General features: G+C 39.6%; 1 protein-coding gene across 1 annotated transcript; it reads right to left on the minus strand.

Moving 5' to 3' along the window:
• Positions 1–26802: 26802 nt before the first annotated feature.
• LOC122804251 (acyl-coenzyme A thioesterase 1-like) lies at positions 26803–120701 on the minus strand. Its single transcript, XM_044074011.1, has 3 exons — positions 120018–120701; positions 48487–48689; positions 26803–27933 (listed from the first exon to the last, which is right to left on the minus strand). Exons 1-3 carry the CDS (start codon positions 120559–120561, stop codon positions 27331–27333), a joined length of 1350 nt encoding a protein of 449 aa, XP_043929946.1. The 5' UTR covers positions 120562–120701; the 3' UTR covers positions 26803–27330.
• Positions 120702–144179: the final 23478 nt, after the last annotated feature.

The raw sequence follows: 144179 nt of genomic DNA on the forward strand, positions 1-144179 counted from the left end.
CTTGCTTTTTAGCCTCTGCCCACTGGTTTGGAAGAAGATCTGGGAACCCTTTTGGGGTTGGCAGAGTGTGGAAATAAAATCTGTATCCTTGGGACACTATGCTGAGGACCCAGCAGTCGTTGGTAATGGTGGGCCAGTTGCTCGCGTGGAAGGAGAGTTTTCCTCTTAGGGGCATGAGCAGGTGGGCAGAGGGAGGGGGTGGAAGTGTAAAGTCATTGCGAGTTCTTACCATAAGGGGGTAGCTTTGCACTCCCTGTTTTAGAAGAGGAGGAACTCGATTGCTTAGATCTCTGCATTCCCTGGGGCTGTTGTCTGGGGGGTCTGCTTCTCCTGGGTCTTGCTGAGTTGGCCTTGAGCGGGCAGGAAAGGACCAGTGCTTGTAGGGGCAATGCCTACTGAACCTTGGTGGCTGGACCTGTAAGAAGTCTTTAACTGTCTGCATATATTTAGCTTGTTTCTTCCATCTTTTTAAAGACCTCTTCTGCCATGGTGCCAAATAAGTCATCTTTGTTCAAGGGTGCATCCAAGAATTTGCATTTGACATGGTCTGGCAAGGACTGTTCCTTAAGTCAAGCATACCTTCTAAGGACAGAACCAGTGACTGCTGCTCTGCAAGATGCTTCTAGGACATCAAAACCACATTGTAAGGTGTGCTTAGTTACTTGTCTTGAAGAATTAATTAACTCTTGTAACTCTATTTTCTGCACAAGCAGGAAAATAATTTATTTTGTTTGAGGAGTTCCATGGTATGCTGCTGATATTTCAGCATGTGAAACTGACAATTTAATGTTCAAACAGCAAGAGTAGTAGAGATGTATACTTTTTTACCCCATCTGTCTAATGCTTGGGAATCCCTATCTGAGGGGGTGTTATTCTTAGCTGAAGTTGCTTTGATTCCTTTAGGTCCTTGATAGATGACCTTGGGGTCAGCAGTAGGGTTTTTGAAAAGAAATTTGTGAGAATCAGGGATTCTATAATATCTGTCAGGTTGTCAGGTTTCCTGGGAGCAGGAGGGAGGATGTCAGAATTCAGACTGGATTCCATAAAAACATCATCCACAACATCCAGGACAGGAGGAATGGCCAGAGGTCTGTGCTGTGGTAGATATAAGAATTCCCTGAGTCTTTTTTCGACTGAGGACAGTCCTGACATTCCCACTGGAAATGCTCCCTTAAAGTATGTAGGGTTTCTCCAAAGGAAAAGTCCTCGGGCAGAGAGGCTGAAGGGATTGATTCCTCTACATCAGACTCCTCATAAGTAAAGGAAGGGTTGCATACCTTCATATTCAGATGCATCAGAGATATTGGACTCCTGTTCAGATAAAACTACTGGGGACAAGTCTCGTTCTTTTGGAAGGGGTAGCCTGGCTTCCCCTAATAAGCATTATAAGGTCTTCCCCCATTTTAAACATTTGGGACTGAGGCAAGGAAGCAGGTCCTGAGCTTGAGTTGTCGATTTTTTGGGTGTGGTTCATACCCTGGGCCTTAGAAACTCGGTTGTTTTTGAAAGAACTGAAGACGTGAAAGAAGTCATCTGTCTGTGTCGAGTATCAGTAGTGCGAACTTCCTCGGAAGCCCATCCAAGGGACAGACATCCGCAGGATCCTTAGTCACAGCATACCAGACTCCGAAAGGGTCTCAGTAGCTGCCTGCGAATCCACAGAAGCGGGCATCAGGGGCTGCGAAAGCACCTCACAGAGAACCGCAGAACTGATGACTAGCTTAACAGAAGCGTCGTTGGTGGTTTTGGACCTGTGTGGTCTGTCTCGGTCTATTCTTACGTTTTTTTGGAAGATCAGTAGTTGGATGGCTTACAGAAGCCATATCAGAATTCGAGGACTGAGAATGAAAATATCTAGCTACAATAAGGGGCCGACGCCGTATAGCTCTGGTATTGAACAAAGCACAAAAGCAACAGCAGGGGACGTCGTGGTCTGGGCCTAAACAGGTGATGCAGTAAAAATGGAAGTCTCGGTGTGGTATTTGCTTTCCACAGGCGATACAATTGTTAACTTTTCTGACATCGGTTAGAGCAAGAAAAAAGGATCCCCAATGGGGTACTTAGCTTTTGAAGACTTCAACTTCAATTCAGAAATGAAAACTTAGGTAGTGGCCGACCGACACTTGTGCGAACTGCTTCTGCTTTGGGCTCCTCGGCGAGAAAGACTGATGTAATGGCATCGGCTGCCTGATTTTATACCACTGACGACCTGATGTCAGTCCTGGAGCGACAGCAACTGACGCAGAAATACTAAGCCTTTGGTATTCAGGCCGACTGAGGGCTACTCTTGGCAAGAAACCTAAATGTGATGACTGCAACAGTGAAGCACGAAGAACATCAATTAGTTGTCTCCTTCTCTGGTGCAACCTTGTGGAAATCTGTCTCTAAGTTTACCTTGTTAAAATGGTTTAAAAGATTGTACTTCCTTCCTTTATAACAAAAAGAACCTAAAACTTCCAATGCCAGTGAAGGCATATTCCAGTAGATCTATGGCAAATTCAGCTGTCTTCCATTCTAAAGCTTCCATGAGTGAAATATATGCTGCAGGAACATGGGCTACTCCGCATACCTTTATTATTCATTACAATATGGATCTGGTCTCCAGGGGAAGAGATGCTTTTGGTTCTATGTTCCTCAGAAGTATCCTTCCATAGGGCCACCTAGGATCTAAAGTAACTGGGGACTATATCCCATCAGTCAAGAATAGATGAAGACTCACATCACCAGATAAAGAAGTTATGCCTTACCATAACGTTCCATCTGTGTTGTTGATCATCTATTGTTGGCATCCCACCCTTTCTCCCCTCCTATGGTGGAGCGATCTGTTGTCCTGTGTCTTCTGTTAACTTTTTCTCTTGGGCATGGCTCTGTCATTTGGAATTAGTTTCCTTTCATTGTTCTATAATTTTGCAAATTTGTAAGACATTACTTTTTTCCCTTTTTGCCTACATTCTAATAAGAGACTTAACACCTTTTTCAAGAAAAGTTGTGCATCTAGTTTAAGTGTTAAGATGAATAGACTTCCAAAATGGCTGCACATTGAGTAACAGCTTAATTTCAGCTCTCCCAGTGTGAAATCAGAAACTAACAGAGCCAGTGAACTTGTCTTTGTGAGTACATTTCAGTAAAAAGCTAGTAAGTGCACTGCCTGGATGCCAGCAAAAAGAAATTTAGAGATCCTGAAAGAAAAATCAAACAATAACTGGGAAGAATCCTGCAGCTGATCAGTTCAGCAAAAAACTGTGCAAGCTACAGCTTTGGTGAAAGACATGACTTCCAGTAATCTAGTAGAAAAAAATAAGGTAATGTGCTCAGAGCAGATAATAAATGAAACACCGAAGGAGTAAATCATCTCAAACAACACAATTCTGGAAAAAATGGGAATAAGCTGTAAAATGTTACTCAGATGACATGAAAAAAACTGCAAAAATCAAAGGTCAAAAGGATGAAATGACTGGTTGAATCTGAGACTGCTCAAGAAGAAATGTTTCATAAAATAATTTAATTACAGAACAGACAACAGAGCACTTGAGGAAAACTTGAGATTTTCTGCTGTACCAGAAAAGTCAAAAGTAACAGAGTGTATTCATTTAAAACACAAATAATCAACTGGACTAGTATTCCACAGCAGCTGTTAATTGAAAGTGCACATTATGTGTATGTTCCAAACCTGGCCATAAGAAAACAACCCAGACCTTTAATAGTAAAGATGCAATCTTACCAGTAGAAAGAGTCAATTCTGACTAAACTGTGGCAGAAGTTCTAAAACTGGAAGACAGTATAGTATTTTTGGAAAATGATTACTCACTGTACAACAGGCAGAAGTGGGGTAAATTTATTCCAGGAAATAGGGAATGTTGAGAGATTCCAAAATATTCTTTCCTGGAGGGTCAACATTATTTTTATTTTATTTTATTTATTTATTCTCATCATTTATACTCATCTCCACAGTTTACTTCTATACTATACTCTGTAAAGCCTTACTGCTAAACTACTGTTTAATCTTGACTGTAATGTAAATATTGTAAATAGTTTTTTGCTTAATCTATTGTTAGAATATGTGTAATCTGTACACTAAACTATTGCTTTTTGTACTCTAATGGAGCATTTTTCCCCGGGTCACTGCTGAAAAAGGGCTTTCTGCCCAGCCAGACTAAACCCGTCAACAAATGTAAAATAAAATAAATAAAGGAAAATGCTTGAGAAACCGATAAAAGCACAAAAGTTGGCTAGAAGAATCAGCATTATGCTGGAAATGAACTGGAGATTGGATTTTGGAGATGAAGATCAACAGGAAGAAAACAAGTAACTGAGAAATTGACAAATAAATGTAGTATTACAAAGCATTAATTATATTTGTAAAACATGATAGAACAAGAAAACCTGGAAATATTGGACTTCTTTGACTTTGTTAAACTTGTAGGGTACACCAAAGCATATGCCCTACTTCATGTCATTAATGTTTGGAAGAACATTTAGGAGAGGGGAAAAGGAAAGAGTTAACTGTAAGTAAAACAAAAAATTCCTCAACAGTAATATTTTTATAATATACAATACATGACAAAGTGCATGATATAAAGTAAAGCTTTATTTTTGTGTGTAATAAAAAAATAAACAGATGCTCCTGTTTTATTCCTTTTTTTTCTCCTTGTTAATTCTTAAGAAATGTAGACACTGTAGTGTAAAAAGAGAAGAAAGAGCTGGACAAAGGAGCATAATATAAGAAAAACTAATATGCTTTTTCTTACTTTTTGTAGGGGAATTACTGGAGTAAGGCCCTTGGCTTGATCTAATAAGTTTTAAGGGGAAGCAAATAAACAGAAGAACAAGGAATATAATGAAAAGTTTTCTCTAGCAAATAAATGAGAGCTTGTAATGGAGGGAACAGTAAATGAGTGCTTGTAGTGGAGGGAACAGTATCTTGTTCTCATGTTTCACTGGAGTCAATTCAATAAGGGGACAATAAAAACAGAATACTTCTTTCTTTCAGTGGCTAAGAGAAATTGTTTTTCTAATCTGGTGGAGGAATAAAGATAACACAAAAACAGAGAGCACTTATTGGAAGTAGAAGCACAGGCAGTAGACCATTGTGTCTTCGCAAGGATAACCTTCCTTATTGGTTAATGCAAACCTGTGAATGTGGCTGTCAGTCTGGGACAATTGTTCCTGTTAGGATGGTTAAACTACAGATGTACATAGCTTTGTGGGTTAGTATTAAGTTAATAGGCACAGAAGTTCAAACTGATAAGACAAGAAACAACTGTATAAAAGATCAACCTGCCATGTTAGTATATGCATGTACCACAAAAGCTGAAACTAAACACTTTAAAAATTGTTGTTACACATAACAGGTGGGAATAATAACTTCTTAATATTATGGCATTTCTTTTATGGATTAAAGGTAATACAGAAAGTAAGAGTAGTTAGCATTATTACAAATAAAGTGTGCAAATAGCTATGCTAGAGGAGACACATTTGGAAAGAACTGAGCATGTGAATTTGAAAAAGAAAGGCTACCAGGATGGTTATTCAGAGGACTATGTGTGACAAAGTAAAAGGGGAGTACTTGTATTTACTGCAATAGGAACCCCAATAGGGATAGAAGAGGTAAAGAAAATGATAGATTTGCAGTACTAAAGGGCTACTGGCAAGGGGGGAGAATTATGCTGGCATGTATTTATATATCTCCTAAAAATGTTATAATGGAGCTTAAGAAAATTCTGGTTGAAATAATCAGCTTTCAGCAGAGAATATTACTGATAGGTAGAGATTGGAATTTGATTTGCAGCAGTAAGGCTGTATCTAGGGGGCCTAGAAGGGGAAATAAATTAGGGTAGATTTTTGAAGAAATTTATGAAAATGTTTGGCATGGAAGATGTAAATTCAGTAGGAGGAGTTCAGAGTGAATTTATACATTATTCTTCAAGGTATAAAATCTGGGCTAGGCTAGACAGAAATTATTTTTTTACAGGAACATGTGCATTTAATTGAAAATTTAACTAAAATAAGAATGCAGGTAATGAAATACAAATGAGACAATGGCTCTTCCCCATATATCGGTTAAAAAGAGAGGAATTTAAGGAATGGGTAGTTGAAATTATTCAGGAGGTATTAGAGAAGATAGAAATTTTTTTCTAACAACATAGCTAGGCAGTAGGATACAATTAAAGCAGAGTTTAAAAATGGGGTAGAAATAAAATATAGAAAGATATGGCTAAGAAGTAAAAATAATTATTTAGAGAGACTGACTAGGTTAAAGTATTGCAGAATCCAGAGAATCTAGCAGAACAAGAACAGGGGCAACTGCAGAGTACTAAACAGAAAATAAGTGATTGCCTTGATAATGTGCATGAGTTTAGAAAGACTGCTGTTAAACAACTGTTTTTTTTTTTTGAGAACGCCAGAGCTCAAAAACTTTTAGCACAATGACTCAAGCAACAAAAAGTGGAAAGGACTGTCACCAAGCTAATCCCAGAAATCATGTACAGGTACTAGAAATATTTCACAAATTTTATGAAAATATGTATAAATCAGAGAAATGTGGAAATCAAGAAAAGCTACAAATGGAAATATTTAGAAGAATTAAATATGCCAAGATTAGAGGGAGATGAGGCTCAATTACCAACAGGATAGGAGGAGTTGAGATAAAATGGTGATGTACAACCTGTCTACAGGAAAATCTCCAGGAATAGATTGAATTCCTGTGAAAGATTAGAAGCTGGGAGGAAGAAACTGATAAAAAGATGTGGATGATTTTAACTGCATTTTAATAGGAGGGGAAGAATCAACATCCTTGAAGAAAGCGCTGATGGCTGTAATACCTAAAATGGTAAAGACCCAATGGATCCATCTTCATATAGGCCCATTTTGATTTTAAACCAGGATTATAAAGCGCTTGTGTCTAGATAATGGCTAAAAAGAATGGCAAAGGTGATGCCAAATTTGATAGACATGGATCAATGTGGCTTTTTGGAGGGGAGGTAAACATTTGTCAACATTACTAGAACAATGATGATCTGGAGGGAATCAGAATGCAAGAAAATACCACTGTTGTTGTTGGGTCTTGATGCAGAGAAAGCATTTGACAGCATAAGCTGGAATTTTATGAGTAGGGTAATGGAAGCATTTTCATTCTCTGATATAATTATAAGGTTGATTAGGAGGATATGTAAGGGACTGGAGGCAAAAATTAAAGTGGATAGATTCCTCTTTGACAAGTTCTGTTTAAGTAGAGGAAACAAGCAGGGGTGTTCTCTTTCTTCTTGTTATTTGCACTGTATTTACAACCACTAGAAAGAAAATAAGGGACTCAGAAATTCAAGAGTGCAATTGGTATGGTAGTAAAGAAAAACTGTCTATTTGCAGATTATTTTATACCTGATAAAACCAGAAAAGGACATTTCAGTGCTGTGGAACATTCTGAGGCAGTTTCAAGTCTTTTCAGGATACAAAATTCATAAAACATACAAAGGAAAGGGCTGTAAACTATGTGCCCACACATGAATTGCTTCAGCAAAGCCCATGCTTTGCAGTATGGATTAAAAAGGATTCTATTACGGCATTCAAGGATATGTGGGAAGAGACAAGATTGCTAGATACAAGCAGTGAAAATGGTTTTAGTCCCTTTAGTTATACATACAAGTCAGGTATATTTTTATTAATCAGAGGAGATGGTGTGGATAGTGATTAGATTTGAAGGATTTTATCTGGGAGGGGAAGATGGCAAGAGTCAAGACGGATAAGCTGATGCTTCAAAAAGAACAAGGTTATTTGAGATTACCTGATATGATATTTCAGACGTACACAGTTAATGTTCCTCCACATAGCATAAGCAAAAAGCTATAATTCACAGTGGAATGAGATGATGATGAAACCGGGACAAAGCACAAGAAAAGTACAGTTTTGTACCTACCCATAAATGTAGATGTTCGAGTGCTAATACAGCTGCAGTCATAACAGATGGGTTCTCCTGCCGTCAGGCGGGTTCTCGGTCGGCCGAATTCCAAAGTCTAGGTCCGGCGTTGGTTTTCGTCACTTCTTCCCTGACGTCAGTGCGACAGGGGTATAAAGGAACCAGCCAACGCCATTTTCTTCAGTTTTTCTTGCCCCAGATGTCAGGTGCCCCCAGAAGGAAGGCAATACATAAATGTGTGTAATAATGCAGTGCAATATAATCAAAATACAGTAGTTGCAAGCAAATACATCATAAATGAATACCCCAATCAGGTTGTATGAGGATGTGTTAGCCTATACGCCTGTTCCCAAGAGGGGAAGGAGGGAGGGAAACCTGGACTTCAGCTGTATTAGCACTCGAACATCTACATTTATGGTAGGTACAAAACTGTACTATGTTCATCGTGCATACAGCTGCAGTCATAACAGATGGGTAGAATCCCAAAGCTAAGAAAGGGGTGGTAGGCACTAGGTGGAACTAGGAGGAGACAAAATGCCCTGCAAGACTGCAGTGGCAAAGCCTGCTCTAGATTTGGTGTATAATGGTAGGTTGTAGTGCTTGGAGAAGGTATGCACAGAACTCCAAGTGGCTGCTTCCAAAATATCCTTGGTAGGAACTCCTCTGATAAAGGCTGCAGAGGTGGCTGTGGCCCTGGTGGAATGAGTTCTAATGCCTGTAGGTACAGTTTTGCCATGAAAGGAATAGCAAAAGCGTATGCAGTGGGCTATCCATTTTGAGATTGTCTGTTTGGAAATTGGCTTTCCTTGAGCTCCTACCGCATAGGCCACAAAGAGCTGTTCTGATTTTCTGAAAGGCTTTGTTCTGTCCAAATAAAAATGTAGTTGTCTGTGGATGTCCAAGGAATGTAGTAATCTCTCCCCTTTGTTTTGAGGATTAGGATAAAAGGTAGGTAAATGTATGGCCTGATTTAAAGCTACCCTGGATACCACTTTAGGCATAAAGGACGGGTTGGTTCGTAAGGAAACTTTGTCCTGATGGAAGATGATAAAAGGTTGGACAGCCATGAGAGCTTGTAGTTCTGAAACTCTACGAGCTGAGGTGATAGCCAGAAGGAAAGCTGTTTTCCAGGACAAATATTGCAAATCTGATGAGGCAGCTGGCTCAAAGGGAGGCAAGGTCAGTTTTTCCAGAATGAAATTAAGATCCCAAGCAGGTATTGGTTGTTTCCTTGGAGGTCTTAAATTCTTAGCCCCTCTGAGGAACTGTCTTAAGAGAGGGTGAGAGATTAAAGGTGGATCAGTGTTGTATTCTGCAGAAATGGCTGAGGCATGGCTTTTGATGGAGGAGAAAGAAAGTCCACTGCTTAGCAGTTCAGCCAAATATTGCAGTATTTGAGGTAAATTCAGTTTTCCAGGATCCTGGCCCTTTTTCTCATTCCAGACACAAAAACATTTCCATTTTGCAGAGTAAGTTTTTCTAGTTGATGGCCTTCTGGCCTCCAAAATGATATCCTGCACCTCCTTGGAGAGTAGGGCCTGTTGTGATGCTAAGGAATCTTCCATGCGGCTAGACTGAGTGTTTTTAGCTGGCTGTGAAGAGTTTTGAAGCTGTGCTGAGTCAGAAGAAGAGGCATTAGAGGCAGGGTCCATGGTGGGGAATGCGTCAGGCTCCTCAGGAGTGGGTACCAGTGTTGGCTTGGCCAGTCCGGAGCAATGAGAATCATCTTTGGTCTGTCTGCTCTGGTCTTCAATAGAACTTTGGGCAGCAGAGGAAGACGTGGGAAGGCATAAACTGTCATTGATGTCCAACTGAAAGAGAGAGCGTCCACTCTCCAGGCCTTTGGATGGAAGATCGTTGAGCAGAATTTTGTCAATTGATGATTTTTGTGGGAGGCAAAGAGATCTATGTCTGGCCTTCCCCATTCTTGGATTATCTCTGTAAAAACTTTTGGATGCAATTTCCATTCGTGTGGATCTGTCATATTCCTGCTTAGGTTGTCTGCCAGCGTGTTTTCCTTGCCTGGCAAGTACTGTGCTTGTAGTTCCATTTGTAAGTCCATGGCCATGTTCCAATGTGACACGGCCAGTCTGCATAGGGGGTAAGAATGTGTTCCTCCCTGTTTGTTTATGTACCACATAACTGTGGTGTTGTCCGTTCTTATCAATAGTTGACCTGGTTGTAGAAGGTCCTTGAAAGCTATAATAGCATTTATTACTGCTAGCATTTCTTTTTGATTGATGTGCAGGTGCTTTTCTTTTTGGGACCATTTGCCCTGAATGCACCGATCTGTCATGTGTGCCCCCCCAGGCGTAGTCCGAGGCATCTGTTGTGATGACTTGATTTGCTTGAGGCTTGCTGAATTGAAGACCTGTGTTTGTTTGGCATGCTTGAGCCCACCACAGAAATTCCTTTTGCAGACATAGAATTAGTGGTATTATTGTTTCCAAACTGTGGCTGTGTTGAGACCATATGTTTTTCAGGTACCATTGTAGTTTCCTCATATGCAGCCTTGCACATGGGATTAGTAAGATGCAAGATGCCATGAATCCCAGAGCCTGCAGGATTTTCCTTGCAGTCAGCCTGGTGTAATTTGCTAGTGTTCTGAAGTATTGAATTAGTTGCCCCTGCTTCTCTGGCGTGAGGTAGGCCATCTGGGTGTTTGTGTCCAAATTGGAACCCAGGAAAATTATCTTCCGAGAGGGTATCAGCCTTGATTTCTTTTTTGTTGACTGTGTATCCCAGAGAGTTCAATGACATTATTACATAAGCCAGATGTTTCAGAAGAATGTGCTTGCTGTCCGCTTGGATCAGGCAGTCGTCCAAATAGGGGTATATTTGTATCCCTTGAAGTTTGCAGTAGGCAATTACTGATGCCAGACATTTCGTGAATACTCTGGGCGCAGTAGATAAGCCAAAGGGCAATGCAGAGAATTGATAATGGGTTGAACCTGCAAGAAATCTGAGGTACCTTCTGCAATTTTGTCTGATTGGGACATGCAGGTATGCCTCCTTGAGGTCCAATGTTACCAGCCAAGACTCCTTGCCCAGCATGGGAAGAAGTTGCTGTAGAGTGAGCATCTTGAATTTTGGTACGAGTAGAAATGTGTTTAGGATGGATAGGTCCAAAATAGGTCTCCAATCTTTTCCCTTTCTTGGCACCAGAAATAGCCTGGAATAAAAACCTTGACCTTGTTCAGGCGTAGGTACCTCTTGAATAGCTTTCATGTTTATGAGCTCTGTAATTTGCCTTTGTGCCTCTGCCCTTTGATTGTGTGGCAGGTTTGGCATGCCTCTCATTTTTGGAAGGGTGTGAAAATGGAATCTGTAGCCTCTGTTTATAATGTCCAGGATCCATTTGCCCTTTGTGACAATATGCCAATTTTTTGAAAATAATGCCAGCTTTCCTCCTAAGGGGGCTGCCATTTGAGACCTGGTTGGCATGCAAAGGGGAAAGTCATTGGGTTTGCCTTCTGAAAGATTGCGAGTTGTCCTCACCACCTCTTTGTGTAGGAGCTTGCCATTGTCTGCCTATAAACGATCCTTGGGATTGTCCTCTGCCCCTCGGGCGCCTGTATCTGCCTCTTTGGGGTCTGTCTGTGGCAGGAAAGGAACAGTTTTTGGAAGGCCAATTTCTACTAAAACATGGGGGTTGAACCTGTAGAAATTCTTTCACAGTTTGCATTGATTTAGCCTTTTCCTCCATTTTCCTTAATACCTCCTCAGCATTAGCTCCAAATAGTACATCCTTTTGAAGAGGGGTGTCTAGTAATTTAGCTTTGACATGATCAGGCAAGGCTTGTTCCTTGAGCCAGGCATGCCTACGTATGACTGATCCTGTAACAGCAGCTCTACATGAGGCCTCTAGAGCATCAAAACCACATTGTAAGGTATGCTTACCCACTTGTTCTGCACTATGCATCAAATCTTGCAACTCCTTCAAGTCTGGTTGTTCAGGTTGTGACATTTTACTTTTCAATTGTGATAACAAAAACTGTTGGTATTTTAGCATATGAAACTGACAGTTTAAGGCCCTCATGGTTAAGGTAGCCAAGGTATATACCTTTTTTCCCCACCTTTCTAAGGATCTGGAGTCTCTCTTGGAAGACAATGGATTTTTAGCAATGGAGGCCTTAACTCCCTTGGGGCCCTGTGAGATGGTTTCTGGGTCAGCAGCATGGCTTTTGTATAGAAATTGGTGAGAGTCAGGAACCCTGTAGTACCTGTCAGGCTTAACTGGAGCTGGAGGTAGAGAGTCTTAAGGCAGGCCTCCGAGTAAACATAATCTAGGATGTCCAAGACAGGCGGTATAGCCAGAGGCCTGTGCTGAGGTAGCAATAGAAATTCCCTGAGCCTTTGCTTGGAATCTGAATAATCTTGGCCTTCCCAGTGGAAGTGTTACCTTAAGGTATGCAAAGTTTCCCCAAATGAGTAATCCTCAGTGGGGGATACAGAAGGGATGGACTCCTCCATATCAGAGTCTTCAAAAGGGGAGTAAGAATGTTCCTGATCATCAGAGTGCTCTGAAAAAATGGAGCCCTGATCAGAGGAGGGGGGATCTTCCTCCACTCTGGGCCTTTTGTCCGGTGGGGGCTGAGAACCTCTAATAAGAGTAATTAAATCCTCAGCCATTTTAAGCATCTGTTTCTTAGGCATGGGGCCTGGAGATGGGCCCTGTGTAGCTGGTCTCTTAGAGTGCATGATTGCTTTAGACTTTGTGAAAGCCTTGATGGAGAAAGAAGAGGTAGGTCTGAAGACACCTTGAGTGGAGGTGGACCTGTCCACATTCTGAGTTTCAACGCCAAGGGTGGCTTCGGTATCTGTAGTCGGGGTGTGGGCCGAGGAGCCTGCGACCTCGGGCACAGGAGACACCGTCAAAGAAGTGTTGTCGGTAGTCAGGGGCTGCGTAGGCGCCTCGCTGAGAACCGGACCACGTGTAGTCGGCTTTGGCGTGGTGTCGGTAAAGGCCACGGACCTCTTGTGTCAGTCCTTGTCTTTGCGTTTTTTAGACAAATCCGGAGTCAGAGTATTCGACGACATAGTATAGTTAAATGCTTTCCCAAAATAATGCTGGGCGAACTCCGCCCGGCGCTTAATAGTGCGTTTGTTGAATGTAGCACAAAGCGACAGACCGAGACGTCATGGTCTGGACCTAAACAAGGTATACAGAGGGAATGGAAATCCTTATGCGGTATTTGCTTCCCACAAGAAATACAATTATTAACTTTGTCTGACATCGGTCTGAGGCAAGAAAAATTTCCCCAACGGGGTACTTAGCTTTTAAGAAGACTTCGGTTTCCAAATTTTCGTAATCTCAGGAGCTGGCCGACCGGCACTTGAGAACTGCTTCTGCTTCGGGCACCGCGTGGCAAGAAAGACTGAAGAAAATGGCGTTGGCTGGTTCCTTTATACCCCTGTCGCACTGACGTCAGGGAAGAAGCGACGAAAACCGACGCCGGACCTAGACTTTGGAATTCGGCCGACCGAGGACCCATCTGACGGCAGGAGAACCCATCTGTTATGACTGCAGCTGTATGCACGATGAACATCAAGGAGAGACTGGGATTTTGAATGCAGATCCTTAACGAAAATAACAATAAACATACAGAATATTATACTCCAAGTAATAAAAAGTATTCTAAGAACTAAGCCAACACGGGGATGGAGAAAACAGGCAAGGGGGCTGGAATTTACTGGAGAAAACTGGTTAAGGAACGAAGGTATTGGAAGCAAATAATTAGAGATGGAATGGTAATAGAATGGGAGGAGGCCAAGACTTTATTTGGACTGTAGGCTAGAAATTGCCTTCCCTATGAAGAGACTGATATCAGAGTATAGGCAAAGAGAAAGCAACAGGGGCATCCTAAGTAAAAGACCAGAACTGGTAGAGTTTTAGTAGAATTTAGAACAGAAACTGCTGTTAAAAAGGGATAATTAGAAGGGCATATAAGATATTACATGACAACAATAAGAATCAATCAGAGGAGGTTAAAAAGGATTGTGAAGAGAGATTGGATACCCAATTCACAAAGAAACAATGGCAGGATATATGCATGACTCCCAAATATAAAACAAAGTCTAGAAGTCTTAGGATCTTTACTTGGAAGTGTTTGCATAGGTATTTTTATACCCCAAGTAGACTCCAAATAATTTTTGCTCCAGCAGATTGCAAATGCTGGAGGTCTGATGAGGAAGAAAGCAGTAACTGGAAACATTTTTTGTGAGTGTAATGAGTTGGCAGACTTTAAACATTTTCTGCAGACTACTGTATCAGAAATACTGGGTGAACACATTGGTATAACTAAGGAAATTATGTTTTTGAGCTATGATATAGAATCAGAACTGCCTAGACATAGTAAGGCCTTGCTGAGTCTAACTATGGTGCCTGCCAAAAAATCAATTACTAGGAAAATGGAAATTAAAATCTAAGCCAACTGTACTATAAGTAGTGACTACAGTAACAGAGATAAAACTGGAAATGGATCTTCAGAAAAATGGTAGGAGCAAATTACACAGAAAAATAAACTGAATTCTGGGAAAAATATATGCAGAATAATGTTTTGGAGGAGGAATGAGATTTAAAAGAAGGCAGGATTTGAATGTATGGAATGTGTGACTGATGATGACTGACTAGATAAGTGACGTATAATGTTTGCAACTAAAACAGGTATATAAGGGAGACTTCAGTAAAGATGTTTCTTGTTTAAAAAGTGTTGATGCTTGTATTGTTTTGTCATTTTTTAAACTACTTTTACTGATGAGTTTTTGTTTAAATTTCTTTGTATCATGCTTGGAGAATGTTAGTGGAGTGAGGGCAAATCTGGGCAGTGTGAGGCTGCTTTAAAATTTTGCTAATAGCTCAGCTGATAGCTACTATAAAAGCAAAGGTTTGACAAAGATTGGAAAAGTGCTTTATTACACTGGTTTACCAGTGTGGGTGATGCCTGTGTGATGAGTGTCTCCCCTGTTAATCACAATGTCCGTGCTTGCATCAGAAACCTCCCAAACACATACATGATTCACATAATACATCCTCTGCAGAACAAGGTACACATATCACACACCAGTGTCTCACCAGTCAAGCCCCTAAAGCATAACAGAAAAACAAACATCTTATTCATAGGTGACTCAATTGTGAGATGCATAGATGTCCCTATCACCAGGTTGGATAAGGGAAAAAGTCACAGGCAGCTTTCAGTTGCGAGGATCCACCACATCACACATGCACTCAAGTCTCTCAACAACAGGTACTGTTAAGACTCTGTCATAGTCCACATTGGTCTGAATGACTTGATACGTACCTCACTGGACTATACGAAGACAGACATGACTGAACACTCTGATTATGTGTCTCAGGCAGATATGTCCCTAGCCTTAAGCACCATTTTACCTTTGCCTAGGATGATACCTCAATACCAACAAAAAATGATGACTTCAACAACTGGCTTAGGTTCTGGTGTCATTCAAAGGGGATCCCATATCTGTTGGCTTGGAATGGTCAACAGACCTTGATGCTTTGCAGAGGTGGTCTTCATCTGTCACCCCTGGGATTTTAGTTACTGGCTAAGGCTCTTGCCACCCACATAGTGTCTTTTTAGGCACTGTCACAAGAATAACATTCTCAAAGTAAAAATACCCTCTAAAAACAACCTCCTGATTATGCTGCTAAACACTAGGAGTCTAAACCAGAAACTGTGCTCACTACATACAGTCTTTATCTTGGAAGATTTGTGCAGTCACTGAGACCTGGCTTAAGGCTGTGGAGAGCACCTCAGTTATATCAGGTTACATCTCCTTCCACACATTCAGACCACAAATTAAAGGCATGAGAACTAAAGGAAGTGGTGTAGCAATGTATATTAAATGCAAATATGCCTCTAGATTACTTCAGGTACAATTGACTGTAGGTAAGAGCCCTCTTCAGGTCATTGCCAGCTATAGGACCCCCTCCATAAATCAGGAAATCCACTCAGCCTACTTGTTTCTACTTGAGTCAACCAAGATACAACCAAACACCCTGGTTTTGGTTGACTTTAATTACCCATCCATTGACTAGGTAAATTATATGTGTTCTAACTCACTTGCCCAAAGGTTCCTAGACTTCGTTAACTCTAATGCCCTGGTCCAGCTGGTTGACGCACCCACCAGGGTCTCAAACATCCTGGATCTGGTGCTCACCAACATAGGGGAGCACTGCACCACCCTCAGTGTGCGGCCATCCCTGGTGAGATCTGACCACAAATCAGTCTAACTAGACGTTACAAGACCACCACCTCTTAGCAACAACTACACTAAAAAAACTTCACCAAGGCCAATTACAACCTCTTATGTGACAGCATAAATAGTTTCATAGCCCCTCCCCCCACTGATGGAACAGACACCTGTCTTGAGTTATACACCAATGCTTTACATGCTCACCTGTACAATTGCATTGACTCTACCTACCTGATAGGATGAAAGCAAGGTCTTCAAGGAAACACAAAACTGCTTGGTATACAACTGCCATTATTAGGCTATACAACAGGAGAAAGAAACTGCTGTCTAACAGTAGGATAGAATGGTCTCAAAACTGACAACACTCCCTCCTCAACTTAAACAAGCAAATAAGACTCCTAGTGAAGTCCTCCAAAGCTAACAATGAATCCAAATTAGCTTCCCTAACTTAGGATAATCACAAAGTATTCTTTAGCTAGATCCGTAACCTCAAAGGTAAGGCCAGACCTGTGCTGAACTCATAGTTAATGGTACTACATATAAAGAACCTGTGGATATAAAGCAAATCTGCTTGCTGGCAGGTTCAGTGAAAACTTCATTCCACTGTTCCCACGACATACACCCCCAAAGCATCCCAACATCTGTCCCCCGCCTAGCATCTCCAAGGAACAGGTCTTAAATGTCCTTTCCAAGGCCAAAACCACAGCCTCTATTGGACCAGTCAACATCTTGGGCTGTGTTCTACGTGGGTTAAAACAAGAATTAGCATCACCATTGGGCATGCTTTTCACTCACAGCCTAAATACTAGCTTCGTCCCAATGAAATAGAAAACAGCTACCATCATCCGTTTGCACAAACAGGGTGCATTCATGAACCCTGTGAACTATAAACCCATTAGCCTCACCAGCCTTATCTTCAAGGCCATGGATCGAATCATCATGGACCTTGTTAACAAAGATGTAGGAAAACAACAATAGCTCAATCCCACCCAGTTTGGCTTTGTCAGGGGGAGTTCATGCCTGTTAAACTTGGTGGACTTCTTGGAGATGGTCACCAAAGCCCTAGACAAGAGCAAATCTATGCATACGGCCTAGTTATACTTGGGCAAGGCCTTTGACACAATCCCCCACTCAGACATCATTGATAAACTAATATAGCTGGGTATCAACCCATATTATTGTAAGGTTTGCAAACTGGCCCATATTATTGTAAGGTTTGCAAACTGGCCCACTGATGGAACTCATACAGTCAACTCCACCTCCTCCAGCAGACCTGTAACCAGAGGTACTCCATAGGGATCGGTTCTGGGACCCCTACTGCTCAGAATCTACTTCTCCGAAGTAGAGACTAAAACTAAAGGACTGTGGCTGACGTTTGCTGATGAATGCAAACTGGAAGTGATCATGGAAACCCCCCTAGTGTTGTCAACATCCTGCAAGAAGTTCTTAAGCAGACTAATGACTGGTGCCAAAGTCATGGTCTTTAACCTAATGCAGAAAAATGTATTACTATCCCCTTCAGCAAGGGTGATGTTCCCGCATATTACCACATCAACAGCAATAACCTAAGCACACAGTCAGTGGTGAGAGATCTGGGCACACAGGTTGACAGCATCCTTAACTTTGATCACCATGTCTCTACAGTGGAAAGAAGGGCATTTTATAATGCTCATCTCATAAGTAAGGACATTGTCTCCAGAAAAAAAAAAAGTTTTATAACCTCGTACTCTTCCCTCATCAGGCCAAAAACAGGGTACAATGCTCCCTTTGGTATGTTCCTATCCAAACACCTGCAGCAATTGGAAAGACTACAAAGGTTCCTTATAAAGAAAATTCTGGGTCTTCAAGATCTGTCTTCTGCAGACAGACTGAAATGATTGTCACTTTACACTGTGTCATATAGTCTGCTCAGAAGTGACCTGTGTCTTGCACATAGAGCAGTCCCTCTGGCCCAGCTTTAATAGAAATGCTGTACATTCACAAGTCAAATGGCACATGGGTCACTCACTCAAAGGACCTTAACCTGGAATGTGACATCAACAAAACTTGCTGGAAAGACCGATTTGTCTCATAGAAGTTCCCCCGCCTTTGGAACAAGCTTTATATTCATGTTAAACAAAGTCCCTCATTGGCCCTATTTAAGCATAATTTGGATGCTTTGATGGGTAACCGGAAATTCACCAGGGTTTCCACCTGTGTCCCTCTTGGATAGGGGCAATAGGTGCCGATTTTAGTGTCTGCTTGAACCAGACACCATTGGGAACACAAGATGAACTTGGCTAGGCTTGTAAGGCTCGTGGGCCCGTTAGCCTAGTAACGTCCTATGTTCATATCATGGAATATTAATGTTTGTTAATTCCATAAAGTGGGATACAATTATGGTTTACATAAAACATTGTTCTAACTTTATCTGAAAATAAGAGACCCATTTATAAGAATATGAATATTTAAAGTTGAATCCTGGAAGATATGGAGTGAGTAGCTTCTTCAACTGTGAAGGATGGAGAGGGGGCACAGTAATATTAACTGAGAAAGGCATAGCAGTTCATCTTTGGGAGAGGATTTCTGTTGAAACAGGAAGATATTCAGCTATAGATGGCTTCAGAGGGAATGCTAGTAACAGTGATTTCACTATATATCCCTATGTGTACTTCTCAAGCATAGAGGAGTTTTTCGATGAGTGAGTAGGTTTTCTTCCAAGAAGGCCTGGTCTTTTGCATAGAGACTAGAATACAGTATTTACATGTAGTGAGGCACAAAGACATCCTAAAAGACTTTTTGTACTAGCAGTGGGAAAGCTGATCAGTTTGTATACCAGTACCCTGGGGATAACTGTGCCTAACTAGGTAGTGGGAAGTCAAGGGGTTACACTTTTTTTCCCACATTTCCAATTGTATTCCAGGATTGAAAAGATCCTTGTAACTAAAGGATATGAGCATTTAATGAAAGGCCTTATGCTATTATTCTTATTGCTGTCTGAGTACGGTCTTTTTGATTGCGGTGGGAGACAGATAAAGACATTTGCAGTTGGCATTGGAAAGTAAATTTTTACTTTTGCAGAGGTGAGAACTTAAACAGAGGACTGGTTCTCTGTTGAGGTACCTCCGTAAGGGACTGGAGTTATATTTTTATACCTTACACAAAATTGGGTGAACTTTAGTTTAAGCAATTTTATAACAAATTTTGAACAGGAGATGGTATGAATGCAAATCTGCAGGATGTGGGATCATGGAGAGTACATACTTCTCTCGCAGGTGTATTAAATGTATTTGTGCATTATTTTGAGAGGCTGTATACAGCTGTAACACCTGCACAAGGCTATACAGAGTGCATCTACTTACATTTAGATGAATACTGCCATCTTTACCCTGACCTTGGGATTTCATTAGAAGGGGCAATTCCTCTACAGAGATAGGAGTGAACAATGCTTTCCACTGTCAATCAACTATTGAGTAGAGTTACAAGTTCATCTTCTTCAAATGGACGTCCAGCCTGTAGAAAGCTAAGATGCTGGACAGCATTCCACAACTGTAGTCATAACATCCTTTCTAACTAAAATCTGAACGTCCCTAAGCCCTTCAGTAATAATTAGCTGCTGTTCCCCATGAACAATCTGAAGCAGACATCTGTGAAGCCTCCAAAGACATGCGTAAGGTTGGATCCATGCTGGTCTCTGAAGGGGTTGTGGCAGAGGAATCCAACGAAAGAGCCAGGGTGATCCTTCAGGCTTTCACTAGCCTTAGGAGAGATGTCTTGTGGAAGTAGTACAGCTCAGACCAAGACTTCTTGGTCATCTTCTTCACAGAAGAATGACCCTCAGAGTGGGAAGTTCCCTCCATAATGCCTTTCACTAGAAGCTTAAGAATTTGGTTCTCTAAATACAAGGTCAAAGAGGAAAGCTAACTGTGGAGAGTCTTTGGAATGAAAGCCAGAAAAATGGGACAGACGTACAATTGTGGGAAGCACCAAGACAGAATAAATGCTGCTTGTGATGGTCTTTATGGGGAATCTGTCTCCCACATTGGCATTTACCCTTCCTGTATGACATGAAAACCCAGAAGCAACAAAAAAAGATAAGAGCAAAACTGCAATGAGGCAGTTATGTGAAACTGCTTGGTGAAGTAGGAATAAAATGAGCATTCAAATCGATGATCAAGAGATGGCATTTGGACTGGTGGTAAAGAAGTTCCGAGGATGGCAAGTCCGGCCGTCAACTTTATGCCCTGCTCTATACATGGGGAGCATACATGAGACAAACTGTGTACCTTAAAGCAACCTAAAGACTTTAATATACGGGCCGGACGTTAGGCCGCCCTTGGCAGGGGATCCCTAGTGTAAAGTGTAATGATAGGAAGTACTAACAGCCATACCAGGAGAAGTAGGGCAGTGGTTGTGTAACAAATGCCAGCACAGCTAGTTGGAATTTTGTAAATAATTATATGTCATTTGTGTATTAAACTGATTTGTACAGATGCTTGTGTTTAAAAATGTACTTGTAAAGTTGTTTGTGTTAAAATCTATTAACAGCGTTTCCTTCTGGACAGAAAAGAAATGTACATGCATTACTGTAACTGTTTAAATGTATACATTGTAACAGCATATACTGGAAGAGAACAGGTTAATCCACCCAACTTAGAAAAAATATTCTTGAAATTAAATGACTTTATGGGTTAGGCCATAAAGACATTATCCTACAGTTTTGAAGGGAGCCAGAGTCACAAGGTCTGTGCTAGAGAACAGCTGTAGCACCTGTAAGAAATGTTTTATTGTTTTATGGCTTCCAGATGCTGCAACAGATCTTAAAAAAGTTCTAGATATGTATGGTAACACATAGGTGCAAACTCTAACAGCTTCTACTTTTGGTAATAGCATGGGAACCATAAGTCAAATGACCAGATGGATGTGATATCATTCTGTATAGAAATGTTTTAATATTAGAGGGAGACTGAAGACTCAGGAGGAAGTCTCATAGCTCTCAACCTTCCATCTCCAAAATGAGGAACACTAGCCCTCATAATGTGGAACAAATGGGCAAAATGTGGAACACATACTAATGGCTTACTAACAACTTCAACTAGGAAGGCCATAGGATTGTTAAAATATGCTGGTTTTACTTATAAAGAAGATCTATTAATGAATTAATATGATTCATTTCTATTTATCATGGATTTCACTTAAAAAAAATTCCTAACACTGAATGTGTGACAGGGTCTTTCAATGTGGAACATTGAGGAACATGAACGTTTTAAGACCCCAAATGAGGTACATTCCTCGTAATGAGGTACACTTGAGAGGTATGGGAAGTCTGTTCTTGGAAACCTGACTAGAAAGACCTTCACCCACATTATCTTGCTTTGCGGTAGTAAGTAACTTAACTAGGGAACATTAATTCTTTTATTCAATCAGGAATAGATAAAAAAAACAGTATTTAGCTAATCTCGCTATGTGTGAAACTTTCAATTGCTGTTATTTTTAATACTTGCTTTGACTGAAACTCTGGTGTTTACTGTAAATAGGTATTTAATATTTTCATGATCTTTTATTTTAAACTTAATTGTGGCTGGTCCTTTTAGAGAACATTTAAGCTTTGAGAGTATTTGCATATATTTATTTGGTGACACTTCTGGCCACTCCTGAAAACCTTACAGCTTGGTCAACATTACCATTGGTATCAATATTAATTTCAGTCAGTATAAATGGGTACCCTTACAACAGCCTTAGGTAGCTGGCTTCATAGTGCCTGTTGGCAATAACTACCCTACAGTCTGGTCATAGGGGGCACAGTGGGAAAATCTGTGCCAGCCTTTCCTAGGTGTGTGTGTCAGCTACTTGGAGCAGGGATATGAAGCACTTGTTTCACAGAGAGAGTGGTGGGGGACTTGGCTTGGGCACTCGGCTGAGGGATTAACTCTGCAGCTGTACCAGTGTGGAGACTTACTCGGGATGTGGAGAAAGACAGAGAGAGAAACCCAGACCTCAGGCTGAATGTCTTACTTGTGTGGTCTTAAGGGAAAGTGTGCTTAATGCAGAGAGGTCTGCATCTGGAAATACTGAGTGTATCCACTTGTATTCCAAGTGAATATCCCTCCCCAGTGTCAGTGATGAGGATTCAGGCACCTGGATTACTGGCCCAGAGTGGGGATGTCAAATAAAGAATACTGCAACAGTGAAATGGAAGGATATCTGGGTTTTAGAGAAGGGGATCCCCATCAGTCATGGAGACAGACTGCAGTCTTTCTGGTATTAAAGACTGGCAAGGACCTTCTAAGTTGGCTCATACATACCTATTTCCATCTTGAATCATTATTACCAGCTTTTCATGGCTATCTTAGCAGGGAGATTCTTGAGGTTTTTGGCTGAGTGAGTGCATATGGATCACAGGATTTGTCCCACACAAAATTACTTCATAATTTAATTAAAACGTTAATAATTTTAGAAGATGCTGAAAGAACAGATAAAACACTTCTGGTGGTCTGTTAAGATGGTGAAAATGCCTTTGATAAAAGAAAATGGGTCTTCTTATTTTTGCTTTTACTTAAAATGGCCTTTCCCCAAAGAGGTTTGTGGATTTGTTACAGAGCCATTATTTTGAATCTGGGTTATGTATTAAAACCAGTTCAAGGCTGTTGGGATTTCTCACTTTGGGAAAGGGAACCAGGCAGGACTGGCCTCTTTCCCCCTTTTGTTCGCATTACATACTGAACTATTAGCAGAAAAACTTAAGAGGACTGGTATAAAAAGGTACAAAATTGGGAGCATTCAAATTAGCTTAGATCTATATGTTACTTATTTACCACCCCGACAAAGAATTAGATTTATACAGTGTGATGTGCACACTGCAGGAGTTTGTTACTCAGCAAATGTTGGGAAGGTGCAGACAGTGAACAGTAACAACAGTCACTCACAATGAAGTCTCCTCCTCTTGCCGTTTTTGAGTAAACTGAGTGAAATGACGTATTTGGGTCTAAAATTCTGCCCCGCCATAAGGAGCAAGATAAACTTGACTTATGGGGATATATTGCAGCCAGCCAAAATGTTTTGTAGCAGATGGAAGGGGGTCTGTTTAGATTCTGAGCAGTAGATGCAAGTGATTAGATGGTTTGTCCTTCTACGCCAAAGGTTTGTATCACAGTGCATTCTTGAAGCAGGTGTTTTACAGTTTTATTTGGGATGTATTGTTTGAGGCCATCTTGCAGTGACAACTTGATTTGCAGGATTTGCCTCCCTGATACAGTCCTATAGCCAGATTAAAGATGATGATCAGATTACTGAATCACAACTACTCTGAGGAATGGAAAAATACTGTGCTGTTGTGGTAGGGAAAACTCAGGTAGTCTACTAACCACATATCTCAACAATCTGTACCACCATCTAGTGTAAATGGCTTGATTCTATCTGAAAATGTTAGTGTAACACTGGATAGAGGCAAGAGAACTTGGACTCAAACTCATCATAGGTGACTACTAACAGCCATACAGCCCTTAGCCTAAGCATATTTATCCTGAGTTGCCCCAAAAGTCAGTGGTTAGGTGACTGACGTTCATAGAGGCAATGGTGCATGGTAGTTAATACAATATACCCTGTGTCCAGAAGGGACATGGGCACCACCCCAGGAGTAAGTTGCAGTCACCCATCCACTGATCTAGGCTGCATTTGAAGAGGGTCACGAAGGACCTCTGTTTCATGTGAATTTGGAAGCATGTTCCAGAGACATGGCAGTCTCTGGGAAATGTACCTAGCTCTCCAGCATGACCTGTTCATGTCAGAGGCAAGGTTAAGATCCCTGGAGCAAGTGACCCTCTTGCAGTTTGATTTACGAATGTGTGGCATTTCCATCAGGGCTGGGTCAGAGACTGACCTGTAAGCTAGGCACAGGCTACCCCTTAGCAACTTGTAGGGGACACAATACAGTGACAGAGCTTTCAGTCTTTTCGCATGAGACTTGTTTTGTGTACCCTGTAATTTCTTGGTGAGAAACTTCTGTGCTCTAATTGCTACAGGTGTCTGGTGAGCTACATGTAAAAGGGAGCATTGTACTCAATTACTGGTCTGATAATTGCAGAGTATAATGGAATTATAACATCCTTATATCTAGATGTGTCTTCTTCACTTACAAGATGTGTCACACAGAAGGATTTCCTTACTACTGTGGATACGTGGTGGTCAAATTTAAGATTGCTAACATCATGAGTACCTAGATCACATACTACTGAGTCTTCACTTGGGGGGGGGGGTTGCTGTCTATAATGTATTTAACAGGGATGTCAGCTTTCTCAAAGGAAATAATAATGCATTTTTTGCATTTAGTTTTAATCTGTGGCTTTGGCACCAATCATTTGTCTGCATTAGCCCTATTTGCAGTATATTAACATTGTTGGGAGACTCTATGATTGTTCCCAATCTGCAGTCATCAGAAAACTTAGTCAGCCACAGGCTGTCCAAGTTTGCCTGGACTTCAGAGAAATAAATTCCGAACAGTAAGGGGACCAGCACAGAGCCCTGTGGTACTCCACTGGTAATGGTCTTTTCCTGTCCATGGATGTCCCACAGCAATCCTATAGCAGATCAAATCTTAAAATTACACCCAATCCGAAGCGGACTTCTGCTTCCTCCCATGCTTTCAAAACTCCAACTCCTCACTGGCTGATAAGGGAAACAACAGACCTATAGCATTATAGGATTTCAAAATACACCCAATCTGAGGCACACTGCCCCCCCCCCCCCCAAGTAAAAGGTCCCTGGCCAATCAAGCAGAAACTAGATATGGCAGAATTATTTAACTGGAAAGAATCCTGATAGGCATTTCAAGAAGGTAAACACCCAATGATTAATGTGCCATATTCTCTAATCACATGGTCCCTGAACAGCATATCCCCATTGGTGTTAGCAAAAATAGCATTTTAAGTATAAACCAATCAAAAAATTATTGGGTAAATTCCTCCGAGCCATAATATAAGGTCTTGAAGCAGGATACCTATTGGATAGTTAGAAACCACCTATAAGCCACGAATAGCACAAATAAGAATCAATCATAGGGAAGCACTTTGACTATTTTATTTTACAAAAAAAGTTTTTTATGTTCTGACATTTTTGGTATAAATACATATTGATCCTGTTGCCTATTAACTGATAAATACCACCGCTGAAGGTCGCTGCACCTCTAAAAAGCCCCTAGTAATCCAGAGGTTATATTCAGGACTCCTAATAATCCAAAAAATGTCTGTAAAGAACGCCAATAAACGAAAATACCAAACAGGAATTTTATTAAGCTTAAAACCAAGCTTTTCGTTGGTGCTCTGCACCAACTTCTTCAGAAAGCAAACTAAAAACAAAGAACAATACATCTGTCCCATTATTTAAGCATCATAGCTCCACTCAAACACTCCCCCTTGTGGACACACCTGAAAATTGCACATCAATGCACTTAGAAAAACTTAACCACAGAAAAACTGTGCATCACCATTTGTATAAGATCAACATGACCAGCCCTGAATATTTGGAATCAAACTAATACTCTAAATTTATGCCACCAACATAGCATGTATACAATCTTAAATACCTGGTAGACACTATAAACACACAAGTGGTAAACCCAGGAAAAGTATATGTGTGTAGCGCCTGTTTTAAAACAGCCATGTAAATAAATCAAAATGCCATTCAGATGGTAACACAACTCGATGGAAGACTACAAACCATGAGTTGATATAAAATATACAAAATACATCTATGAGTATGCCTTGGAAATGTATGCTTAACATTGTTATGTTGTTATCATAACCATCTGATAATAGTAGCAGTATTAGTAGCAAAAAAAAAAAAAAAAAAGTTATATATTATATATTGATTGTATACTGTGTGTAGCGGCCGGTACTAGGAGGATGACGTCCTTTACATAAAAGACTATTCTGATGAACGATCAAACTACACATCCCCCGCTATAAGGGACGTGTGGTAAATGTGGTAACAATTAAAAGCCAGTGTTTTTCTATGACTGCTGCGAAAGTAGCACTGACTACATATAGACTTTATATAATCATCCAGGTCTTCTGACTTCTCCAAAGCAGATGCAGTCGTATTTGATGGAATCCTATATGTTCTGACATACTACTAGAGAAAATGGTGATTAAGCTGACAAAGATGTAGGATGGGGACTTGTTTCATAGTCTGTCACTACCATACAATTCTGTGTTTAGCATTTTTTCCTTTGTTACCAGTTTTAATGAGAAATAAAACTCAATAAGCCGATAAACTTAGAAAATAACAGTAGCACCATACTGGTTTTATGATGTGCTTTTTTAACACTGAGTTTGCATATATATGTGTACATATATTTTTTGAATAAAAAATAATCATATGACATTTGTTTTGACAGTCACATGATTTTTACATAGTACTTAAGGAAGGGGAGGGGTAAATGATATGTATCTGATGAAGTTTTATGGATGGTAAAACGAAAGTGCTTATACTATTAAAAAGTGAATTTATACATTTTGTGGATGTGGTTGGTGTGCTGGTGCTCATTCTTGTACCCGGTGCTACTGTTATCTTCACCAGTTTTAATGAAAACAAATTAAACAAAAAGATACAGTTGTGCCCTAAAGGTTTAATCTGACATTGTTGAGCCATGGCACTCTTTCCTCTTATAGCATGTTAGTTATATAAGAATTCAGATACACTTGTAAGGCACCACTTGATGCTTTATTATCTGTGTAATATGCTTTGAAAGTTAAAGATATACAAAATTTAATTTGTATCAAATGAACTATCATATCAAAAGAAATGAAAATTACACTGCTGATCTGTATAGCACGTTTAAGAAAACTCATGTACAGAGATACTACAGGTTAGGATCAGTTATTAAATATGTAACTTTCCAAACTTTTGTGAAGTTAGGAAAATGAAATATAAGGCATCAGGTGACATGTCACATGATATACAAAACTGCTGCTGATATGTACCATGATTAACCATGAAAGTAAGTACTGAAAAGATGCAATACTTTAGCAACAAGCTTATGTCTGTGCAGCAGAATGTGAAAGACATTCTGATGAACAAAGGTCGTACTACCACTGTATGCACCACATATGATTCTTAAAATATCCAGGAGCATTTATAATCTGCTTATGTTTTATAATATGCAGATGAGATGACAGATCTCCTCAAAATGCATTTGTTTGTATTATTTTGTACTACTGGGATTATCATCACAGTTTGCTATTTACAGCACCTTCACCTCCAAGATGCTTCCACAAAAATGCTCGAATTTTACTCCAGACATTTTCCTGAGCGAGCATATGCGACTTTGCTTCCCCTCCCCAAAGTACTGCCACACCCATTGGTTTATGCCAAGAAGCAAGGCACAGAGGAAAGTATGGGGGTTCAATTAAGTGACCTGTTTTAGGATAACTGTAGTACTCAAAGTTCTTCTTTCCAAACTTCTGAAGACGTTTGACAGCCTCTTCCATGTACATGACACTAGGAATATTCCTGTCATCCTCTCCAGCCAAGAAAAGCAACTGCCCTTGCACCTTCTCAACTGGGATGATAGCATCTTGATTCTTCGGATCTCTGGGGTCATCCATGGCATCTTTAAAATAAATGACTTGAGGCTCAATATGTTTTATACGATCCATACGGAACCGAAGAGGAGGAATGATTAACCCTTTATAGTGCAATGTTGAATAAAAATTGGCATTAAAACCAGAAGTGATAACAGCTGCCTTTATGCCAGGCAACCAGGATGCCATGGAAAGAGCCAAATCAGCGCCTTTTGATATTCCAATAACTCCGACTCCATCATTTTTAACCTATGGAAGAAACATTTATTAATAAGCTTTTTAATATGCTTATTTACATATTTTCCTCATCTATACATTTCTGAAGCGATTCTATAAAAGGCTACGGTGCTGTTTTTTAAATTAAGTTACCTGTGACTGTATAACAGAAGGTGAAATTGAGAGACTTGGGGACTGTTATCATTGTATAAAAATGACTGCACATGAAAGAACAATGGACCAAAGCCTGCATACCACAAAAAATCTAACTAATATATTAAAGAGTTGCAGAACATGTAGGCAGCAGTGACTGAATGCAAAGCCAGGATTACTCATGATAGTAAACTTAAAAGATGCATTCACTGAAAGTAGCAGGAAATACTGCACGTTCAAAATCCAGTTTACAATAAAAAAATATGGACTATTAACATCAAAAATAACAGCAGTCACCGGGGCAAATGTCACAATGCGCATAAAGGCATAAAAACAAACTTGGACATGAGAAAGAAAAACAGATCTGTTATAGTGCAATATTTAAGCAAAGGTGAAAGCTAAACTAATCAATAAAAAAGGAGCTTCAAAGTTATTTGAAGAGAAATACAGACAAAGGCATCTGGACAAAAAACATTTCACAATACAAAAAATAAGAAAACAGAGGAATGTGGAAAACAGGCGTAGTAAGGTAGAAGTTAAATAAATAGAAACTGAAGTGATGGATTATCAGTGAAGTGAATGATTTAGTGAAGAGCATTCAACACAGGCAATGTAGCAGCATGATGGAACTGTGGGTCCCCAGATTCAAGGAGCAACAGGTGGACAGGAGGAATCTGAAGAAGATTTGTAACATGATGATGCTCTGCAGACTTCTGTAGGAATTTGATATGAAAGTCCAGCTGAAGGTGCATACCAGGAGAAGATGCAGGAAAGAGTGGCAACTTTGACACAGGTAATATTGCAGAGTAATGGGCCAAAGGCTTTCCACATGAAGGAGTAGCAAACAAAGCAGGGTGCATCAGAAATGGATATGTCACAGGAAGTTTTCTGGAACCTTCTGTAGATTCGTTACAGGAAACATAGGGCAAAGATGATGCTCTAAATTATTTTCTTCTAGACTGAATAGAAGACCTGCTTGAGTTAATAGAAATGGATAAGACATTGTAAGATAAATCAAACAGATTACAGAAATTAAGTAAGACCTAAAATGTTAGAAGATTGGTATAACAGATGAACACAGTAATCAGGACCACTAAGAGAAATTCATGTGATATAATAGTATTTTGCAGCTAAACAGTATTACCACAAAAATGTACAGTAACAAACGGTATGGAAGAAAAGTAAAATGCCACCACTGTATCATGCAGAGACAGTATAAAACAAGACAAAAAATATCACTGCTAGAAGAAAAGAAAACAGATAAACATGTTTACAGCCATGCAGTAAAAGAAAGTACAGTTGTGTACACTTACCATAAATGTAGATGTTCGAGTGTATTCACTGTTGCAGTCATCACATTTGGGTTATCCCTGCCAGGGTAGCCCTCGTCCGGCCTGAATACCAGAGGCGTAGTATTTCTGCGTTGGTTGCTGTCACTTCAGGAATGATGTCAGGTCGTCAGTAGTATAAAGTAAGGCAGCCAACGCCATTACATCAGTTTTTCTTGCCCTGTCAGGAGCCCCCAAGTGGGAGCCAGGTTATGGTGGAAGAAATACCAAAATGTCCCTTGTAAGGAGAAAGAGAGAGAGAAGAGGGGGATGGAGGGAGGCAAACCAGGGCTGCAACAGTGAATACATTTGAACATCTACATTTATGGTAAGTGTACACAACTGTACTATGTTCTTCATGTTTCACTGTTGCAGTCATCACATTTGGGTTGATTCCCAAAGCTGAGGGAAAGGGTGGAAGCAGTCAAGGAGACTAGGGCTAGGATGCCCTGCAAGACTGCAGTGGCAAAGCTTGTCCTGGATTTGGAGAAGATAGGCACATGGTAATGTTTGGTGAAAGTGTGAACAGATGTCCAGGTGGCAGCCTCCAGGATGTCCCTAGTGGGGACTCCTCTGAGAGAAGCTGCAGAGGTGGAGGCTGCTCTGGTGGAGTGAGTCTTGACCCTCTTGGGGGAGGCTTTCCATGTTGCTTCGAACAGAAATGGATGCAGTGTGCTACCCATTTAGAAACTGTTTGTTTGGAGATGGCTTTGTCCTCTGCCCCTGCAGCAAAGCTAACCAGCAAGTGATCAGACTTTTTGAATGATTTAGTCCTGTCTAGATAGAATCTCTGCACATCTAGAGAGTGCAGGATCCTTTCCCCCTTTTTCTGTCGGTTACATATAAAGGTGGTCAAATGAATGGACTGGTTGAGAGCCACACTGGACACCACTTTGGGCATGAAGGATGGGTTAGTCCTGAGGGAAATCCTGTCAGCATGGAAGATGATGAAGGGCTCCACAGCCATGAGTGCTTGTAGCTCGGAGACCCTTCTGGCTGAAGTGATGGCCAGAAGAAAAGCTGTCTTCCAGGAGAGAAATTTTAACTCTGCTGAAGATGCTGGTTCGAAGGGGGGCAGGGTGAGCAGGGTGAGCTTTTCCAACACAAAGTTAAGGTCCCAAGCTGGGGTAGGTGCTCTTCTGGGTGTCCTCAAGTTGCTTGTCCCTCTTATGAATTATTTGATCAGAGGGTGTGAGAAAAGAGGCTGCTCAGTGAGGAAATGAGCAGAGATGGCAGAGGCATGAATTTTAATAGTGGAAAAAGAGAGACCACTGTGTAGTACGTCAGCTAGGTAATCCAGAATGAGAGGGAGGGAGGGCTGTGCCGTAACGACTTCCTTAGCCTGAATCTAGGTGTAGAACCCTTTCCATTTGTCAGCATAAGATTTTCTAGTGCTAGGGCATCTGGCCTCACGTATAGCATTTATTACCTGTTTACTGAGGTTGGCAAAATGATCAATAGTTAGGGAATAACCAAGCTGCCAAATTGAGGGTCTGCAATTGGGGATGCATGAATTCTCCTTCCCTCTGGGTCAGGAGGGTTGTGGTCTGAGTGAGATGCCATGGTGGCAGCAGGGACAGTCTGCACAGCAGTAGGTACAAGTGCTGGCAAGGCCAGTCTGGAGCAATAAGAATTGTCCTTGGTTTTTCCTCCCTTATTTTGAGCAGTACCCTGGTAATGAGACGTAGTGGAGGAATGGCATAGACTGATACCCAGGGGAAGGACAGGGCGTCCACTTTCCAAGCAATGCCGTGATGCTCCCTGGTGCAGAACTTGCTGAGCTGATGGTTGGTGTGGGAGGTAAAGAGGTCGACCTTCGGGGTGCCCAATTTTGAGTTATTAGGGTGTGAGTTCTTTTGTCTAGCTGCCACTCGTGTGGGTCCAGAAGAGTTCTGCTTAAGTGATCTGCCATAGAGTTTAGAAAACCTGGCAAGAATTGTGCTAACAGGTGTAGTTGCATGGCAGAGGCTGTGTGCCAAAAGGTCATGGCCAGCTTGACAGAGGGTAGGAGTGAATCCCTCCCTGCTTGTTGATATACCACATCACAGTGGTGGTGTCTGTTTTGATCAGTACAGCCCTGGGGAGAGAAGGGGCCTGAAAGCTGTCAATGTGTGCTGGATAGCTAACATCTCTTTTTGGTTGATGTGCAGATGGATTTGCTGTGGGCTCCATTGGCCCTGTATGCAATTGCCGTCCAGGTGTGCACCCCAGGCATAGTCTGATGCATCTGTTGTGAGGGTCTGGGTGGCGGGGGCTGTGTGTGTGAGAAAGGTAGTCCTTTGCTGTGGGAGCATGCTGCTGCTCACCAAAAAAATCTTTCCTGAGGCAAAGTATCATGGTTATGAGAGTTTCCAGGTCTTGAGAGTGTCGACACCAAAGGCTTTTTAGGTACCATTGAAGTTTCCTCATATGCAGTCTGGCATATGGAATGAGAAGAATGCAAGATGCCATGAACCTCAGAGCTTGCAGGATTTTCATTGCAGATAACTGGGGTCTGGTGGCTAGTTGAGAGAGGAAGGCTGTCAGGTAAGTTTGCTTTTCAGGTGTAAGGAATGCTAACTGGGATGCTGTGTCCAGGCTTGCTCCCAGGAATATAATCCCTTGGGTGGGTACTAGTTTGGATTTCCTTTAGTTGATAAGTGTACCCTAGGGAGGTCAGTAGGGACTTTACAAAGGCCAGGTGCTTGAGCAGCTTTTATTGACTGTATGCCTGAATTAGGCAGTCGTCTAAAGATGGATAAATCTGGATATTCCTTTGTCTGCAAAAGACAATGGCAAGAGCCAGACATTTTGTGAAAACTCTGGGAGCAGTAGATAAGCCAAAGGGAAGTGCAGAGAACTGAAAGTGCAGAGATCCTGCCCTGAAACTTAGGCATTTCCTGCACGATTCCCTTATAGGAATGTGGAGGTAGGCCTCTCTTATCTAGGGGGGCTAGCCAAGCATCCTTGAAGAGCATGTGCATCAGTTGCTGGAGGGTAAGCATTTTCAATTTTGGTATCACCAGGAAGGTGCTTAGAATGGCTAGCTAGAAGATGGGGCACAGGTGCCCCCTTTTCTGGGTACCAGAAAAAGTCTGGAGTAGAAACCTTAGCCTTTCTGTTCTGCAGGAACATGCTCTATTGTTCTCATAGAGTGCAGAGAAAGGACTTGCTTTTCTGCCTCTGCTCACTGGTTTGGAGGTAGATCTGGGAACCCTTTTGGGATTGGAAGAGTGTGGAAAGAAAAATTGTATCCCTGGGATACTATGTTGAGGTCCCAGAGGACACTGGTAATTGTGGCCCAGGTGTGTGAAAGGAGAGTTTTCCTCCTAGGGGTAAGTGAAGGTGGGCAGAAGGAGGAGAGTCATTGTGAGTTCTTACCATGAAGGGGTGGCTTAGAACTCCCTGTTTTTGAAGTGGAGGAATTCCACTGTTTTGATCTCTGCATTTCCTGTGGCTGCTGTCTGGGTGGTCTGCTTCCATGGGGTCTGGGCGGAATTGGCCTGGTGAGAGCAGGAAAGGACCAGTGTTTGGAGGGGCATTGCCTACTGAACTGGGTGATCGGACCTGTAAGAAATCCTTAACTGTCTGCACAGATTTAGCTTTTTCTTCCATCTTTTTTAAGACCTCCTCTTCCTTAGTTTCAAATAAGTTGTCTTTGTGCAAGGATGCATCTAACAATTTAGATTTAACATGGTCTGGCAAGGGCTGTTTTTTAAGCCATGCATGCCTTCTAAGGACAGGACAGGACCGGTGATCGCTGCCCTGCAAGAAGCTTCTAGGGCGTCAAAACCACAGTGTAAGGTGTGCTTAGTTACTAGAATGCATTAACTCTTTAGATTCTGCACAAGCAGGAAAGGAAGACACTTTTTGTTTGAGGAGTTCCATGGTATGTTGCTGAAATTTTAGCATATGGAATTGGCAATTTAGTGATCTGACAGCAAGAGTAGCAGAGGTGTATACTTTTTTACCCTATCTGTCTAGTCCTCGGGAATCCCTATCTGAGGGGGTGGGATTCATAGCAAAAGTACCTTCAGGCCCTTGAGAAATTACCTCAAGGTCAGCAGTAGGATTTTTAAAAGAAATTTGTGAGAGTCAGGGACTCCGTAATGCCGGTCAGGTTTTCTGGGTACAGGAGGTAGGGTGTCAGGAGTCAAACTGGATTCCAGGAAACCATCGTCCACAACATCCAGGACTGGCAGAATGGCCAGGGGTCTGTGCTGTGGAAGATCTAAGAATTCCCTGAGTCTCTTTTTAGGTTGAGGGTAGTCCTGACATTCCCATTGGAAATGCTCCCTTAAGGTATGAAGGGTTTCCTCAAAGGAAAAGTCCTCAGGTGGAGAGGCTGAGGGAACGGAATCCACTACATCAGAATCTTCATAAGCAGAAAAGGGTTGTATGTGTTCATATTTAGACACATCAGAGTCATCAGACTCCTGTTCAGACAAAACTACCGGGGACAGATCTCTTTCTTTTGGAAGGGGTAGCTTGGCTTCCCCGATAAGCATGATAATGTCTTCTGCCATTTTAAGCATTTGAGACCAAGGCAAGGAAGCAGGTATCAGAGTAGGTCGTCGGTTTCTTGGATGTGGTTCGTACCCAGGGCCTTAGAAACTCAGTTGTTTTCAAAAGAATGGTAGACGTGAAATAAGTCGGCTTGTGTCGAGAATTGGTAGTGCAAAGTACTTCCTCGGAAGCTGGTGCCTGTTCTGGACCCATCCAAGGGAGAGACAACCACAGGATCCTTAGTCGAAGAAGAGTTCTGTGGCATACTGGACTCTGAAAGGGTCTCGGTAGTGGCCTGCAAATCCACAGAATCTGGCATCAGGGGCTGCGAAAGCGCCTCACTGAGGACCGGAGAACTGACGACTAGCTTAATGGAAGTGTCGTCGGTAGGCTTGGAATTGTGCGATCTGTATCTGTCTTTATCCTTATGTTTTTTCAGAAGATCTGCTGTCGGATGGCTTACCAAAGCCATATCAGAATTCGAGGACTGTAAGTGAAAATATCTAGCTACAATAAGGGCTCAACGACGTATAGTTCTGGTGTTGAACAAAGCACAAAAGCGACAGCGGGGGACATTGTGGTATGGGTCTAAGCAAGTGACACAGTAAGAATGAAAGTCTCTGTGTGGTATTTGCTTTCCACAGGCAAGACAATTGTTAACGTTTTCTGACATCGGTTAGTGCAAGAAGAAAGGATCCCCAACGGGGTACTTAGCTTTAGAAGACTTCAGCTTCAATTCAGAAGATGAAACTCATGTAGCGACCAAATGGCACTCGTGTGAACTGCTTCTGCTTCAGGCTCTGCAGCAAGAAAGACTTATGCAATGGCGTCGGCTGCCTTACTTTATACTACTGACGACGTCATGTCAGTCCTGAAGCGACAGCAACCGATGCAGAAATAACACGCCTCTGGTATTCGGGCCGGCAGAGGGCTACCCTGGCAGGGATAACCCAATCACATAGTTATCAAAACAGATCAAGATTCAGCACAGGCTGAAAAATGTAGAAGGTATTCTGATAAATATGAAGGAAAAGTACAAAATAAGCAACTAAACTGATGACCCAAAAGGGTTTTGTACACAACTGGAAAACAAGAGATAGAAACACCATCAAAAAAGAAGAAACAGGCACATTTTTGAAGCAGTATTTATGAAGACCCCATTGAACGTAAATTGATACTATATGGACAGATAAATTAAAAGAAACAGCCAGTGAGGAACTTTAATGTAGAGGAAATGGGATGAAGAAACAGTCAGACAAACTAAGACAAAAAAAAAATGCTTGGAAAACTCACAGGCCCAGATGCAGTACCTAACTTCTGGCTAAAAGGATTAACATCTTTACACAAATGTTTAGCCCTAAGAATTAACTTGTATGCGCATTCCAGACAGACAGAGTCACCAACCTGGTTAATAACAGGAAAAATGATAATTCTTCTCACGGGGGAACCTGCAAGCCATTGTAAAAACTAACAACTTGCCTTCCAACAATTTAAAATTATATACTGGAATTGAAGCAGATAAAGAGTTTACAATTATTTTGGAAATAAACTCAATCATGCAATAGAACAAATGTGCAACAAAAGAAAAACATAAAGAATAAAGGAACCTTTCTTGCTAAATAAAGCCATAAAGAGAAATGTAAAAATGGAAGACAAAGTATGGCATGGACAGATTACAAAAAAAAGATATGACAGCATCCCAAATTCGATAAAGGGATGCTTACAGATGTATAACATACATCCTACATTGATCAATTACATTATAGTGACCATGAAACAGTGGCAAACCACTTTGAAATTAAGTTATGACAAAGAGAAATTATTATCCTAAAATTAAAACTTCAAATGAGGATATGCCAGGTTAACGGTCACTGCTGCTGTTTTGCCTTGCACCTAACCCATTATGCTACTCTTACACATTAGGTTATGGTTACAATTTGGCTCAGAGAAAACAATCTTGTTTAAAGATTTCTCACCTCCTTTTTGTGGATAACTTAAAACTGCATGGCTCATCAGATGAGGAGTTGAAATCACAACTAGAAAAATGGTTAAACCTTTCTCAGATGATACAAGAATGATATTTGATCATGACAAATGTGCAAAAACAACATTTAAAACAGGAAATCTGCAGCACCAAAAAGTATCAATCTGGGACATGAAAATGATACAGCAGAACTTGAGCAGGGGTGCGTGTATAAATACTTGGGAACAGATAAAGGATCAAATGCAAATAAAGCTCTGTAAGGAATACTTCAGAAAACTAAAACTAACATTGAAAACTGCCTTGACATTTAGGAAAAAAAAGCCCAAGCTATAAATTAATTTGATCTTCCAGTTTAACATATTTTGGGGTGATCGACTGGCCCCAATAATAACTGGATCAGTTGGACAGGAAAAGAAAAAAACATGCTTCATGCTTATTAAATGATATATAAAAAATCAGCGTATACCACAATTATATATTCTTCTCACTGAAGGAGGTAGGGTCGGACCTTCTCAAAATTGATTGCATGCATAGACCTGCAATCATGGAACTGTATAGGTATCTGCAAACCTAGGCAGATTCAAACATAGTGAACATTTTAAAACATGAGAAGTCGTCAAAGATGACATTTTTGCTTAGTTTAGCAGAAGCATTTCAGCGTTAAGTGGGAATGGAAATCAAATCAGAAATAGCCACAAATCAGACAGCAACTGAATGTGCCAAAAAAAAAAAAAAAAAAAAAGAAAGAATATAAGGAAAAAGATCAAATGACATGGAAAGAACTGTGGAAAATTCACACATATATTGGCAAGTACAAAGATCACCTGGAACAATCTCACGTTGACCAAGATTTGACACATGAATAGTTACAGACAGGTGAATGGAAACCAAAAGATGAAAGGTTAATAATGGCAGCCCAGGATAGTGGACTATGTACACACTGATTAAAAAAGTCCTTTGAACATGTGGGAAAAACAGACAAATGCAAGTTTTGTAAAAAAAAAAAAAAAAAAAAAAAAAAAAAAACTGGAAATAGTCACTGTGACAACAGGAAGTACCGCCAGCTATGCTATGAGCAGTAGGGCAGTGGATGTGTCACATATGCCAACACAGCTAGCTGAAATTCTGTAAAGAATTATATGTCATTTGTATGTCAAACTGATCTGTACAGATTCTTATGCTGAAAATGTACTTGCAAAGTTGATTGCGTTAAAAATGTACCACAGTGGGTCCTGAATGTATTGTAACTGAATTAACTGTGTATGCTTAACACAGGATACTGGAAGAGAAGAAATTAATCTCAGTCCCAGCTAACTTTGAAAAATAGTTGAAATTAAATTAGGCCACAAAGACTGTATCTTAGAGTTCTGGTTGCAGCCAGAGACAACATATCTGGGAAATCAAGTATTAGGAAGCTTTCTTTATTGTTTTTAGCAGGGAGCTAATTGCTACTCTAGAAGAGTAGATGTTTGAAATTGTTTTAGGACTTTCCAGGAGCTGAAGCACATCTGAGCAAAGCTCTATCTGTGTGTATGGTAACACATAGGTGCCAAACTCCTGGCAGCTTCTAATGTTGGTGATAGTGTGGGAAACACAGAGTCAGATAACCAGATGTGATGGCATTTTGCAAACTATCCCAGAAATAAAATGCAGACATATTATTGAGAAGTCTATCAGTCAGACTGGGCAGTCGGTTTCTTGGAACATGACAGAGAAGGATCCCCTCACCTACTTCATCTTGCTTTGTTCTAGTAAGTGACCAGGGATAGTTAGGACAATATAGTGAAAATAGTTAAGTATTGATTTTCTGCAAATGTGTGAATCTTTCCAGCTGTGTTATTTTTAATATTTCCTGTGGTTGAAACTCTGATGTTTACTGTAAATATTTAGTATTTTCATGTTTTTATTTATTACTAGATATATTTAAACTTTTCATTGTGACTGGTCCTTTTAAAAAATATTTACGCTTTGAAAGTATTTGCAAATATTTATTTGGTGATAACTCTGGCCACTCCTGAAAGCCTGGCTGTTTGTCAGCATTATTTGTATTAATATTAATTTCACTCAGTGTAATTGGATACCCTTTTGAGAGCCTTATAGTAACTGACTGGTGGCAATGAATCTACCTTATAGTCTGGGCAAAGTTGGTAGAGCAGGTAATCTGTGCCAGCCTTAGGGTTGTGTGTGTGTGAAAATTAAATCTCAAAGACTATGTGTATCAGCTACTGGGAGCAGTGACACAAAGCACTGGTTTCACAGATAGAGTGGTGGAGAACTTGGTCTGGGTACTCGGCTGAGGACTTAACTTTGCAGCTGTGCCAGTGAGAAGCCTTACTGGGGAGAGACAAAGAGAAACCCAGACCCCGGGCTGTGTGTGATCCCTGCGTGCTCTTAAGGGAAATTGGGCTAAATGCAGTGAGGTCTGCATCTGGAAATTCAGAGTGCATCCATTTGTATTCCAAGTGAATGCCCCTCTCCAGTGTTGGGGGTGATCCAGCTCCTTGATTACTGGCCCAGAGTGGGGACATCACATCGTACATCTTGGTGCTGGCTGGGATACACTCACAATAAAGGGCTTTCACTGAAAGTCAGAAACTTGTGGCAAGACTGTTGCACTGGAGAAGTAACTGTAGCGCTGGAAACATGAATCACAAAGCATTATAGAGAATGATGAATCATATATCACATGAGATTTCCCATTACCAGCAATTCAAAAAATAGATGCAAGAAAAACAGATATGTTGTTATTCTTTCGGCTTTTCCCGGTTAGGGTTCGCCACAGCAGAACTCCAGTCCGCTAATGATTGGCAGTATATTTTTACGGTGCCGAGGTGCCAATGCCCAACCTTCAATGAAGGCACGCCCATTCACGCATGTCTTTCGAAGGCCACTCGACTGCGGGAGGACATGCAGACTCTATACAGAAGGTGCTCCAGCTGAGAATAGAACGGGAGATAATGGTCCAAAAAAGCCAAAAGTAGCACTGATCATTGAAATTGCTACACCCAGTGATTATAGTGTCTTATGTACAGATATACAAAAAGTCATAAAATATCATGATTTGCATTCAGAAATGACAGCATTGTAGAAGAAATCTACCCAGACAGTTCCAATCGTAGTAAGACCAATGGGTCTAATAAAAAAAAGAATTTACAATCTTACTTAGATAAACTACCAATGCATGCAACTCTGTATGAATTACAGGAGGAGGCAATTCTGGGCACATTGTGGGTGCTGAGAAGAGCATTCTTGGCTAACATCAATGACTGAAACAATACTAATTTCCTGAACTCTAATCATACTTTGACTTAGGAAGGAGGTACATTGCCGTCATGGTATTAGAAACACAAAAGACTTGGAGAAATTAAATAGAAGGAAGTTGGCATAATGGTTAGGGTATTTACCTCACAGACAAATAGGGTTGATGCATATGCATCTTCTCAAAATGAAGTCTGAAACTATAATGTTAAGCTTCACTGACTAACAGAAATCTTCAACATCTTTACCAAAAAATAAAAAAATTTCAAGTAAAGGTTGAGAGACAGCAGGGTGGGTGGGTGGTAGATTCCAATGTGTTGCACTATAAGAATTTTTTCATTCATTTAAATTATAATGAGACATCTATAAAGTGTACAGAGTCAAAACATTAACTGTGACTGCTGTGCATGTAGTGTATCTGGTGTGGACATTAAATACTTGCATAACCTATAGGTTAAATGTAAAATATTTTCTCCAGCAATTACATATATTACAGCAAGTATGAAACATTAGGCAGAGGGACTATTTTACGCCAAAAATATAACAAAAATGTATATAGTACTAGAAATTGCAAATACAAAACAATTAACTAGATAGCCCATTACCCAAGAACAGTATTACCCTCCAAAACTGGTATTATCAGGAAATAACTGACCTTCCACCAGAAGATCCATGGGTGGTCCATTATCTTCCTGATGATGTGCACCCTGTTGGGTATTACTGTTCAATTTAAAGATGCCTGTACTGCATTGCTAGGACCTCTGTGTCTTCTGTTCTCAAACCACAGTTACAATGGCAGAAGCTGCATGGAGCAGAGGTACTGTAAAATACACCACCACATTCACTAGGATTCACATTCACTTATTTTTTTTTCCTGGCACATTTTGCCACTGCTGCATGCCAATCACCCCCCCCCCCCAGGCCAACTGGATCATTCCACATCACCAGGTGCAAGGATCAAATGGGATGACCCTTCATTAAGGCTTTTTCTTTTCATCTCTTTAGCCCTATTTTCCTGAGCACATTCAGTTACACCTGAGGAAGATGGGAAGTGCAATGGGTTGTCAGCAGAGAACAGTCCCTCACTTATGCAAGGTATGTGCGCCAGCAAGCAAACCCTCCCACCAACCTCAAAGCATGACAGGTAGTTTCCCTGATCGCCATGACAGCAGCTGTACTGTCTCTATTGTACGTACTCCCCAACAGCGAGCAATTCCTTCTCCCAGAAAATAGATGAGTGAGCCATGCACCTTCACTTCTATCCATCCCCCCTCTCCAAGGTTGTGACTGCTAAATGAACCCAACTGCTTGGTTTGCAGTCAGGGCTTCAAGCCTTGCTCCTTGAAGTCCAGCTGTATATACAAAAAACCCTTAAAAGCATATCTGGCGAGTCATATCAGACCAGAAGAAAATGCTTAATACAGCAGCCTTATTTAAAAAAAAGTAAGATGCTTCTTTTTTTAAATAATGCCATTATTTAATAACAATACACCATGATAGGACCATTGGTAGTTCATATATTTACTCAAAGTGAGGGGCTCTAATTGACCAAAATACAGCCTTACTCCCAGTGCAAGTAAAATCTGAATTACCCAGTTATAACACAGTGTATTTCTTAAGTGCACTGATCATTTTAACTTTCCCACCTTCAATAGTTATGCCTGTCACAGGTCTTCATCCACACATTCCAGCTCTGTCTTTGCTGGACACCCTCATTTCCACCTGCCTTCTTCTGTCCTTCCCAAATCTTCTTCACTAGATTGTGTTCTGCTTTTCTGCACGTGCCCAAATTATTGTAATCTGTTTTTAGACCTTTTCTGCAATTGGAGCTACTTGAACTTCTGCTCTGATGTCCCAGTTTCTTCATCTGCTCCACAGTCTGCATCCTACTGCCCATCTCAGGCACGTTATTTCTATAACCTCTAGTTTCCTCAACTGCTCTGCCTTCACTGCCCAGGTTTCTGTACCATATAGTAATACTGGTGGCATCACTGTTATATATACACTACTTTTCAGCTTCTTTGGCCTTCTGTCACACATCACCCAAACATTCTGTGCCAGCTGGCTGAAGCCCTTCTGTTTCTAGCTTCTGACCTTTTCATTTGGACTTTTCTTCTCCTCTAACCACCCCTCTCAGGCACTTGTAGCTGTTAACATGTTCCACTATTTTTTCTTCTACCTCAATTTTTAGCTTCTACTTAATCCTCCCACTTTTGGTCATTACAGCTGTATTATCTGCACTCAGTTTTATCCCATGTGCCTTCAGTTTTGCATTCCATTTCCTATCATTTGCTGAAGATTTTGTTTAGAGTCACTGTAATGCCATGATGCCTGCGTACAGCAGCTTTATTGACCTATCCCATCCAGCTTGTTTGCTAATGTAGTCCATCAACAGTATGAACAGCAGTGGGCTCACAGCTGAATCCTGATGCAGACCCACTCGCACTGGGAACCCCTCTGGAAGTCTGAACACTGTCTGTACTTGTGTTATTGGTTCCTTGTACACAGCCTGCACTAACTTTGCCAATGCTTCTGGCAATTCAAACCATTGCAGAACTGCCTTCCTGTCTTATACTTTTTTGAAGTCAAGTAATTCTGTTGGGCTCTTTCCTGATCATCTTATTAACCATCTCTCACTGCAAACATCGATTCAGTTGTGCTGCATCTTGACTTGAATATGAACTGCTCCATCTTACTTTCTACTACTCTGCATATTCACTTAAAAATGTCTCCAGAACTTTCATGCAGTGTGACAGGAGGAGTCTGAAACCTCTTTGTCGCCCACAGTTGTGAATGTACCCTTTGTTCTTGTAGACTATCATTAAAATGCTTATTCTCCAGTCATCTGGGATATGCCTTTCATCCAGTACCCACAGGTGCCATTTATCCCTTAATTCTTCAAACATCTTGATCATATCTGTTGTGACCTCATCAGAGTCCGATGCTTTCACTGACTTCATTTTCCTTAATGCTGGTCTTACTTTCTCTAGGGTGGGCTCCCCATCTTTCAATGTAGGCTGTGTCTAGGGTAGTACAGCTTCTGTCTGTAATTCAGAAGCTGCTAAATGTTCTCCTTCCATATACCATTGATGTCCTGTGGACTGATTTATTTTATTTATTTGCAGTTTGTTAACCGGGAAAGTCCATTGGGCCAGAATGAGCCCATTTTCAATGGAGGCCTGGGGAGAAAAGCTCCACATACAATTATTACAAAGCTAATATCAACAAGGTTAACAAGTACAATACAATTTTCAAAAGCTACTAAAACACAGTAATATAGAAGACAGAATAATAACATTTGAGCAACACAGTAATATAGAAGACAGTGAAAGGTGAATAGTTTGAGTTATGAGAAAGGAAAAAAGGGAGAGGGAGTAGAAATTAAAGGGAGGGAGTCACTAGGGTGAGTTTTGAGAAGGGAGAAAAAAAAGGAAGGGGGAGCAGAAATGATATAGAGGGGGTCAGGTGGGGTGACAGCATGAGCATTCCCAGTGAGAAGAGAGATGAGAATGGAGCATGGTCTTGAAGGCAGAGTGGTGATCATGTTGCAGACATCCCTTATGAAGGGTGCCTGATGGCTACCTTCTTTATACTTCTGCCTTTGCACTGCAACCAGATAGTTCCTTTGTGCCATTTGCCACATAACTTTCCAGAAGCTGATGGGGGTATCTCTGTCTGACTCCTTGTTCTTTGCTACTGCAACTGATCTCTTAGGCTATTTACCAGCCAGTATTTCTTCTTAGCCTGGTACATCTTTTCTATCTCATGCTTTTTCCTTCAACTCCGATTTTGTTTTGATACCTTCCTGGACATTAGCATTCACCACCAGCTTTCATTATGTACCCAATTTCCAAAACTTCAGCTGTATACCTGTTCCAGTCTTCACACATACTTCTTCCTGAGGTGCTAGAACCCTCTATATTACCTTGAACACTTGTGCTTTCTCTCCACTCCACTTCCAGGTCTTCAGTCTAGTCTCTGTTGACCTTACATGCTTGATTAATTTACCAACCAACACATCTCCATTCTGTGATTTGGGTTTGGCCAACACACTGAAGAAAAAAGATTCATCTGAGCCCCCATGGGACTGAATTAAATGTTCCGCTACTGGACTCTCCATCCTGCCCCCTTCTAATGTCACCCATGTGCTCCAAGATTCTTTTCTTCACAGCGCTTTTTGTTTGATCTATATACCATTGGACTGTAGTGCAACCACATCCTATGATATGCACAACTCTACTTGATTCACAATTGTACATATCCCTAGCTCTGTACATTTTGCCATTAATATTGACCCCATCCAAGTTTTTTTAATTTTCCTACATGCAATGCATTCTCCAGCTGGAGACCAAATGTATTATTAACTTTAAGACATTGCATCCTAGAGGATTAAATATGGAATTAAATTTAAATGTTCATAATTTTTAAACTTATGTTTTGCTCTTAGCTGCTCACGCATGCTCATACACAATTGTTTAAATACAAAGTATAGGAGAAGATGCACTCTCAGTAGTATAACTCACTTTGGGTCAGTATTAAGCATGGACATTTTATATATATTCATATGGAGTCATATATTTACAGTTATGTATACAAGAGTTTATATATATTTATAGTTATTTTATGTAGGTTTATAATAAAATGTATATCATGAGAGTGTCATATTGATATATTTAATTCCATGTGTAAGAAATGTATTTGTGTTATTTATATCTGCTAAGAGTGAATTTATATTAAAATGTTTAAAATGAGTTCATATCAAACATGCAAATATATATGTATTGGATAAAATGTTATGGGCACTTTAAAGGAGGAGGATGAAATCATTTTGTAACTGATTTCAGTGGTCAAGTGAATTTAATGAATCAAGTGATTAACAATGTTATAATATAAAACATGGCTGCTTGATGTAAAAATGTATTCCTTGAAGGTCTAAGCTGAGGTACCGGATACATCAGTAAAGTTTCCATATCTTTTCCTGGTGTGGTGTGTATGTTTTGTAGAAATGCTCCAGATGCATGTCTTTGGAATGTGGTAGGAAACCGGAGTACCCAGAGAAAACCCATGGAAATGTGGGGAGGACATGCAGACTCCACACAGAAGGCACCCTTGCTGATAATCAAACCAAAGAACCTCTTGCTGTGAAGTGACAATGCTAACTGGTGCACCACGGCATTTCCCAGTGGATTGGGTTTTGACTTCTGTAAGGAATAAGTTTGTGGCAGCAGCAGCTCTTTTTTGAAGCATGTCCAGATATGATCTGGTGCAGTTTATCAAGAGCAGCAGAAGCCACCATACCTTGCCAGTAACTTGGAAACTGTCTGTTTGCAGACAGGATTCAGTTTCCTGCTGTTTGCAAAGGAAGCAAACAGCTTTTCACTTTTTGTGAATTCTTCTGTTCTGTCAAAGTAAAATCTCAATCTGCAAACATCCAAAGTGTGTAATACTTTTTTTCCTTGTTCTGAGATGCAGGGAAGAACACAGGAAGGTGGACAGCTTGATACAAGTATACCTCACTTGCCATCTTAGACATGAATGAATGGCTGTGTAGAACACAACCCTGCCATTATAGAGAGTATGACACAGTCCTTGCATGTGGCAGGATTCAATTTAGAAATCTTCTGGGCCAAAGTTACAGCTACTAAAGGGGTAGTTTTCCAACTGAGGCATTTGAGAAGTGTGGAAGCAGCTGTTTCAAAGTGGGCTAAGGTAAGTTACTACAGAATGTAGCTATGTCCTATTGTGAGAGTACTCTCTCTCTCGGAAAGGTCTTAAAATGCAGAACTTCCTTTAGAAACTGTTTTATAGGCAATGGGGAACAGAGTGGGGAGCTGAAAGCAGAAAGGCTAAAATGGCTGAGATATGTATGTTTACTGATTCACAGGATGAACCCCAATTTGAAAAGGTCTGAGAAATATTTAAGGATCACCAGAGCCTGTGCTGGGTATTAAGATCTCTCCTTTAGCACCAGAGTGAAATAATTTCCATTTGGCTTGGTATGATTTTCTTATAAATTTGTTTCCTAGCCTCCCTCAAAATAGTGAGCATTCCCTCACAAAACATGCTTCTAAAGGGAATACATGTTCCCAAAAACACATCATGTTGCATCATACAAGCGGTTAACCTTAGAGTCCTCATGTTGAAATATACCAGTGACCCTTGACTGGTTTTAGTGAGATTATAAACTAAGGTGTCAGTACACAGCCCTTACTTACAGTAAGAGGGAACCCATTGTTGACCTGGATGAAAAGAGCTATGACTAGCATTTATGGCTTGTTCTCCTTTATCGTCTGTCTAACCATGGGGATTAGTGGTACAGGGCGAAAAGTGTAGAAAAACTGGCCTTCACAGTTCATGAAGGTGTCTGTTGCCCATGTTCCTACTGAAGGAGGTTACTGCAAAACGTCTTGAGCATCCTGTTGTCTGGTGAAGCAAAACAGTCCGTTTTTGGCAAACCTCGTATGTGAGACAACTTCAGGGATATGTCACTGTTGAAATGCATTTGTGTGGGTCCATGCCTGTCCTGTTACGCTGGTCTGCCTAGGAATTCTGCTGTGACAGGATGTACAAAACCTAGAGTGTCATCCCTACCTCCTGGGCCAGTTATTATGCTTGTATTACCAAACTGTACACTGGATAACAGTGCCCCTTCCCAGATATTGTACTACATCATTGTGGTACTGTCTGCAAGGACATCAAGTGTCCCAGCCTGCCAAGCAGGCTTGAAATCCTTGATAGCTAGAAAAACTGCTATCATTATTTCTGCTATCATTATTTCTTCTACACTGATGTATTTTCTTCACTGAATTTTGACTCCAGTCCCGTGGATTTTCAGCTCTCCACGCTGAGTCTGAGAAGTCTGTGGTGAGCTGCTGCATACTTGGGCTCAGAATGAATATCCTTGGTTAAGGTCTACTTGTAGAATCCACCATGACAACAGAATGACAAGGCCTGTTGGCACATATGCTCCTAAGATAAAAAGTGCAGCTTCGTCATGTGAAGCTCTGTCAGAGGTATAATCAAAATAAAGCCATGTAACCCAGCACTCTCAGGAACTCTGCTGCACTAAAGTAACCGTACTTATCTGAAGTAGTTTGTCAGAAGCATGGAAAGGGAAGAGGGAGTAAAGATGGACAGAGACACATAGCTTGAAAAGAATTCATGGTGAAACAAAGACTTCTGGACATTTTCTAGCGTTTCCAACTGAATGAGGTAGATATCCAAACATAGGTACATGAGAATAATCTTGCTTCTGTAATAGGTTATGAGAGCCAGACACTGAACACCATGGCAGTAATAGATAAACCAAAAGGGAAGGAGAAGAAGAGATAAACCCCCACTTCAAAAGCCAGGAACTGTCTCTGCATCCTGGCTTGGACTACATGTGCATAGACATCATTCAGATCTACAATGAACATGTAAACCTAAGTGAATAGAAGATATACAAGACATTGGATGCTAGAATGTTGAATTTTGGTACACTGAGGAATTATTAACTATGACTGATCCAAGATGGCTCTCCACAGATCATTTATTTTTAGAATCAGATACAAAGAGTAGGGCACAGACTATTACATTAGACTATGTCCCATGTGCCAGGTGATTTTGCAAAAGGTGTTCCCAAATAAATGAATCTGATCTTCTGGCACTGGGGTGACACCTGTGAACTTTGGCATATTTATGAAATGTAGTGTTCATCCCTGTGCCAAGATCTTTAAACCCACTGATCCTGTGTCACTGCTTTTCACCTTTCCAGAAAGTGGCCTAAATGGACCCATAGTCTTCAGTGAGGGGAAGGTTTAGTGAGAGAGATCTGGAAAAGGTCTAGGCTGGGGTGGCATTTGTAAGGTTTGAGGAGGGGTGAGCAAGGATGAATCATAGCTTATCTTTTGGAAGCTCTCAGAATTGTGAACCCCTAGGCTTCCTCTTTTGGTCTTGTCACCTTTTCGTAAATCCACTCTTACCTTTTCAACTCTTTTCTCTGGGAGAAATGACAGCTTTTGGCAAGATGGTTTCTACTACAACCAGGTGCAGGACAGAGAGAAGAAAATGCTTTACAGACTACAGGATTTCCCAGGACAACCTCCTGATTCTGCAACTGCTACATAACAACCCACAATGACTTTGCATTTGACTAAAAAGGCAGATCATTACAGAGGCCAACATAATGCATCCATGTACAATTAAAAGTAGGAGTGAAGTAGGAAAGAGAAGAAAAAAATAACAGAGATGACAATGCAGCATAAAACCAAAAGTCAATTCATTTTTGCCTCTCCACTCCATGCCCAAAAAGCAAAACAAAAAACAATACATTCCTCGTATAACTCAAACATGATGGGTAGTTTACCAGCTATAAGCTTGCACTGACATTCAGCCACAGAAAATGGCAAAACTAAATAAGTAGACTGGCTTAGTCAGAATTTCATCCTAGTCGCAAGAACACAAAGACATCCAAATGTTTTATGTCATATCACACAGCACATCTGATCATAATGATTCACTCCTGTTTCATCACAATCTGAAAACAGGCTAAATTATGGATTCTGCATGAGGGGCAGATCCAAGTCTTCCATTTTATAGGACGCAAATAAATGGCAATCAATATATTTAACTCAATGAATTAAGCACATACAAACCAGCTGATGAATCAGATGTGACCCTAGGAAAACTTGCCGAAAAAGGTGAAGTTTTCAGATAAAAATACGGGTTTCAAACATGTAAAGGACTGGAAAAACATAATGAAAGTTTCTGTTTTCAAAGAAAGTTTGCAGTTAGGGAAATAACTCTTAGAAAAAGATGCTACAACTCAAATGAATGTGTACACTCCTAAATGTAAGCAAAATAACGCATACTATTTCAACAGCACAAACACAGGTTTTGTAGTGCAGGTGAAATGTATGCTGTCCTAAAAGGCCAGTGCCAAGGGCTCAGGTTTGAGGTAAACAGGGGCATGTGTTGCACATATCTAATTCTAGAAATACTTTTCTAAAAAGGGGGAAACAGTGCGAACAATGCACTTACCCGACAATGAAATAATAATAAATACATAAAGATGTCTTTTAAATAATAAAAATAAAAAACCCAAATTATATAAAGAAAAAAATGCAGACAGTAGAGGAAGAGATTCAGTATGAAAACTCTACTGTTTTAAATTCTCAGAGTAAGCCATGATACAGTACTCACAATCAAATGCAAATATGAACTGATATTGTACAGCTTTAAGACAAAGGATGTAACACAACCAAAATCACCACAGCTCAAGGGTGTTTGCGTGTGTGTGTTGGGGAGGGGTGGGTGGCTGCTTATACTTAATATAAGAATCTTTGTAACTACACATCTTTAATTACCCTGGTGTAACCAGTTATACTCACAACTCACCTTTGGATGTTTTTGTAAGAACTGAGCAGCCTCTTCAAAGTATTCCAGATCAAGGTTCTCTAAACCAGGAGGGAGATCCTCAAAGTCGAAGTATGCCAAGGCAAGTGTGGCAAAGCCGTAATTAGCTAAAAGGCAGGCTCTGTGCTCTAGAAGGCCTCCAACAGAGCCATAAAGATCAATAATACCAGGAAAGGGACCAGCACCTGTAGAAAACCACAAATGTTAATTCTGTACATTTAAAATATATTTCTAGCACATCAGCACTTGCAAATTCTGCTTATTAATACTTATTTCTAGATATCATCTTACAGAAATCAGTGGCATCACTGCATGCATTCACTGGGTAATTGAACAGTGTGTTAGAACATTTGAAGTTCTACTGCCTTAACGAGCTGGGAAACAATGTTCCTTATATACTTAAATATGGTCTGTATGCAACTATGTTAGTTATAGCTTTAAGCATCCAAGGTGCATCAAGAATAAGCAACTTACACTCATTAAACTGAAACAGAAACCTCTCTGTCAGAAGCAGTAAACTGGAAAAAAAACACTATCGCAAGTCATGCTTACTGTATGAAATGGCTTTTACCTATTTAAACTTACATCCGAACAATCAATGCACCTGTCAACTATCTTGTACAAAACATAGGCAATGTACTTGACTTGATCTCTGTTACTGAGACATCACTGTCCTTAGCCACAATGGGAAAGCCTGCACTACTAGGATGGAAAGATTTCAGCCACTATCTAAGCCACCAGTTCAGAAAGAGAATTATACATTGTGCGGTGTGGAACAATGATCAACTCTTTCCCCTTGAACACGGTGTATTCCATTCAGTCCTTGCGTTTGAGAAATGATAATCTTGTCTGTATTCTTGGCCTTGACAAAAAACAAACATTCAGGATGGGCAAAGGACTCTGGCAAGAAAGAGTATCTTGTCACTTCTCAGTTCATGACTTTTATGAACAGGATATGGAGGCATAACCAGGATCCATTTGGATGATGTGAAGGCTGCATCTTTGTTGTTTGCAAACAATGTCCCCCTTTTAGGCTCAAGTGACTTGTGATCACCAGTACTTACTGGAGTGATTCACTACTGTGTGCAAAGTAGATGGGATGAAACTCAGCACATTCAAAATAGAGGTCAACTTTCTCTCCCTGAAGCAAGAACACTTTTTTGTAGGTAAGCTAGAAGAAACTAATCCAAGCAAAGTTTTAAGCATCCTGCAGTCTTGTTCATAGGTAAAAGTAGAGGGAACTGAACAGTGAAGAGATGGAGAGGCAGCAGTACTGTAGTACTACACCCAGGTGTAAAGGTCAGATGAGAACCAAGTCACAGGATGAAGCTCTCAGACTAAATATATCCATATCCTAACACGTGATCAAAAGCTCTAAGTAGTGACCAAAAGGATGAGATTGTGGATAGAAGCAAGAAAGGATCCTATACAGGGTAGCTGGGCTCACCTTCCACGATAAAGTGAGGAGCCTGGCAATTTAGGATAATATTAGAGAAAGGCCACTGCTCTTTTGGACTGACAAAAGTTAGCTGAGGTGGTCTGGGCACCTATTAAAAATGCTCCTTGGGTGCTTCCCACAGAAGATCTACAGAGTATGATCTGCTGGGAGAAGGCCTCTGAGTAGACCCAAGACATGATGGAGGGATTACGTCCTTTGTTGACTTAGAAACTCTATAGATTACCCAAAGAATGCACTAGTGACAACTGCCTGGGACAAGGGAGTTTGACATATCCCTGCTCAGCATGCTACTAACTGTGTCCTTCTACAAGACAAGTGGTTTGGGGAACTGAGGAATAGCTACTTCATGTTTCCTCGAACAGATATGGCTAGCTTAATTGCTGACCTTTTTATATGAAGATCATTTAGGCAGGGAATGATTAAATGAAAAGCATTTCATCATTATTCCCTGGGGGGATATGCATATACCTCAATCTCCCTGCACCCGGTGGCTGTCAAACCTTGAAACCTAAAGAAAAAGTGGTAGTTGCTGTAGACCAAAACTATTAAACAGAAACAACAGCACCAAAATGAAGACACTGGTCCCGGATCCCTTGAAGAACTTTTATTCAACCATAAAACCAACGAGTAGTTAAGCGCTTTTATCAAATAGAGTTTGACTTCATCAGAACAATGAAGTATAGAAAAAACTAGTTTAAAATAGTCAGTAAACACAACCGGTTGGATGAACGTTCAACCAATTAAACACACCTCATTAATAAATTAATTAGGCCAGTTTGCAAAAGGTATATGGAAAATATATAGAAAAACCATACATATAACTTGTTCATGCTATATCGTATAACTCTATAATAAAAAAAATGTAATTATCTCTAGTTTTCTTGAAATAAAAATAAAAATGCTTAGAATACGCACAAATAAATTGTTGCATAAAAATATACATGAATAAAATACATGAAATAAAACATAACTAATAATAATGTTCACTTTTTCATAAATAACATTTACAAATGCATTTTAATAATAAAAACTGCTATTTAAATCCAGAATCACCAGGGAGTACACATGGAGATTACATTTTGGCTGCTTTTTCTTTCAAGGCTGGTGCAATAGAAATGCGATCATTGAGACCTGGATATATGTTAGCAGCCAAACGTAATTGTCACATCATTTCTTTTTTGTTCAAAATATTTTTCCAGTCTCCCCCCCCCTCACATCATTTGATATCTCATCAATGATACCAAAACTATACCCTGTATAATTTTCGCACACCTTGCTGTGCCTATAAAGTGCATTTGTTTCCTTCATGGTTCTAATGTCATAAAGATGTTCGTAAATCCTTAACTTATATGCTCTCTCTGTTTTGGAAACATAAAAGCTGGCACAGGTATTGCACTTAGCCAAACTATCCTTTTGGTGGCACAATTCCCTTTTCTAAAGAAAACTTCTGTTTCCGCATAATTAGTTAATACAACTGAAGGTTCCTGTGCTATGAACTTACATTGACTGTACCTTCCACATGACATGGTACCCTTATCCCCATTATTCTTTATAGTTACTGGATTACCTTCAAGAATATTTTTAATATTTTTACCAACCTTGGTAGAAAAGGTAGGTTTGTCACCTAACATTTTATAAACATCATAATTGGCTCTAAAAAATATTCCAGTTCTTACATAGGATATTTTGAATACCTCTACAGTGAGGGTTGTATTGAATCACACAAGCTTGTGTGGAACTACAAGGATTGCCCATTCCATGATTAAAATGTATGAAGTATGCAGCTTTGTCTACCTTTTTACCCAATAAAGGTTTGTATTTTTCCCCCCACCCATTATATATATCTTGCAGGATATCTTGAACCAATAGTGTTGGATAACCTCGCTCCAAAAACATGTTTAATAAGGTATCTTCCTTATGTGATGTCATCCTAGCTATTTTGATGGCCTGTCCTTTAATAATACCCTTTTTCTGAAAAAAAGGATGATGGCTATTAAAATGAAGATAGGAATTACAAAAAGTATGTTTACGAAATACTTTGGACCTGAAACCATGGGAGTCCTTGATAATCAGGGTATCCAAATAGCTGATCTCCAGGGGATCACAATGGTGTGTAAACTTAAAAAAATGAGTACTATTGTACAGGTGTTCCATAAAATGTGGAATTGTATCAAGGTCACCCTTCCATAAAATAAAAATATCGTCCAGGTTATCTGGTGTATAACAAAATATGTGAGTAAAAATTGCTCTTGAAGACATGCTCACGCTCCCATCCCAACATGACAAGGTTAGCTTAAACAGGGGCACAAGCAGCACCCATAGCCACCCCTGAAATTTGTTGATAATGTTGCCCTTCGAAATAAATATAGTTGTGTTCTAAGATGAGGGTCATCATTTCACAAAAAGTTTAACCTGGTCATCGTTGAGGCTGGAACTGGAGTATAAAATGTCCTCGAAATAATTTAAACTTTCTTCTTTAGGTATACTGGTGAACAGGTCCTGGACATCAATGGTTAGAAATATAATGTCAGAGAACCAAAGATCAGGAGTATCATTAGCTAAAAAATCCCACGAAACTTTGACAAGGTGGGGAACAGTAGCTGTCACAGGTTTCACCATACGGTCTATAAAAACAGCCATATTGTGGGTTTTAGATCCACTCCCTGCCACAACGGGCCTAAAAGACAGATTGTCAACACATTTATGCACTTTAGGTATACCAAAGAATGCAGGGATTTTGGGGTATGGGTTGATCAAAAAATTACAGGTGTCAACATTAATTCTGCTCTCTGAAACATATTCTTCTAAAAAACTGTCAATCCTATGGTAAGAAATATTAATTTGATTAACAGACACTAAGTGTCTTCATTGAAAAGAATGTTCTGCATAGCGTTAGTGTAGTCCTCGGAGTTGAAAATCACTATACCCCCTCCATTATCTGGGGTCATGATACAAATCCTTTTATCTCCCCTTAATTCATTAAGTAACTTTTTCTCTTTTTCATTTAAATTGTGGTATATTTTCTAAATGTCAACCCACAATTTATATATGTCTTCTTTGACTGCCCTTTCAAAACTAGCAATCAAAGGATGTAAGGGAGGGTTAAATACACTATTTTTCATGAATTGACCATCAGTCATATCAATGCCAGAATTGGAAAATAACATTTTAAAATTCAATTTTCTAGTGTATAAGTGCATCCAGCAGAACATTTGCTATGTCTGGTATTTTACTAGGAACAAATGTGAATCTTTTTAAAAATAAAGAAAAGAATTCCTCACCAATATTGCAATCAGTGTAGTTATACACATTACAACTTTGGCTCTGGATTGCATAAGTGGAAATTCCTTAAGATTCCAAGAGCAGGATAAGTTATTTCTTACACTTATTTTACTGAACTTCACTTCTGAAACGCTTATAATTGTGCTATACAGTTGATCTACTACATTTTGCACTGTTATTAAGCTTTTTTTTATTGTTTCACTGCATTTATGTACTGTTTTATACTGTTTTAACATTACTTAACTGTAAACTGCTTTTTCATACTGACAGTTGTATTTTCTGTTTCTGAGTACTCTATCCGAGCTTTTCTGTGCATTTTTGTCTGTTTACAGTTAAAAGCATTCTTGAGTCTGTTCCTTGATCTGTTTAAAACTTTCATTTAGTGGCTACAGCTAGGAACTGTAATTTTTCCAACCCACCCTCCCTAGTGTTGTGTGTTCTTATACTTGGTGGCTTTGCAGTTGCCCACCCATACTGCATATTTGATGTGACACTCCTCCCAGTCTAGTGTTATTAGTATTAGTTCACTCAATCTAATAGAGAACATAACGTTGAATTAACTTCTGTTCCAGCTTTCTCCATTTCCACTTTACTGGAAAAAAAGAATTCTAAGCTTGCTTCCCCCCTTTCCTGTGGCAGGTGAGATACGGATTTGCTGTGTCCAAGACTGTTTGTGAGCTCCTAAGCCCCCCCCCCCCCACACACACACACACACTTAACTGGGGTTAAACTATTCCTGGCGCCATTAAAGTCTGTTCTTCAAATTTTCCCTTGCAACTAGCCAGCTTTTTAGTTTTAGCACTCATCGGTTTCTTTGATCTCAGCACTTGTTCAGAACTCATTGTAAGCAATAAGTAAGTTACAAATTACTACAGCACTCAACTTTCCTCACTTGTTTAGAGGAAAACAGTTTTTAGTACTTAATAAACAAGCACCTATTCAAGGTCAGCTCCCGGTGTTTTCTCCTGTCTACCTGATGAATCTGGGCATCTTGGGACAATGCAGCAATTGCCTCATGTACACAGACAATCCTCTCCTCCTACCACCCAGCACTACGACCTGTGACAGATGCACTTATATAGCCAAACTGGAAGCAAAGCTTTCTTCACCAAATACTGGCCTAGACAGTCAAGAGGAGAAGGTAAACACTTGCACCGCACCACACTCATCACATAGTCCCTCAAAACCTACACCATCAAAACACACACACAGAAGCACAAAACACACACCGACATTCGCGGAGGCTCTCAGTACAAATCTCCCCAAACAACAGAGACCTCCAAAGCAGAAATGCAAGCAACCTCCACCCCCCCAACACAACCCAAATGACACATAGCCCACATACTCAGTGTGCCACTCAACTACAGCCCATAAGGCATAACGTACCCAACACTCTAGTCATAGGTGACTCTATAGTCAGGCACACTGATGTTCCACTCACCAGGCTAAACAAAGAAAAAGTTACTGTCAGCTGCCTGTCAGGTGCCAGGATCCACCACATTACACACACACTAAGGTGACTCCACAAGAAGTACAAATATGACTCTGTCATTGTCCAAGTTGGTGTGAATGACCTGAGACGTACATCCCTGGACTACATGAAAAGAGACATGGAGGAGCTCTCTGATCTTGTAGCCCAGGCCGGTATGACCCTTGCCCTGAGTAGCATCCTGCCATCATCCAGAATGACACCACAGTACAAGGACAAAATGATTGACTTTAACAACTGGCTAAGCTTCTGGTGTCATTCTAAGGGAATCCAGTATCTGTCTGCATGGGATGACATGATCGACAGACCACACTGCTTTGCCAGAGATGGCCTACACCTGTCGCCCTTGGGATTCCGGAGACTGGCAAAGGCTCTTACCACCCCTATAGTGCCTTTTTTAGGCAAGGTTCAAATGACAAATTCACCACCGTAACAGGTACAAGCAAACAAAATCTGAGGGTAATGCTACTCAATGCTAGAAGTCGAAATCTCAAAATGCACTCACTCGAGGCACTCCTTAAAATGGAGAACATCGACATCTGTGCAGTGACAGAGACCTGGTTCAAAGCTCCAGAGAGCACCTCTGCATTACCAGGCTATAATTCTTACCAAACCTTTCAGCCACCAAACCCGGACCGAAACACTAAAGGTGGAGGCGTGTCCATATTCATTAAGGATATCCACACTTGCTAGTTGCTCAGCATAATGCATCTGGATTATCCAAGTTCAACTAACTCTGGAAAAAAACGCAATCCAGATTGTAGCTTGCTACGGACCCCCCCACCATGCCCCAGGATTCCCACTCCTCTTTTCTTGATACACTGGAAAATATTAAAGTACAACCCAACACTCTAATAATGGGTGCTTTCAACTACCCTACCATTAACTGGGAAAACTACTCATGTACCAACTCTTTTGCTCAACGTTTTCTGGAAATCATCAATTCCAACGTCTTGGATCAATTTATCCAGACCCCCACCAGGGGCAGCAATATCCTAGACCTGGTCATCACCAACATGGGTGACCGGTGTTCCACACCAGAGGTCAGCTCCTCGTTGGTCGGATCCGATCACGTGCTAATCACCCTAGACATCCACATCCCGCTCCCACCGCCCCCATTAGGAAAACAACCGTAAAATATTTCTCCAAAGCCAACTTCACGCTTAAGACAGAAGTGGCAAACTTCACGACACCCATGCAGATGGACAATAGAGGTACGACTGCTGAATCCTACACAAATGCACTTTATAAGCACTTACACAAGTGCATGGATCGTGCTATCCCTAACAGAACCAAGATGCTATCCTCCAAAAAAGGAAGCCAATCTGGTGGTCTTCTGCCATAAACAAACTCTACAACAGAAGAAAGAAACTGTTGCAAAAAAGACTAAAATCCCACGACTGGAGGAACTCCCTGGTCAGCCTCAGTAAGAAGCTGAGATCCCTCATAAAATCCTCCAAAGCTAGTTATGAAAACAAAATTGCCACTGATTCTAAAGACAACCACAAAGCATTCTACAGCTATGTCAAAAATCTCAGTGGCAACACTCAGATCTGCTCTGAGTTACAGCACAATGACACTAAATATACAGAACCAACTGATATTGCCAACAGCCTGGCAGATAGGTTTAGTGCTAACTTTACCCTCCTCTTACCCTCCTCTCACCCCCTAAAGGGCCCATCTTTATACCGGAAGAATGCAAAGTTCCCGTAATCACGGCTGCACAGGTAAAAAAAACTCACTCTCCAAATCCAAAAACACAGCATCCATGGGACCTGACAACATCACAGGTTGCCTTCTACATGAACTACAGAATGAACTGGCACCCCACCTAAGTAACATGTTCAATCATAGCCTCACCTCAGGCATTGTGCCCCTTGAATGGTGCACCGCGATAGTTATCCCACTCCACATTAGCCTGACGAGCCTTGTCTGCAAAGCCATGGAACGTATCATCATGGAACTCATAAACAAAGACAGTGGAGATCTCCAAACTCTGGACCCCACACAGTTTGGGTTTGTAAAAGGCAGATCATGTCTCCTAAACCTGATAGACTTCTTTGAAGTAGTCACCAAAGCCATAGATGAGGGTAAGGAGGTTCACACAGCCTATCTAGATCTCGCCAAGGCATTCAACACCATCCCCCACTCTGGAATTATAGATAAACTCACTAAACTAGGTATAAATCCCTATGTCACAAGATGGGCTGCCAACTGGCTTACTGACAGAACCCACACTGTGAAAGTAGCAGACTCCAAATCAGACTTCAGAACAATGACAAGTGGAATACCACAGGGTTCAGTCCTGGGTCCTCTCCTATTTGGTATCTACTTCTCTGAAGTACAGGCTAACACAGGAGGTCCTTGGCTAACTAAATTTGCAGATGACTGCAAACTAGGAGCCATAATCGAAATTCCAAACTATGTGGACATCCTACAAAAGGGTCTCATTGAGACAGATGCCTGGTGTCAAAGACATGGTGTGAAGCTCAATGCCAAAAAGTGCATTGTCATCCCCTTTGGTAAAAACTCTGTATCCATGAACTACCACATAGGCGGTAGTCTACTTAACACCGAAAGTGTGATAAGAGACCTTGGGACACAGGTGGACAGTAGTCTCTCCTTTGATAATCACATCACCACAGTGGTCAAGAAATCATTCTACGTGGCACACATTACAAAAGGTTTCTCATCCAGAAAAAAAGAGGTTATTGTTCCCCTCTACTCATCACTCATTAGACCCATTATAGAGTACAACGCCCCTTTTGGTATATACCTCATAAGACATCTACAACAACTGCAAAGGCCGCAAATATACCTCACAAAGTGGATTACTGGCCTCAAACAGATGCCTTATGCAGACCGTCTCAAAAAACTCCAGCTTTATTCCATCGCAAATCACCTACTCAGAGGCGATCTCTGCCTAACATACAAAGCTATGTCAAACCCAGAGCTGTTGGACATGCTCCACTTAAAGAAATCCCAATCCCTCCGAGCTACACGCTCTAGGGACCTAAACCCTTGTCACCACAATAAACAGAACATGCTGGAGGGATAGATTCCTGTCCCAGAGACTTCCCATACTCTGGAACAGACTACCTATCTATGTCAAACAGAGTTCCTCATTAGCACTCTTCAAGAAAAATCTTGAAGATTGGATGGGTAATAGGAAATTCACCCTGGGGATCACTTCTGTGGTTCTGCTCGACAGGGGCACAGGAAAATAATTTTCTTGGGTGGCGAAAGCCAGGGTACCTTTTTTGGCTAGGCTTGTATAGGCCCTAGGGCCAATAGCCTAGTACCTACCTATGAACAGGAGTAGCAGTTAATATCTCCCTCTGCCTCTCCCCTTGTACATGTATCCCAGGTGATTTGCCCCTTGGTTTTGGGTGTAAGGTCCCTTGGTGTTCCTGTTTGTGAGAAGCTCAGAGAGAATAGCAATGTGAAAATCCTGTAACTCAGGTGGATCTGGTGCATCCACTTCAAAAGAGTGATGATTAAATACACTTCCCCCACCTTCTACCCCTACCCGTATCAAGTTGGTTAGGGTGGGCCTTTGATCTAGACTACTGGTCTCCATCCAAAATTAACTTGTCAACTGGGTATACGAAGAAGTTTTCATATTGTTTGACATCTCTATCCAATTTCCTTTTCTTTTTCTGAAACAAACCGTTACACTTTTTATCCACCCTGTCAATAATTTTATTAAATAATCCCTCATATTGATCAAATAACAAGTCAGTGGTAATGCCCCGATGTAAACTTATAACTTCTTCCTGAATCCTAGTTTTCATCAGTTCTAAATAAACATTTTATCCAACAATTCCAAACCCCATTTGTCAAACATTTGTGAAAAATCATGAACAATATTGTCATCATAATACAAGCCAAAAGGAAATTTAAAAACACGCAAGCCTTGGGGAACAATATTTAAACCAATACATTCTTTTAAATTAAATATGTCAATTTCTATGTTTTTTTACCTTGAATAATTTTTTCTCAAAGGAAAATATAGCATCCTTAAGAGAATGGTATGATGCCAACCCATCCTTTGAATCAATACAGTCATTTACAGGTTTAGAATGATTGTTCTTAAAATTATATTCCTGTCGTAAAAGTATATCAAAATGATCTCCTTTGCATGCAGCACCTTTAGGTGAACTCGTATATCTCTTGTTACTGTCACCTGAAGTGGTTGCAGAGGGTACGATGAGTATGAGCTGTACTGTTAGTTCCCCCCTGAGCAGAAAAAATCGTTTTACAACTGAGGGAATTCATAGTACCTGTAGAAGCATGAGAAACAGGGCCCTGGTTCTGAGAGTCCTCAATAAGGATTGTATGAATATCCTTACACGAATAAACGGCACACTTGGTCTTCACCTCTCGGGAACCGTTAAAAGCTTGAATTTTCACCCCAGGGCCTTTCCGTGTATCAGGAATGCCTGTACCACCATCACAATGAACATCCGCAGAAACTGTGATGTCATGATGCCCAACCGAAACGTTCGTATGAAAAACACCCTCAGTAGGATGTCCTACAGTTCCTTGCATGGCTTTAAGGGAACAGTCACCCTTAGAAGTATTAGTTTTAGCATTATCAATAGAAAGTTCACCAAATTTGTTGAAAAAAAGTTCAAAGAACTTGTTGAGCTTCCCCCTCAACTCGGCGACATCTTTTTTAAGTTCAATCAATTGGTCATTTTGTCCTTATTAAACATGTTTTTGGAGAGAGTTTATCCAACACTATTTGTTCAAGATATCCTGCAGGATATATATAATGGGTGGGGGGGGGGGGTACAAACCTTTATTAGGTAAAAAAGTTGACAAAACTGCATACTCCACACATTTTAATCATGGAATGGGCAATCCTTATAGTTTCACACAAACTTGTGTGATTCAATACAGCCCTCACTGTAGAGGTATTCAAAATATCCTATGTAAGAACTGGAATATTTTTTAGAGCCAATTATGATGTTTATAAAATGTTGGGTGACAAACCTACCTTTGTTCTACCAAGGTTGGTAAAAATATTAAAAATATTCTTGAAGGTAATCCAGTAACTATAAAGAATAATGGGAATAAGGGTACCATGTCATGTGGAAGGTGCAGTCAATGTAAGTTCATAGCACCGGAACCTCCAGTTGTATTAACTAATTATGCAGAAACAGAAGTTTTCTTTATGAAAGGGAATTGTGCCACCAAAAGGATAGTTTGGCTAAGTGCAATACCTGTGCCAGCTTTTATGTTTCCAAAACAGAGAGGGCATTTAAGTTAAGGACTTACAAACATCTTTATGACATTAGAACCATGAAGGAAACTAATGCACTTTATAGGCACAGTAAGGTGTGTGAAAATTATACAGGGTATAGTTTTGGTATCATTGATGAGATATCAAATGATGTGGGGGGGGGGTGAATGGAAAAATATTTTGAACAAAAAACAAATGATGTGGAAATTACGTTTGGCTGCTAACATATATCCAGGGTTCAATGATTGCATTTCTACTATACCAGGCTTGAAAGAAAAAGCAGCCAAAATGTAATCTCCATGTGCACTCCCTGGTGATTCTGGATTTAAACAGCATTTTTTATTATTAAAATGCATTTGTAAATGTTATTTATGAAAAAGTGAACATTATTATTAGTTATGTTTTATTTCATGAATTTTATTCATGTATATTTTTATGCAACAATTTATTTGTGCGTATTCTAAGCATTTTTATTTTTATTTCAAGAAAACTAGAGATATCAATTACATTTTTTATTATAGAGTAATAGGATATAGCATGAACAAGTTATATGTATGTTTTTTCTATATATTTTCCATATACTGTTTGCAGATTGGCCTAATTAAATTTATTAATGAGGTGTGTTTGATTGATTGAATGTTCATCCAACCGGTTGTGTTTACTGGCTATTTTAAACTAGTTTTTTCTATATTTCATTGTTCTAATGAAGGCAAACTCCTTTGATGAAAGCGCTTAACTACACGTTGGTTTTATGGTTGAATAAAAGTTCTTCAAGGGACCGGTCTTCATTTTGGTGCTGTTTTTTCTGGTTAAACCTTGAAACATGTTATACGTTTTGTACTGAGAAGCTCTGTTTGGTCAGTCATGACAGCATGGACAACAATTATGCAATCAAGAGCCTAATCACTAGATGCCTGGAATTATGGTGTATTTGTGCAGTCAGCTTGGGAATCACAAAATTCAGGATAGAACTTAAACATCTGAACTTAAACAAACAGCAGTTCAAAAATATAGCCATCTTATCAAATGGCGCAGATGGCAGCTTAAATCAAGACAGGAAGCAGCTCAATATTTGTGCTGCACTGCATACTTCTCCAAGATAAGCTGCACCTTTGAGTAGGGTTGTATATTTTTTAAATTAATTGTGGATAAATATCATTCTACAACTGTAATGTAGAAAACCTTTTTATTCAAATGGATTCTGGTGTTTAAAAATAAGAATAAAGATATGCCCAGCAAAAAGAACATACTGAGGATTATGTATTCAGTGTCCAAAAATTAATTTAATCCATTGTAGGGATACAGGGCAGCCAAAGCCTATCCGTATTCTGGCAATCAGTTGGCACAAGGGCAGTGAAACCATAGCAGAATGCACATACATAGTGACACAAACATGGTATACACACCCGTGGACAGGGAAGGCAAAACTATAATCTAGAGTGGGGCACCGGGGAGGCTGCCCTGAATGCAAGCTGTTAGTGGGGCATGATTGTCACTGTAAAAAAGGTGCACATGAAGTCACTATTCTTGTGCCTTCAGGCAGCTCGGCATGAATGCAGTCTCCTTAATCATAAACATAGATGATTTGCTTGGTGCGTGTGCACGCACACCCTGCACCAAGAAGTCAGTGCAGATCTTCTCTACAGTTTCTGATGAAAGTGCCAAGATGAATCAGCTCTTTCACAAAAGATGTTTCTTTCCTCAGTCCTCAACGCTGTGTTGGGTGGGGGTTGGGGCTGACAACTGGGAGAATGCCCAGGACGGCAACTGACCTAGCTGCAGCTTTTTCTACAGGCAACATGAAGGATCATCAGTTCCTCCAAGGCATATCTTGGGGATGTTGGAGGAAACTGCAACACTTGGCAAAAAGCCACACACACAGGCAGCATGTAAACATTTCAGATAAGAAAGCAAGAAGTGGTGAAGGAACAGAAGCTCTTTTCTACCTTTCATTCAGTACACCTTAACAATAAAATACTCTTTCATTCCATTCTTACTCTACCTTCTTTTAAGAAACCATAACTGTATCTACTGTAAAAATGCGTGAGCTGAAGTCTTTATATAGTGTGTTCTAACATTATCGCTTATTTTACATGTATACACAAATTATACTTCTTTGTTGTTGTGATAGTCTTTGTAATCAATGTAAATTTGTAATCTTACTAATGTGCTTCTGGAGTTTTCTCTCCGGGTCTCTGCTAAAACTGGGGCATATACCAGTCAGACTTCTCTGGTAGACAAATCTTTAAATGCATACATAAATAAATACATTTATAAATACATGCATGAATAAACAAAAAAATACAATTATCTAGGCCCTTGCTAGAAAGCCAGACAGAAAAATGAGCCCACATAATTTGGCAAGCCTGTTTGAGTGAAACAGCTCTGAGAAGAGAACTGGATGTCAACCATTCTGTCATAGCAGGATTACTGGTTACAATGAAACTGGTGTAGCCATATTCTCAACATTACAGAATAAAGACCTGGGTGGGGTTTTGCCTGTTGGGTTTGTCAACAACAGCAGGTCATAAAAAAGGGGTTTCTCCAACAAAGAGGTTCTTCAGCAGGGAAAATACACATGTCTGGATCAGAAGGGAGCTATCACTGATCCTGAAAAGTCTGACTTTCTGGATGATCCGCATCATCAAAAGAAATGGGACAGAAGCATAAAGAAGACCAAGAAGCCACCAAATGGCCAAAGCAACCTTGACTGATCCCCCAAGGGGTATGAGAGAACTTTATTTGGGATACTTGCTGTTGACTGGACATGTGAGGAGGTTGCACACTAATTTGTCCCAAAGAAAAAACATTCTCTTGATTACTGACTGGCTCAAAGACCATTTTGGGCTGAGGGTGAGGGCCATCAAAATTGCAGTGGCTGAGTCCATCCACAAAACAACTAGAATCTTCATGAAGCATCCATTAAAAATTCACACTCGAGTTTTTGACAGCATGGAAAGGATCATTCCCTCCTCCATTTTTTAACACTTTCACTGATGTACTAAACCATGGCCATATTGTCTGACTGAACAGCAATGAACCCAGAGAGACAAAATGCACTGAAAGAGCAACATTATCAGGAGAACAGCTATCATTCCTAAGACATATGTGTAGAGATAAAACTCTTGAGATGATCAGACACCCAGACAGCTAGTTACTGAAGTACCCCCAACCAGGGGCGGCTTGTGCTATAGGACTGCAGCCCCCTCACCTGTAAAAAGAAAAATAAATTGAGAGTCCCCCCCCCCTCCCCACTGTAGAAAGTTAATAGAATACAAAAAAAAATTCACATGTCCCGGAACTCCACACGTGTGCTTAGTTCCTGGCTGCTGTGTTAGGCAGTCCGGAACTCCACGCACGCATGCGTGCTTAGTTCCTGAACTCCAGACTGCTCTATTAGGCAGTCTGGATAGGGATGGAAGGGAACTCTGCCCTCTCAGCCCAGAAGTCTGTGCGGTGACAACCGCACAGACCGGAAGAACACCGGACTGCATCGCCTGCAGGCTGGAGGCTCCAGCCTACTCACGTCTCGCGGGGAAACCAGAACAGCCTGCTATGGAGAATGGACAGGTGATCGGGCTGCTGCAGAGGACGGATTCAGGCCACTACGGAGGATCGGATCTGATGCAGTGTGTCTCTGTGTATGTAAAATGCCCCAGTTGCTACATGGTGGTGGGAAGAGAATAAGGCTTGAACCCTGTACATTGGGCCCAAGTGGCAAGAGCCTGAATTCCCTAACCACCACCATTTGTAAAACATTTGCAGATTTTTGCCTCATATTTGTTCTGTTCCTCATAAAATCTGTGGTTTCTGTATTTTTATTTCTTAACACAGCCAGTGGTGCAGTGGTAGCATTGTTGCTTGACAGCTACAGGTTGTCTGGTTTGATTCTTGGCTAGGGTACCTTCTGTGTGGAGTCTGCATGTCCTCCCTGTGTTTGTGTGGGTTTGCTCTGGTGTCCTTGATGGATATTTGTCCCTATTTTTTGGACTGTATTCCCCCATTACTGGCTTCATCCAGGTTTTTTGTGCCAAGGTTGAGAGGTACTGAACTCACTGAATATGTTTGGGGGCTTTGTTCAGGTGTTTTGTGCTAAGATGTTGACAGCTATGGTGAGAACTGAATTCGCTAAATGGTAGCCATTTAAGTTTGTCTTCCTTTCTTTTATAAAACAGATTATTTGGCATAGTGGTATGTTGCTCTGACTGTTTTGCACAGGGTCCTGGATTCAATACTTGGCAGTGAAATGTATGGTGGTAACAGAGCATTTTATTCTAACAAGTTTCCAACATTATACAAGCAATGTTTAAAATGTGTCCCTGTTTGTTGGTCTTTTGCCCCCACCCCCCCACCCCCAAATTTGGGATTTTTCCAGATTTCTTGTGCTGCAAAGTTCAGAGATGCAGCTGAGTGTCAAGTATATTTTACAAGAAGCCGAGAGCTGCAGGGGAACAAAAGTTTAGTGCTGCTTATGCCGAGTCTGCTTGCATTGTTAATAGCACAATAGGTAGTATACTTGCTTTTGATGCAGAAGGCTGTGGGTTCTACTCCCACAGTAGGTAGATGCATTGCTGATACTGTACTGTACTGTATAGGGGGTGGATGCTGCAGTCCTTTTTGGTGAAGATACCCAGTAACTATGAACCAGTTATCAGTTTGCCATCCATTCCCTATTGCAACATTACTAGCTTATCGTTTTTTAATGCAACTTAGGCAATTTATTCCTCAACGGCAACAGGCACTTTATTTCTAGATGAAACAATGACATATAAAGTGGTTTGCCAACAGCAACCTCATTAGTTACAGATTTCTTTAATGTGGACTTATTTAGATGACTTTTACTTCTTCAGAGATTGTATATATTTACTGATACTGGTGGACTGTAGAAGTTTGAGTAAACTTTTATGATAGAAATGCTCTGAATTGGGCAGTTTTGTCGTTATTGGTGCATGCATTTTGTTTCATTGTTTACTGGAAAAATGTTCTGAATTGGGCAATTTTGTCATTACTGGTGCATGCATTTTGTTTCTTTGTTTACTGGAAAAATGTTCAAAATAAATTTAAAATGCCCTCTAGCAACTGTACTATATTGTACAAGGAATATAATTTAATACAATCAGGAAGTTGTATCAAAGACTACGTGTATGTTTCGTGTGCAAGAGGCCTATGATTTGAAAACAGCTCAAAGTTAATCTTTATCTGCCACTAGCAAAATGTATTTTCTTTGAATGTGGGTTTCAATGCTGTTTTAATGAATGTGAGTTTCAAGGGCAGAGAAGTTTTAATGCTGTCTGTTTTCATTGTGAGATTGCATTGATTTATTTAGCAGATGTCTTAAGAGTTTGTGCTGTAAAATGAAAAATAAAACTTTCAAATGAAGTCCAAATTATCGTAAAGTAAAGCAGTATGCACATTAGTGTTTACAGTAAATGGGGTGAAATAGCCAAGTAATGGTTCATTTGAATGGCCGCAGGGGGGAGGCTCCATTCGACCATGTAGGGGGGACCATGTGAGAGGGAAGGGCGGCAGACTCAAAGACAGCCCCGGCTGAACTATACCTCTCAACTGTCCAGATTTTCACAGAATGAAAAGATTTTTGCTTCTTATTATTGGTTTGTTCCTCATAAAATGTGTGGCTTTCTGGCAAATAATTTAGGAATTAAGTCACTAAATAATGACATAGTTTCATACTTCATAACCTTCAGAAAAATGCTTGCTAAAGCAAGACCTGCTATTATCAGTGGTCTCAGTTTACACAACAATTTATAGTACTGTTTATATGTTCCCCCAGTATATTTGGCCTTGTCCAGATTTCCTGCATTAACAGGTTGAGAGGTATGTGCAAATAAATTGCTTTATAGAATTAGGCATATCCAAACCTCTCAACTGTCCACAATTTTGGCTCAAAATGTTGCTCTTCCCCTAATAATCCTGCCGCAAAAATGGCAATTTTGGAAGAAAACGTGGAGGGCTTACAATTAAGAAATAACTGTAATAATCAAAGTTATAGATTACTTTTATTTCAGAAATGCACATAGATTCTTTTATTTTGTCAGCTGCTCAAGTTAGCAGTACTAATATTAAAAAAGTGTCCCTTCTTTGACAGGCTCCCAGCTGTATTGTGTGGCTATTTTATATTTTTGCATCACATTTTGGTCCATTTTTCATAAAATTGTGTTTTTTGGCAAATTAGTGGCAAATCATTAAAGACTGAAGTTAGAAAATAATGGCAGACATTTGAGTTTCAGACTGCGTACCTTTCAGAAAATTCATACTAATGCAAGACCTACTACTCTATTATCTTTCTAAGTTTATAAGAGCAATATTTAAAAATTGTCCTTATTTTTGGGCCTTTGTCCCACTTCTATGTATGGCTCTGTCCATATTTCTTGTTCTGAGGTTGAGAGGTATGACAAATGTGTCAGGGCCATCACAGTCAGCCACAGACATTTCAAATTGTGACATACTTGTTGCACCCCACTCCCCCATGTAGTGACTCTGGATGTGTCCAAGCAAGGCAAGGAGCAGTTATGCAGTGTAAATGTGCAGAGTATCCCCCCATCCAAGGTATACACAAGTGCTACTTTTAATCTGTCCTTGATTTTGCAGAATGTTCTGGTTTCTGTCATATATTTATACTGTTGATTTATGCTTATTATTACTCAGAAAGTGCCTGTTGCTCTGTGTTTAAATAACAATGCTTTAATGACCATCAGGTAAGCTTGTCTGAGATTGTAAGATGCAAGTAAGCTTTAAAAAGCATACTGTTAAAGAACTGACAACATTAAAAACCTTTCTGTTGTTGCCATGCAGAGAATACTTACATAACTACATAATGTATAAGCTTTGGGTATTGAAATGCATATGACAGTATTTGTAATAAAGGACAGGATTACATTACATTTGCTGGAGACTTGCAGTCATCTTTGCAGGCTTTACCTGTAAACCAAACAAAATGCCAATCTATCATGTGTGGTCCATTACCTGTATAATGTATGTACAGTAATCCTTTAAGCAATGTATCTTGAGCTTGTTTCTTGTTTGGTTTTCATTTGATCATGTTTTCCCCATGAAACAAGTAGATAGTTGTCAGGCAGCAGGTCTTTTTTGGATAAGAAACATTTTTACAAGTGGGGGTATCACAGAGATTGCTACTTTCAGCATGTTACTTGGTACTTTAATAAAGCTGAATATAAATTATAACTAGAACTGCAGTGCAAGGAGAAGTGGTTTGAGATGAGTGCTGCTTGTTTTTCTTTTTCTTGATTTTGACTGGCATTCCAGTTTGTCTTTCCGGCCTTTCCCGGTTAGGGGTCACCACAGCGGAACTCCAGCCCACTAATGATTGGCAGTAGAGTTTTTTTATGGTGCCGAGTTGCCAGCCTGACGCCCAACCTTCAGCGAAGGCACACCCATTCACGCATGTCTTTCGGAGGCCACTCAACCGCGAGGAGGACATGCAGACTCCACACAGAAGGCACTCCAGCCATGAATCAAACAGGAGAACCTCTTGCTGTGAGGCAACAACACTACCACTGTACCACCACGGCTGGCATTCCAGTAATGTATTTAAAAATAATTTATTTTTTCATGCCTCACAACCTTTTTGTTTCCATCTAGATATTAAGTAAGCTGTCTTGCAGCCAATGCATTGAAATATTTTGTTTTCTTCTACACTTCATTTTGTCTTGATTGGACTCTCATAATGACGGCTTGGCACCCAGAGCAGCGTACTTAATTAAAGTTACAGTTTTTGTGGTTTTGAGCATAGCTCCTCCCCTTTCTAGTTGGCCACACCCCTTCCCATTGACCCCACCCATTCAGTTATCTCCTGCATCCCCCTTTTGATTTGAAGTCACCAGCCGCCACTGCCCCCAACCCATTACATATCTATGATGACAGTCTGCAATGGAACTGAACTTCCTCCCAGATGACGAGTTGGATCAGACTTCTACTGAAAATGTGACTTGCAAGCTTAGACATCTTAAATGGGAAGGACTGATTATCAAAAATCTTGACACCACTAGACTTGGAGAGTTGAATGTGAAGTCTCTCAAAGGTAACAGTGAAAACTGAGGCTGCCGTAAGGCCCAAAGCTAGTAAACTTCTGTTGGAAGAGTTTGAGATAAGTAAAGGAGTGACATGAGACAGTACACAAAAAGTAACCTGTCCTGAGGAAGGAAAACCCAGTAAAGGGCTGTGTCTACAGAACAGCTAATACAGGTTAATGACTGAAACAGTCAGACCTCATTAATCTGGACACTGCAAAAATCTCTTAACAATGGACTTTCATCAATTCAGCTCTGTCAAAGGAAGGTCCTACTTCTTTAGTCTCATTATTTTTTTTGAAAAACTTATCTAAAGCAGTGGACAGTAGTTATGTTGTACATACAGCAAATCAGAACCTTGTCAATGCCTTTGACACAATTTCCCATGTGCAGCTATAATTAAGAGACTTGTAAATCTGATAACAAATCCTTATGATGAGTGATAGACAGCTAAATGGCTGTCTCTGTCAAGACCCACATGGTTCTAGTCACAAGTGCCACTTCTGAAAGCAAAAAGTAACCAGTGGTATATCTCAGGGATCAATTTTAGGACCCTCTCCTACTTGGCATCCACTTCTATGACCTTCACTCCAACACTCCTGGCCTATGATTGTCTATGTTTGCAGACGAATGTAAACTGGGTACTATATTTTGAAATTCCTATGACACAATTGTTCCAACATGGGTTGAACCATGCTAACAACTGGTGCATTGACAATGAAATGGCCTAAAAATACATGTGAAGAAAATGTTGCATAGTTCATTTTAGTAATCAAAACATTTTCACATACCATATAGGCAAGGCACCCCACCATGTCTTAAGGAATCTAGGCACTCCTGTTGATAATTCCTTATCACTTGCCTATCAAGTCTTCGCAGTAGTTTAGAAAGTCTCCTAAATAGCTCTTCTAATTTCCAAAAGCATTGCCACCAGATCCAAAGTCTTCATTCCCCTTTACTTGCATCTCATCAGACCCATTACTGAATATAATACAACTTTATTACTCAACTTGAAATACCTCAGAGATTCATAAATAAAAATATTAGTGGCCTCAAGAGTCCTAGTTATCAGTAAAGACTGGCAAAGCCCCCTCTCTTTATTCAGTCTCTTATAAACTCTTCCATGGAAATTGGAGTCTAGCCTTTCAAACCATGAAAGATCCAGCCTTATTTGACCTCCTACTCCTTCACAGAACAAATTAAACCACAGATAACGGGATAAAGGACTAAACCTTCATCAACAAATAAAAAAGACATGCTATGATGGATTCATATCCCAATGTATCCTTTATCTCTGGAACAAACATCCACTAGATGTGAGAGTACCACTCACTCATCTTGCAGGTAAACCTAGACAAATGAATGGGCAGCCCTATTTTTTTACCCGGTATATCTTGTTTTTCCTTCTGGAGGCCAGAGATAAACTTTTGTTCGACTAGGTATGTAACGGTCTGCAGACTGTTTGCCTAGTATTTACCTATGAATACCAAGAGATGTAACTTTGCACGGTCCAGTATGATCCCCAGGGAATTAAACAATTTTAAGCAAGGATTCCCTGTTTTGTGCCAATTTGGTCATGGAGGAAAACATGTAATTCTTTAAATAAAAGAATATCTTTGCTCCCTGCAGTCTCTGCTGGCCACTATTATGGATATGCACTTGGTGACCATCCTAGGGGGAGAAGTGAAATCACATAACACAGCCCTGAAGTGACAGTGACCGTCTCTTACCCAGAAGTGTAGATAATCTAGGACTCTGGTTATTTTGGATATCGAGGTAGGTGTCATGAATCCCCAAATCAATTTAAAAGTATCATTTTCATTACAATTTTTGGTAATGAAGAACACACCTTATCTGATGGAGAGGAAGGAGATAAAACCTTTTAGACACCAGAGTTTTTCAGAAAGGGAGAAATCTCAGATTCCCTATGCTGAAAAAAAGTGTGTCTGTGTGTGTGTTAATGACACAGCTGAGAAGAGATAGAAGGCTCCATAACTGAGGACCTCAGTGAACAGCACACAAAGGTCTTTTGCCTCAAGCTTTACTTTTGCATTACATTTGTAGTATGCAACATTTGCAAAATATTTGATAAAGAGAAGTAGTTAAAATAGTTAAAAGATAGTACATTCTTCATATAAATAAATAATGTCTGGGCCTGTCAGCAAGTGGAAAATCTCACCTGCAAGTGCACATTCTAAACCCAGGTTGAGGTGTAGTCCGAATAAGGGCCTAGACCCAGTGGCACAGAAATAAAAGAAAGAAAGGCTTCAGTCAAAAGAGCAAAAGCAGAAAGCTTTCATTTCACAAAAGTTAATGAAAGAAAAAGCAGAACAAGGGAAAAATATACAGAGTTCTCTCACCACACAAACTTGAGAATCATAGACAAATAAGCCAAAATTACAAAAGGCAGTCTGAAGCTGTTTTCTTCTGAAATAGAAAGTCTTACGTGCACAATGCAAGTCAGTAGGGGGTGGGTTTCTGCATTCTGGGAAAGTTAATGGCAAAGCTGTCCTAATGCCTGTGGCATCAATCCCATTAGTTAAAATGATCTGGACTACTTAAAGTGCAGCAGCATTAGAATAACAATGTATTTTTCGTCATGGCATTCTAAACCAGCTGAAGAGAGTTCTACATTTAAAATAACGTTCAGTGAGGAAATAAAAAGTTTCACATTTACCAAAACAATAAATCTGTAAGAGGTAGAACCCTTCCCCTTTCCCATCATGCACGGAGTGGAGCACATCTCCCCAGATCCTCTGTAGACATGCTGAAAAGCATATAACAATCAACACAGCAAGAAAGAAGGAAGGGAGCCTGTAAACTTGCTATACTGAAGGTAGGGAATGGAGTGAGGATGGACCGACCTACTGATTTAGTAAACACAACTTTCCTATCTGATAGTCACCAAAGAAAGAATGGAACCTGACCGTTAGGAATTCAAGACAATGTTTTGGATTCTTTACTGTTTACAAATACAGAATGATGAAAAGTTTGCCCAAGTGCTTCATACACTGAGTGAGGCCACTTTCAACAATCTCAGTTAAACTCTCAACAGCAGTGAACTATCCACAGAGCGAGGCCACACATTCAACGCACTCAATTAAGAGTGACAAGAACTACCTGGTTTTATTACTGACTCTAAAGACCAGGGCCTTTTCTGTAAATGCAGCTAGCTGTGGAGATGGTCTCCACAATGACAATGGTTTCATTATCATTAAGCCCTGCCCTGCTTATTCTTCAGGCTGTTATTTTCACATCATAACCTCACATTCTCTACCAATCACACCTCCTAAAACTTAACTCAGACCCCTAGCCTACATTTACTACAGGACCAAACTATATCATCAACAGCATGTCTCTTGATCAGCTCATGGCTAGTAAGCATGGAGGATTTACTCTATGTTCCTGAAAATTAAAAGCACTGTTATTTTAAGTAAAATAACTGTTCTGTAAATAGATTTTTTTTTTAACTTGAGCATACTGCACTTGGTAGCATGGGGTTAAATATTACTTGTTGCTGGAATATAGGAGTGTATTTAGGATGTTTTAACTTGGTTTCGACAGATCTGATTTTTAAGCAGTGTTTTGTAAAACGGAATTTACAAGTGTTAAAAATGAGCCAGAGCCTGAAATGATGCTTATGTGTGCTGAATGCTAGTGTTCTACTTCTACGCAACGAAAGGAGTGGAGGAAGATATTTATTATTTAAGACTAAAGTATATAAATAATGATGTTCACTTAGAAAGAAGGTGCAAGACTGTGGCAGTGGCTTTTGAAGTGTGCTATTAACATGTATGGAGTCACAGAATTGCCTCCTGGATCACAATTTATACATAGATGGGCAAGTGAATAGGTTTCATTAAATGGTATCAGCTACATAGATTACCTTCACAGCTCTGGCTCGAGTACTGTAAAGCCCTGGAAATGAGTCAGTATTGAACAATATCAAACCCAGAGCAAAATCAAACAGCCTCTGTACTGGACTAACTGCAGCTATAAGCAAAATCCAAGGACAAACAACTTTTCATCAGGTTCTCAGTCTAAAAGAAAAGTAAAAGTTGATGCCCTTTACCAGCAGGCAGTCTTTTTACAAGAAACTTGCCTAATGCATTTCCTTTGCTCATTTGTGCTTGAACATTTGTTTAACTGTGATGTTTACCAGATAATGAAGGACAAGAATTATGACCTTGTCAAATAAACTGTATAAAAGGTTTTGTACCACATGAATGCAGAAAAACTACAATAATTCCCCTGTATAAGGGGGGACCTCCTACACACCTGGGCAATTACTGACCCATAAGTCTAACCAGTCTCGTACGCAAGGTCATGGAAAGACTCATCATGGAGCTAATCAACAAGACACAGGGAATGTCCAAACACTGGACCTGTCTCAGTTTGGATTTGTAAAGCAATTGATACTTACTGAATTTGGTGGACTTTTTTGAAAAGTCAGCAATGCAGTGGATGAAAGTAAACTGTACACATTGCATACATCAACCTGGCCAAAGCTTTTGCCACAATCCCCCACTCAGTCATAGCAGAAAACCCCCATATCACTCACTGGATTGCCAACTAGCTCACAGACAGGACACAGGAAATCAAAATATGGCGAGTTACCTCCACAATGTGACCAGTCACCAGTGGAGTCCCCCAGGGTTCTGTGCTGGGACATCTCCTGTTTGGCATCTATTTTCCTGAAGTAAAAGCTAATATCAAAGGGCTTTGGCTGACTAAGTTTGTAGGATGACTGCAAACTCGGATAAGTCATTTAATCCTTAAATGGCTTAACCATCTTGCAGAAAGGTTTGTCCCAAATAATAACTTGAGCCAAAATCATGGACTGAAACTAAATGCCAGAAAATGCATCATCATATCCTTTGGGGAGTCATCTACCACAGGGAACTACCATACCAACAATGCACCCCTAAGAATTTACCCTGTTGTTCAGGATTTGGGAATTTATATGGACAGTGACCTAACTTTCGACCAACATGTGTCCACTGTTGTAAGAAAGTCCTTCTGCATTGCACAGCTTCTAAACAAAGGAATTATACATCACTAAGGGTGATGTATAAATTATCAACTATGAAATGGGTAAGACCAAACACCAAGTAGGATAGGTTAATTCAAGCACCATATGGGAAACTGGCTAGGCTTAAAATGGCCTGAAAGGGCATCTAGCTTAGTATGTACCTACAAAAAGGAGTTTTAGTGTGACATAAACAGGAGTGGGCTGCCTGCAAAACATTTGCTAGAAATGAGGAAGAGAAGCCAAAGCTATTTTACAAAAGATTCACAGCACAATAAAGTCTGCATACAGTGGATATAAAAGTGTACACACCCCTGTTAAAATGGCAGGTTTTTGTGATATAAAAAAATGAGACCACAATAAATCATTTCAAAACTTTTCCCGTCTTTAATGTGACCTACAACCTGTACAATTCAATTGAAAAACAAATCTGCTAGGAGAAAAAATATAAAAAATAAAAAACGTACAATAAACTGGTTGCATAAAAGTGTGCACAACCTTAAATCTAATTATTTGTTGAAGCACCTTTTGATTTAATTACAGCATTGTCTTCTTGGGTACACACCTGCCATCAATTAAAGAGATTCTGATTAACCCCAAATAAAGTTCAGCTGTCCTAGTAGGATTTTCCTGACATTTACTCAGTTGCCTGCTGCAGCAAATCCATTATTCGCAGAGAGCTTACAAAGCATCAAAGCGATCTCATTGTTGAGCGGTATCAGTCAAGAGAAGGGTACAAAAAAATTTCCACATCATTGTATATACCATGGAAGACAGTCATCAAAAAGTGGAGACAATATGGGACAACAGTGACATTGCAAAGAACTGGATGTCCCTCCAAAATTGATGAAAAGACAAGACAAAAAACGGTCAGGGAGGCTGCCAAAAGACCTACAGCAACACTGAAGGAGCTGCAGAAATTTCCAGCAAGTACTGGTTGTGTACTACATGTGACAATCTCCCGTATTCTCCATATGTCTGGACTATGGGGTAGGGTTGCAAGGCGCTTACACAGAAAAACTTCCAGGTCCAGCTACAATTTGCAAAACAATGCATTTAGTTTCCCAAAAGCATGTGGGAAAATGTGTTATGGTCTGATGAGACCAATGTTGAACTTTCTGGCCACAATTCCAAAAGATACGTTTGGTGCAAAAACAACATCTCGCATCACCAAAAGAACACCATCCCTACAGTGAAGCATGAAGGTGGCAGTATCATGCTTTGGGGTTGCTTTTCTTCAGATGGAATTGGGGCTTTAGTCAAGGTGGAGGGAATTATGAACATTTCCAAATACCAGTCACTTCTGGCCCAAAACCTTCAGGCATTTGCTAGAAAGCTGATAATGCAGAGGAATTTCACCTTTCAACACAATGACCCCAAGCATACATCCAAATCAACAAGAGAATGGCTTCACCAGAAGAAAATTAAAGTTTTGGAACAGCCCAGCTAGAGCCCAGACTAAAATCTAATAGAAAATCTGTGAGGTGACCTGAAGACGGCACAAGAGATGCCCTCGCAATCTGACAGATTTGGAGCACTTTTGAAAGGAAGAGTGGGCAAATATTCCCAAGTCAAGATGTGCCATGCTGATAGAATCCTACCCAAGAAGACTGAATGCTGTAATTAAATCAAAGTATTAGTTTAAGGGTGTGCACATTTATACAACCAGCTTATTGTACATTTTTTATTTTTTTATATTTTCCCCTAATAAATTTGTTTGTTTTTCAATTGAATTGTACATGTTATAGCTCACATTATAGGTGGGAAAAGTTTTGAAATGATTTATTGTGGTCATTTTTTTTTAGATCACAAAAAGCTGGCATTTTAACAGTGGTGTGTACACTTTTTATATCCACTGTATATGCAAGTAGAAAAGTATTTACTGGGCAAAGTAACAAAGTACACCACTCACCAAATTATTGCATGCCTTATCAGGTAAATCTATGCATACAGACCTCAGGCATCTAAGGAAAAATGCATTTAAAATGGGTGTCGCATTTTAAATCAAAGTGATTCAGATGTCATCATTCCTGAAGGATGACATAATTTAGGCATCTAGTACCATTACATCATTTGGAAATGTGAACATTATGTGAACATATTAGGTACCCTAGTTAGAAAAGGCACTCACTTTGCAACTCAAATGTGCAGCACCTTAAAACAAATATTGTCTAGAAAATTAAAGGTATGTGAATACACATTTGAACAGAGCAACCTGTAAAGAAAAGCAAAAATATAAAGGTTAGGCTACTAAGGCCAGAATAAATATGCAGTCAGTAATTGTTTAAAAAAGCAGAAGCTGGACAAGACCTTTGCAAACAAGAACAAGAAATGGAGTGAGAAGAGTAAGCAGATGCATTTAGACAGGGCTAGTGAGAACGTTCAAGAAAATAATCACAAGCTGAATAAAGTCAAAAATGGAAGAACGGAAATAACTTTCTACCATCAGGCTTCCCCCAAACCCCAGCAGAAATGAGAGCAACAGTCAAACTGAAAGAAACAAATACACTTTAAAAGATAGCAATATCCTTCTTTGCTTTGCTAACACATCTATCCTGAAGCAACAGAACACAGCTGAATCAATAAAGCGTGTACCCTTCCCTCTTTAAAACCACCTAATTGTCTAGTGACACGTGTTAACTTTACCTTACACCCCCCCCCCCCCATTCTGCACCATTTCCTACCTCTATCCACGTTTATTTTCTCAGTCCGAATTATGCCTGTACCATGCTTCTTTACCTATGCAGGTAACTAACAAAGCTTGATGCTAAGACTGCACCAACTTACACAATTAGTTCTCCATACATCGCCTTGCAAATAATCATGCGCTTAGTAGTTGTTGCATTGCAACTGTGTTTTGTCTGCTGACCTATACATTCCACTGTGCATGTACAGTGTGCATACATGTACATACATCATGGACGTTGCCCTTATTACTATATGCAATTTGTCCATTAATTATATACTGGATCCTGCCCGTAAAAATTATCTCCAATGTTCTGGTAAAACAGCCTATTTTTACACACTGTAAAATCTGCAAATTTTCTAATTTTTTTCTAAAGTGAGAGAGAGTTTTGCCTGTTGTTACACCTATGCATTATACTTCCAAGCATACTGTATTTGAAAATTGACTCCTAATAGTAACCAAAATAGACTACATAACTAATTCACCTACCATGCACCCAAAGTCAAACTAAAATACTAACGGTCCAAAATGGCAGAACCATGTAGTAATCTTCAAATATGAGATTAGCTTATCAAAGCAGTACAGGTATGCATCTGCCAGTACTACTATAATAGAATAATGTCAATTCCATTTACTTGTATAAATGTATACTGATGTGCTGAAATGCAACCCAAAGAAAACAAATTCCATTACAACTTCTTCCAGTGAGCCTAGGGCAACAAGTGTGAATATGGGTCCTGCAGGAGATGCAAGCCCAGGAAAAAAAAAAAAAAAAAAAAAAAGCTGCTCATAGCCCAGACTTGCAGAAGTGAGTTTCAGTGGAATGGATGGGCCAAGTTAAGATTTGACAAAATGGTAACTCAACCAAATGTGCGTAACCCTTTATTTACTGTTTGACTGGAAAAGTACAGTTTTGTACCTACCATAAATGTAGATGTTCGAAGATCCACATTGCTGCAGTCCTTACATATGGGTAGTCCGCTGTCCTCGGTCGGCCCGAATACCAAAGTATTAGGCTGACGTCGGTCAAGGCGCTTAGAACTGACATCAGGACGTCAGGGTACAAAAGCGCATGACCGACGTCATATCTTCAGTCTTTTCTTGCCCCAGATGTCAGAAGGCCCCAAAAAGAAAGGCCATAGCCAAAAAAACAGAAAAGAACATCCAACCACCCCTGTGCTAACAATATTTACAAAATTTACAATCCCAACCACACAACCACCTCAAACTACAGAGGGGAAGGAGGGAGGGTTAACTGGATTGCAGCAATGTGGATCTTCGAACATCTACATTTATGGTAGGTACAAAACTGTACTATGTTCTTCATCTCACATTGCTGCAGTCCTTACATATGGGTAGAATCCCAAAGCAGAGGTAAGGGAGGATGGCAAAACTATAAAGCATTGGGGGCTGCCAAAATGCCCTGTAAAATTGCAGTGGCAAATCCAGCCCTAGATTTAGAGTAAAGTGGAAGGTGGTAATGCTTAGAAAAAGTATGCACTGAACTCCAAGTAGCTGCTTCCAAAATATCTTTAGTAGCCACCCCCCTTAAAAAGGCTGTAGAAGTGGCAGTAGCTCTAGTGGAATGAGGCCTGATCCCAGCTGGAATCTCCTTACCATGATGGGAGTAACAGAATGCAATACAAAAACCAATCCACTTAGAAATAGTTTGTTTTGAAACAGGTTTGCCCTGAGAACCCAAAGCAAACGAAACAAACAACTGCTGAGACTGCCTGAACCCTTTAGTTCTGCTCAAATAATATCTCAACTGCCTGTGTATATCCAAAGTGTGCAAAATCTTTTCCCCTTTATTTTGAGGGTTTGCATAAAAAGTAGGCAAATGAATAGTTTGGTTTAAAGCCACACTAGAAACCACTTTAGGCATAAAGGAAGGGTTAGTACGCAAAGATACTCTATCCTTATGAAAAATTAAGAAAGGCTCAACTGCCATAAGGGCCTGTAATTCAGAAACCCTTCTCGCAGAGGTAATGGCCAACAAAAAAGCAGTCTTCCATGATAAATATTTCAATTCGGTAGTAGCTGCAGGCTCAAAAGGTTGTAGAGTGAGTTTCTCCAACACAAAACTGAGATCCCAAGCAGGAGTAGGAGCTCTCCGTGGGGGTCTTATATTCTTTGCCCCTCTAAGGAATTGCTTAAACCAAGGATGAGAAAATAATGGTGGGTCACAGTCATAGTGAGCAGAAATGGCTGCAGCATGAACCTTTATAGAGGAGAAGGACAAGCCTTTGTCCAATAACTCAGTCAGGTATTGAAGAGAAGCACTTAAATTAGGTTTGGAAACATCAAAGTCCTTTGCTGTACACCAAATTAAAAATCTCCTCCATTTATCAGCGTAAACTTTCCTTGTACTAGGCCTTCTGGCCTCCAAAATAACATTCAAAACTTGTTGTGGTAGCTGAGACCCTCCAGGGTCTAGAACAGAATATGCCAGGCTGTTAGATGCAGAGACTGAAGTTTGACATTGAGTAAGTGACTGTTCTCCTGAGACAGCAGGTGTGGAATCGAAGGCAAAGGCCATGGAGGCTCCCGTACCAAACTTCTCAGTAATGGGTACCAGTGCTGTCGAGGCCAATCCGGAGCTATTAAAATCATGGTTGGCTTGTCCTGTCTGACCTTTAGAAGTACCTTTGGGAGGAGAGGCAGTGGAGGAAAGGCATAGATGTGAAGATTGCTCCAATTGAATGATAGAGCATCCACTTTCCAAGCTGTGGGATGAAACCTTTTTTGTGCAAAACTTTGGCAACTGGTAATTTAGTGGAGAAGCGAACAGATCTATGTCTGGAGTTCCCCATAACACTGTCAATTTTTGAAATACATGAGGATCCAATTTCCACTCGTGGGGATCCATTATTTGTCTGCTCAACACATATGCTAAGGAGTTCTGTGCTCCTGGCAGAAACCTTGCCTGAAGATTTAACTGTAAACTGAGAGCAGTCTCCCACAAAATCATTGCTTGTCTGCATAGAGGGTATGAATGTGTCCCCCCTTGCTTGTTGATGTACCACATGACAGTTGTGTTGTCTGTTTGAATCAACACCTGCCCTGGAAGAAGTAAATCCTTGAAAGCTATCAATGCAAATTGGACTGCTAACATCTCCTTCAAGTTGATATGTAAATGCTGAAGTCTGGCAGGCCACGTGTCTTGTACCCATTTTCCATTTAGATGAGCTCCCCAAGCTTTGTCTGAGGCGTCTGTCGTTAAAATCTGACTCGCCTCTGGTCGGGTCACAGAGAGTCCCTTGTTTAGGTGACATTCCTGAGCCCACCACAAAAATTCCTTTTGAATGCAAGGTATTATCTGAATGACAGTGTCCAGATCTTGGCAGTGTTGCGTCCATACATTTTTGAGATACCATTGTAGCTTCCTCATATGCAGTTTGGCATTGGGAAGTACCAGAATACAAGATGCCATGAACCCCAAGGCTTGAAGGACTGTCCTTGCAGTCAGCCTGGACTGATGAGACAATTGATGGAAATAAAGAGAAAGATTCTTCTGTTTGTCCGGGGTCAAAAAGGCCATCTGGGATGCTGTATTCAGTCTCACACCCAGAAAGCACATGTCCTGAGAGGGTACTAGACTGGACTTTATTTCGTTCACAGAATACCCTAGGCATCTTAACACTGCCATCACATACTGTAGATGATGAAGAAGTACGTCCTTTCCTTGAGCCAGAATCAGGCAATCGTCCAAATAAGGATAAATCTGTATTCCTTTCAGCCTGAAGAAGGCTATCACTGGAGCCAGAACCTTTGTGAACACTCTGGGCGCAGTAGATAAGCCAAAGGGCAATGCAGAGAACTGATAATGAAAAGCCCCAGCCCGAAAACGCAGATATTTCCTGCAACTGGGCCTGATAGGAACATGCAGGTAAGCCTCTTTGAGATCCAGAGTCACCATCCAGTGATCTTTGCCTAGCAGAGGTAAAAGCTGTTGTAACGTCAACATCTTGAACTTTGGAATGTCCAGATATGTGTTGAGGATTGACAAATCCAAAATTGGTCTCCACGTGTTCCCTTTTTTTGGTACTAGAAACAGGCGAGAATAAAATCCTAGGCCCACTTCTGACAGAGGGACCGGTTGTATAGCTCCTATTTGAAGTAGTTGAGAAATCTGTTTGTGCGCCTCTAGTCTTTGTTGAGGGGGAACGTCTGGCATGCCCTTGAAAGGAGGCAAAGTATGGAAATAAAACTTGTAACCTTGGTGTATGATATCTAGTACCCATTTGTCCTGAGTAATTAAAAGCCAATTTTCCTGGAAGAGTGCCAACCTTCTTCCCAAAGGTGCTGCCAGGCAGGAAGGATCTGGCAGCTGAAAAAGTGGGTCACTGGGCCTGTTTATGAAAGGACTGGCCCCTGCCCTCACTAGAAGACTGTGCAGGTGAACTCCATGTTCTAGGCCTGAAGGTACTCTGAGCTCTACCCCTACCACGTCTAGATCTACCCCTAGACTGAGTATCAGAGGAAGGATACGTCCACCCCTTAGTAGGCCAATTTCTACTAAATTTCGGAGGCTGAACCTGCAAAAAATCTTTAACAGTCTGCATAGACTTAGCCTTGTCTTCCATTTTTTTCAAGACTGACTCCACAGGTGGACCAAACAACACTTCAGACTGTAAAGGAGCATCCAAAATTCTTGTCTTAACATGGTCAGATAAATTCTGATCCTTAAGCCAGGCATGCCTGCGAAGGACTGAACCAGTGGCAGCCACCCTAGAAGAGGCCTGCAAAGCATCAAAACCACACTGCAAAGAATGCTTACCCACCTGTTCAGAGACATGTACCAAATCTTGTAATTCTTTACACTCAATTCCTTCTGCCAGAGCATCCACCTTAGATTTCAACTGAGAAAGAAGGAAATTCTGATATTTCAACATATGAAATTGGCAATTCAAAGCCCTCATTGCTAAGGTAGAAGAAGTATAAACCTTTTTTCCCCATCTATCCAAAGCTCTAGCCTCTTTATCTAGAGGAATAGGATTCTTTACAACAGAGGCCCTGACACCCTTAGGTCCCTGGCTAATAGTTTCTGGATCCGCCCTGGGACTCTTATAAAGATATTTATGAGCCTCAGGCACCCTATAATACCTATCCGGTTTAACAGGCGCAGGAGGCAGAGAATCAGGATTAAGGGATGCCTCTGAAAACACATCTTGCACAACATCCAGAACAGGGGGTATAGCTAAGGGCCTATGCTGAGGTAAAAACAAAAATTCCCTTAGCCTTTTCCGTGAATCAGAGAAATCCTGACCTTCCCACTTAAAATGTTCCCTCATAGAATGAAGTGTCTCTGAAAAAGAAAAATCCTCTGGAGGTGAAGCAGAAGGAGTGGAATCTTCTGCATCAGAATCAGAATAAGGAGTGAATTCCTGCATGTCTTCAGCCGAAGACTCAGAATCATCTGAAGCTTGTTCAAAACTTTCTAACTCTGGCTCCACCCTAGGCCTCTTATCAGGAGGGGGCATAGAACCTCTAATCAGAGTAATCAAATCTTCTGCCATTTTAAGCATGTGCTTCTTAGGCACAGACCCCACTGAACTAGGACTGACACCAACAGAAGACAAACCTGGCCTGCCTCTGGAAGAAGCCTTGGAAACAGAAGGAGAGGGCCTAACCACCCTGGGAAGGGAAGGGAGTACAGAAACCTGAGTAGCCCCCTCAGCCTGACCTGCCTCATGAGAGGCCACATCCTGCAAAATCAAAGTCTCCCCCTGAGACTCCTGAGAAGCCTCCGTCGGAACCACCGGTTCCACTGAAGCCTCTAAAGAACCGGCGTCCGGAACGGACGACTCATCTTGCCTGGGTTTAACCGCTTTGTCTTTGCGCTTCTTCGTGGAAGCGGGCGGAGTATCCGACGGCATATTATAATTGCACCGCTTACCGAAGACCAGCCTAGCACAATCCAACCTTCGCTTAATAGTGCGTTTATTAAACCTAGCACAAAAGCGACACCCGACTACGTCGTGCTCAGGCCCCAAACAAGGAATACACAAAGAATGATAATCCCTATGCGGTATCTGTTTCCCACAAGAAATACAATTATTCACTTTTTCTGACATCCGTTAATTAACTGAAGCAAGAAAAACCAAAATATTCCCCAACGGGGTACTTAGCCAACTTGGATTCGGTCTGAAACTCCGAACTCGAAAAATTTCAGAACGCCGAACGGCACTTGCAACGCTGCTTCTGCATCGGACCATGCGGCAAAAAAGACTGAGGATATGACGTCGGTCATGCGCTTTTGTACCCTGACGTCCTGATGTCAGTTCTAAGCGCCTTGACCGACGTCAGCCTAATACTTTGGTATTCGGGCCGACCGAGGACAGCGGACTACCCATATGTAAGGACTGCAGCAATGTGAGATGAAGAACATCTATCTTTTTTTCAGACATATACCAGAGAACTAAATGCTCCAAATACTAAGAGTGCAAGTGTTCCACACTGCAAATACAAATTATTTAAAATCAAATGCAGCAAATATAAGAAATCATATTAAAAATGTCAGCACAAGGTACAAAATCAAGGTGCTGAAGTATACTAACAAATATTTAAATGCAAACAATTATGTAACGGGAACATCAACCAGCAGCTCTAGTAATGAAGTCAGTAAAATGCAACACAAGTTATCGTTCCTGTGAGATGATGTCTAATACACAGATAACTAAGCTGATGTCAGAGAACTCCACATGACAACACAGCAGAAAAGGATGACACTATTCATAAGATGTTACTTTAAACATAATTTTTAAGGCAGTGACATAATTAGAATCAGGATGTACCAAGAGTAATTACATCATTTTATGTCATCACACACCGAGTCCCTGCTATTCATCATAGGGTACCACTTATTAAATTTGGGTTGCAAGACCCCATGCTCATTATAGATCAGGGTTACATACATAGGTCAGACAGCATGTGTATTACCCACTACAGTTAAAAGCAGCCCTTCTGTTACAAAATAGATTTATTGTTACATGATTGGCACAAGAAATATGGTGATAGTGGTTAGACAACCCTCGCTGAGCTCTGACCAGCTGCAAACTCTGAAGGTACATCTGTCATACCCAAGTGCAAAGAGGCATTAGTATTACAAACAAATCAAAGCTTAGAAGTATTCTGCAATTAAAGAAAGTATTTTACAGCACTGTGGCTTACCAGTATTATCTATTATTTGAGTCACGTTTGTCAATGTGTGATTAAACAATTTGGAAAAGCCAAATTCCCTAGCTCAGAAGTATTTCTGGCTCCTACACCTTGGATGAGAAAGCATACTGCACTAAAGTAAACTTCATGCTTTCTCAGCAAGGATTCTGTTACAAGCTTAGTATAAATGTTGCTACAACTGAAGCTTAGTATAAATGTTGCTACAACTGAAGAATCTGGGAACTTAAGACAAGTTAAACTCTGAAGGTCACCACTCTTCTCTCTAGAGAACAGAGACAAACAAAAATCAATAACAAACACTGACATGTTAAACGAGGACAGTTCTGATTTTAAAAATGTTGATGGAAACAGGCAAAACACAAGAAATTCTGTGAAACAAGCAGCAGAAACAAATTTTTTTTTTACTATAGTGCTCACCAAAAACCATCACAGAGATGATGAAGATAAGAATTTCAACCTGTGGTTTCCTTTTTCCATATACTACAATCCCATATTACTAATATAAAAAATCTCTTTAATACCATTAACTGCAAGACTGTCAAAACTGGAGAGCAGAACCCGGAGGCTGAGGAGAGACACAATTCCTTGCAATCCTGTGCCACTGTATATCCTCTAAAGCTCTACTGCCTTACTGCACCATTCTCTCTAACCCCAAAAGGCAGCCCTCCAAGGCTAGCTTACCTTAAACTCCTGTGTGCTGCTGAGCAGTTTATAAAGCAGCAAATGAGACAGAACCATTAAACAGAACAGAAACAACAGGAATGTTAAATATAAAATGCCCTTCGCATCTCTTGTGACTTCACTTGGAAAGAGTTCTCAAATTTCCAAACTTTATTTTTTTAGTCATGGATAACTGTGATCCAGTGCTTATTACCTACTTTTTTTCCCTTTTCATTTACAAGCAATAATTTGCAGTTACCTTAATGCAGGTCCTAATAAAGAATTACCATTAATAATAAATCCTAGGACGTACACTAGTATTGTAAGTTCATTTTACTTCAATGTGTTTCAACTGAATTAGCATCAGTGTTATGTAGGAACAATGGCTTGTAAACATTGTTCTACTTGGGATCATGTTGTGGGACATTTTCCAAAAATTAATGGTGTTAATTTTTACTTGAGTGGAAACTATACATGTAACACATCAGAAGTAGTATATGTATTAAGATGTTCCTGCAATTTTTTCTATACTGGAGAAACGGGCCGTACTTTTAAAAATGTTTCCAAGAACATATCAGGGATATAGATAGCCCATTAGGGGTGCATTTTTTTAGAATTTCATGGGGGTAATCCAGACTGCCTTAGGAGATGTGTGTTGGAACAAGTTCACTTATTTTTGGGTGAATGCGTTGATGTTAAAACAAAACTATTGCAAAAAGAAACTGCATTTATTCTGAAATTTAATACATTGGAACCATTTGGTCTTAACAAGGAATGCAACTGGAAATATGTCATCAATTCTTGTTAATTTATCTTAATTGTTTTAATTGGATAACTGTATAACTAAGATGAATGTGTATTTAAATGGATGCGAGTCATATGTTTTTTTTTACTCTTGGAAGGCTGTCTGCCAAAGCACCAAATGTGGATTAAACTGTGTTTTTTGTTTAGTGGCCGAATTGTTCTTTGAACTTTGGCTTTTATAAGTTGGAGAGTGTTATGTTCCATGTTGCTTACAACTTATCTTCAAGAATTTTAGTTTTGAAATATATAATCCTTATCCCTGGACAAATGTTTTTCCACTGTAGTCTCTGCCCAATATCAGTCATGATGAAGTACATTTTAGATAGCCATAGTGTACTGTTGATATTTTTTAGAAAAGTTCTACTCATTCATATTATACATTTACCTGTGTTTCACATTATATATGCTTTCATACAGGGTCCCAAGAATGTCTGGCAGTTTGAATTCATATTCAACAGACAAGTTGGTCATAGGCCCAGGCTACATTTATAACTGATTGTTGTTTTAATTCTTTGCATAGTCTCTCTGTCCATCTATCCATACCTCATTTTTGCATATGGAGTCATGGTGCCACATCAATGTGACCATCACTTAGAGCTAAAGTTTACACCACTGAGGGGCTAGCCCTGTTCTTCCATGTATCTCACACACACACAGCCACCCACCCACAGCCAACGTAGAGAATGTCCAGTCCATCTACTGCACTGTCTTTGGAATGTGGGAGGAAAATGGAGTACCCAGAGAGAAAAAAACGTGAAGTCAGAGAAGACGCCACACAGAAGGCACCTTAACCAAGAATCGAGCTGGGGAAACCTACTGTTATGAGACAACAATGCTATCCATCATGTCATGGTGTCACTATGTTGTTCTCTTTGCATCCCCTTGTCCCACTGCCTAATATATTTAAAGTAAGTGTAATTCAGTTTAAGGAAAGATGTAGCCTTACCTTAATTTTAAATAGCCTTATTCTCTGGCCTGGCTTCCAAAATAAAGATTCGTTTGCCTGAGAGATTGTTGTGGCTGCGGTTTTTGCAACATAATCTTCCTATCACTAAAAATGTTTAGTGTTAGAGTATTACAACTGGTCATGAAAGCCTGCACTACTGCGTATGGTAATTCCAACATTAGTTAAGGCAGACTCAAAGAATTTACTCTTGTTTTACTGATCTTTCTACTTGCACCATCCTATGACTGTACATTTGGTTTAAGGACAATTCTGATTACAATTATTCATTTAACCATCCTAGAATTCACATGAAGAACTTCAGGAGGAAGCGACCTTTCCTAAACTTCCTACGTGGAAACCATTTTGCATGTGTTCAATCAAGTGTCTAATTACCAAGACATTTTTTATTTAGTACTTCTGATTACAAGTTAGAGTACATCCCATCATGCTGGCCTGATCTGCTTGGTCTATCTAGCACTGTACTTGCTTGGCGACACAGACAAATATATTACAAGTTCAGTCAAATTGTAAAACTGCTACTAAATGCTTGAAATTCCTAGCTCTTTTTATGGATCACGTCTTGTGTACTTCCTTTTTATCTGCAACAATGAATACATGGTTAAAATGGGCAAGGGATGTTTCCCTGTGCAACAGTACCTACCTAGTCAAATTCTTAACCATACCTCTCAACCTTCCACAGAAGGCACACGCACGCACTCAGGCCTAGGGCCAATTTAGAGTGCCCAATCCACCTACAGAATGTCTTTGGAATGTGGGAGGAAACCAGAGCACCCGGAGGAAACCCATGCAACCACAGGTATGACATGCACACTCCACATAGAAGGCACCCCAGCCAAGGATCGAACTGGAGAACCTCTTGCTGTGAGGCGACAACACTAACTGCTGCACCACCATAGGGTTGAAAGGTATGTTCTTAACCTGTCATGACTAAATTGCAAATCTAATGGAGATATAAATTCTAAGATAAGCTACCATGATCCGTGCTCTTGTGTTGCACCTTTTTCCATAATGTCTTTTTTTTATTTTTTAGAATAAAAATAGTTGCTTAATCACATTCACTTACTCTGCCAATATAAATAGCTTCTAAAACAAACTGGCTCAATTAACTGCTTGATATAAAATAATGGGATTTCTGCAGTTAATTAGTTGATATTTCACCCACACAGCTGCTACTGAGACAATGGATTTATTTTCTTTTTTGTACTTTTGTGCAAACTCAGAAGTGTGGATGTCTAACCTTAAGCTATGCACATTTCTGGAGCTGTCTCTGCTGCCATTTCCTTGAGTGAATATGCTTTTAAATTACTCCATTTGTTTTGATTCTGCACCTTGTCAGTAGTGTAGCATTTGACTTGCCTTGCATGACTTCCACTGTATTTAAACATCATGTGCAACGATTTTTTGCACATACTTGCAGTAATTCTCTTTCTTCTGAGATGGCAGGATGGCTTTTCACTCTGCAAATCTAATTGACTGGATATTTTATTTTACTTATTTATTCATCCATCCTTCGTTGACTGGGTTAGTCCCTCTAGGCTAGTAACCTCTTTTCAGTGGAGGCCCAAGGTGGAATTTATACTACTATGGCAAACTTGGCCAGGACAGTGTGGAACTTCCCCTACTCAACTATGTTGTGAGTGGGACCCATTTTGCGTGAGCACTTCCTGTTTCTGTTCCAGGCACAGAGGTGGACCAGAGAAACAAGGAGGCAGATGGAGAGAGAAGGAGATAATGGAGTGGTGAGAAAAATGGAGGAGAAAGCCAATATCAAGACCAGAGAATGTGTGCAGGATTCTGAGGAGATGTTTCAAAAAATCTGTTTGATGAAGACGAGTCAGCAAATGATGGATGTATAGCCCTCTATTCGGGAAGGTCGAGGGATGACTCACTCAAAGAAATGGTGATGCAGAGCGAGACAAAAAATAAAGGAGACACTTCCTGGGGGGACATGATAGGGAAAATACAAAAGGAGGACGCAGAGGCAATCTTGAAGAATAGTGGTGAGAAAGGAAAAAAAAAAAAGAGTACATATGCAGAGAAAATTAAAGAAGGCAAAGGGAGTACCGAAAAAAAATAAAGGAAAAGAAAATGAAAAAACAGAAGTACATGGTAAGGATTCAAAGTAAAGAAGAACAAAATGGACAGGTATGAAGTAATGGACGTTTTAATAGCTTCTTTAGCTCTAAAAGCATATGAGGTAAGAGCATTTATTCTTATTAACAAAAAGACAGTTTGTGACATTATACTTTAGACTGTTTTTCAATGGAAATATTTTTTTTTTGGAGAATATGAAAAAAAGACTGTAGCCCATTGAATTTTTATGTGATAAAAGCATTTAACAGGGAAACAAAAAAAGAAAATTGATGTACAATTTTGAACAGGAGGTGGAAAGAGACTCGGAAAGGACATTTGAAAAACTTTATGTAAAGAAGTACTAGATATTGCAAAAGTCTGGGGAAAAAAGGGTTTATGGACTGGTGGACAGGATTGTAATATTGTTTTAAAAACAGAAACAGAAAAAAATAATATGTATACCAAGCATGATAAATATGGAGAGGAATTGGGTGAAATAAAATATTAGGGACAACCCAAAACATGTTTTGTTGAAAACAAAGACATTTGATAAGTAACTGTGATAAAAGAAAATGTTATATTTGTGGGGAAAGTGTACGTGATGCAAAAAATGTGAATTGAACTGTTATAAATTTAACAAAACTGGAAATTTTTTGACATACTGTAAAATTATATAAGAGTAAGGAAAACAATAGAAATAAATGAACAAGGTGAAGAAATTTTAAAAGTGGCAGAAAGACGAAAAATTAGATGCAAAAAAAAAATAATGAGGACACAGATGGCAGCTCTGAAATAAGTGATAAAGAAGACAAAATTGGGATATAGTAAAAGAAAAAAAAGAATTCTATTGGTAAAAGGGTAAAAGACATAAAAAGAAAATTTAAAATGATGTATGAAAGAAAAAAAAAGGAAATTGATTAAAAAGAATACATACAGCAAATAGTCGTGAGGTAGTATAATGGTTACAGTGTTTGATTCACAGACACAAGGTACAGTATTTGACTCACCTTTAGGAGGGAGATTGGATAGGTTTATAATAGCAAATCAAGACAACTATCAAATGTGACTCTAAAGAAAAGGGAAAATAAAAATGTTAGTGTTTTCTGTAAATGTGAATACAATTAAGAATGCAGAAAGAGGAATAAGGATTTTCGTAGTGGTGCAATATGTTTCACGTAGATGTAATTATATTAGAAGACAAGATTTTGAACAAAAGAAGAAAGATTACAAAAACTATGGGGAGGAAAGAATCTGGAATTTGGTAAATGAGAGATGTACTGGAATAGCCATATTCTGTAGAAATACAGTAAAGATATTAGATGTAACTTTAGCAAAATTAAGATTAACTATTGTAGATTTAAAATGGACACAACAATTACATACTAGTATAACATTTTATGCTTGCACTAATTGTAAATAATGGGAATTTTTATTTCATCAGATTTTATACTATGAAGTGATAAATATGAACATTATAACACAGAAGAGTTTAAATATGATTTAAGAGGCAAGTGTAAAAAGAAAGGAAATAAGTTATAAGATGTAGTAAGCCAAAACTCAGTAGGCCAACGGCAGTGAAGATGCAACTTTTACATTTATCAACATTATTATTACTAGCACTTCTGACAATTTGACATTATCTTCTTATTGTTTCTGTTAGCAGGACATACATATTTAACAACTGAATACTTAAATTATTTTTGCAAGTATTTACTCTGAGTTTCCTTTACTCAGGTGGCAGTTTATGACACCTTGAATAAACTTATCTGTCCCCTACTGGGAGTCTTACCTGCTAAGTATGACCTCCATCTTACTGTTAGTAACAGCTAAGTATTTAAACCACTTTAGTTCACTTAGAAAAATTTAAAGCATGAAACAAGTTGTGCTGTTCATTTAAGTCTGCCAACTTAAGTTTTGGTTCCTTATCTGTTTTATATACAACACTGATAAAAATCTGCATGGCTAGTGACTAAGTGACTATTTCATCTAGGTTACTTTATTTGGAAAGTTAAAGCAAAGAAAAGTCTCGTTTTTCAATTACATAAAATAAGCCAGTCAGCTGCAACCTTTTATTACACCGTCAACATGGCTAGTGACTGTTAAGTGACTATTTCATCTAGGTTACTTTATTTGGAAAGTTAAAGCACAGAAAAGTCTCATTTTTCAATTACATAAAATAAGCCAGTCAGCTGCAACCTTTTATTACACCGTCAACATGGCTAGTGACTGTTAAGTGACTATTTCATCTAGGTTGCTTTATTTGGAAAGTTAAAGCAAAGTCTAATTTTTCAATTACATATAATAAGCCAGTCAGTTGCAACCTTTTGTTATTACACAGTCCACAATAGATTGAGGTTCTGAAGAGTTCTTTGGATTCTGGTGTTAAGCAGGATCAGTTGTCAGTATGATTAACTTTGCCCAAGTAAGGTTTGAATATGGATAAGCTTGCCTAAATATGCAGTTTATCTTTATTGGAAAAAGAAACCATTTATGCACATGCTAAATGCAAAATGTTTAGCAACATGAGGAATTCAGTTATTAAGACAGATTTGGCTGAAATGTGTTTTCTTAGAATATTTGGAGGCTAAAGTCAGTAATCTAAGGAAAGAAGCTGTTGAATAGCATCACATCCAATGACTTTTCTAGAAAACAGAACCAGAAGATCAAGTTAACATTTTACCAAAAAATACTGCATCTCAAACCAACACTGATGCTCCTGGCAATTTTTAAACACATCAACAATGCCTACAAAGTGTGACACGATTCAAATAACTGTACTGAGGAAATTCAGATTTGTGTTAGTACACATATTGAAAAATAAAACACTGTGAACTTAAACCCTCTGACTTCTCTTCTGTCTGATAATTCATCACCACATGTCATTTGGAGCTCAGTCATGTTAAGTGTAAACCAGTAAAACAGTCTCAATCACCTGGGTCAGTAACAGCTAACAGCCCTGCTGACGAATTAAGGGAATGAAAACTTAAAGAAAGGGCTGTTGGTAGTGGTAGCTTTCAACCACCCAATTTACCTTTGGAACAAACCACTGGTAATCAAATGTATGGGTACTCTATATTTTAGTGATTTGTTGCTTAAAAAAGCATCTCTCTTACTTATCTAAACAAAGGAAAGTGACAATTTAAAGACTGGGATGTCTAAAGCTATTTGAGGCAGAGAGTGTGTTAAAAAATATAATTACAAACAAAAGATTTTAAGGTAGCATACTTATTAATCCTGCAGCAAATGATTTAAGTACAGTCCCTTTAGGTTATATGGTAAAGCAAAAGAAGGCAATAAACAATTTTGTTTGAATAATAAAGTCTAGATATACTTTAATAAAATCTTACCTTCTTCATATCTATCACATTACTAAAGTAAGATATTGTAATAACTGGCCGAGTGACCATTTACAGCTTACTGAGAAGATGTTGGCTATGACAATGACATGCTTTCCTTAACCGAACATCAAGGAATATGAAAAGGGTTACCAAACTTACCACAACAAAGTTTAAGATACATTTAGCAACTCAAAGACAACAAGAAAAGCGTTTACAGCTAATTTAGTTATGAAATTAAAAGTTGTCCTGTGGTAGTTCTAGTATTTAATAATCTTAAATCCAGTGATCCATCACTTTCAATTACTTTTTCTGTGGTTACACCAGAGAGCACTACATCAACTAACTGTACAATTTAACATAACTATGGCCAACCATCCAGTTATAGGATTCAGGTTCTCTCAAAGATTAAAATGAGTAGCTGTAATAGGCTGGACAATTTCTCAGAGCAAATATTAGACTTTTTTTCAGCAGCACCTTTAACCATCTTGTTTATTTTTTGTATCATACAGAAACATCTTATCCAATTTAAAAATGGCATATATAGTACCTATACATGAAGAAGGACATGCCATTTTTAGGCAAAATTTTTGTCCATCAGTTTAACATCAGTTCTAAGTAAATGTTTTTAAAAAATGTCTGACTAAACTTTTAAAAGAAGAAAAAGTGCACTCAACAAAAAATGACAGCAAACATGATGGATGTATTGAAGGTAGGCCTACTCTTACTATTCTGGTTTATTTCTAGGACAATTCTACATTTAAGACATAATGACATCATTATTTAGTTTGCTCTAAGACCACTGACATCTTGTGATGGTATTATTGACAGTTTACAAACCAGAAAAGCAAAGTCCTATGGCATAAGGTGTCTCAATGCTTCCCCCCCAAAGTTCTACATTAAAGTGGGTTCTATAAATGTAACACAGGGCTCCATGCAGGGCTTAGTTCTTTTTTTTTCATCTAATTTACCAAACCTAGTTCACACTAGGCATCTAAATATGCAGAGGATATCAAGGTAGATTTGGTAATTTCTTCTAAAAGAAACACAAATTTAATCCAGGAGTATTTGAAAGCCATACAATAACTGGATAAATAATTGTGGCTTGTTACGAGTGCTCCTAAATGTAATGTGAAGTGGCTTGAGCCTTTAAAGGTGAACAAAAACTGTACTTGACAACCACTGCCACTGATGAAGTCAAAGGTAGGAAAGACTTGGATATTCATATGAAATAAAATGTCTTCCAGTGAGAATTCATCTATAGCAAGGAATAAAGATTTTCAGAACATGGAGATAATTTTTAAAATCATATCAATAAGGTTCACAGTATTTTAACCAGTTTGCATATACTACACATTTGACCAGTTCTGGAACATGTCATATTTGCCCAAACCAAATGGGAATTAGGTTAGAACAAATCCTGAGGCAATTAATTGGTGGGCTCCAAAATGTAATATTACTGACAATACCACACAGATGAACTTGATAAAAAAATGTACAGTATAAAAAAAAAGGTTAAGTTGGTATATAATGCATTTCACTGCCTCCCTCTTAAGAACTTTCTTAGTTTTAGATCTAGAGCATCCTGAAAGAAACCTGAGGTAGGGTAATACATGGTTTTCTCTAGCTTCTGTCAGAAAAACAAAGAACAAGGAATTCATGAGTCATTCTATAACAATGGTTTGGAATACATTGCCCTTTATATAGTAATCATGTTACTCACATCTTTGAGCACATTCGAACATTCACCTTGATTCTTAGCTCGACTCTGGTGTTACTTATAACAAAGGCAATGTGATCCATGTTTGGAGTTGGCCTTTAAAACTACAGACTTTACTGACACACACATGTGATGGCACGTATGGTTTGTGAGAGTATGTTTCATTACTTAACACACTTGTATAAGTTTGGTAACCAGCAGTATAATGATTGTTAAGATTAGGTCTGGGGGATGGGACTGCTTTTAACAACAGTCCAAGACACCTTCTTATTCACAACAAATAGCACAACATAAAAGTCATACGTAAACCTTATGTTCCAATCATAGCACTGTTATTATCAATAACAAAAGTACTTGTTTTTAAACCCCAAAGTTGCTGATGTTTCTCATATCAAAGATGTTATCTTGAGAATTTGCAAATGGAAACAGAATAATGGAATCTGCACAAAATTCAAAATTCAACAAAAGTATACCTTTTCCTTTCTTCGTTTTTTTTTCCCATAAGCACTGATGTTATCCAATACAATAATGCTATCCTATTCTACATTATGAGAACTTACAAAAAAATAAGTTAAACTGGATCTTAAAGAATTTTAAATTCTCCATATGACTAAATGGTTTTAGCATCTGCTATAGTCACTAGGTATAAACAAACATCTTTGGTTTACAACAGACCCATGTAGTGGATTCTCCTTAGTATCTTTAAAAGTGTAATTTCTCTCATTTTTGTCTCAGTTTTCAGCACTAAGTGTAGAATTGCAATGACTGGTCAGCATTGAGAAACAAAGGCATGATCCTCTGAGCAGATTCATCTTGTGATGTTAAGATGTTTCCCAAACCATTGATGAAGTTATAAATGTATGCACCCTGTTACAGTAAGGTCATATTTTCCTTCAAATTTCACAAGTCACTGCCAATTTTTGTAATCACCTTTTTATCCTAACAAATGAGCAGAACTTAATGCTAGGCTTTCAGGGAGACACTGGGTCATATTATTCTGTGCATAGTAAAGGATACAAAATATTAAAAGATATTTTGAGGTCACATGACCTATACATTCTTACAAAGCTAAATTCCCAAACTGATGAGCTCACATCTTTTTTTCAAGTGTCCCACAAAATATGGTAACTTCTTAACTTTATCCTCATCTCTTAATGATTAGCCCTCTTCAGTTTTAGGGGTCGAGCCTTCTCTGATCATGCCCTAAAGATTAAAAAAAAAACATCACTATGAAGTGTGTATGTAGCTCATCTCTCTTACAAAATGATGTGGAAGTCAGAAAAACAGTCTGAGTTTAGATACTTAACGGTCAACTTTAGATAGCAATACCATTTTTTACATTAAATGTGTGGCCTTTAAAGCTTCCCTCAGAGCCATCTTATCAGTTTGGTAATTGAACTTAAAAGGAATACTTACAGACAATGACTTTATACCAATTCCATCTGTGAAATGTGGAAACATGTAATTAGGCTGGTGGAGTCCCTCTCGCCCATAAACTTTCCCTGTGAGCTTCATACATCTCTACCATGATCCTTTTAATCATGCCAGCATGTATTTTGATGTGGCTACAAAGCAATTACTCCCACAGCCTCCTATAAAATAAGATTAAGTCTTAGTAAAAAAGTCAGACCACTCATCTACCTCATGCATATCTCCAACAAACAGTCACCCTGAGAAAAAAACCTTACAAATCTATCACTTTGAACCATAGCAGCAACACAAATACTTTATGATAGATGACTCTATTGTCAGGCACATCGACTTATCACTCAAAAAGCTGGTGAAGGACAGGATTAAAGTGAGCTGTCTTTCAGGTGCTAGGATCTCAGACATTATAAGAGCCCTAAGGATCCTATCTTTTGACATATGCGACTATGACATGGTAGTAGTACATGTGGGAGTGAACAACCTCAGATGTATAAGCCTGACCGATCTGAAGAGACACATTATCAGAACTTTTTATGTATGTTACAAATACAGGCAAGACACTAGTCCTGAGTGAAACCTTTCCTTCATCTCATATGATGCCTAGACATAAAGAAAAGCTAATTGGCTTCAATAACTGGTTGGAAAGCAGCCACATCAGCACAGTTAACTGAAACTTAGTTTAAAAGTAAAGACAGCATCCAGTCTACACCGGGTTTTGTATTTTTCATTCATTCAGACCCAACAGTAACTGGGATGGAGTCTCCATACATGTGAAGGAACACATTTCCTCCAGACACAGTCCTAGGGGCACTAACTGAACTCAATAAGACCTCTGTAGCTAGGATTAATCATCAATAGCTTGTTACAGAATACCTTATGTGCGTCTAAATGTCAATGTAAGATTCTTCAATGTCTAAATAGGTTCATAGGTAGTTACTAGGCATGAGGTCCAGAGCATACTTCTCAACTGTCCAGATTTTTGCAGAATATTCAGATTTTTGCCTCATATTTTTGGTCAGTTTTTCATAAAAGTGTGGTTTTCTGGCAAATTAGTGGCAAGTCATTAAAGAATGAAGTTAGAAAATAATGACAGACATTTGAGTTTCAGACTTCATACCCTTCAGAAAATGCATGCTTATGTAAAGCCAACCTGTTATCCTATCAACTTTCTAAGTTTGTAAGAGCAATATTTAAAAATTGTCCCTATTTTTCGGTCTTTGTCCCAATTTTACTTATGGTTTTGTCCAGATTTATTGCTCTAAGAGGTTGAGAGGTATAGTCCAGGGAACCATTAGGAAGCTTAGCATACAATTCCCAATTGACCAAAAGCACTGTCTGGTTAAGTGATTTGTTCAGGGTCATACAGTAGGCAAAAGAAGGTGGAAAGATTCAAAACCTATACCAGTGGCAATGGACAAAGCTCAGTAAAAATACAAAGCTTTAATTCTCTGTACTAACTGCTAGACGTGAGAAATTAGCTATTTGCACAAACTCCCTTAATCTGAGTGACTAACACCTTTCAATAAACTAGGCCACCTATATCTCCAATGCAGATTATGCACATAACGTCCCAGACTTAAACAAAAATGTTCCTGAAGCAGTTGTTAAATTACCTACTGGTGGACGCAGCCTTCTTGACCAGATTTTTACAAATGTGGCAGTCCCTCGCACAACTCTTCAGGTATCTCCTTCCACAGTGAAATCTTAACATAAAATTGTGACAATTGCCTTTTAAACAAACAAAGGCTGCTTCAGCAAACCTCACTGAATTTAAGGATTACAAACATGCCAACCTCAACATACTCTGTGGCAAAATATTAAAATTCACTAATGACTGCATCTCCCCTACACAACAAAGCAGCAAGGTCCACTAAGGAATTCTACACCATTTAGAATGCAAAGGGCTAACAGGCCCTACCAGAACCAAGTAGCACTAGAAATAAAAAACACCCTGGTGATACACTGTATTAAATACCTTACACAAAACCAGAAAGAAATGCCTTAAATTATTTAGTAGATCCAAAACACCTACCCTCAAGTACTCTGGAAGATAATATCAAACGCATTACAAAAAACAGAAGACCATTATCATCACCGCTAAAGGAGACCATGGACTTAGGCTGTCCTCTGAATCTAAAGATAATTATACATTTTTCTTTAGCTATGGCACCTCTCATTCTGACATCCACAGACATTGCCAGTATCTTTGCCAACAAATTTAGTGTCAACTTCTATTCAAAGCCCCAAAATATCTCAACCAATTATATCTAACAATCATGCAAGGAAAGTACTGAAACAAAGACCAAAAATACTTCCTCTATAGGACCTAACAGTATACCTGGCTGCTTGAATGCTAATGTTAAACAGGTTCTTGCAACACACTCAAACTGTTTAACCTAAGTTTAGCTGTTGGTTTTGTCCTGGATAAGAAGCACAATGCAGTGGGGATGCTCCTCCATAAAAGTGTCCTTATAACCAACCTGGGTAATTATAGATCTATCAGCCTTATAAGCCTCATCTACAAAGCCATGGAATGTATTATAACTGACCTCATACACTTGATAGATGATCTCCAAAAAGGGTAGATCCTAATTGGTAAACTTCTTTGAAAGATTAGCTGGTCTGCGAGCAATGTATCCTGCCCTGGTCAAGGCCTTTGACAACATTCCCCACACTAGCATCATGCAAAATATAAATGCTTTTAAAAAAATCAACCTATACATTATAAGATGGATAGCAAACTGTCTGAGATAGAATCAACATAGTGCAAGTTGCAAGTACTTCATCAGAAATTATGAATGGGATTAGTGTTGCCCCTAAGGACTCAGTGCTAGAGCCCCTTCTTTTTGGTATTTATCTCTCAAATCTCTAAGTAGAGAGTCAAGACCTCTGGCTAACAAAGTTTACAGATGACTGCAAACTGGGGATTTTTGTTGGGAAGTCAAAGGTGAAGCCAGGCTAAAAGTAAATGTCTGTGAAATGATACTAAAGGGAATGTCTATGAAATATGCTCATGCCAGGCTAAATAATGCAGAATGTATTTTTTTTTCCTATGATTTTTTTCTGTTTCTGGTACGTTTATTTGCAGTAGAGGTTTTCTTCATAAACACTTTTGTCCAGATGTTAAAGCGCAGAGAGAAGTGCTAATTTCAGGAGTAGGATGGTACCTTCTTCTAAGATAACAAACAAGGATAAAACACCACTGGAATATAACTACTGGAACATTTTGTAACATCCAGATGGGATTCATTTCAAGAAGAAACAGATAAGATATTTGGAGAAATTCTGGCTGTCGTGCTAGGTGAGGGGCTAGCTGGTTTATGAACATTCTCCACGGCAAAAATGAAGCAAAAAAGGGCTTTGTTTACATAATTATGACTAGTCGGAGGAGTCATGGACTTTTGTGGAAATATCTTATCCTTGAAAATTAGCCAATTACTTTAAGGCACTTTAAGGTATGGTATTACGTGTAGCAGCTAGCGAGGAAACTTGAATAGCTGAAGTTTATTGTTTCTGTATGTAATCTGTCCTTATTGCTTTTCATTATGTACCAACCTACATGTATTTTATTTTCTGTATTGTGATATGGCTGTTATGTATTTATTACATGTACATTTATGCACTTTTGCATAGATGAGAAGAGAGTAACCAGCAACTTCATGACTGCTCCAGCTGACTACTCTGTGAAAGATGCATCAATTGGCAATATAACAGCAGACAGGTAACTGGAGGTCCCTGACTTTGCTCAGGGCGGTATCAGTACTCTCAGGACTAGGATGAAAACTGTGAGAAATTGGATAATTCAACAGCCTTCCATGGAAATTGTGTGCATGTGAAATTAATTGTATGGAAGGGTGATAGGCAGTTACTGTGGACAGAGGGGAGCTGGGAGACACTGGTTCATGAACAGAGTGTGGTAAGGCTCTGTAAGTGAACACTGTGCAGTATAATGTGGGTGTGGAGGCTGGAGACCAATATCTAGGACACTAGTACATATTCCCTCTATGCTTGTTGTTAACCACCCTGTGACATCCAAACCCTTCAGAATGAATCCTACTAAAAAGTATAATACACAAGTCAACCCCTTAACCTCAACATATTATACAGACAACAGACCTCTCAAAATGAAAATGTGGTTAGGGACCTAGGAACTTGGGTTGACAGCTTCCTCTCTTTGGACCATCATGTGACGATGGCTTTCAGGAAATCATTTTACTTTGTCCAAATAATTGCCAAAGGACTATTATCAAGGCCCAGAGAGGTACTCACTCCCTTATACTCAGCACTGGTCTGGCCAGTTATAGAGTACAATGCTCTATTTGGGATGTATCTCACTAAACATATCAAACAATTAAAATTGCCCCAAAGGTTTCTAACTAAAACATCACAGGCCTAAAGCCCAGAGCTACCTCGATTGGTTGGAAGCTCTACCACTTTACTCACTGTTTACAGACTTTTAAGGGAAGATATCTGTCGAACTCAAGTCAACATTAGAGACCCCAGTGTCCCAAAACCCTTCTTTCTCCACAACTGCCACATATCCACCAGGTTACATTTCACCTGGTCAACAAAGTAAACTGTACTGACATTTGTGCGACTGACAGATTGATAGATAAATATCTGCCTCAGTGACTGCTGGTTTGGTTGACAAAAGTGGCTTTTTTGCAGTGCTGGGTGTTTGTGTGTCAGTGATTGGGTATGTGGCTGAGTGAGTGTTGGAGTAGGCGTTAGGTAAAAGGAGTGTGTGTGTGTGTGTGTGTGTGTGTGTGTGTGTGTGTGTGTGTGTGTGTGTGTGTGTGTGTGTGTGTGTGTGTGTGTGTGTGTAGTAGCATACCTGTACTGTGTGGCAGTAGTGTTAAAAGAAAAAAAAATGTTAATGTAAGGTGCACAGTTAGGGTTAGCATACCTTACTAAGCTGGGCAGGGAGGCTCCACCTTAACAATACATGCTAACCCTAACCCTGCACCTTACCTTAAAAAACTTTACAGAACACTACAAGTATTCAAACAAATGTAAGCTGAATTTTTATAAGGTTGTGGTTACTACATCCAAAAAGGAAATTTGTTTCCTTTTTTGATATACAGGGTTTCAGTCATCTGTGTTGTCAGTATTAAAAGTGGTCAACATATTTACTTCGATGTTTTGTGTTTTGAATATTTAACATGTTGGCCATTCATGACATAATCCTCTACCAACAAAAGAACTTGAGAACTAAATCTTCACCATCAGATAAATAAAGCACAGTGAAGGGATAGGTTTATAACCCAGTTCCTCCAAAACCTCTGGAATAAACCTCCCCTGCATTTTAACCACTGTGACCTACCAGGTGAAAGGATGGGTACCCCCAAAATTACTACTGGTATGGCCCTCCTACAGAAATAAAATGTGGCTGGATGGAGGATACTGGCAAAGCATGCATGATTATAAGACTCAGTGACCTTGGAACATCTATTAAAAAATAAATAAATAAATAAATAGAAGAAAAAAAGTTATACACACACTTGAGGAATCAGTCATAGAAATAATTACAACATAACGGGTTTTGCTCTCACTTTGTTCCCACTCTCTTTCCCCCCAGGCTATTTGGTCCATCTTTTCTCCATTACCCAGACAGGGGCCAACCAGTAAGGGCCATCATTTAAACTACCAGAGGTGGTTAGCACTTGTTTTGTTTTTTTCAGCTCTGATCTCCCCAGACACACACTTCATAAAGCATTGGGACATACAATAGACCATCTGATCAAGAAGCCCTTTCACATCAGAAAGGAGCATTCCTTTCATGCAGCACTGCCCTACTCCATTCAATATGGAAGGTGACATCTCCTCACTCCCCAGAAGAAGCAAGCAGGACATTTCTCTTCACCCCTCCCCCAGCTCTCCCAGTTTCAGAGCTGCTAATCGAATACTAGTTGTGTCTCTCCCTCTCACTAAAATCACAACTCTATTCTTCCAGGCCACAGAGCAAGGCTGACTAGAGCTTAACTGACCAAACTAGTGTCAGGTCTTTGTGATCTTCAGCTAAAATGAAAATCAATGTGTATGAAAATCATAAGGATATTTGAAGCCAAAATGGGTGGTATACATTTCAGAAAGGGCCCAAATTCCCACCAAACATCTATCTGCAATTTTATAAAATATTTCAATCTAATAACAAATATTTAGGATATACAAGCTGATGGCCATACTTTTTATTTTTTTCATTTTTCCTATGGCACAATCAATCCACTAGGCTTAACTGAATCAAACAGTTGACTCCCACTACTCAACTAAGGACTCCTAGTCCAATTACTCTCTCACCAGGTGCCAATAACGTCAGGACATATTCAGAGCCATACAAGTAACATACCCTTTAGTTTAAGGTTTAAGATCCATGGTATTAGACAATTTGTCAGCCAAATCATATTCATATTTGTTAGCTACATTTTTTAACATCTTGTTCCCTGTGATACATGACCCCATTTGTTTCTCATAGAGAAAGAGCTGTTCTCAGCCCATTTGTCCCCTGTGAGGCAAGAGGCTGTCATCATCAAAGCTACTGGAACATTTTTACTTAAAGCCTAAACTCACCCCTGATGGTGATGTGGACTTCTGCTTCACCAATGACGGACTGTCTATCACCTTACTACAGAGTCACGTCTGCTCCCTAACACCCACCTACATACACCCCCACACATCCACCCCAACCCCTGCCAGGGCCTATTCTCGGGAAAGCAGCCTATGCCATTCTCCTGGTGCACCAGTTCACCACATGAGGAGAAGCCACAACAAGCATCCCTCTCTCTCCCTCTCAAGGAAGCTTGTTGATGCAAGTTGTGCACTTCTCACCCACCCCTTCCCAGCTTTCCCAGTTTCCAGAGCCGCTAATTAATATCGGGTCATGTGGGATGCAGTCTGGGGGCTTTCTCTCTCCATGTCACACAAACTTATTCTCATAAATTTTCCTTAGCAACTAAAGACTTATAGTATATAACAAACTGTTAGAGAAATATGTATTAATATGTGTATTAGTAATATGCTTAGTGCATTCAGAGCCTAAAAGAGTTAACACATTTATTCTATTTCATACTGCATAAATCTGTACAAACTGCAGTTGCTTTCTGACCTTGTATTGTCAGCTAAATCTTGCTTGTGCCTTGGAAATTTACTGAGAAGCAGATGATTTCTGCTTGCGTTAGGAAAATAATGAATAGAACAATACTGCTTATATGAAACTCAGACAAGAAGTTCCGCTGTGCTATGAGAACATACACAGCTGTAGAAGTAACAGATAATTAGGACAAAGCCTGCTTGAAAATATGAACTGCAATCAGCATTTGCTTGTATCTGTATTAGAAGAGTACCTTGAAATGTAACACTGTACAATAGAGGCTTGTAAGCGAAGTACTGGTCATCAAGGCCAGGTTGTTTTCTAAAGGTTTCTCACAAATCTAGTCATGTCAGCAGAAAATCTGAAGTAACACCTGCTGTAGTACAATGCTTAAAGTTGTGTTTGATTACGTCAGCTTAGAAGGCCATGTCTTGTAAAACAGTACAAGAATGAACATACTTCCTGTTAGTAGTTAGACAAATCCTTGTATTTGCATGTTTTTGTCTCCTTGATGCAAGTAAATTAAAGTGCCTTAACTGAACCTTACGTGTATTGGTCTTTGAAGTTTTTTCCTTTGACAGATTGGTCCTTCGGACCGGAAACCTTCGCCTCGGATCAGACAGGCCAGGTGGCTTGAAACCGTACGGGGAAGAAACCACATCTGTTCTTATTTGAAAAGTCCTCCGACTGAACTGTCGTACAAAAGAGGCCAGCCACTTTCTGATCTGCGACTGAAGGACGGGTTTACTCGAACCAGGTGATCAATCACGAAGGCTCAGGTAAGGTGAATCTACCTTCTTTTTCTGTTTTAGATCAGGGACTAGATTTGTATTTGTTCTGTTAAAGACTTTGTTTATAAGTCAGGGACAGAAAGATTACTGTCTTGTCATAGATCAGGGAAACAGAGCAGGTAGGCAGTCATTCTGAAGAGACTATAAAAATATCCGTGGTACCACGTAAAAATAAGGTGTTACGTAACAATTAAAAGGGTAGAACAAAATGGGTAATAATTGTACAAAAAGGTCGCAAAATACATGCAGTCACAGCGTGCTAATAATATTAAATATTACTCAAAGTGGGTTAATAAATATGAATTTGATGGTAAACTAGAAAAATCCTCGCTTGTCAAACTTGTCAAACAGCTTAAAACCAATTCTAAAGGTCGGGTAAAAAAGCAACGTCAATTAGGAATTCCTCAGGCACACAGGTGGATTGAGGAAGTAAACCGAAGGGAACAAAAGAGTAATAATTCAAAAGCAATGTTTTTAGATAAAGAGGATAATAACTTAGTAATAGCATCAGCCCCTCCGCCTCCCTTACCGGAGTATGAGGCAAGTGAACAAGTTAGTCCACCCCCGCGATATCCTACTGTCACTGTAAGTAGAGACGCTACAAAAGCGAAACCGTTTCTTAGAGATCCCGTTGAGACCAGGTCTCGAACACGGGCAGGAAATTCAAAAGGGGACATTGAGTTGTATCAAATGGGTAGAAATTCACAATCTATGAGTGAGGAAGAAATATGCCCACTTATAGAAGTGCCTAATCCTCAGGCAGGGCAAGAAGGTCAGGACCCAACTATTCTAGTGTATAGACCCTGGACTCCGGAAGACATCCGGAAAGCCACTGAGGGAATTCCCCATCCAAAAGTTAATTTTAGAAAGTTCTTAGAAGATTTGCAAGGAATGAGGCTGAGTTATAATTTAAACGGATAAGAGGTAGAAAAAGTAGTCAGACAAATTGTGGGACCAGATTGGCACATGATTAGTGGCGACTGGAATCCCCGTGACGCTGCATTCAGGCCCCTCCCACATAGCAGCGCAGAGTTAGACAACAGAGTGATAGGTCTTACAGACCGAATCTCTGAGAAATGGAAACCCAGGGCAGACTGGACTTGCATTAATCAATGCATCCAACAAGAAGGTGAGACTGTTGACAGATATTATGCCAGACTGTTGGAATGTTTTAATAACCACTGTGGAATGCAGGTTCCTGAAGACCAGACACATGATTCCCCATATGAGCAGCAGTTAAAGAATGCATTTTTGAAAGGCAGTATTGCGCCCATAAGCAGTTCTATTACAAAACACATGGTAGACCATCGTACAAGCAGATTACAGTCATTGCTTGAATATGCTAGGCAAGCCGAAAGGCATTTTAATAGCAAAAAGAAAAAGAAAGCCCAAGTATTTTCTGCAGAAGACGGAGCAGAAGTTCATGTAGTACAGTCCGGGAAAAAGGGCAAGAGAAATGCCCAGGGAAACAAACAATCTGATCAACGATCAGAGGACTTTGAAGGGCGAAAGAAAAGGGGTGAGTGCTTTAAATGTGATAAAAAGGGACACTTGGCAAGGGATTGCAAGAAAAATAAGAAGGGAACCACGGAAGATAAGGAGGGTGAGGACTGACTATATGATAGTCAGGAATCACTAGAAGGGGATAGCAGAGAAGGGACACATGAGAATGTGATAGAGGGAGTAGAAAATGTGACAGAAGAAATAGAGGAAGTGCAGGAAGTTACGGATAGCAAAGAAAATGAAATATTGGATTTGGCTTTATTGAGCTTAGAGTTCTATTTAGCAGACACAAAACCAGAAGTCACACTCCTGGGTAGAAGGAAGGGAAGTCACATTTTTGTGCGACTCAGGGGCCTCATGGACCCTGATACATCCCTCCAAGCTGCCAGAGAACTCAGAGTCACCTGATTACATATTAGTGAAAGCAGCTAATGGACAGCTGTATCGGGAGCCCCACTCTCATAATATTGTGATAACTGATCCTGTTTCAGGATTGACCCAGGAAAGCAAAATTGTTGTTTCTGCAAAATGCCCAGTAAACCTCTTGAGCAGAGACCTTATGCAGCTATTTGGTATAGCAGTAGTTCCGACTACGCAGGGTATGGAAGCACAGTGACAAATTGACACCTTTGCAGTGCAATCGGAGGGTGGATGTTTTATTGGTACAGCCAGGACTTGGTTACGACTGGTCCAGGGGCGGTGACCGAAGAGATGATGAACGTAGCCATCAGCAAGTTCCCCTCCCTCGACACTGATAGACAACATTTGTTGCATTGTACTCTGTATTATTGTAACACACCAGGACCTGATAAGGAATATGAGCAAGAATTGTTTAGAAACCGTGCAAACAGATTGATATTGCGTAATCTGTACTGGGACACAGAAGGGAACAGTGTAGTCAGCTGTTCATTGCCCCAGGAGTTCTTTGCACTTTATAAATCTAATCGATTACCACATGTTAGCTTAACTAAGGACAAAAATGTGAAATGGGTAGACTTGGGAGAAAAAGTCACGAGATGGGAGAAACAGACAGAGTTAGAACTATCAGAACAGGGAATACAAATGCAGAAGTTAATTGGATAACTCAGACCCGCCCAGCTGTACACTTGCAGTCTAGCAAGGACAGCTGATTAGCACTCCTATTGAAGGAGGAAGAGAATGCCTTACAGAATATACCAGAAACTCTCTGGTCAACAGGAAAATCAGATGTAGGACTTATTCATACAGCGGGACCAGTTACTATTACACCAAAGTCAGCATTTATACCACAAAAGAGACAATATCCCTTAAGAAAAGATGCAGAGGTAGGAATCAAACCGATTATAGCAGCTTTACTTAAGGAAGGGGTGCTGGTAGAATCTCCTGATTCACCATGTAACACACCCTTATTTCCTGTTAAGAAAGCGAATGGAGAGTGGCGTATGGTCCAAGATTTACAAGCTGTAAATAACACAGTAATACCAAGGACACCTACGGTGCCAGACCCACACACCCTGTTGAATGATTTAAAACCTCAACAGAAATATTTTTCTGTGGTAGATATCAGCAATGCGTTCTTTTCGATACCAAAACACCCTGACAGCCAGTATTGGTTTGCATTTACATTTCAGGGGAAAAGGTATACATATACGCGACTACCACAGGGGTATTGTGAAAGTCCAACAATATTCTCACAAGAAATGGCAAGTAACTTGGCGGAATTTACCCCACCAAGAGGTAGTCAGATTTTGCTTTATGTTGATGATATCCTGCTGGCGGCCCCCACCTAGCAAGATTGTAAAGAAGATACCATAGCGCTATTACAATTTTTAGCCACTGAAGGACATAAAATAAACAAAAATAAACTGCAGCTTTGGAAAAAACAAGTTAAATACCTAGGATATGTAATATCCAAGGAGGGTATGACATTGGATGAGGACAGAAAAATAGCGATTTTGCAAGCACCAAAACCCACTACCAAGAAGGAAATTATGTCCTTCCTGGGTACGACTAATTTTTGTCGGAGCTGGATTCCAAACTATGCTTTGGAATCTGCACCGCTGACTAACCTGGTTTATAAAAAGCCTATGGCAGCACAGGATTTGTTACAATGGACACCAGAAGCAGAATCTGCTTTCTGTAAACTGAAACAGTTAATAGCGTCCTCATTAGTTTTGGGATTACCAAACTATCATAAACGTTTTTTCCAAACTGTAGATTGTAAGCAAGGTTATATGACATCAGTGTTAACACAGCAGCATGGGGACAAGCAACACCCTATTGCTTACTATTCATCACAACTGGACCCAGTGGCACGGTCTTTACCTCACTGTGTATAAGCAGGAGTTGCAGCTGCAATGGCAGTACAGGCTTCGGCCTCAGTAGTGTTGTTCCACCCTCTCACATTGACAGTGCCTCATGCAGTCGCAATTATTTTACTACAAGAAAAGGTAGCATATCTTTCCCCTGCTAGGCATCTTTCCTGTATGACTATATTGTTGAGCCAACCTCATATGACAATTGAACAATGTACGACTTTGAACCCTTCTACCTTGCTCCCAACCCCTGCAGATGGCACACCACACAGCTGCCTGCAGGTGATTGAGCAAAAGACACTACCTAGAAAAGATCTTATGGATGTTCCCTTGGATGATGCCGAGGTGACATATTACGTGGATGGCTCATGCAAAAGGGGTCCTGCAGGACAGAACCTAGTGGGATATGCAGTAGTTTCTGACACAGACATTATAGAAGCGAAATCATTACCACACAGTTTATCTGCACAGGCAGCAGAATTGATTGCCTTGACACGGGCATGTACCTTAGCAAAGGGTAAATGTGTAAACATTTTTACTGACAGCCAGTATGCTTTCTCTACTGTACATGTTTTTGCGCAACAGTGGAAAAATCGAGGAATGATAACATCTACTGGCAAACCGATTAATCATGCACAGTTTATTTTAGAGCTTTTAGAATCTATTCAGTTACCTCAGAAAGTAGCTATTTGTAAATGCACAGCTCATACCAAGCAACAGGACAGGATTTCAAAAGGTAATGCGAGAGCTGATACAGCTGCAAAGCAGGCAGCTTCAGAAGCATTTCTTTTGAATGAGGAATTACAACCCTCTGAGATTTTAGACTTAGAAATGTTAAAAACAATGCAGACACTTACTATGAAAGTTGAAAAACAAAGATGGGTAAAATGAGGAGCAATTCTTGAAAAGGGGCTGTACATCTCTAAAGAAAGGAAACCGATATTGCCATCTAATTTGTTTAGATATGCAGCTTTGTTGAGCCATGGGCAGAGCCATGTCTCAACAGGGGGGATGGTACAGCTGGTGAACCGAGTGTTCACAACATATGGCTTCTCAAATTACTCTAAAAAATTCTGCGCAGTAAGCCACGTTTGTAATAAACATCATGCACAAGGGGCATTAAAGCCCAAGCAAGGGAGTTTTCCTATACCACCGTATCCGTTTCATACTATCTGTATGGATTTCATAGAGCTGAATAAATGTGAAAATAAGAAGTATTGTCTTGTCATTGTAGATATGTTTTCCAGATGGGTGGAAGCCTTTCCGACTAAAAATCCAGATTCTACAACGGTGGCCAAAGTCCTTGTCAAAGAAATCATCCCTAGATTCGGCATTCCAGAAAGGATCTACAGTGACAATGGCACACACTTCATGAACCAGACCATACAACAGCTAAGTAGATTTTTCGGTATTTCTTTAAAAAAATATTGTGCATATCACCCACAATCTGCAGGGCTAGTAGAGAGGCATAATGGGATTTTATAAAGTAAGTTAAGGAAGTTAATATCAGAAACGCAGAGAAACTGGGTGTACTGTCTGCCCCTGGCACTGTTGAGCATGAGAACTGTTCCAAATGCAAAAGGATAGACTCCTTTCGAAAAGCTCTTTGGAAGGGCTTATCATATACCTCAGTGGAAATCTCTCATGCCCGCAGACCAAGAAGCTGATGGTACATTAGCAGAGTATATGCGTAAGTTATTAAATTCTAAACATTTGTTGCAGTTAAATTCTGTTTCAGATAAAGAATGAACCGGACCGTCAGAAGTGGCAGTGTCCCCTGGAACTTGGATCTGGGTGAAGGTGATTAAGAAAAAGAATTGGACGTCTCCGAAGTGGGAAGGCCCATATCAAGTACTTTTGTCAACACCCACTGCAGTCAAGATAGCGGAGTATGCCTCTTGGATCCACCTGACGCACTGTAAATTAGTTAAAAACTTTGAACTGGACAAAAATCTTGTTACATGCCAAGAGTAAAAATGATAAGAGTCCAGAAGAAACAGGAATGCAGAACAACCCTTTCCTCAGAAGTATTGCATAATCATCCTGTTAACTGTACTAGTGATTATAATATTTTTGCTGTGGCCTTTCCTTTTCCCAGCCACACAGACTGAACTGAATAAACGTGAAGCATTACTCGTAGATTGGCATCCAAACTTTAACACTTACCAGGCAATTAAATATGTGTATGCTGAGACTTTCAATGTTTCGAATTGCTGGATTTGCACAGCTTTGCCGACAGCATACGGGGGGGGGGTTATTAATGACTACGGTCCCCCTAGGGGTCAATGAGATCTGGGAAAACTTGATTTATGATACCTCAACCATTACAGCGCAAGATAAAATAGCATTACACTTGTCTGTTCCACAAAAGGGAACTGTGTGTTTTTATAAAAATGATACTGTTCAGGTGGGTTGGAGCAATTGCAATGTGACTGTTCCTTATAGACGTTATACTAAAGGAAACAAAGTAGATCTTTATTGTAATACAAATTATGATTCATTTCTTGAATTGATGCATAAAACACTTGATGAAGTAAAACATAATTCTGTACTTTATAAACAGCTGTCTATAATTGATAGAAAAATGTTTCAAGCAGAGCGAGTGTATATTCATAGCAGGGTTACTACTAAAGTAGAGGACTGTTATTTTGTGTGTGGCAGAAAGGCATACAAATGGTTACCTGAGAATTGGTCCGGCCATACGACACACTGCAGTTTTGCCTTGAGGAAAAATTTGAAATGTCCGAGAGGCCGTCAAGAAACCTGAGAATCCTGTGGGACAAATCGATGCGTGTTGGAAAGACCATCATTCCCTAGGCAAAGGGCTGACACAAATGGACTTGAGTGATAGCATTATATCGTGGGCAGGTACATTACCAGCATATGGAGCGGTGAAATCGATCTGGGAGCTGAGAAAACTGTCGAAACTTCTCGAAGTAATGAGCAATGCAACTTTTTCTGCTCTCGAATTGGTGACTGATGAACTGAATGCTATGAGAACTGTAGTGCTCCAAAACCGCATGGCTCTTGACTTCACCCTAGCGGCGAGAGGTGGTACGTGTGCTTTAATCCAATAAGAATGCTGTTCACATATTCCTGACCATAAACACGAGATAGACAATCATCTTGAGGTGATTCAGCAAGTGTTGGCCATGACCAAACCAGGCCCAAACCCACTGACGGACTTTTTCCAGAAATGGTTTGGGGGGTGGGGTACCATCCTAATGAACATCCTGATTGCCATTTGTGTAGGTATGCTCCTACTGGGAGTATGTGTTTGTTGTGGTATCCCCTGCATGAAAAAATTGATCAAAGACTTTATAGACATGTCAGTTTCTGAAACCTTATATCAAAGTACTGAGTTTGAAGAACTGTTAAAAGATTGAAAATGCTTTCATAAGTTTAAACCGAATGTCTCTCTTAACTGCAAATCCTGAGTGGAATAGGTTAGGAGAAGAAAACACACTGTTTCTGCTTATTTTGAAAGTAGAATAAAAGTATTAATAGGGGGGAAATGTTAGAGAAATATGTATTAATGTGTGTATTAGTAATATGCTTAGTGCATTCAGAGCCTAAAAGAGTTAACACATTTATTCTATTTCATACTGCATAAATCTGTACAAACTGCAGTTGCTTTCTGACCTTATATTGTCAGCTAAATCTTGCTTGTGCCTTGGAAATTTACTGAGAAGCAGATGATTTCTGCTTGCGTTAGGAAAATAATGAATAGAACAATACTGCTTATATGCAACTCAGACAAGAAGTTCCGCTGTGCTATGAGAACATACACAGCTGTAGAAGTAACATATAATTAGGACAAAGCCTGCTTGAAAATATGAACTGCAATCAGCATTTGCTTTTATCTGTATTAGAAGAGTACCTTGAAATGTAACACTGTACAATAGAGGCTTGTAAGCGAAGTACTGGTCATCAAGGCCAGGTTGTTTTTCTAAAAAGTTTCTCACAAATCTAGTCATGTCAGCAGAAAATATGAAGTAACACCTGCTGTAGTACAATGCTTAAAGTTGTGTTTGATTACGTCAGCTTAAAAGGCCATGTCTTGTAAAACAGTATAAGAATGAACATACTTCCTGTTAGTAGTTAGACAAATCCTTGTATTTGCATGTTTTTGTCTCCTTGCTGCAAGTAAATTAAAGTGCCTTAACTGAACCGTGTATTGGTCTTTGAAGTTTTTTCTTTTGACACAAACTGTCTGCCAGCTTGAGTTAATACGCACACATTATTCTATGTTAAAATTAACATGTTAAATGGTGAAAATCTAATCTCTGTTTCAGATATGGCTCCAGCCTGGAATTTGTAAAGTAATGCATTCTCATTTCTAAATGTGATTCATGCAGCAGTTGCCAAACAGCTGCCATGGCCTCCATAGACTAAGACAACCACAATTTAATCATCACTATTTAAATTTAAACAGAATCATGCATTTCACTCTTTAAAATACTGTGATAAATACAACCAACCAGTTAATTCCAAAATTACATCTTTAATTAATAAATAACCTACCTATAGACTGAGGATATAAAAGTAGACTGTGGAAAATATGGCTAGCCTATAATTTTTCCTTTTTGATATGTTACTGCTGACAATTATTAATATTCCATGACATCTACTACTCTAAATACAAAATCTGCATCACGACTGGGGGGGCATTGGACTTTTCCAGAATGGTTATATTGTTCCCAAAAATACACAGATATCTTAACAGTTTCTTGTATTAACTCAAAACAGCCATTATCTGGGCAAACCTCAAACTTCATTTCAAACAAATGTTCAGTATCTACTTAAAATAGGATAGTTGCCTCCATTTTAAATGCAAATTAAAAATAGCCCCGTTTTAAATGCAAATTAAAAATAGCTCCATGTTAATTATTTCTGCCCCAGGAGAAGTCTGCGTTATTAAAAACTAGGCCAATAATGTGGTAATAGCACATAAAATGTGGCCAATAACATGGCAATTATCACAGAAAATTTGGAACTATTTCATCATGAAAACTTCCACAAATGGAGAGAGATTTGTCAGAATTATTCAAAAACATGATGACCAGTGTAACAATTTGCAGTATTTGCATTCTTATAGATTGTTTTGTGATTTAACAAATATGACATATTTCACTACAAAAGGATAGTCTGATACAACACAATTTTTGTAGTTGTTATAAATCTAATTGTTATACTCTACTTTTGTTGTCTGTTGCTATTTTTACAGCCTTTATAAGATGCAGACTTAAAAAAGAAAAAGAAAATATGTTTATTAAAGAAAAAAAGACATTAAAAGCCATGTTAAAATGTAGAGAGTGAACACCTTCAGGAAAAAGCTACATGTGGTGATCCCTAACCGGGAAAAGCCAAAAGACACAAACAAACATTAAAAAAAAAAAAGATTCAACTTGTTTTACATGCTATAAAAAGGAAGTAAGAAAAACCATACCAACTGTAAAGTTCAAACAGACAGAAGATAAAAAGCATGTAAAAAACTGTGATTTATAACGAGTACAGAGATATTATACAGAGTCCACACAAAAAAAAAAAATTCCCAAAAGCAGTACAGTAAACTGGCACCCATAGGGATTGGTACATACCAGATAACTGAACTTTCTTGTGAGTTACTATTAAAAATAGGCCTGACTAATACTATATCCTGTACTATTTGTTTGCTTTGCCTTGTTTTCAGGTTACGGAGAGAAGGAATTTATTCCTATCTTCCTTTTTAAAACTCAAACTCTAAAAACATAAGGTATGTTTCTGTGGGGAAGGGGGGACAGAAAGTTTAACACATGAAAATTGTACTATATTTCTTTGATATTTTTTTGCCTGTTGCTTGAGTGCACCACTTGCCCAAGTTCTGGTTAACTGAGAGTTTACTGTACCATTCTGGTTCACAGAAGTTTTAGTACTCATAAGCAAGACACAAGAAGTCCACATTTCACACATTCACGGGTGAAGTACCCAAGGAAAGTGTATGTATATTCTAACTATTAGATGTAGAAATCAATGTCTAAGCAGTAACCACTTGAAATGTCAGGACCCATTACAGCAAGTCCTGAAACACGGTGACTGAATGGCTTGGAAAAAAGGACTTGCATACATGAAGTCTGAGACTGCCATTTCCCAGAATATTTCCTTTTCTCCAAGGATCTCAGAAATGGTAAACATAAGTTTGCGGGTGTGGAGTGCAAGGGGACATGCCCCAGTAAAAAAGAAGTTTACAGAAGACTGATATTTAATATTTTCTCTTCTGGATTTTCAACTTTTTTTCCAGACATTTCAATAGGGAGCCGTTTAACCTACTGGAAAGCATTAGGAAAGAGTATTATGTTTCATCTCTCTCAGATACAAAATACTACACAGACTTTGATTCCAGTTATTTAGCCTTACAAGTAATTTCTGTTAACTCTGTAGGGTTGAACATCTAACTACTGAAATGCATTTCCCTTCTGTCATAATCTGACTTAAAATGTAAAAACATAAAAGTTATGCCTTTTTTAATTAAACAGAAAACCATCACAGGTTATTTAAGGATTACATAAAATGGCCAAATAACTACACATGTACACTGCTGTATAAGGAAAGTATATGAGCTATTTTCATTTAACTTGACCTATAAATTAATGAAAAGAAGTTATTTTACGTAAAGTTAGTACGTAAATCCCAGTCCAGGTTAGGCAGAGTCCCTCACTGACTCTCTTCAAGAGGAATCTTGATGAGTGGATGGGAGATCGTAGGTTTACCCTGGGTATCACTTCTGTGTCACTGTTAGACAGAGGCACAGTAAAGTAAACCTCAAAAAAGGGCATAGTAAAATTCATTTTAATGAGTGGCGAAAGCCAAACACACTCTGGCTAGGATTACAAATGCCCTAGGGCAGATAGCCTAGTATGAAGCTATGAACCTATTTATCTGCAATATTTTTAATTAATAAAAGCAGACAGATATAAGTCAGTTTTCTATATCTGTTATATCTATTAAGGGATACTGTACAAACACAGACACTTTTCAGTGACAAATGTCACCTGTTTAACATATTTACATGTACACCCCTAAACATGGCTTGCTGGTTGTCCATAATGAGGTTTTAAAGCAAAACCAAATAAAAGATGAAATATCCCAGGCCATATACTCAGCAGTAAGCAAATGTACACTGAACCAAATCAGTATTTTGCTTCACTTTCTGCATGCACAAAAAGGTGCTGTACACCTCCTAATATATGGTACAAAATGAATGTGTGATTTTTTTTTAAACAGATACTAGGGAGATCTACGTAGTACAGGGAAGTTAGCAAGGGCATATTAATACAATACAGGCAAAAGACAGAGCTGCAGATCTAGCAGATGATTTTCCTAAAATATGAAAGCCTATTCAAACAAACAGGAAGGAAAACATCAGCTTTTATTAATGCATATTCTTTCTGCCATTCCACAGGCTGAGAGTGAAGGAGAAAGATGCTACCCACCTGGCCAAGCAATCACGGAAATCTAAAGGTTGAGAGGTATAGTGAAGAGATGCTATGCACCTGGCTAATCATTCTGCAGAATTTTATGCTCTGTCGACATAAAATCTACCCAATTTGTGGAATACTATGGTATAGAAAGCCCATGAATATATTTAAGACTAAAAAAAGTGTATAGCTTCATGTGGGTGAGTGCCACAGCACCACTGAAGAGTAAGAAATATTTTTTATTTTTTTCCCCTTAATCTTGGGAGGCAACCAGATCTGGGCAGTAGATGGGTTTGCAAGGTAAATTAAGTACCTGACACCCATGCGTTCCTTGTAAAACTTGTAGTTTTCTGCTAAATAATAACAGCCATTTGAGTTTCAGACTAAACAAAATGTGTTATACTAATAACTAAGTATGTAAGAGCAACACTTAAAATTTGTACCTAATTTTGCCCACCCTACACATACCAGTATATTTTAAACTTTGTCCTCGATTCTTGTTCTAAAATGTTTTCAGGTTAAGTTTTATGTAGACAAACTAGGTATAATTTGCTAGGGCTGTCTGCAGAGGAAAATAATTTACTTGTTATTCTGGATTTACAGGCTAAATGTTATCTGTGGGAAGTAATTTGGAATATATATATATATATATATATATATATATATATATATATATATATACACACACACATATATATATATATATGTGTTTGTGTGTGTGTGTGGTTACAGTTTGTGGGTAATAAAGCTGAAATACATTGCATGCCCCTCATTACTTTTTATCAATCAGGCATCTAAAGTGTACACAGATGTGTCTGTAATTGCTGGATGGGCATGGGGGCTCTCTCTAAATTTAAATACCGATTGCTCAGTTTAAATAATCACTATCTGGCTTGCGAAGACTAGTATGCATTTAAGTGAAGTAAGACAGAATACTTTATTACTGTGACCATTCTTCATCATCATCATCAACAACCCGCTTTTTCCTCATTTTCTACATGGTGTCCTGTTAACTGTTGCCAAATCTCTCTATTCTATTCCACACTCCTGTTTCTTCAACACTCATGCCCAGCTGTCGCGAATATTCTCTCACAATCCATCCACCTTTTTGTTGGACACCCTCATTTATTCTTACCTTCTTCCTGTCTGTCCCAATTTCTTTTTTCAGATTGTCTTCTAATTTTCTGCCCATATGCACAAGCCACCACAATCTGTTCTCTTTTGATCTTTTCTGCACTTGGCACTATTTTGGCTTTTGCTCATGTCCTCATTTCTTTGTCTGTCACACAGTGTGCATCCTACCACCCTTATCAGGCACTTCATTTCCATCACCTCTAGCTTTCTCATCTCCTTTGCCTTTACTGCCAAGGTTTCTGTACTATACAGTAGTAATGGTCACACCACTGTTTTGTACACTTTACAGTTCAGCTTCTTTATCATTTTTCTGTCATATACTACATCTGACACTGTGCCAGTTGGCTGCTCTGATTCTAGATTTGACCTCTTAATTCAGACTTCCCTCTTCCTCAACCACCCCTCCCAGATACATAAAGCTACTAATCTGCTCCACTGTCTTCCCTTCTATCTCAATTCTAAGCTTCTTCTGCTTTCCTCAATTTGCTCCCATTACCACTGTCTTATCTGTACTTAGTTTCATCCCGTCTGCCTTCAGTTTTTCATTCCATCCCCTATCCTCTGCTGAAGTTCTTGCTCAGTCTGCCTGTAATGCCACATTGTCTGCATACAGCAACTTTGCTGATCTCTACCCTCTGACCTGTTTGCTAATGTAGTCCATCACCAGCATGAACAGCAGTGGGCTCTCAGCTGAACCCTGGTGCAAACTCCCACTGGTAACCCCTATGTGAGACCGAACACTGTTCTTAATTGAGTCAGTGGGTCCTCGTACACAGCCTGCACTAATTTTACCAATGTTTCAGGAACTTCGAACTACCGCAGTACTGCCCTTTCTTGAGACCTTATTGCATGCTTCCTCCAAGTTTAGGAATGCCCAGTTGGACTCTTTCCTCATCTCTAGGTTCTTCTCAATTATCTCACTCACTGCAAACATCAGGTCAGTTTTGCTGCATCCTGATCTGAATCCAAACTGCTCATCTCCCATCTATTTTCTACTACTGCCAGTGTATTCATTTTTCATATCTTAATGCTGCTTATTTTACTTTTTATGAGTGTATACCTTTCAGACATTTATATATTAGCTTGTTGAATAAAGATAAGACAGTCAATCAGTGCACATGATGCTTAAATTCCTTAGTTTTTTCCTGCAAGACCGCCAATTTTATAAACTGAGCAAGCTCCCAGTTTATGCTTGCATTCCAACCCTTATTTTGTTTTACTTCTAAAAGATATCTGCAAAACGTTTCACATTTAGAGAGAAAAAAATAGAGGTGATAGTCTAATAATGGAAATGTGGCTTATTATTTTAGGGTTCTGTTACTGCATTGATTTTACATAGTGGTCTAATAAAACAGACACACTTTTTTTATTTCATCTAACAATGTTCTGAATTTATAAAAGCAATAATTTGAATCTATAAAATACACGCATTGTTTTTCTTCTATACATAGTTCTCAACCAACCCAGCCACTGGGGATGCACAAGCCAGTGCATTTCTTTGTGCCGGTCCCAAGCCCAGATAAATGGGGAGGGTTGCGTCAGGAAGGGCATCCGGCGTAAAACTTCGCCAAAACATTTCATGCAGTCACGAAGAAAAATTTTTATACCGGATCGGTCGAGGCCTGGGTTAACAACGACCGCCACCAGTACTGTTAGCCTACAGGGTGCTGGCGGAAATTGGGCTACTGTTGGCCAAAGGAGGAGAAGAGGCGGAAGACATGGCCGAAGGCAGGAGGAGAGGAGAAAGGCTAGGACTGTGGTAGTGAGGGTCGGAACTTTGAATGTTGGCAGTATGACTGGTATAGGCAGAGAGCTAGCTGATATGATGGACAGAAAGAAGGTTGGTATATTGTGTGTGCAAGAGACCAGATGGAAGCTGAGCAAGGCTAGGTGTATCGGAGGTGGGTTCAAATTGTTTTATCATGGTGTGGATGGGAGGAGAAATGACGTAGGAGTTATTCTGAAGGAACAGTATGCTGAGAGTGTTTTGGAGGTGAAAAGAGTGTCGGACAGAGTGATGTTTATGAAGCTGGAAATCGATGGTGTAATGATGAATGTTGTTAGTGCATATGCTCCACAAGTTGGGTGTGCAATGGATGAGAAAGAAAAATTTTGGAGTGAATTGGATGAAGTGATGATGACTGTACCCAAGGGTGAGAGAGTGGTGATTGGAGCCGATTTCAATGGGCATGTTGGTGAAGGGAACAGAGGGGATGAGGAAGTGATGGGTAGGTATGGTGTTAAACAAAGGAATGCAGAAGGTCAGATGGTAGTGGATTTTGTGAAAAGGATGGACATGGCTGTGGTGAATATGTATTTTAACAAGAGGGAGGAGCATAGGGTGACATAAAAGAGTGGAGGAAGATGCACACAGGTGGATTATATCTTATGTAGGAGGGCCAGTTTGAAGGAGATTGGAGACTGTATAGTGGTGACCGGAGAAAGTGTCGTTAGGCAGCATAGGATAGTGGTTTGTAGGATGACATTGGTTATCAAGAAGAGGAGGAGTGTGAGGGCAGCACCAAGGATCAAGTGGTGGAAATTGAAAAAGGGTAATTGTGAGGTGGAGTTCAGGGATGAGTTAAGGCAGGCACTGGGTGGCAGTGAAGAGTTACCAAATAGCTGGGTAACTACAGCAGAGCTAGTAAGGGAGACGGCTAGAAAGGTGCTTGGTATCACATCTGGACAAAGGAAGGACGACAAGGAGACACGGTGGTGGAATGAGGAAGTACAGGAGTGTATACAGAGAAAGAGGTTGGCAAAGAAGAAGTGGGATTGTCAGATAGATGAAGAAAGTAGACAGGAGTATAAGGAGATGAGGTGCATGGCAAAGAGAGAGGTGGCGAAAAATAACGCATATGAAGAGTTGTATGAAAGGTTGGACACTAAGGAGGGAGAAAAGGACCTGTACCGATTGGCTAGACAGAGGGACCGAGCTAGGAAAGATGTGCAGCAGGTAAAGGTGATAAAGGATAATGAGGGAAACATACTCACAAGCGAGGAGAGTGTGCTGAGGAGATGGAAAGAGTACTTTGAGGGGTTGATGAATGAAGAGAATGAGAGGGAGAGAAGGTTGGATGATGTAGGGATAGTAAATCATGAATTATAATGGATAAGCAAGGAGGAAGTAAGGATAGCTATTGTTTAGGTGAAATGGCAGTGGAATTTTTAACCAGATTGTTTAATGAAATCTTGGAAAGTGAGAGGATGCCTGAGGAATGGAGAAAAAGTGTTTTGGTACCGATTTTTAAGAATAAGGGTGATGTGCAGAGCTGTAGTAACTACAGAGGGATAAAAATGATCAGGAGAAAAAGTGTTTTGGTACCGATTTTTAAGAATAAGGGTGATGTGCAGAGCTGTAGTAACTACAGAGGGATAAAAATGATCAGTCACAGCATGAAGTTATGGGAAAGAGTAGTGGAAGCAAGGTTAAGAAGGGACGTAATGATTAGTGATCAGCAGTATGGTTTCATGCCAGGAAAGAGCACTACAGATGCGATCTTTGCTCTGAAAGTGTTGATGGAGAAGTACAGAGAATGTTGGAAGGAGTTGCACAGTGTTTTTAGACTTAGAGAAAGCATATGACAGGGTGGCTAGAGAGGAGTTATGGTATTGTATGAGGAAGTCAGGAGTGTCAGAAAAGTATGTAAGAGTGGTACAGGATATGTACGAGGGTAGTGTGACAGCGGTGAGGCCTGCGGTGGGAGTGACGGATGCGTTTAAGGTGGAGGTGGGGTTACATCAAGGATCAGCTCTGAGCCCTTTTTTATTTGCAATGGTGATGGACAGGTTGACAGACGAGATCAGACAGGAGTCCCCGTGGACTATGATGTTTGCAGATGACATTGTGATCTGTAGTGAGAGTAGGGAACAGGTGGAGGAGACCCTGGAGAGATGGAGATATGCTCTAGAGAGAAGAGGAATGAAGGTCAGCAGGACTAAGACAGAATATATGTGTGTGAATTAGAGGGAGGATAGAGGAATGGTGAGGATGCAAGGAGTAGAGGTGGTGAAGGTGGATGAGTTTAAATACTTGGGGTCAATAGTTCAGAGTAACGGTGAGTGTGGAAGAGAGGTGAAGAAGAGAGTACAGGCAGGATGGAGTGGGTGGAGAAGAGTGTCAGGAGTGATTTGTGACAGGCAGTACCTGTAAGAGTGAAAGGAAAGGTCTACAAGAGGGTAGTGAGACCAGCTATGTTATATGGGTTGGAGACAGTGGCATTGACAAAAAGGCAGGAGTTTGAGCTGGATGTGGCAGAATTACAGATGTTAAGATTTGCACTGAGTGTGACAAGGGTGGACAGGATTAGGAATAAGTATATTAGAGGGTCAGCCCAGGTTGGAAGGTTTGGAGACAAAGCCAGAGAGGCACGATTACGTTGGTTTGGACATGTGCTGAGGAGGGATGCTGAGTACATTGGGAAAAAGATGCTAAGGATGAAGCTACCAGGTAACAGGAAAAAAGGAAGGCCTAAGATAAGGTTTATGGATGTGGTGAGAGAGGACATGCAGGTGGTTGGTGTGACAGAGCAAGATCCAGAGGACAGGAAGAAATGGAAACAGGTGATCTGCTGTGGCGACCCCTAACGGGAACAGCCGAAAGAAGACAATGAGGACATAGTTCTTGTCCAATTAGGGACAGAGCTAGAAAGAATCTAGGACAATCAGGGTCACCTTTAAAATATTAGTACTGTTAACTTGAAACACACTGTCAGAATAAAAAAATGTAAATTATATATATTTTCTGAAGTAAAATAAATCTATATTTCTTAATTATTGTCATTATCATACCCCTCAGCTGTACAGATTTTCACAGAATGTCCTGCTTTTGGTCTCATACTGTTGGTCTGTTTTTTTTCATAAAACTGTGGTTTTCTGACAAATTAGTGGTAAATAAAGACTTAAGTTCAGAAATAATGACAGACTTCATATCCTTCAGAAAATTCACACTAATGCAAAACCTGTTGTTCTACCAACTTTCTGAGTATGTACAAGCATGCACCTCTCAACTTCTTAGACCATGACAGCCATACATAATGGGGGCCAAACGCCCAAAAATATGGAAAATTTTTACTTAAAAAGGTAATAGAACGGGTTTTGCAGTGACATACATTTTCTGAAGGGTATTAAGTCTGAAACACAAACTCTATTTTCTGACTTCAGTCCTCAATGGTTTGCCAATAATTTACTAGAAAACCACAATTTTATGAGAAATAGACCAAAAATAGGAAGCAAAATATCTGGACACTGCAAAAGCACTACACAGCTGAGTGGTACTCAAGAGCAATATATTACCCCTATTTTGGTGCCTTTGTCTCACGTTTACTTACGGGTTTGTCCAGATTTCTTGCCGTAAGACGTTGAGAAATTACTTATTACATGAAGTCACCACATTTTATGCAAAAATCACCAGTTTTCGTACGCATTAAAAGGGAAAGGTTAAAATCATCCAAAATCAAGAACGTCCCTGAAAATCAAGGGCAGCCGAAATGCATGTTTCTATGCAGTAAATGTCATTTATATGACTTTTATTAGTTTCCAAGGAGTCCTTCTTTAAGTGGGCGTAAACAACATCGCACAGCTTGTTACAGAAGGGGCGTGGCGACATACTACGATCCGTTTTACAACTGGGTGCTAACTAAATGAAAATACCGCCACATACCAACGCATAACTTGTTGCGACGTTCAAATTATATATTGAATGACAACCTAAATTATGTTTCTGATTTTGGCCCTTCATCCCGCCCTCCGCCTGTTGTGTTTTGGCTTTGTCTGCAATCTTTGAGCATTGATAAAAAAAAAGACTATTCTTACATTTCTGGAAAGGTTAGTCTTACCCGGGGGTAGGAAAAGTGTTCCTCTAATCCTTCCTTCTCTCACCGGCATCCTCATTATTCCTTCTTTCATAAACCATCTTTCCGTAGTACATTTTGCCAAAAGCTGTCCAGAAACGCTAGCGCCTTCATGTACTTCAATACCAATAATGTAGGGGGTTTCAACATTCCTCTTTGCCATGCGCTTGTACGGGGTTTTGGAAGCCAGTGACCAAAAAAGCCCCATAGGCTCTATGCCCGAAAAGCTCCCATCCAGGGCTGGACTGCGTGATAAGTCCAGCTCCCCATTCTTTTCCGCCTGATATAGAGCTGAAGACTCAAATGGTTCCCCAGACTCATCTACCAGTGTGGCCTTAAGAGTGACATGCTGTTTAGGCAACAATCCATTCACTAAAATCTGCACGGGTTCATCAAACAAACTTCTGGCAGAAGGAAAAACTCTCACCGACACGGACATTGCTGCTAAATTAGCAAATGTACGGTTTGACAAGCTGGACAAAAAGCTGTTATTATAACTCCTAAAAATCATGCTTCCCGACGCGTACATTGTTATTACAACTCCCCCACTGTTATCTTTTGGAAAGACTTTAGTGTCACAGGCATAATTAATTCAGTACACGAGCAATGACAATCTCTCACAGTTTGTCAAACTACGGTGGCCTTAGCTCGTTTGGTCTTATCTCTCACTCGGTGCGGTAATAGTGTACACTAGATGGCGGCAGTGTAGTTCCGTAAGTCTGAGGAATGGTACGGCCATGGCGTAGTTTGACTGTGGATCGCTACCGCCGCAACCTTCTAAAAGACAACAGTCACGGTAGTAAGCAAGTAAGTAGGTTATATTATGTGGTGTCATACCTCCTAGCTGTCCAGATTGTTGCCTAATATTTTTCATCTGTTTCTCATAGGTCTCAACCTTCCATGTCCAAAACGAGGAACACTAGCCCTCATAATGTGGAACAAATGGGCAAAATGTGGAACACATATGGCCTACTAACAACTTCAACTAAGAAGGTCATAGGATGGTTAAAATATTCTGGTTTTACTTATAAAGATCTTTTAATGAATTAATATGATTAATTTCTATTTACAATGGATTTCACTTAAAAAAATTCCTAACACTGAATGTGTGACATAGTCTTTAAATGTGGATCTTTGAGGAATTTCGAGGAACATGAACTTTTTAAAACCCCAAATGAGGTACGTTCCTCGTAATGAGGTGCACTTGAGAGGTGTGCTGTTTCTCATAAACGTGTGGTTTTCTGGCAAAACATTGATGACTAAAGTCAGAAAATAATGGCAGACATTTTAGTTTCAGACTTCATATCCTTCAGAAAGTTCATGTTAATGCAAAAGCTGTTATTCTATAAACTTTCTAAGCTTGTGAGAACAATATTTTAAACGAGTCGCTATTTTTGGGCTTTTGTCTCCCCCAATTATTTGTGGTTTTGTCCAGATAGCAAATGTCTATTTAAAAAAAAGCAATAGTGAAGAGCGACTGGCCAAAAGGTATAGCACATGTGACAAAAATATAAAAAAAACGTTAATTACTGTTGCCCTTTTTCACTTCTTAAATTTAACTAGTTCTAATTTGAAATGGTAAAGTACTGCGCCACTTATGTTTATATGTCAATTAAAAAAGAAAGCAAAAAGCGGAGGAATCACACTGACGATTGTGTTACACATACCATGCTCACGGAAAGGGATCCAAGCAGTAAAGATATGCACAGAGAATCCAAACACGAAAGTCTTATGTTAGTCGCTGCAAAAATGTAATACTGTTTTTTTTTTTCAATTTACGGGAATGCAGTTTTGAAATTTAAATTGGCGACAGTGCTGCTTAAAACATTAGTCGTAGCTGTCAACAAAATAGGGACAAATCTCAGAATCAGGGACATGTTTTGTCTTTCGGCTTTTCCCTGTTAGGGGTTGCCACAGTGGAACTCCAGTCCGCTAATGATTGGCAGTTGATTTTTACGTACCGACTTGGCAGGCCTGACGCACAACCTTCAATGAAGGTACGCCCATTCACGCATGTCTCCACGCAGAAGACGCTCTAGCTGAGAATCGAACCGGACACTGTCTTATTGTGAGGCGACAAAGGAACATATCCAGAAATAATTAGGGACACTTTCTAAAGTATTAGTACTGTTAACTTGAGATGCAACTAGAATAAGATGATGTTAATTAGTATACATTTCCTGAAGTAAAATAAGTGTATAACTCTAAATACTGTTATTATTTATAAAGTGTAACTCACCACCATATCTTTAAACGTCACCAGTTTTAGGAGGGATTAAGAGGGACAGAGCAATCGGAGACAGCTGAGAGGTCAGTTCCAACTCCAAGCTACACATCTTTTCACAACTTGCACCTAAGCTGCAACACCAATTAACTTACCAAACATTCAACACCCTATAGTTATTTGGCACTACAAAATCTAACCTGGAAGGGTTCAGAATAACAATAATGCATACAATGCTTAAACAATGTAACTCTAGTACATCTTTCTTCCTAAATAAACAGTCAAACTTTCTCATCACACAGCTTACTAGGCATACACCAGTTATTATTCACATTTCAGCAAGCATTTATTTGTAGCAAATGAGTGTGGTGGAGACACCTATAAACTCCCTGCAGGCAGGGCTATCAGCTGAGCAACATTTGGCAGAAGACATTTCTGCTATCGCTCCACTTCTCTCAAAATTAAAACACTTGGTTCATGCTGGAACTTCAAGAAAGAACCTGGTTGAGTTAATACCGCGGTGTCTGCTGATGTCACATACCAGGTTAACTCCTGTGAGTGAGTGACCCGTGTGCCATTTGACTTGTGAATGTGAAGCATTTGCATTAAAGCTGGGCCAGAGATTGCTCTATATGCAAGGCACAGGTCACCTTTGAGCAGTTTGTATGACACAGAGTAAAGTGACAATCATTTCAGTCTGTCCGCATAAGATAGATCTCAAGACCCTGAATTTTCTTTGTAAGGAATCTTTGTGGTTTTTCCAGTTGCTGCAGGTGTTTGGAAAGGAACATATCAAAGGGAACGTTGTACTCTATTATTGGCCTGATGAGGGAAGAGTACGGGTGATTATAACCTCTTTTTTTCTGGAGACAATGTCCTTACTTATGAGATTAGCATTATAAAATGCTCTTCTTTCCACTGTGGAGACATAGTGATCAAAGTGAAGGTTGCTGTCAACCCATGTGCCCAGATCTCTCACCACTGACTGTGTGCTTAGGGTATTGCTGTTGATGTGGTAGTTTGCAGATAATCACCCTTGCTGAAGGGGATGATAATGCATTTTTTTTTTTGCATTAAGTTAAAGACCATGACTTTGGCACCAGTTGTTAGTCTGCTTAGGACCTTCTTGCAGGATGTTGACATTGCTAGGGGTTTCTGTGATCACTCCCAGTTTGCAGTCATCAGCGAACATTGTCAGCCACAGTCCTTTAGTTTTAGCCTGTACTTCAGAAAAGTAAATTCCAAACAGTAGGGGTCCTAGAACTGATTCCTGTGGAACACCATTGGTTACAAGTTTGCTGGAGGAGGTGGAGTCCCCTATTTTAACCATATGAGTTCTATCAGTGAGCCAGTTTGCAACCCACCTGAAAATATACGGGTTGATACCCAGCTGGATGAGTTTATCAATGATGCCTGAGTGGGGGGTTGTGTCAAAGGACTTGGCTAAGTCTAATTAGGCTCTATACATAGCTTTGCCCTCATCTAGGGCTTTGGTGACTGTCTCAAAGAAGTCCACCAAGTTTAACAGGCATGATCTCCCCTTGACAAAGCCAAACTGGGTGGGGTTGACCTTTTGGAGATTTAGTATATCTCAGTTAAGGTCCATGATGAGTCATTCTATGGCCTTGCAGATAAGGCTGCTGAGGCTAATGAATCTATAGTCCCTGGGGTATGTGGATGCATCCAGCATCCCCTTTTGCAAAGGGATGACAGTAGCTGTTTTTCATTTCACTGGGATGAAGCCACTGCTTATGCTGTGATTGAAAAGTGTGCTCAATGGTGATGTTAATTCTTGTTTTAACCCATTTAGAACACAGCCCAGGATGCTCACTGGTCCCATAGAGGCTATGGTTTTGGGCCTGGAGAGAGCATTTAAGACCTGCCCTTGAAGATACTAGGTAGGTGACAAATGTTAGGGATGTTTTGGGGTATATGTGGTGGAGACAGGAGAGTGAAGTTTTCACTGAACCAGTCAGCCAGCAGGTTTGCATTATCCACAGGTTCTTTATATGTAATACCATTAACTATGAGTTCAGCACAAATCTGGGCATTACCTTTGAGGTTACAGATCTAACTAAATATCTTGTGGTTATCCTTAGTTAGGGAAGCTAATTTGGATTCATTGTTAGCTTTGGAGGAATTCACTAGGAGTCTTATTTGCTTGTTTAAGTTTAGGAGGGAGTGTTTTCAGTTTTGAGACTGTTTCTTTGTACTCTTAGACAGCAATTTCTTTCTCCTGTTTTATAGTCTATTAATGGCGGTTGTCCACCAGGCAGGTTTGTTTTCCTTGAAGATATTGCTTTCATTGTATCCGGTAGTTAGAGCCAATATAATTGAACAAGTAATTGTATAAAGCATTGGTGTATAACTCAGCGTAGGTGTCTGTTCCATCAGCACGGGGGGGGGGGGCTATGAAGCTATTTATGCTGTCAGATAAGATGTTCTAATTGGCCTTGGTGATTTTATTTTAGTCTAATTGTTGCTAAGGGCTGGTGGTATTATAACTTCTAGTGAGACTGATTTGTAGTTAGATCTCACCAGTGATGGCCATACACTGGGGGTGGTGCAGTGGTCCCCCATTTTGGTGAACACCAGATCCAGGATGTTTGAGATCCTTTTGGGTGTGTCAACCGGCTGGTCCAGGGCATTAGAGTTAACAAAGTCCAGGAACCTTTGGACAAGTGAGTTAAAACACGTATAATTTACCCAGTCAATGGATGGGTAATTAAAGTCACCTAAAACCAGGGTGTTTGGTTGTATCTTGATTGACTCAAGTAGAGTCAAGTAGGCTGATTGGATGTCCTGATTCATGGAGGGGTTCCTATAGCTGTCAATGACCTGAAGAGGGGTCTTACCTAATCAATTGCACCTGAAGTAATTCAAGGGAATTGTGCTCTTTAACCATTTAACCAATCTAGGGGTGGATATTGATACACCACCTCCTTTAGTTCTCATGATTTCAGTTTGTGGTCTGAATGTGTGGAATAAAATGTAACCTAGTATAGCTGGGGTGCTCTCTGCAGCCTTAAACCAGGTCTCAGTGACTGCACAAATATCAGCATCTTCCAAGATAAAGACTACATCCAGTGAGTGCAGTTTCTGGTTTGGACTCCTAGCATTTAGCAGCATAACCTTGAGGTTGTTTTTAGAGGGTATTTTTACTCTGGGAATTTTGTTCTTGTGGCATTACCTAAAAAGGCAGTACGGGGGTGGCAAGAGCTTTAGCCAGTAACCGAAATCCCAGGGGTGACAAATGAAATTGAGGTCTGTCGACCATGTCATCCTAAGCCGACAGATAACAGATCCCCTTTGAATGACACCAGAACCTAAGCCAATTGTTGAAGTCAACCATTTTTTGTTTGTATCGAGGTATCATCTTAGGTGAAGGTAAAAGGTGCTTAAGGCTAGGGACATACCTGACGAGACACATAATCAGAGAGTTCAGTCATGTTTGTCTTCATATAATCCAATGAGGTATGTCTCAAGTCATGCATACCAACGTGGACTATGACAAAGTCATAACTGCCTGTTGTTGAGAGACTTGAGTGCATGTGTGATGTGGTGGATCCTGGCACCTGACAGACAGCTGACCATGACATTTTTCTTCTCCAACCTGGTGAGAGGGACATCTCTGTGTCTCACAATTGAGTCGGCTATGACTAAGATGTTTGTTTTTGTGTTATGCCTTAGGTGTTTGATTGGTGAGACATTGGTGTGTGATAAGATGTGTACTATGTTCTGCAGAGGATGTATTATGTAAATAGTGCTTGTGTTTGTGTTTGACAGGTCTCTGATGTAAGCATGGACATTATGATTAATGGGGGAGACACTATACACAAGCCAAGCAGGCATCACCCATATTGGTAAACCAGTATAATAAAGCTATTTTCCAATCCTTTTCAAATCTTGGCTTTTATGGTAGCCATCAGCTGAGCTATTAGCAAAATTTTGAAGCAGCCTCACAGTGTCAAAATTTGCCCTTACTCCACTAGCAACATCCTCTAAGCATGGTACAAAGAATTTAAACAAAAAGTCTTATTAGTAAAAGTAGTTTAACAATGACAAATCAACACAAGCATCTTAACACTTTTTTAAACAAGAAATATCTTTACTGAATTCTCACTTATATACCCGTTTTTAGTTGCAAACATTATACATCACTTATAATCTAGCCAGTCATTACCAGTCAAACATTCCAATGCTCATTCAAATCCTGCCATCTTTTAAATCTCATTCCTCCTCCAAAACATTATTCAGTATATATTGTTCCCAGAATTAATTTTTTTTCTCTGTAATTTGCTCCTACCCTTTTCTGAAGATCACATTTCCAGTTGTTTTATCTCTGTTACTATATTCACTACTTATAGTACAGTTGGTTTAGATTTTGATTTCCATTTTCTAGTAATTTGCTTTTTGCCAAACAGCATAATTAGACTCAGCAAGGCCTTATATGTCTAGGCAATTCTAATTCTGTATCATAGCTCAGAAAGATAATTTCTCAGTTACACCAATTTGCTCACCCAACATCTCCAACAGAGCAGTCTGCGGGAATCTTTAAAATCTGCCAACTCATCACATTGCAATCTACCTGAGGAAAAATTCTACTTGAGGTATATAAATACCTATGCAAACACTTCCAAGCAAAGATCCTAAATCTTCTGGACTTTGTTCCATATTTGGAAGTCATACATATATCCTCCCATTGTTTCTTTGTGAATTGCTTATCCAGCCTCTCTCTCTGATTGATTCTTATTGTTGTCATGCAATATTTTATATGCCCTGCTAATTATCACTTTTTTAACAGCAGTTTCTGTTCTAGATTCTACTAAAACTCTACCAGTGATGGTGTTTTGCTTAGGATCCCCTTGTTGCTTTCTCTTTGCCTATACTCTGATATCAGTCTTCGATAGGGAAGGCAATTTCTAGCCTACAGTACAAATAAATTTTTAGCCTCTTCCCATTGTATTAACTTTTCATCTCTAGTTATTTGTTTACCTTGGTTCCTTAGATGGTTTTCTGCAGTAAATTCCAGCCCCCTCTTGCCTTTTTTCTGTATCACTAATTGCAGTCATCCCTAATGGCAGAATCTCCTTTCTCCATCCCAGTGTTGACTTAGTTCTTAGAATACTTTCTACTACTTTGAGTATAATATTCTGTATGGTTATTGTCATTCTCCTTAAGGATCTGTATCCAAAATCCCAGTCTCCCCTTGTTTCTTGTGCTTTGCCCCTGTTTCATCACCATCCGTTTCCAATTTGAATTATAGCTTTCTGCTCGTGCTATGTGGAGGAACCTTAACTGTGTGGCTCTGAAATACCCTTTCATATCAGGTAATCTTAAACCACCTTGTTCTTTTTGAAGGATCAGCTTATCCCTCTTGACTCTTGCCATCTTCGCCTCCCAAACAAAATCTTTCAACTCCAATCACTATCCACAACTTCTCTTCTGGTTGATAAAAAATATACCTGACCTGTGTATTCAACTAAAGGGACTAAAATAATTTTCACTGCTTGCATCTTGCTATCCATAAAACAGAGCTTTCAGTTTTTGTATTATCTTTTGTTTAGTCGTTTCCCACATATCCTTAAATGTCATAACAGAATCCTTTTTGATTCATATTGCTAAGCATGGGTATTGCTGACGCAATTCATGTGTGGGTGCACAGTTTACAGCTATTATCTTTGTTGGATTTTTATGAATTTTGTATCCTGAAAAGATTTGAAACTATCTCAGAATGTTCCACAGCACTGAAATGTCCTTTTCTGGTTTTATCAGGTATAAAATAATATAATCTACAACTAAAGACAGCTTTTCTTGACTGCCATACCAAGTATATCCTTGAATTTCTGAGTCCCTTATTTTCTTTCTAGTAGTTCTAAATACAGTGTAAATAACAAAGGGGAAAGAGAACACCCCTGCTTGTTTCCTCTATTCAAACAGAACTTGTCAGAGAGGAACCTATCCATTTAAATTTGTGCCTTCAATCCCTTGTATATCCCCGTAATCAACCTTATAATTTTATCAGGGAATGAAAATGCTTCCATTGTCCTACTCTTAAAATCCCAGCTTACTCTGTTGCATGCTTTCTGTGCATTAAGACCCAACAACAACAGTGGTATTTTCTTACATTCTGATACCCTCTGGATTATCATTGTTCTAATAGTGTTGACAAATGTTTGCCTCCCCTCCAGAAAGCCACATTGATCCATATCTATCAATTTTGGCACCACCTTTGCCATTCTTTTAGCCATTATAGACATAAGCACTTTATAATCATGGCTTTACCATTTTAGGTATTACAGCCATCACCGCGTTCTTCAAGAATGGTGGCGCTTGCCCTGCTATTAAAATACAGTTAAAACCTTCCACATCTTTATCAGTTTCTTCCCTTCTAGTTCCAAACTTCCACAGGAATACAATCTGTTCCTGGAGACTTTCCTGTAGATTGGTTGTACATCACCATTTTTATCTCATCTCCTCCTATCCTGTTAGCAATTGAGCTTCATCTACCTCTAACCTTGGCATATTTAATTCTTCCATAAATATTTCCATTTGTACCTTTTCTTGATTTCCACATTACTCTGATTTATACAGATTTTCATAACATTTCTAAAATATCTGTAGTACCTCTACAGGATCTCTGGTCATTTTCCTTGTTATAGGTGTCCTAAGCTTGGTGACGATCCTTTCCACTTTCTGTTGCTTGAGTTATTGTGCTAAAACTTTTTGGGCTCTGGAGTTATTATCAAAAAATAGTTGTTTAGCAGCAGTCTTTCTAAACTCATACATATTATCATGACACGCACTTTTTTTCTGTTTAGTACTCTGCAATTGCTCCTTTTCTTGTTCTGTGAGACTCTCTGCATTATGCAATACTTTAATCTCTCAGTCCCTCTAAATAAATCTTATTTCTTAGTCCTATCTCTCTATATCCCTATATTTTATTTCCTCCCCATTTTTAAACTCCACTTTAATTTTATCCTACTCCCTAGCTATATTGTCAGAAGAAATATCTATATTCCCTAATAACTCCTGAATAATTTCCACTATTCATTCCTTAAATTCCTCTAACAGATAGTTGGGGAAGTGCCAGTGTCTCATTTGTATTTCATTACCTGCATTCTTATTTTTGTTATTATTGGTACGTTATCTGAAATAGTTATTGGATAGGTATCAAAACTTTCAATTAAATGCACATGTTCCTGTAAAAAAATAATTTCACTCTAGCCTAGCCCAGTTTTTCTACCTTGGAGGATAATATATAAATTAACCCTGAACACCTACTACTGAATTCACATCTTCCATAACAAACATTTTCATAAATTTCTTCAAAAATCTACCCTATTTTATGAAAGTTTCCACTCTAGGCCCCCTAGATACAGCCTCAGTCCTGCAAATCAAATTCCAGTTTCTACCTATAAGTAATATTCTCAGCTGAAAGCTGATTACTTCTCCCAGAACTTTCTTAAGCTTCATCATAGCATTTTTAGGAAATATATAAATACATGCCAGCATAATCCTCCTCCCTTGCCAGTAGCCATTTAGTACTGCAAATCTACCATTATTATTTTTTTCTGTCTTCTGTCCCTGTTGGAGTTCCTTTTTCAGTTAATACAAGTAGTCCTTTTTTGTACTCTATCTCAGGTATTACTCTGAATAATCATCCTGATATCCTTTCTTTATCAAATTCACATGATCAGTTCTTTCTAAATGTGTCTCCTCTAGCATAGCTATTTGCACTATGCATTTTTAGTAATATTAACTATGCTTTCATTTATGGATATGTCTGTGAACTATTCACATTGAAAGATAATATGGAAAATAATGTCATAATGTTAAGAAGTTATTATTTTATCATCTGTTATTTGTAACAACTATTTCTTTAGTGTCTAATTTCAGCTTTTGTGGTACATGCATATACTAATGTATGGCAGGTTGATCTTTTATACAGTTGTTTCTTGTCACATCAGTTTGAACTGTTATATCTTACAAGACATTTTGTTTTAAAGAAAACACTCAAACAATACAACACACCCCAGAGCCTATTAACTTAATACTAACACACAAAACTATGTACATCTGAGGTTTAATCATCCTAATAGGAACAATTGTCCCAGACTGACAAGCACATTATTATCCATGCTGAGATGCATGGTACAGCCTGTGCTTCTACTTTCACTAAGTGCTCTCTGTTTTTGTCTTATCTTTATTCCTCTGCCAGATTAGAAAAAACAATTTCTCATAACCATTGAAAGAAAGACGTATTCTGTTTTTATTGTTCCCTTATCCAGATACATAGTTGCCTCCACTGCAAGCACTCATTTATTTGCTAGAGAAAAACTTTTGATTATATTCATTGTTCTTCTATTTATTTTGCTTCCTGTTAAAACTTATTAGATCAAGCCAAGGGCCTTAATCCAGTCATTCCCCTATGAAAAATAAGAAAAAAAGCATATTAATTGTTCTTGTATCATGCTCTTTTGTCCAGACTTTTCTTCTCTTTTTGCACTGCAGTGCCTATTTTCTTTACAGTGAACAAGGAGAAAGAAAGAAGAAGGAATAAAATAGGGGCGTCTGTTTATTATTCTTATTATACACAAAATAACTGAGAAAGCTTTACTTTATAGCATGCAGTTTATGTCATGTATTATATATTATAAAAATATTACTGTTGAGGACATTTTTATTTTACTTACAGTTAACGCTTTCCTTTTCCCCCTCTCCTAAATGTTCTTCCAATCATTAATGACATGAATTGGGCATATGCTTTGGTGTACCCTACAAGTTTAACAAAGTCAAAGAAGTCCAATATTTCCAAGTTTTCTTGTTCTATCATGTTTCACAAATATAATTTGATATAATATATAAAATATAATATAATATACCAATATAATAAAACCAACTCCTACCCTATTTACCTAAGCTCAAACTACTTCTCAGCTTCTATAACTACAACCTTCCTTTCTCTTCCTTGTGCATCTCCCTAACTTTTAAAATGCACAGAACATCAATCCCTCCTCAACTAAAACTTCTTATCTGTTTATCACTTCTTTCCTGTCTTGTTACTTCTTACCTCTTAACCTCTTACGAATACCCACTTCACTCTACCATTCCTTTTTCATCCAAACATACCTCTACACCTATATGTACTTTCTCTCCTACCTTCTCAAATGTCACTACTCAACCCAATTACCTACTAGCCAAATTCCACAGACTTGCATATTTTAAGTTAAACAAACCAAAATCTAAAAAACTAACAGATAACTTTCACAAACCACTCCTGCCAAGAGACTTCATATTCCTCCACTTACTGCTGGATGGAGATATTAATCCCAACCCTGGCCCACATCATACCAATTTCAACAACCACAAAAAACATGGCAAACCTAGTTCTCTATCATCCACCAAACCTACCAACTCTCTCTCTATAGCCCATCTAAATATACGAAGTATTTGTAACAAAGCTACTCAGGTTCATGCCCTTCTAGAAACATATCAATTTGATATTTTATGCTTAACTGAAACATGGCTAAAGCCCTCCATTAAAGACAACGAAATTACCCCACCCGGATACAACATAATTAGACTTGATCGCACTACAAAAAAGGGTGGAGGGGTTGCAATTCTCTATAAAGCACAAATCCAAATTAGTATTATAGATCAGACTCTTTGCCTTGATACTCATGCAGAAATACTGAGCTCAAAACTTCAAATCAACTCTACTAAGGCCATAAATATAATTTGTGTTTACCTTCCCCCGGGAAATAACATTAACACACTTGAATGCATTCTAAGTTCACTCTATAACTACTTCCCTCAAGAAACACTACTCCTAGACGATTTCAACATCGATTGGTATTCCTGTAATAGTAATAATCCTACCTCCCATATAAACCTCCATGGCTTTACCCAACTCATAAACCGTCCTACTAGAATAAATAAAACCAACAAAAATGATACCATCTTAGACTGGATTCTTACTAATACTCCTCAACAAACCTACCAATCAGGTACTCTCCCAGATAATCTAAGCGACCACTCACCTACTTATGTCATTAGGCATAAAACCAACCTAAATTTACCGACCATATACAGAACACTACGTTCAAAAAAGCATTTTAACTCTGAAGATTTTCTAGCTGAATTATTACAATGTAATTGGTCCCCACTAAAATATCTCCCTCTTAATGAAGCAGTAGAATTCTTTAATTCAACATTCTTATCTATCCTTGACCATTATGCTCCTAGTCGCACTATTAGAACCAAAGCTAAAGCAGCACCCTGGCTGACCAACAATGCTAAGCAAAAAATCATCCTCAGAAACAAATCTTGGACCAAATGGCGTACCACAAAGAATCCAACTGACCACCAAAACTTCCGAGAACTTAGAAATAGTACCAAAAAAAAACATCCTAATAGACAAAAAGAATTATTACCTTCAATTACAACAAACCTCCAAAAAGAAACCAAAAAGATTTTGGTCCAGTATTAATAATCTTTTATCCCCAGGCCAATCCATAACACCTAACCCTCAGGACTGCAACCCAGAGAACCCCACGCAAACAGCCAATGACTTTAATTCCTTCTTCACTAATACTATTCAAACTCTTGCTAGTCACCTAACACCCGACACCTCCAAGCTACTTTCACCCACTTTAAATCTACCTCCTTCACTTCACTTGCAACCTGTATCTACCTACTTTATCTTATCACTGCTCCAAAAACTAAAACCTACCACTCCTTCTGCAGATAAACTTTCTGCAGAATTCTTGCAAATAGGAGCCAAAGCCATTGCCTATCCCATCTCTATTCTGATAAATAGATCCATAAAAGAAGGACTTTTTCCCTCTATCTGGAAGATATCACACATCATCCCTCTACACAAAGGAGGTAAGTCAAATTACTTCTCTAACTTTCGTCCCATAGCACTCCTATCACCTATAGCTAAAATCATGGAAAAATGTATCCATAAGCAACTTCTTAATCACCTTCTGCACAACAACCTACTTGCTAACTGTCAGCATGGATTCAGACCTTCCCATAGTACTACCACAGCTCTACTCTCCTTTACCAACTCAATCAACTATAACCGTAATAATAATAATCTATCATCATCAGTCTTCATTGACTTATCTAAAGCTTTCGACATGGTTAACCATAAACTTCTTCTGCACATACTAAAATCTCTCTCACTTGACCTTCCTTCCTTAACTTGGTTCATGTCTTACTTAGAAAACCGGCAACAGGCAGTTCTCTGGAAAAATACACTATCCAATCTCCTCCCCATCTCTTTAGGTGTACCACAAGGCTCTATCCTAGGCCCCCCTTCTATTTTCTATCTTTATTAATGACCTCCAATCAGCTATCCCATATACCACCTGTATACAATATGCAGACGATTCTACTATTATCTGCACTGCTAAGTCTCAAACTGAACTACAGTTAATAACCCAAAAAGCTTTTACCACTGTTCAACAATGGTTCTCCGATCGTTGCTTACTACTCAACCCCAAGAAAACAAAACTGCTATTATTTTTACCATCCCGTAGATCTACCCCATTAAACCTCACTCTTACATCCACTGATAGTACTCTCATCTCACCAGTTTCATCTACTAAACTTTTAGGTATAACTATTGACAATAATCTCAACTTTGAGACTCACATCAACAACACAATAAAAATAGTTAATAAAAAAATTGGATCCCTTTACAGAATTAAACCCTTCCTCACACCTGAAGCAAGGACAACCTTAGCCAGATCTCACCTTATCTCTACTCTTCTATATGCTTCCCCCATATACACTAATCTCTCCAAACATAACCTCAAGAAACTAACAATATCTTACCATAACATTGCTCGATTTGCAGCAGGATCCCCATTTAGAACTCACCAATGCCTAAACCGAAGAAAACTAGGTTGGCTTGAACTTCAGAACCAACTCATACTTCAACAGCTCTTAATAGCGCATAAGATACTATACCAACCAACTAAAACACCTATACTCTCTAACCTCATTTCACCATACAATAATCTGAAACATCTACGCTCTTCCAATAAACTACTGATTAATTCAACCAAACCCGATAACTCTGCAGGTCACTGTCTCTTTTCCAATTCTGTTGGAAAAATGTGGAACAAATTACCCTCTGATATCCTAACTTTGTCTTCTCTCCCACATTTTAAGAAACAGCTGAAAATTCATCTTAATAAACACTGGCTGTGCTCCTGCACCTACCCAGCTTAACTCTACTTCTACCTCTTTAACCTTTCTTTCCCTATATTTCCTGCATTTACCTTTGTCTATATTCCTTGTAGCTCCCCCTTTATAAAATATTGTACACAGTCATATGTTTATTCTCTTTTGAAAAAAAAGAAATCTTTTAAAATCATTTGCTTATTATACTTATGTTTTTGCTCTGATTATGTTTATATAATACATGTATTAACTAGTCCTGATGTAAAATCCTTGTATTTGTATTGTCAATCTCTGTTTTTAGTATTTTATAACTCTTGGAGCTTTTCTCCCCGGGCCTCTACTGAAAATGGACATATATCCAGCTAGACTAGCCCGGTCAACAAATGTAAAATAAAATAAAAATAAAATAAATAAAATTAATGCTTTGTAATAGCACATTTATTCATCAATTTCTAAGTTACTGTTTTTCTTCCTGTTGATCTTCATCTCCAAAATCCAATCTATAGTTCATTTCCAACATAATGCTGATTCTTCTAGCCAACTCTTGTGCTTTTATCGGTTTCTAAAGCATTTTCCTTTGAAACATTATAAAGGTTTCACTGGCGTAGTCCATACTCTCTGTGTGGGCTTTATTACCAAAGAATAAGAAGCATAATCTCCCTTTGTGTGACAGCTCCCTTTTTGTTGGACAGTCTTTTGTAAATCTACCTTAGCATGTTCTGACTCAAAAATGATTTTCACCCTCCAGGGAAAGAATATTTTGGAATACCTATTGCAGTGCCTATTTCCTTTACAGTGAACAAGGAGAAAGAAAGAAGAAGGAATAAAATAGGGGTGTCTGTTTATTATTCTTATTATACACAAAATAACTGAGAAAGCTTTACTTTATAGCATGCAGTTTATGCCATGTATTACATATTATAAAAATATTACTGTTGAGGAAATTTTTGTTTTACTTACAGTTAACTCTTTCCTTCCTTCCCTTCTCCTAAATGTTCTTCTAAACATTAATGATATGAAGTAGGGCATATGCTTTGGTATACCCTACAAGCTTAACAAGGTCCACGAAGTCCAATATTTCCAGGTTTTCTTTTCCGTTGTGTTTCACAAATATAATTATGCTTTGTAATACCACATTTATTCATCAATTTCTGAGTTGCTGGTTTTCTTCCTGTTGATCTTCATCTCCAAAATCCAGTCTCCAATTAATTTCCGATATATTGCTGGTTCTTCTAGTCAACTCTTGTGTTTTTACCTGTTTCTCAAGCATTTCCTTTGAAACATTAGAAAAGGTTTCACTGGAATAGTCTTTCTGTGGGCTTTATTACCAGAAGAAGAAGAATAAGAATCTCCTTTTGTTTGACAGCTCACTTTTTGTTGGACAAACCTTTGTAATTCCTCCTTAGCATGTTCTGAATCAGAAAAAAAATGATTTTGACCCTGCAGGAAAGAATATTTTAGAATCTCACACCAGCTTCTTGACATTCCCTGATTACTGGAATACATTTCCTCCTCTTCTGCCTGTTGTATAGTGGGTAATCATTTTCCACAAACACTCTATTGTCTTTCACTTTTAGCACTTTTGCCATAGTTTTGTCAGAATCAACTCTTTCTGTTGGTAGGATTGCAAATTTACTATTAAAGGTCTAGGTTGCTTTCTTATGGCCAGGTGTGTAGCATACACATGATGTGCCCTTCAGTTAACAGTTCCTGCTGTGGAATACTAGTCCATTTGTTTATTTATGTTTTAAATGAATGCCATATGTTCCTTTTGGCTTCTCTGGTACAACAGAAAATCTCAAGTTTTCCTTAAGTGCTCTGTCCTCTGTTCTCTAAATTATTTTTTGAAATATCTCTTCTTGAGCAGTCTCATATTCAACCAGACATTTCATCATTTTGACCTCTGATTTTTGCAGTTTTATCACCTCATCTGAGTATCAGTTTACAGCTTATTCCATATTTTTCCAGCCTTTTGTTATTTGAGATTATTTACTTCTTCAGTGTTTCATTTATTATAATCTGCTCTGAGCACATTACCTTATTTTTTCTTCTAGATTGCTGGAAGTCATGTCTTCACCAAAGCCGTAGCTTGCACTGCATTTTTGCTGGGCAGCTGCAGGATTCTTCCCATTTAGTGTTTTCTCTTCACCTTTTGTGATTTATTTTCTTTCAAGATCTCTGAATTGCTTTTGGCTGGCATCCAGGCAGTGCACTTACTAGCTTTTTACTGAAATTTGCTCACAAAGACAAGTTCACTGGCTCTCTTTCCTTAGTTTTTGTTTTCACATTGGGATAGCTGAAATTAAGCTGTTACTCAATGTGCAGCCATCTTAGAAGTCTAAGCATCTTAACACTTAAACTAGATGAAAACTTTTCTTGAAAAAAGTGTTACGCCTCTTTTCAGAATGCAGGCAGAAAGGAAAAACTAATGGTTGCAATGCCTAAGGGATTCTCTAGGGTGCATTATGAACAGGTAAGGCAATATTCATTAGAACAGGGAATTCACAATTAAATGTTAAAAGAAAAGAGGAAAGAACAGCCCCAACACTTTGATAAATGCACTCACTCGAGGCACTCCTTAAAATGGAGAACATTGATATCTGTGCAGTGACTGAGACCTGGTTCAAGGCTCTAGAGAGCACTCCTGCATTACCAGGTTATAACTCATACCACACTTTTCGGCCATCTAACCTTGACCAGAACACTAAAGGCGGAGGTGTGTCCATATTCATTAAGGATATCCACACCTCCAGGCTAATTGCGCAGCATAATGCATCTGAGGTTATCCAAGTGCAACTAACTCTGGGCAAAACTGCAGTCCAAATTATAGCTTGCTACAGTTCCCCCACCATGCCCCAGGATTCTCACTCCTCTTTTCTTGATATAATGAAAAATATTAGGATTTAACCAAACACCCTAATAATGGGCGATTTCAACTACCCCACCATTAACTGGGAAAACTACTCATGTGCCAACTCCTTTGCTCAACGATTTCTGGAATTCATAAATTCCAATTCCCTGGATCAACTTATCCACACCCCCACCAGGGGCAACAATATCCTAGACCTGGTTATTACCAACATGAGTGACCGGTGTTCCACACCTGAAGTCAACTCCTCGTTGGTCAGATCTGACCATAAGCTAATCACCCTAGATATCCACATCCCACCCCCACCCACCATTAAGGAAACCACGGTAAAAAATGTATCCAAAGCCAACTTCATGCTTCTTAAGACAGAAGTGGTGAACTTCATGACACCCATGCAGATGAACAATACAGTTACGACTGCTGAACCTACACAAATGTACTCTATAAGCACTTACACGAGTGCATGGATTGTGCTATCCTAAACAGAACCAAAACGCTATCCTCCAAAAAAAGGAAGCCAATCTGGTGGTTTCCTGCCATAAGCAAACTCTACAACAGAAGGAAGAAGCTGTTGCAAAAGAGAGTAAAATCCCATGTGGAGGAGCTCCCTGGTCAGCCTCAGTAAGAAGCTGAGATCCCTTATAAGATCCTCCAAAGCTAGCTATGAAAACAAAATTGGCACTGATTCTAAGGGCAACAACAAAGCATTCTATAGCTATGTCAAGAATTGCAATGGCATCACCCAGATCTGCTCTGAGTTATAGCACAATGGCATGAAAATTACAGAACTAACTGATATTGCCAACATCCTGGCAGATAGGTTCAGTGCTAACTTTACCCCCCCCTCACCCCCTAAAGGGCCCGTATCTATACAGGAAGAATGCAGTGTCCCTGTAATCACATCTATGCAGGTAAAAGCTTCACTCTCTAAAACCAAAAACACAGCACCCATGGGACTGGACATAAACACAGCATCCATGGGACCGGACAACATCTCAGACTGCATTTTACATGAACTTCAGAACGAACTGGCTCTCCACCTAAGCACCATGTTCAGTGATAGTATCACATCAGGTTTTGTGCCCACTGAATGGAGCACAGCAACAGTTATCCCACTCCACAAAAGGGGAGCCACCACTGATCCTGGGAACTATCGCCATATTAGCCTGATGAGCCTGGTCTGCAAGGCCATGGAATGTATCATTATGGATCTCATAAACAAAGACACTGGTAACCTCCAAACTCTGGACCCCACCCAGTGCGGGTTTGTGAAAGGCAGATCATGCCTTCTGAACCTGATCGGCTTCTTTGAGGCAGTCACCAAAGCTGTAGACGAGGGTAAGGTGGTTCACACAACCTATCTTGACCTCGCCAAGGCTTTTGACACCATCCCCCATTCTGGAATTATAGCTAAACTTACTAAACTAGGTATACAGCCCTACATCACAAGATGGATTGCCAAATGGATCACTGACAGAACCCATAATGTAAAAGTTGCAGACTCCAAAACTGACTTCAACCCAGTGAAAAGTGGAGTACCACAGGGTTCAGTCCTGGGACCTTTCCTGTTTGATATCTACTTCTCTGAATTACAGGCTAACACAGAAGGCCTCTGGCCAATGAAGTTCTCAGATGACTGCAAACTAGAAGCCATAGTCGAGTCCCCAAATTATATGGACATCCTAAAGAAGGGTCTGAGACAGATGCCTGGTGTCAGGCATGGCCTCAAGCTCAATGCCAAAAAGTGCATTGTCACCCCCTTTGGTAAAAACTCAGTACCCATGAACTGCCACATAAACAGAAGTCTACTTAACGCCGAATGTGTGATAAGAGTCCTTGGGACCCAGGTGGACAGTAGTCTCTCCTTTGATAATCACATCGCCACAGTAGTCAGGAAATCTTTCTATGTGGCACATCTCATCACAAAAGGGTTCTCATCCAGGAAAAAAAGAGGTCGTTGTTCCCCTCTACTCGGCACTCATTAGACCCATTATAGAGTACAACACCCCTTTTGGAATGTACCTCACAAGACATCTGCAGCAGCTGGAAAAGACACAGAAGTACCTCACGAAAAGGATTACTGGCCTCAAACAGATGCCCTACATTGACCATCTCAAAAAACTCCAGCTTTACTCTGTAGCATATCGCCTACTCCAAGGAGATCTCTACCTAACATATAAAGCTATGTTAAACCCAGAGCTGTTGGACATGCTACACCTAAAGAAATCTCAATCCCTCTGAGCTACGCACTCTAGGGAACTAAACCTTGTCACCACAATAAACAGGACATGCTGGAGGGATAGATTCCTGTCGCAGAGACTTCATATACTCTGGAACAAGCTGTCTATCTATGTCAAGCAAAGTTCCTCATTTAGCACTCTTCAAGAAAAATCTTGATGAGTGGATGGGAAATAGGAAATACACCCCGGGGATCACTTCTGTGGCCCTGCTCGACAGGGGCACAGGAAATTAACTTTCTTGGGTGGCATAAGCCAGGGAATTTTGTTGGCTTGGTTTACTTTGGCCCTTGGACTGATAGCCTAGTACCTACCTATGAACCTATGTTATGCAAAGTTGAATGTTCAGGTATATGTATAAAAATTCTAGCAATGACTTCTCAAATACTGATATCCACTAACTTATAATTTTCCTCAGTCATAATAGAACATAAGAACTATTCCAACTCCATTGAATATTACAGATTTTTCTCCAAAAAAGCAATGTTTACTCTAACTTATTGTTGCCATACAATATTTATAGAGGAAAAAAAACATACTGTGTACAATCTAACAAAACATAACCTACTGCTGCAAATGTAATTTCCCTTGTTTGACCACTGAGTGATTAATGTAACCTTCATGGTGTCTGCCTGCCCACCCCAGCTGCACTAGGTGCAGCTATTATCTCACACTGTATTTTGCAAATTATAATGCTGCTCATTGGCACTCCAGGGTGCTATACCCAAACTTAAATATATATGGCAGCGACTTCTTTCCTCTCTTCAAGTGCCTGATGTGCGTAGTCTGTAAAAAGAAATAGTCAAAACTGAATAGCACAATTCAGTCCAGTAGAAATTGCAGTCAGAGACAGTCCTCATTTATTCAGATATGAAGCAGAGGATCAAAGCACACATCACTCAACTGACTTTGTTAGACTGGGGAGTTTTATACACATCATTCCCCCACTTCCTACCCCATGTAATTCACTGATGGCCCCAAACATTAAGGGAAAACTAGACTGTTCAGACTGTTAGATAACTAATGATTGGTGTCCCCTCTGTGACTGCTCGGATGGCCAAGGACCACTACTGCAAACAATTTCTAAACAGAGGAGAAAGCTGTGCCACATCACATGCTTACCCATCTTGAGTCAGGACATCTTTCTCCTTTGAAAGGTTACACTGAGAAGGTTCCAAACATATTAATTGTGAAGTTGATAGCAGGAGACTTCCGAGTGGGAGAGAATTGTACCAATTTAGTTTTTTGGGGGTTAAGGAGGAGACGGCGTTGATGGAACCAGTTTTCAACTAAGGTAAATACTGCTTGGGTACTCGAATGAAGTGCAGCAGGCGAGGAGGCTGAACATATTAATGTTAAGTCGTCGACATATTGTATGCAGGTGCTTTGAGGAAGGGAGATTTTCAGATCATTTATGAAAATAGTGAAGAGGAGGGGTCCCAGAATAGAGCCTTGTGGGACACCAAGAGTTATAGGGAGAAGAGTAGATAGTTTATTTTCCCAGAGGACTGCTTGTTGTCTATTTCCTAGATAGGACTATTTGAACTAATTAACTGTCTGGGTATCTAGCGAAAGTGATTTGAGTGAGTTTAACAGTAAATGATGATTAACCATATCAAATGCTTTTGAGAGGTCAATACAGAGGGCTGAGGACAGTAAGCTGTTGTTACGATTTTTATTAATGCAGTCAGAAAAGGATAGTAGAGCAGTTGTACTCTGGAAAGGCCTAATACCATGCTGGCAGTCAACTAGCAGGTGGTTTTGGAGGAGATGATCAAGTAGCTGACAGTGAATACATCTTTACATAATTTTTGCTAAGGGGGAAAGTAGGGCTATGGGGCGGAAGTTTGAGAGTTCATTTGAGTTCCCATCCTTATGCAGTGGGATAATATATGAGACTTTCCAAAGGGATGGAATGGAACTTTTTGTAATGGTTCTATTAATTAAGATGGAAATAGGGTAGGCAAGCACCCCAGCTGCCATTTGAAGGTATTCATCTGGGAGGAGGTCAGCTGATGGAGTGCATGGCTTAAGCTTAAGAAGTAGGGAGTGTATGAGAGATGTTGGGACAGGCTGCAGTTGTAATACTTGGGGTAGAGTGGTTGGCAAGGATGAGCCAGTGGTTGGCATGGATGAGTCAGTGGTGGTAACAGGTGGTAAGGTATTTGCTAAAGACTGAACAGCTTCTGAAAAAAATTTGTTAAAAATATCAGCAATTAGGTTGGGAGAATTATGAGTCAAGTTAGAGGTGGTAGGGGTTTTGGCTTGTCCAGGATGGAGTAATTTATTTAATCCTGACCGGAATTTTTGTGGGTTTAGATATTGGGTTTGTTGGAATTTAAGGTAATAGTTTTTTTTATCGAGGAATATTAAATTTTTTAGTGGCATTCCTGAGCTGTCTAAAGTTTAAATGATCAATAGGGTCTTTGGTACTTCTCCATATATTCCAGATTTTATTTCTCAGTCTCATTTTTTGCCTTGTCTCATTTGGGAGCCAGGGAGCAGGTTTGTTCCTAATTTTAATAGTACGAGAGGTGGCATGGTGCTCAAGGATTTTTAGGAATGTATTGTTAAAAAAAGAGACTGCTTCATTGAGAGGTAGATATTTTAGGGGTGACCAATTGCAGGCTTTTAGCTCTGCTTGAAAGTTACCTAGGCTCCGGTTCTTTTTGTTCCGGGTGGTTCTAAAGTTTAGTTGAGTGGGAATGGTGATCTTTTGTCTAGTTATAAAGGTAAGAGAGTGGTCACTAATATCATCAGGGAGTATGCCTATTTTGTAAGATTGGGGGTTATTGTTGACTAGTATCCAGTCTAAGGTAGTTTGTTTGTTGTTGGGTTTATGGGTTCTGGTAGGGTCAGTGATAGTTTGATAGAAGCCATGGAGATTAATGTGAGATGTAAGTTTGTCAGAAATACAACAGTTCCAGTCAATATTAAAGTCTTCAAGGAGAATGGTTTCTTGTGGGGATGATGTGGAAAGCCAGTTAAGGATATTTTCAAGAGTACTTATGTTGTTGCCTGAGGGGATGTAGGAGCAAATGATGTATATGGATTTATTAGCATTAATTTGGAGCTTAGATATTAAGATTTCGGCATTGCTAGATGAAGGAGGTTGAGTGTTTAGTGAGGTTACCTGTAGTTCAGATTTAAACAATATTGCTAACCCACCACCCTTTTTGTTAGGACAGTAAATTTTAAGGATGTTATAACCTGGAGGGAAGATATCATTGTCTTTAGTAACCGGTTTGAGACAGGTTTCTGTGAGACATAGGATGTCAAAGGAATGTAAGTCTAGTAGGGCATGAAGTTGGGTAATTTTACTATTTAAACTACAAATATTGAGGTGGGCAATGAGAAGAGAGTTTGAGGAAGAAGAGAGGGTATGGGAAATAGAGATGAAGGAAGAATGGGAGTTAGGGAAGGTATTACCAGGCCCTGGGTTTGGGTGAATGTCACCGTGTAGTAGTAGGTGCTGAGGATTGTGTGAAAGTTTTGCTAGTGTACATAAAATAGGGTCTATTTTTCTGGTTTGGAAATACTTAATATGGTTTCATCTGTGAACTGTGGGAGAAGGTAGGCTGATGAGGATGTAATGTTACTGTGGGTTTGTGAGGCTGATAGATAGTAAGGGGAAGTTTGTTTAAAGGAGTGTTGAAATTGAAAGGAGCGTAGGAATTCATAGCCTGTGAGGCTATGAAATAGAAGTAGATTGGAAAGAATTATGGGCAAGAGGAGGAAATTAGAGAGTTTTAGTAAGCCAGGGGTTGACATAATGAGAGAATGTGGGAATATAAGTAATGAGAAAATAAGGAGTTATAGAAGGGCAAAAAAAAAAAAAAAAAAAAAAACAATATACCAACAAATACTTGAACACATAAACAGTTATGCCCTATTCTGTGGTCTGCAACATCATTTCAGAAACTCATTTAGTAATCTTTTAACATCCCTACTTTCAGCTACAGATACCATTTACAGGAACATTAATGATAGCCTTATTACTGCAGGAGTATTTGATCACATGACTCATACCTTTGAAATAGTTATCCGTAGCCTTATTCTAAACAAAGTACAAAAAAAAAAACTTTGTGTATAACACTATCCTTTGATTCAAAAACTACTTGCAGTAAAGAACATTTCAAATCTACTCTAATAACTCACTTCCTGAAAAGGATATACTCAGTACTGAAGTTCCACAGGGCTCTGTATTAGGACCTCAACTTTTTTCACTTTGTATTAATGACCTCACACATGATTTCCAAAACCTCAATATAGTTATGAACACAGATGATCTTCTGCTACTTGAGTCTGCCAAAACCCACTAATCCTTATAATTTAAGTTACACTTTAAATTCAATGACCAATGTACCTGTCTCCACTCAATTAACTAATTAGCTACACAGACTAACGTCATGATATTCTGTACTGCAAAGAAGCTCTCACCATTACCATCATTAAAAAATAAAGGACACTAAAGGGAATATAATCCCTGATGTAGCTCAGCAAAAATACCTGGGTGTAACACTTGACTGTCTACTCAACTTTAACATTCAAACGGACATTGTCAAAGCTAAGGTTTTATCACAGAACTCACACCTTTTGTCCCCAGCTGCTCGATAGCC

The sequence above is a fragment of the Protopterus annectens genome, chromosome 6.part0, assembly GCF_019279795.1.
Source record: "Protopterus annectens isolate FY-2018-M chromosome 6.part0, PAN1.0, whole genome shotgun sequence".
NCBI classification, from domain to species: Eukaryota; Metazoa; Chordata; order Ceratodontiformes; family Protopteridae; genus Protopterus; species Protopterus annectens.

Coding starts and splice junctions, on each gene's coding strand:
- LOC122804251 (XM_044074011.1), bottom strand. CDS start 120,561: ATGTACGCGTCGGGAAGCATGATTTTTAGGAGTTATAATAACAGCTTT. Junction 48,690..120,017: donor AACACTTTTCCTACCCCCGG/GTAAGACTAACC, acceptor GGTTTTCTACAG/GTGCTGGTCCCTTTCCTGGT. Junction 27,934..48,486: donor TCTTACAAAAACATCCAAAG/GTGAGTTGTGAG, acceptor TTTCTTCCATAG/GTTAAAAATGATGGAGTCGG.